Source organism: Sitophilus oryzae, unplaced genomic scaffold (genome assembly GCF_002938485.1).
Source record: "Sitophilus oryzae breed Bouriz unplaced genomic scaffold, Soryzae_2.0 scaffold_482_pilon_pilon, whole genome shotgun sequence".
NCBI lineage: Eukaryota > Metazoa > Arthropoda > Insecta > Coleoptera > Curculionidae > Sitophilus > Sitophilus oryzae.
Window position 1 is genome coordinate 1,145,851 of NW_022147065.1, and position 144,179 is coordinate 1,290,029.

A 144,179-nucleotide genomic window follows, 5' to 3' on the forward strand; every position below is an offset into this window, starting at 1 on the left:
CTACGGTGTATCTAAACCGTGCAGTGTTGCCACCTCCTACATTATCCGTATTCAACATATTATTTTTATTATTACTATTAGTAATAAAACAGAGTATATTCAAGTTAATTATTTTGCCTTCCAATTATTTTCTAGATATGGCAAAAATAACTCTTAATATTGCCATATTACGAAGTGGTTCGATAAAACATTTTTAAATATTTAAAAAAAACTTTGTAAAAAATATTTCGTTGTTTTGTCAAAATTGTTTTTATAGGCAAATGAAACCCGTGGCATATTGGATAAATTGTAATTTGCTTGTCTATCTTATAATAATTAGTATCCCATTTTAGTTTACTGTTATTAATGTACACCATTACAAGAGACAAATCTCCTTTATATATTTGTATTAATTAATACATACTGTTTGTTTTACCCTTTCAATGAGAACTAAACTGGGTAAAATTATTCCTTATGAGGTATTATGGCTAATATCGGAGCTATAGTAGAATGGAGTAAGCTTATACAACATGGTTATACTGAGCTCACATAAAAGAAAATACCAACGTGTTTATCGGAATTCACTCGGAACATCAAGACAAAATCAGATTAATCGTATACGAACGACACAAAGTTTATTATATTCGCACTTATTTCTGAGACCCTCAGATTCTGGGAAATTGAATAACTTTGCTGCATTATCGCATGACCACCAGCAAACCCCATAAGACGACGCATGGTGTCATTGATTATGACGTGCACCCAAAGTTGTTTTTAATTTCCTTTAACTAAAGGTTAATAACTAATATTTTATCCTAAATTAGTAATAGCAACTATCTACTTTGAGAAATATGAATTATTCTATCTATCCCATAAATCCTTCTCTCCTGCTGCCATGCCACGTTGAAGTTCAATATTGAAAAAATAGCCGAGAAAAAAATATATGAATTATTTATGGCTAATATCGGAGCTATAGGAGAATGGAGTAAGCTTATACATTTTCCACCAGGAAATCGAAACTATTTCCTCAATGTCAGGAAAAAGATGATGAACGCGTATCAACTCTACATGAGTTTCCGAGATACATGCTTTAAGCTTATCAGATCTGTGTCAATGCAAAATGAAAACACAGACATGAAGGTAAAACTACATAAATAATTATTAAATTGACTAGAGTTTGGGTAAAAATTATTATTCATATTATTAGATTTTATGATTACCTATATTTATTAACTATTAGGAGAGTTATATATCTATATTTTTTACATTTACATTATAATGTTTTTTTTTTTTTTTTTTTTTTTTTTTTATATATTTATTATAGTATACAGGGAGCTTCAAAACAAATGCGAAACTTAGGTTTGTTCAACAGCGGTAAGTTTGCTTATAATCAAAGCAAGTCAACCACAGATATCGCGGCATACGGTGAGGGTCGTTTTTATTTTTATCTGAAAACGAAAAGATAGACTATCGGTTTATGGAGCAGCGAGCTGCGCCATGAAAACACAGCTGGGTGAGTTTTCATTTTTTAAATGATCCGGCAACAATATAACGCTGAAAATAATTTAAAGAAATTTATCAAACACATGTCGCTTTAATTTGATTAGCTTAGTTTATGAAACTTTTATCTCTTGTGTTTTTGATAAAACTCACCGATTTGAAATTAAAAATAAAATGTAAAAGCATTACATGTCAGGACAAAAAACATTTTTAGATTAAAAATATAGTGATAATAACGATAATAATATCTAGATAATAATAGAAAATAAAAAAAAAAAATGTCAAATAAATAATATTAGGAACATCCTAAAAAGTAACAGCGGCCGACTAGATTTTTTCCTAAAAAATTACAGCAGCCCACTAGACTCTTTATCAGAAAATGTTTTTGTCCTGACATGTAATGCTTACATTTTATTTTTAATTTCAAATCGGTGAGCTTTATCAAAAAAAATAAGAGATAAAAAGTTTCCAAAACAAACTAAACTATCCAAATTAATTTTTTTGCATGTGTTTGATAAGATTTTTCTTTTTAAATTTCGTTAACAAGAATGATAGGGGTAGTTTATTTCAACCCTTCCACTCATTTTAAAAAGTGAAAATTACCAGAAAGTGTGATTTCATAACAGTAATGCTAAAATTTTATTAGCTCCATTGTTTTCAAGATAAAAAATAAAAACATTATTTTTCCGCCATCTTTGTACCGCAATATCTCCCTAATGGTTGACTTTTGACCCAACGTTTATGAAGCAAACTACCCTTTATTTTGAACAAGGAATCACCCCCTGAAGTTTTTCGCATTTGTTTTGAAACACCCTGTATATCTAATAAGTCATTTGAATTTTTTTTATTATTCAGAAAATTTTTAACTACGCTGTTTTAACTTTTTCCTTTATTAAGAGGGAAGTAATATATGCTCACACAGAGAAAAACTTAATGTTATTAACAATAATTATGCGAGACAGATCCATGTTAACCTTATCCAACGTTTATAGTGAGAACCACACTAATAGACATTTAAAAACCCCTATAACTTTTTATTTAACTTTTTGCGGCACCTCGTTTATTTTACCACACCGACTGTTCCCATACATATTAGCAATCAGTGACCCTGTATATTGAATTTTTGTTTTTTTTTTTTTTTTTTACAAAATTTTATTTTTGACATTGATCGATAACCGCCAATAAAAATATCGAAACTAAAAAAAATAACCCCAACTCAAATGACAATTACCAGAAATATTTGCCAGAAACGTTGCAAGAAATAATGTGCAGAAATTTACGAAATGTCAATAATGACATTGATCGATATCCTTCAATAAAATTATAACCTCAAACCAAATGACAATTGCTAGAAACAATGTATAGTCTGTCCAACGAGAAGATCCTTGACAGTGATAGATCTGTCTGTCATTTTAATTTCAAAGTAGTTTATTTTATTTTACAAAGAAATAAGTTGGTACAACTGGAACGCATAGCAGGAAATATTTAAAATTTGATTGACAAGATGAAAAGTGATTACTTCAAAATATTGTGAAAAAAACTGTATAAAACTGAAAAAATGTAATCGAGTTGTGAAAAAAACTGTATAAAACTGAAAAAATGTAATCGAGTTATTTTATTTAATAAAAACGGTATGTGTTAATACAAAACAAACAAGAACAAGACACTACATACCAAAAAAATATAAAAAAGAACTATTATTTACTTTCATGCTTTATGAAAATACCTGCATTTATGATTATATTTATCAATATAACTTTTGTACAAATACAAATTTGTAATATCTCCACAGGAATAAAATAAACAACATAGGTGTAAATAAAACAAAATTATTTTTATTAATATTAACACCTACCAAATTTATACCTTAAAGGCTGATTAATTAACTTTTTTAAAAAAAAAACACTTTTTTTTTTTTAAACCAATACCTTTTGACATTATTATTTTTCTGGTAGTACTAAAATCCATTATTTACCTATCGTGTGATGTCGATATTTTACAGCTACTCCAGTTTTTAGCACGTGTTTAGTTTGATCCTTCTCTCATATACGAGATGCACTTATCTACGACGAAATGGTATACAAACTTTATCGATGGCAACTTCATTGGTGTTTAAGACTTTCTGCCTGGGCAGCGAGTATTACCCATAAACTGTGCTCTGGGTCTACAGTTAATTTTCACTGATTTTTCCCTCCACTTAACTCGCTAAAAGACACAAAACTCACGTAATAATACGAATCAAAATGCATCATCTTCCAAAACGCAGGGTATTTAACAAAAACAAAAGTTGACACAAAATTATAACCTATAATTTGGCAAGACTTTGACAAGCGTCAAAAACGATTTAAAAAATCTAAAGGCGAGTTCACACGCATCGGCGTCCGTTTGTCGTTCATCGTTCCGTCAAACCAATAAAATTGAAATACGATCTGTCATTTTTTAAATAAACCCAGGTTACCAGGAAAAACGGGAAACGTCTGGAGTACTTATTTTCATGTGACCAAGAAATGATTGATTGAGCATTAAGCTTCTTTAGGGAACGTACGTTTTCAAGACAGTTTTTTCTAACTGTGTCCAAAATATACTCGTAAAAAATAAAATCTAAAATTTCTGTTTTCCGTCATATTTCTAACAATTTTTGTTTTCGGGTTTTGAACAAAATTTTCAGCGATCGGTCATATTTTAAGGATATAGGATAATCGATCAAGGAGTTGACCGTAGAGGAATTACATTTCATCATCATTTTTTATTCAAACAATTTACCCAGATTATTATGGTGTGGCCTTTTTCACATACTCTCTTGTAGTGGGTCCTTAGATTAGAATAAAAAGTTGGTCCATTTTGTCTATTGTTGGCTATGGCCCGCATAGTGCAGAAGTGTAGTCATCCATGTTAATTTCCTAATATCAATGGACCCTCTCCAGAGTTCGGTCTTCTGTTAGGTCTTTTAATCTCCGGTGGGATACCATCGCAGGTGTCCTGGCACATTGCCATTTTGAGGGCATGTTGACTTTCATGTTGGATGACATCTATTACTCTGAGGATGCTTTTATCGTAATCCACTCTGATTCTTGATATTACACGAGCGCATTTTGTTCCACTGACACGTTGTGCGACCGTTTGTAAATGGTGCCACGTCGCTATGCATGTTTTAGAATTGAGTGGGAAGGCGGGTTAATACTGCGTACCTTATCATGATGCTATGCTTGTGTTTCCCGCCTTTCTTCGAGTTCATCGACTCATTATAACGCAGTCCAGCTTTGACAAAAAAGCCAGTCAGCTAGGACGGTTTTAAGAGGCGGTAGTTTCCTCCAGCCTGCCAAATTATTCAGTCGTACCAAAGGACCATTGACACGAATGTTGTGGATCGTCTACGGCGCACTCAGTGTTGAGGCGTTCTTGTGTTTCCCAGTTTTCCCCACAGAACTGCAATTCGCCGCCGTTTCTTCTTAAACGTATTCGAAACGTACTGAGGTGTTCGTTGAAGAGAATTTGTCTTGTTAAAAACCCCATAATAATCCGATAAGATTGTTCTTACTTGAAATCCAGGAAGATCTTTGATTTTTGTCTGGTCGTAAGCTTCTTCAGAATACCTCTCTCGCAGTGTGTGCTTAGACTGTTGCAATGCAATTCATCATTAGGGTTTGTCGGATGTAGTGTCTTTCATGTTCTTGAGTTCCGCCTTTAGCTGGTTACCACTTGGGAAGCAGAACGGTTCTGGTTGAGTTAGTGGAGTGTTCGCTCCTTTTATTATTAGTGGAGTGATGTTCGCTCCTAGCTAGATCATCTTGCGTTTTTCGTTGCCTTCTATCCCTTCGTGAGCAGGGCAACCAGAGTAGGAGGACTTTGTTCTCTTTGCCTAATTATTCGAGTGCTTGATCTATGTATTCTGTTGACCAATTTCGAACTTGATTTGGATACTGAGTTGTTATCGCACTCTTTTTAACGCGCTGCGTTGACTATCCTACAGATAGATGCCTATTTCTTGTCTTCGATAGGTTCCTATCTAAAGATAAGTTGACTGCATTCTTCGACCTAGCGTTTTAATGTTCCTGCCTGGTAGGATGCTAGTGTAGGTGCGTCCTATTTGGTTCGGAGTATTAGTTCACAAACGACTTCCGATTCCCTGTTTCGCCCGCTTTTGTTTGGAGACGAAGCATCAGTATCACCACACGTTATGCGGTAGCGGTCTGTTTGACTGCTGAGCAGATCGTTTTCTTCTTTTTAATTGCTTCCATACGTTTACATTATGGTGTTTCTCAAAGTTGTACATTCTTGGTATATTATCCACTGGGAGTTGCAGGAGTGGCATTTCTTTTTTGAGGGTGTTCCAAGCCCCTGATCTGAGAAGTCTAAAAATATTCTAATTCGCATGCATAGATCATGATTGATAATACACATTGGTCGAATGTTTTCTTCGTTAGATAGAGTGGCATTCTAGATTTAAATATGATTGAGTTTCTTCCATAAGTATACTTCATGCTAACTTGAGGAATGATAATCGATGATAATTTTGGCAGGTCAAGCCCTAGACGTCATTTAGTAAAAATTGACAAAAACTTGTCAAAAATTAATACTAATTATAGAAAAATTAAAAAGAATTTGACATTTCCACACAAATCTATATATTTCCAAAATATCATGTTATCTCGAATTTTAAACTACACCATTTAAAAATATGTTTTACACACATAAAAATAAATTACAACTTTTTTAAGGCAGTACGCGTCATTAAAAAATAAAGAGGTGTACGGGTCAAGTAAATGCATGACGTCTAGGGCTTGACCTCGCCAGATTATCATCGATTGTCATTCTCCAGCCGTCTTTGACGCCGTCTTTTTCGATCATACGGTATTTCATGTCATTAAAAAAAATACTACAGAAAGGTTTATTTCTTTCAATACAAAGTTCTAAGTAAAAATAATACTAAAATCAATTTGGCTTTGTTTACTCTTACTAATTAAAAGGAAACAAAACAAATCTCTTTTCGTAAATGTTTGTTGGTTTTCCACATAACTGGCGAGCGAAAAAAATTAAAAATCTAAAAATACCGTCGTGAAGGGAATAAACAAAGATCCCGTCAACATCTGCACGTACCGCTAGGCACTCTGAAGTTCAAGCGGAGATTAAGGATGCCACCAGAAGTCAAGTAGGCTTCGCTCTTCTTTTTGCCCGATAAGAATAATAAATTTGCTCTTAAAAGCACATAAAACAAGAATTTCTTATACTTTTGTTTTATATTGGATAAAATCGAAACTTTAGATTTCGCTAGGTACCCAAAGTATTTACAATGATAATATACCTCATAAAGTTTGTTTTACAGTCACTGATAATAGCACCATTATATGAGATTCTCTAGTTATTTATGTATCACGGGATTTATATGGGTGTTAATTACCGACGGCAAAGTTTCTGTCCCGAAAGCCAATAAATTGCTCGAAGTTATTAAGACTTTATAATTCCCGTGGTATAGAGATATTTCTTACTGAATTTAGTACATTTTGTCCCATTTTAAAACGACACAAATGTTGCATTTATTAATCTTCCGATATATTTCTATTAACGCTGCTGATAGGAACTTTGTTTAATGACAGGTTACTATTGTATTTAACGCTCTGTTTATAAATTGACAGTTGTTAATTTTTTTGTCAAAATTCACGTTTCCATTAAAATGTTGGAAATATTTAAAAAGCTGAAGAAGCACGACAAGCTTGACCTCCACCTAAAAGTGAATCAATTTACCAAAAAGAAATATAAATAATACCTCCAGTAAAAAATATTGTAGCAAGACAAAAAAAATATTGTAGCAAGGGATGTCGATAAAACTGTTGTCTTGTAAATTTATTATATGTAACATTAATGATGTAAACAAATTATTAGATACTAGCGTGTACCCGCGACTTCGTTCGCGTCGAATTAATCATTTGTAATGGTGATGATAAAGCAAAGCAAGAATTTCCATTAACATACAAACTGGATCAAATTTTCTCACATTTATGTCAGCATGAGAAAAAACAATATGGCGATATTATTATATAACTTGGTAATGTTTGAGGGGTAGTTTCATCTCGTTGGAATTTGACTTTCGAAAAATCCGTTTGCCAAAAATAAGCTTTTTACGTCAAGCAGTTTAAGCAGAATAGTGGTTAAGAAATTACACAACTTTTTGGAACACCCTGTATGATTTTTTAAAAATTTCAAAATATGTAAAAAAACCAAATAAATTATGATTGTCCAAACGTTTTCCCGAAAGACTAACCATTTTTTAAATAACAAATATTGTAATATTTAAGGGGCATTTTCACCCTCTTGGAATTTGAGATTCGAGAAACCCCTCCTTATCGAACCTCTACACCCCACAGTCAATCCGTTTGCCAAAAATCAGCTTTAAACGTCAAGCAGTTTAAGCAGAATCGTGATTACTCAATGATCATATTTTATGAAACACCCTGTATAAATTTATAAAAAAAAATTAAAATATGTAAAACAACAAAATAAAATATACGTGTTTAAGAGTTTTCCGAAAAACTCCGGTTTTTAAATAAAAAATATTTTAATATTTGAGGGATAGTTTCACCCCCTTAGAATTCGAGTTTCGAAAAATCCCTTCTTTTCGAACCTCTACACCCTAAAGTCAATCTGTTTTCCAAAAATCAGCTTTTTACGTCAAGCGCTTTAAGTAGGATCGTGATTAATCAATGACCAGATTATTCGAAACACCCTGTATACATTTTTAAAAAATCTTAAAATATGTAAAAAAGCGTTTTTTTCGGAAACTTGACCGTTTTTTAAATAAAAAATATTGTAATATTTGAGGGGTGGTTTCACCCTCTTGGAACTGGAATTTCGAAAAACCCCTTCTTATCGAACCTGTACACCCTAGAATCAACCTGTATGCCAAAATTGAGCTTCTTACGTTGAGTGGTTTGAGCAGGATCGTGATTAATCAGTATGTCAGTCATTTAAGGATTTCATATATTAGTATAGATATGAGTGTCCATTTTTATATTATTACTCAAAATCTCTATTGTGTTTTAAGGGGTTACCTATAAAAGGGAGAGGGAATTATGGCATCTTAATTCCCATTAATAATGTCCCAAACGAATATGACACTACTGGTCCAAACAAGACGATATAAGCTTATATTAATTCAGTACGAAACAAGTGGATTTATTTGATTATGTACAATTTATAAACATTAGCGCTAGTTTTTCTTTCGATTTTTTTTGAATTCCTCTTAAAGGTTTCTCACTATACCTTCCGTATCAGCTATCTTCCGTTTCCCTACCGTTTACATCATAAAATATTATATCATGTAAATGACTAGGACAATGCATACTATCCGTTCCGTTCCGTTTCCCTTCCGTTCCATATCCTTTCTTTTCATACATTTTTTTTGCCGACGGACTGAAGCGTGTCGGAAACATCGTTGTCAAGTTCTTATAATTGTACCATCTCTGTTAACATTTTGCTAATATTTATTATTCTTTCACCTTTTAATTAAATCTATTATCCTTTTCAAAAGATACACATTTTTAAAATAAAACTTTCGTAATGATATAAATTGTACAATAAAAAGTATGGAACTGATACGGAACGGAAGCTTACGTATAGTGTGAATACGATCAAAAATACGGAACGGATATGGGATGGATATGGAATGGAAACGGAAGGTATAGAATTATCACTCACTACACTATTTCGTATCAGCTACCTTCCGTTTCCCTTCCGTTTACATAAAATATTATATCATGTAAATGAATAGTAAAATACACATTAATGTTAATTCTCCATTCCATATCCATTCCATATCCGTTCCGTATTTTTTGTTGTATTGACGCTATACGTAAGCTTCCGTTCAGTATCAGTTCCATATTTTTTATTATACAATTTATATCATTACGAAAGATCTATTTTAAAAATTTGTATCTTTTGAAAAAGGTTAATTAAGAGGTGAAAGAATAAATAAATATCAGCAAAATTTTAACACAGCTGGTACAAATGTAAAAATTTGACAACGCTGTTCCGATAGGCTTCAGTCCGTCCGCCAAAAAAATGTATGGTAGGAAAGGATATGGAACGGAAGGGAAACGGAACAGATAGTGTGCATCGTCCTATTCATTTACATCATATAATATTTTATGTAAACGAAAGGGAGACGGATGGGAGCTGATATGGAAAGTATAGTGAAAATCGACCTTTGCTGTTGACTAGAGTTCTTTTCTGTATGTCCAAACTAGATTTAAAATCGTTTTGTGGACTCTTTCTTTCAAATTTTATTAAAAATTGCATAAAATTTTGTTGCTTTGAGGTATCTGTTAAATTTGACATTTAAAGAAATAAAGATTACAATACTGGTTTATTGGCAACCTTTAAAAAAGCTGTACCAGGTGATTCTAACTCGACGCCCTGTTCTAATATTTATAAAAAGGTTTGGTTTGGTTTCTAAAAGTTCTTCAAAAAATTCCAAATTTTTTATTTTTTTTCGCAAAAAGCCTCATAATCGTGTTTCAGGGGTTGAAATATACTACCCCTAAAAATATTTGTACTTATTTAAGATTCACCCTATATAGATGCCTATATAGAGTAATGTTTCGGCGCGCGGCGATGGAAATATTGGAAATCCCACGCAAATTTTGAGTTATTCAAATATTGACTCCCCTGTTGAAAAATCTTCAAAAACGCCTCACGTAGTTTATGGACGCTCCCTTACATTCTCGCAATTACACATGGGCATACTATATTTACAATAATAACTTTGATGTAAACAATTGAGCTTTCCGTTTATGCATAAATCTAGGAAGTTTATAACAATAAAAAAATGAAAAAATACCATATCGAAGGGATAAACAATAGATCTCTCAACGGCATCTGCACGTAGCGCTTTTCTAGAGTAAAGCTGGCGGCTTTGGGCGAACACGTCGCCAAAGCCCTGTTTTGACGAGCGACTTTTTCAACGCGGAAAACGATAAACACGATAGAACCTCGAGCTTAAGGAGACCGAAGCGGAAACTTACGTAAAAGCTCCGTATGTAGGACCAAAAAAACTCCAGTTGCTTGATCCTCTAAACATGTTGCATAGCGCCTCAGAGTAGCAAATAGACGTAATCCATTATTTCTAATAATCCAAGTTAATAAGAAAAAAGAATATAAGCTAAAAGTGATGGATTCATTTTTGCCAGTTTCTGGAAATATATTTCACTAAAACAAACAAGAGCTTTTTTCTTTTTATAAGATTTTCCTAAATAAACAAAAACACTTGACATTTGGATAATTTTTGAAACTTGATTTTTACCCTTGGTATGTGCATGTAGATGACATTTGTTCAATTGAATCGCAAATGTAAAACTGATTTTAAGTTCTAGACGATCGTTTATACCGGATGCGTCTCAAAAGTGGCTCACCCCTATAACTTTTTTATTTTTTTAGATAAAAACACGATTTGGTATGTTAGTATATGACATAAATTAGGATTGATTGACGTATTCAATTGTTTTTGGTCACTTCCTGTTTCACCGGAAATAACAGCAACTTTTGATTTTTAAATAGTACCTAGGTTTTTTTGCTTAATTTGATAGAAAATGACACTCTGAATAGGATGACATATCATACGTCAACTTTTGACATTTTCTTATATGGCTTATTTGAAATTGTAACATGCGGTTCATCTGACTCGAAACACACCAACGACTATCTCATTTTATTCAGTGACATTTTCTATCGAATAAAGTAAAAAAAAATACCAAGGGTACCATTTAAAAATCAAAAGTTGTAGTCATTTTCTGTGAAATAGGAAGTGATCAAAAATAATTGAATACATCAATCAATCCTAATTTATGTCATATACTAATATACCAAATCTCATTTTTTTATCTGAAAAAAATAAAAAAGTTTAGGGGTGATCCACTTTTGAGACGCACCCAGTATAAACTGACAGGCAAATCGTAAAACGTTATGTGTAGACAAGGTTTTAGACACAACTGACACAAGTATGCAAAACGCTTTGACGCAAAGTTTATTTATTTGTAATAGTTTTACAAACGAAAACAGTTTAGCCAGAGCCCACCCATAGATTCTTAAGCGATGTGCTGGAAGTATACAGGGTCGCTGATACGTAAGGGAATGGTCGATTATTAGGTAAAATGTACAAGGTACCGCGAAAAGTTAAATACAAAAGTTATAGGGCTTTTAAATGTGTATTACCTAATAGTAAATATAAGTATACGGGGTCAGTTATAAAGTTGTGTCATATCAAAATTTATCTTTTTAAATGCAACTCCCTGTATTTTATTGCATATTTCAATTATTCCTTCAATTTTAAGCAATAGTCGTAATACACATAATGTACCTAAATTCAACCATTTCCGAATTATGAAGTTTTGATTTTAAAATGTTAAACGAAAATTTTGTAATTTCCAGACTTAATATAATCTCATTTTATACACCTGTAAATGCTAACCTGAGAACTAATGTCTAATATTATTAAGTACCTATCACAGTTTCCCCAGAATGGTATCATTAAATGAATCTGAACACATCGAAATTAATTAAATCGAATTGTTTAAGTGATCTTTTCAAAAGTCAATAACTCGGAAACGGTTGTTTTGAGATACATTGTGTGTATCTCAATTTTTGCGTAGCATTGAAGGAAGACTTGAAATATGCAATAATATACAGGGAGTTTTATTTAAAAAAAATGAAATTTTAATGTGCCACAACTTTATGACCGACCCTATTTACTAAAATTTATTACTCGCCAATAGACATCTAAAAACTCTATAACTTTTATATTTAACTTTTTGCCGTATCTTGTATATTTTACCTAATAATCGGCCGTTCCCATACATAGCACCGACCCTGTATATGTATTTACTAAGCGTCCAAAAGATGGCGCGCTATTCGAATCTGACATTGGTAATAAAGAAAACGCTTTAGCGGTCATTCCGTTCTCCGAAAGATATGCACATTGACAATAGTATATAACGAATGATAAAAAAACGGCGTCCAGTTGGCTTGAAAATGAACATCGGTGACATTCCCCATATAATTTTGCATATAAAGTGACAGCCATCTTCATTTCATAGCCATCGCTGATGCCGGTTTTTTTTCGATCATATTATACTTGCACGAATAATAAAACTATATTTTTATATTAAAAGTTTTATAAATAAAAACAAAACATTTCCATGAAATAATACTAAGTTGGAACTAAAAATATTAGATTTAAAAGCAAAATATTTGATTAAAAATATTTGCAATATAAGTGTTAGGTAGGGTTTCCAAACTGGGATACCGGGATCTCAAAATCCCGGGATCCCGGTGTCTGGTATCTCCGATATTAAATCCGGGATCCCGAAAATCACGAAAAATTTAAATGCCCAATCTAAAATGATTCGACTTTATACACTTTAGTCTTTCAAAGATCATATTTTATTTATACTAAGCAGAACATCAATATCTAAAAGTTATATTTCCGCATTTGGTATATTTAATTTTTTTTTGCAACAAGAATAAAATTGTATTTTTCTTACTTACTAAGTATAAATGTTGCTTTGTTTTATCTATTTTAGTAAAGCTCTTTTCTCATTTTCTTTTTGATATGTAGTTGTATTATTATTAAGTATTTCTTTAGATTAAATTTCTTATTCTGATAGGTAGTAATTTCGGGATCCCGGGATTATAGGTTCTAATCCCGACGTTTCAAAACGGGATCCCGACACCGAAAATTCGAAACCCTGAAGTGTCAGGTTAAATAATATTAAATAATTTTCCATCGAAAAATAAGAATTGATCTATAGCGACTGGTCAAAATATTAAAAATTGAGGAAATACCTAAAAATATAATATGGTAGAGTGATAAGGTTTGAAAGGTAGATAAAACATGTAGAATTAGAAAACTTTCACATACAATATTTTTCAAAACTTTATTAAACAATGGTATTTTTTGACAGTTAAATGTTAAATTTGACATTTAACTGTCGAAATTGTGTAAAATCATGTTTATATGACAAATAATAATGCAAATAAAAAATAGGACATCTTCGATACCATTCGAATAGGAATAACCATCGAAAGGTGATGGATCATGTCGGGTGCAAGATCCAACCAAAAAAAAAAAGAGTACTCCAGAAGGGACCCTCAGGAGTAACACTTTATGAGTGTGGAGTTGACAATCCCGAGGTGCATCAACTTACCTTTTAGTTGAGATTTCTTCTTTTCCTTTTTCATTCCTATCTATTTCCCTTGAGCATTTCTTTTTATTGATATTTAATTAATTTCGTGTTTTCCACCGACTTTACTTTGTTCTTTTTGAACAACAATAGAGACCCTCAACAGAAAACACTTTTTTATATTTTGTAAATCCAACATAATTTTAATTTGAATAAAACATGTAATGTATTTTAAGTTATAAATCGAATAATAATTGTAAAATACTTCCGAAATGCTGATATACTCTCAAAATCAACAGACCCGTTAATAATAAACATTTAATAAGCACGGTGGAGTAATAAATTATTTGATAGTTTTATACTACTAAGTAATATTAATATATATTTAAGTATGTTGTACCTTATATACATCTTACATATTCATTTCTTGTCAATGTAAAGTTATGACCTATATTGAAATTCGATTAGAAAAATAGGTCTTGGTTTTACTTCCTGTTTTATATGAAAATAAACAGTGGACCAGGTGAGATATTTATTGGGGCTAAGGCAAGATAATCTCCTTTAAATTACATTTTCAACAGTATAGTAAAATGGATCAGAAAATAAGCCGAGATATATTTACCAGAATATTTACTCTAGGAAATCATAGATGCATTTTGCAACTTTTACCTAATTCTATCAATAAGAGCTTCCAAATAATCCCATTGTTATGTAACCCAAACGAACCTTTAATTTTAAACTCGAATTGATGAACTAGATTCAGTTAAATATAGATAGTACCGTACGATTGAAAAAACGGCGTCCAGTTGGCTTGGAAATGAACATCGATGACATTTTCTATATAAATTTACAATAAAATGACAGCGATCTTCATTTCATAGCCATCGCTGATGCCATTTTTTTTTCGATCATACGGTATATTTTTATGGTTAGTAATTAAATTCATATAGACGATCAAGTAAATATGTCAACGTTTTTTTTTAGATTTTATACTTTTGACCCAATGTTCACAACTCCTTACAATGTCAATCTGGCTACCTTTAGTAACTGGATGAATATCTGGTTACAAAGATTTACTGAAGCTGGGCTATTTTTGATACATTTAGTAACATTAATATGACATTTAAATTTCATATAATCATTTTGCAATATTTGTTTAAAATAAATCTGTGTTATAATAAATAATGCGTTACAGTATCTGTTCCAGAAGTCTTATTAAAAACGTTCAACAATTTTATAAACAATTTATCTTATAATTCTTAGGAAACTAGGCACTTACCTTGACATCCAGTTATAGAAAAGCCCCAATGTAAGTTTTGACAGGCGTCACATCGAAACCCTTCTACGCCAGGTAGGCAGTCGCAAATACCAGTATGAACGTCGCATAATCCAGACTTGGAACCAATTGAGTTGCAAGCGCAAGGTTGACATAGAGCTGTAACATTTCCATATCCAACCTGCAAAGGTAATAGTCTAGTTAGAGAATGTAAACGTGTAATTATCTCAACAGGACTATGCCGATTTCAAGATAATATTAAACTAATGTGAGATTTTAAGAGTGATTGGGAATGCGTTGTAATATCATAAACTTGACTTAGTGAATTAATCGATTGAATTTATCTTAAGGGTACTGAAATTGAGTTAATCATGTCATCTGCACGATACAGGTGTATACTAGGTCCTCAGAAATTGTTCGGATTAAATAAGGGATTAGTCAGGAGATATCAACTGTTTTATATTTGCTATACAGGCTAAAAAGGAGATATGTCCTCGCCTCACTCGTTGCGACCTCTCGTTATCAAAACAAATCAAGTAATTCACTGCATTCTTTTTTGTTCTTGTAGACAAGCTAACATATTAACGAATCGAATAACGAAAGAACATGTTTTGCTACATCTCATTTCAAAACTAGTTAGTCAGCTTCATAGGCCAGGGCAGTTAGGTGAAATAATGGCCTTTAGGAGAAGTTTTTGCAATCAAGCTAATTTTTTCACAGATGATAGTACCCATCCATAGTACTCTGTAAAAAAAGCTACACCATCTAGGAAGCTTGCTTTTTTCGCCATGTTGAATTAAAGATGACCGACACGATATTTTTTTAAATACTGTAACTTTCTTATTTTCTAATCGATTTGCCTCAAACAAACTCCATATTAAGGAGGAAGAGAAGCTATTTTTATTTTTGGATAGGTTTCTTATTGACGGAAATTTCTTTTATTTTTTTAAAATTTTTAAATATTTTCAAAATACAAAGCTTGATCTCGGAACAAATTCGCGAAAATTTTCTATGCATTAATGAATTTACAGGATGCGACACTACTTCGTACCTATATAAAATGGGTAAAAAAAGAATATTTGACGTGTTAAAAAACAGTCCTGAAATGTTTGACTTGATAAAAAGTTTCAATGCACAGAATATGAATAAAGCTGCTTTAAGTGAAGTTGAGCAAAAACTTAAATTTTTTTCCTGTCCAAAACGGTGAAAAACTGAACGATGCTAGACTTTATTGCTATCAAAAAATCACCTCTACTCAAGGTTTGGGATTTAATTTTGATTTGGCAAATCTTCCTCCCACAAGACTCCAGTAATCAATACGTTTTTAGAGTATATTTACAGGTAGAAAGCTGGAGAGGAAACGAGTTAGATCCACTTGAGTCGGGGTGGTTTGCCAGTGGCAATGAGCTTTTCCCAGTGACTTACACCAAACCTCCAGGATCCGAACACCTAATGGCAACTTTTTTTTGCAAATGCAAAGCTCTGCAAAGAGAAAGCACAACAAACTGTGTTTGTGCTTCTTATATACGGAAATGCTGCATTTTGTGTAAAAAATGCAATCAAGCCTGTCTAAATGCACCCGGAGTCGACTGTGAAGAAGTGGAAATATATGATGGTGATGTGTTCACAAATGTGAAAAAGTTATTATTATGTATTTGTAGTTAAAAGCTATTAAAAGTTGAATTTATACTTTTCCGTTGGAATAAAAATAATTTCTGTGTATTATCTATTGTTAAGAATAACAATTTTTTCCGTTTTTTTTTTTTAAATTTATTTTTATTTTTTTTTAATTCATATGTTTAACCTAAAACCAAAGGCAACTGTTTTTATTTTATGTCAATCGAGCAAAAACTATAGTAAATATTTAAAAATAATGTATCCTATTTTATTTTCATAATTAGTTTTCCAAGCTCTTAAAACATTTTGTAAACAAAACCGTTTTTCTATAAGCTCCGATTTTTGACTTATTGCTTTTTTGCCTGTACCCTTCATCTTCCGGCCTCTATGGACCTACCGTATGATAGAAAAAAAAACGGCGTCAGTCATGACTATGAAATGACGACCGCTGTCATTTTATTTGTAAATTTATATGGGAAATGTCATCGATCGTCATTTTCCAGCCAACTGGACGCCGTTTTTTTTTTGATCAGTATTTAAAATACAGTATATAAAATACATACTTTTATAGTATGATAAAAATATTTAAAATAATTGTTTTTGAATTCTCTTGATTTCAATTTTATACTCAGTTATAGTTTGGAAACACTTTGACTTTGGAAGCACTTTTATATCAAACACAGTTTGCCAAACTTCTTCGTTCTTTAATTTCCGGATATTCTAGATAATAAATTCTGGGACGTTCAGGAGATTTAAATAACAGTTATGTGGTTATGGTTACGTCGAAAAATTTAAGGTTGGTGTGGTTACACCAAGATCCTTAATTTCACTTGAGTTGTTCAAAAATGCTAACATTGATATTGTATATAAATAAAGGAAATTATTTCGACTTCTAAACAATGTTTACGTTTCCTTAAGAAGATTAGATATATAATATAGATAACGAACGAATCTCGATCTCTACATTGTTGCTATCGGTTGAAAAGATAGGTGTCGGTATTCAGTAGGACCCATACATCCATACGTGAATAAAAACGCAGAATAATGGAAAAAGCAATGAAACGACTGATGCCAGGAATTAAATTTAAAATACAAAGATTTGCAGAATTACTGTAGAATAGTATCTAAAACTAACGGATTATAAGTATTTTACCTCACAACGATCGCAGGTTCTTCCCACAAACTTCTCTCTACATACACACTGTCCCGTTTCATTATGACACTGTTTAGAAATGGAGCCAAGTGGATCACACTCGCAAATTTTACAGTTTGGTATCGTTGGATCTCCATAATGGTCCTGCTTGCACCTTTCACATTTCCACCCTGTAGATAAAATATTCAAATTATTCTTTCTGTGGGTATAATTTCTACAACTTACCTTCGGTATTTCCTTTGCAAGACAGACATTGACCTGTCTTTCTGTCACAGGGTCCACCATTACAATCACAAGGTTTGCAACTGCTTCCAATTTCTAAAGGGCTACCAAAATAGCCATCGTCGCATCTATAAAAATTAAAGTTCATTATATTTTTTCTCTAAAAATTATTTTTTAAAATTAGTAATAAATTATTTTACATTTAATGACTTTTTAGTGCCACATAAACAGAAAGTGTTATCTGCGGATTTGGATCATGTCATATAAAGACTTATAAAGTTGGCCAACTTATCTGTTGGAAGCTAATGAATATAATAACAATAATTTAATAAGTTCAATATTGTGAAATTTTTGTTAAACTTTAATTCGTAAACTCAATTTCTTATAAACCTCAGTATTTGCCATATTATACAGGGTTATTCGAGGGGTTGTTTTTTACCCTAATTTTAAAACACACTGTGCAATAATTTTGTGTTTAAATTTTCCTAAAATGTAATTTTGCTCTCAGAACCATGACTTCTGGGCATTTTGTTTTTTGATTCATGTCAATACATGCTTTGGTTAATTTTTAAGACCGAAATAAACTTATAACGATGAATTTGCAATTTTTTTAATTATTATCGTTACTTTTTGATGTAATTTTTTAATATGACGAGATGGTTTTGGTGACTATTGTCGTAACATCATATTACAGCATTGGATACTCTATACTAAATAAATAAAAACGTTAAAGACTAACCATATAATCCTGGTTTTAATAAACATTAATAACGATAACAGAACTAACGATATTAAAGAAAACATCTGTAATACTCAAGTATATAAACAGAAAAAAAAATTGTAAAAAATACCCTACTACTACTTTGTATTGCCTCCCCTGGCTGCTATAACTTCCTGTATACGTCCGTTCATACTGTCATTGACGCTATATAGTACCTATATCATGTTGCATTATGCTTTCCAATTCTTCTTTTAGAACAAAGTGAAGTTCACTTAATGAAGCTGGTACTGCTTCGCGACCTCTAACCCTGCTGCCAAGCATTTTCCAAACGTCGAACACGATGGGCAGTTCATAGTAGCTAGTATATAGTTCACAATAATCACCAAAGCTGCCTTGTCATATTGGAAAATAGCTTCAAAAAGAAATTATAATTGAAAAAATTGCAAATTGTTGGTGGTAAGTTCTTTTCGCTCTTAAAAATTAACCAAGACATGTATTGACATGATCAAAAAAATAAAATGCTCAGGAGACATAGTTCAGACCACAAAATTATATTTTAGGAAAATTTACACAAGAAATTATTGCACAGGGTGTGTAAAAATTAGGGTAAAAAACAACCCCTCGATTAACCCTGTATAATATGCCAAATACTAAAATTTATAAAAAAAACTGAGTTTACGAATTAAAGTTGATATAATTATATACAGCTAGCTAACAATTTCACGAAAATAGGGCTAAAAATAACAAAAATATAACACTTTAAATTTGACTAAAATTTTCTCCATTTCGTTTTTTTTTTGCATCTCAGTGTATTTATGATATTGTTAAGAAAAATATTTACACTTCACAGTGATCTCCTGTGTACCCCTTGGGGCACTGAGTGCATACATATCCACCTTCGTTGTCCAAGTTAAAATAATCTAGCTGGCAACTGGGGCTAAAGTTGTTGCTATCGTCTTCCAAAGGACAAGCGCAACGTTGACAGTCTTGCACCGTTCCTCTTAGAGGATTCCCGTAATATCCAACAGCACAACGTTCGCATTTTTCACCAACGGTGTTGTGTTCACAGGAACATTCGCCTATAAATATTAATAAATGTTGTATAAAACCCTTGAAAAAACATATTAAGTGAGGAAAATACATATAAAAAACATATTAAGTGAGAAAAAACATATTAAGTGAGGAAAAAAAATATTCAATGCGAATCTATATTAAATTGATTCACATTGAGTGTAATAAACCAAAAATTAAACGTACGTGTCCAGTGAAAATTATAACCAATCGTAAAATAAAACAAATAGAACTAGTTCCAGAGAAACAATTAAATTTTCCACGATCCACCAAAATAGGAAAGCAATAAAAAATATGCGAAAATTTCGAATGTATGTTATTTACTATTTACTATTGCTGTAATTGTTGTAGTTACTATTGTTTTAATTGTTTATACCAATAAAAAATAGGTATAAACAATTAAAACTAAACAACTAACAATACAACGTACATAAGATGTAAAAAGAACAATTACAATGTTCTTTTGTATTCTTATATTTTAAACCTATTCTTGAAATGGTGGCCCCTTCTTGAATGGTGGCAATCCCAATGGTAAATTACCCTGTATTTGTATCGTTCGATCTCGGTTCATTACATTAAAGAAACACATAAGGGGATTTCTATTTTATTAATAATTATTTATTAACTTAATAGTACGCCTAATATTATCCAAAGAAGAAAATAAATCATAATGTTTCGAAGTTTCATCGAAATTTTCATCAGTAATATATGTATATTAGTAAATCAGTAATAAAATGTTTAATTTTTAATCGGATAAGAGAATTTTGAAAATAGGGATACCGTTATATCTTAGTATCTTAGTATCAATTGTTAAAATTTATAAAATTGCCTTACCAGTATCTGCATTACAGGTTTGTGAATGACCATTGCAATCGCATTTACCACAGTAGTCTTGTTCAACTCCTTGAGAAGTGTTAGTGGAAATTCTAACATGGCCATAGGAGCAACTTTCACATGATAATCCAGTGTATCCTAGTAATACAGGAAACAAAATAGACCGTATAATAAATAGTTTCTTGATCAAGCGGGGTATTACTGACATTTCATATGTCATTTTCTTCATTCATCCAATAAAACATTTTGCCCGATTTTGTCTGACCATATTCTATTTCTAATGGTCATAACGAATTATGTTGCTATTTTATCAAATTCGTATTAAATATCAATAAAATAAAATATTTTAAGATGGCGAAGCGTTGTTTCTAGATATATTCGGAATTGGATGTCAGTTTCATTATTCTTAATAAAAATGTTATACAGGGTGGTCTGAACTGTATTCCGGAAACTGCGGCAGCATATTCTGCAAATAAAAATAAGTAAGAAAGTTCGTATAAATAATAAATACATAAGCCCTAAAATGCTTAGTTTGGGAGATACAGGGTAGAGAAGTTTTATTTTTATTTCGATTTTTTCCAAATAATGTAACATCAATATTTAGATGAAAATTGGCGTCTGGGAGTTTTTTGACATGAGAAATTTGATTTTGATGTCAATATATGACCCCTATTTGTACGGGGCGCCACCTACATGTGTTTTAACTGTTTTGAAGAGTAATAACTTTTCGTCCGTACCTGTATAAAACTACTCGGTAAAAAAATATACCCGTGATTTTCTACGTAAAAGGTATCTCTTGGTAAAAATTACTACGAGCAACCGTTCTCAAGATATTTAGAATGGAAATAATCAATACATCTCATTATTGATAAAAAATAAAAATGTTGAGTAGTTATTTGACTGAATGATAAAAATGGGAACTTTTTATTTTTTTAAATTAATCATAAATTTTTCTTCGAAAAAATGATGATAAAACAGTTTCTGTTGAACTTTCGGCACAAAAACATTTCAAATTTATAACTTCAGTCCAATAACTATTTAGTTAACATGTTTAATTTATGTCAATGTCGATAGGTATTGATAATTTCGATTCTGAATATCTCGAGAACCATTACTCGTAGCGATTTTTACCAAGATACCTTTTTTACGTAAAGAATCTCGGAAATGTATGTAATTTTACTCATATTTTACTCAGTAGTTTTATACAGGTACGGACGAAAAGATATTACTCTTCAAACTAGTTAAAAAATATGAAGGTGGCGCCCTCTACAGGTAGGAGTCATATTGACATCAAAATCAAATGTCAAAAAACTCCCAGACACCAATTTTCGTCCAAATATTGACGTTACTTCGGAAATTATTTGGAAAAAATCGACATATAAATGACATTTCTACACCCTGTATCTCCGAAACTAAGCATATTAGCATACACTTATACGAACTTATTTTTATCTGCACAATCTGCTACCGCAGTTTCCGGAATACAGTTCAAACCACCCAGTATATCAATAATATTATTTCTGTACAATATTCTCTTTCTAAGTTTAAAAGTTTTTGAAGTAGGTATATTCGATGTTACATCAAAAATAGAGTTTGCAGTGCAAAGATAATTTTCTTTTATTTCTTCCTCGGTACATCGTTAATAATAGTTTGTTTGTCTTGCTTTTGAAGGTGTCTTCCTTTATATAAAATGTAATAATAATTTTATAAATGTGTTACATAATGCTAATAAGTAAGATTAAAAAATACGTTTCTTCTATTTCGTTGATTTACAGTAAGAAATAAAAGTAAAAGCACTCATTTAACTGTAAAGTAACTAAAAGTATTTGCCTTCCTTCAAATTCTAAAACATAGTAAATGTATTGAACTTAAGTAATAGTAGAACGCAGTAGTAGTCAGAAGTATTTCTTGAATATGCGCATATGCATATGAATATGCGCATATACTTATATGAAGCATACAAGTGACTTTTTTGCCACATATCAAAACAATATTTATTAACTTGAAAATCATGGATATTTAGAAGAAACTTCATCAGTGCTGACCAAGAGTAACAATAAATAACTTAATATCTTTTTATAAAAATTAAAATCTTGCTAAATTTATTACCTGATGGGCAAGAACACTTCTCAACGTAACTTTGCTCATAGTTAAACTCATCTGTACCATATACCATAACTGCTTTTTCCAGTAGGGCTTCAATTTGATCGGTGTGAAATGTCCCTACAACAAAAATTATTAAACATTGACAAATTTGGCATAAAAATAACGAACTACAGTAAGTTTCCATACTAAAAATTTTCTGAAATTATCTCTCGTTTACTCTATTTTTAAGTTAAGAATAGTAGTCTAATAATTAACATAGTGCCATTAATCAATACATCTTTGACAAGTGTATATTAATTTATGTTTTTGTGCTCAAACATTTTCTGAAAGAATACAAGTTATCAAAGGCCTAAACATGAAAATAGCAGCACTAAATTTACAAGTAGGCCAAAATATTTGTACAAAAAAGGCTTTGATGTTAACATCTGCTTATGTAATATTTATTAGTAGCTAAATATAGCGCAGCCTGTTTAAGTTCCTGGTTTTTATAAATCATTAGTTCATGTATACTTATAAATTAGTGAAAAGAAAAGAAATAGGCTAATTTGATAATTCACGTATACATTGTTATAATCCGTGCTTGTTATTTTTTTCCAGAATCTGTTTACTCAAATTTTAATTAAAAAATAATTAATTATTCTATAAGCTCTCGTCAGCTTTTTTAGTAAAACTATGCAGAGGACTGCCGGGAAATACATGAGGCTGCGCTCTTAACATTTTGCGGTGAATGTATACCATGATAGCAAAACCCATGATTACCTATGGAGCAGTTGCTTGGGACACAAAACTAGAGCAACGTACAGCAAAGCAAAACCTGTACAAAGTACAGAAACTGGCATGCATCTACATCACAGGTGCCATGAGAACATGCCCAACAGCAGCAGTGTAGGTCATTCTAGACCTAACACCACTGCACAATGCCGGACAAGCACTTTTTCGATTAAAAGCAAAGCCAAAATAATTAAAGTGTGGCAAAAGAAAGTTCTATGATAAAGTTATTCTTAAGGCTTTGTGTATAAAATATTATGTTAACCTTCGCAGACATCTCAAGATTTCTTTCATTATTAAAGAAATTTAACGTCTCGAGAGGCAATATGAAGAACGTCTTCCTGCAGAATGCCCTAGGTAAGTGGACAAAAATCTTTGGACGCTAATGAAGACAATGCAATTTTTGAATATTTAGCTTGACTATCCTTATACATAGGATTTAATAGTGCAAAAATATTTAATTCCTTGCATATTTTATTGCTAAAACATGAATGGTCATTTAACTAAGCTACAACCTCGAATACTTAATTGGTTTTTACCAATTCTTCTTTTAAATTTAAAAGATGCAGTAGTTTCAAGTTCTGTATATCACGGGCTATTATCATAGGCAAATAAAATGTATATAGTAATAATGAAATAAGACAGAGAGATCTGATGTCAGAATAGAACATAATTACAAAACTTGTCAAAAAATATTTTTAAATGAGAGTAACTTTAACTCTACATAGTACCGTATGATCGAATAAAAACGGCGTCAGCGATGACTATGAAATGACGATCGATGACATTTTCCATATTATTTTACATATAAAATGACAGCGATCTTCGTTTCATAGCCATCGCTGACGCCGTTTTTATTCGATCATACGGTACCTATATGTTTCGTTTCGTAAAACTATTTTAAAATATATAGTTGATTATTTTAAAACATATATTGTAAAATAGTTTTAAGAAACTCTTGAAAAAGGCCTAACAAGCCGAAACAATAATGTAGACTTAAACTTACTCTTATTAAAAAAAACGTTCATATATCTAAAGCCTGTTTTATTAAAATACTAATATTTCAACGATGTTTCACAATGAACCAACCACAGACTCTATTTATTTAACAAAACTTGTCAATTAACGGTAGAAAGACAGCGATGACATCTATAAATGCACAAGTAGAGATAAGAAAATTAAGACAAATTCTAGGAAAAAATCCAACACTTCGTAAGAGAAAAAAAAAGGTTTCATTCAACTCCTCAGCAGCCAGAATTTACTTCGCCAGTACAGTTGAGTAAAAGTTTAAAACGCGGAAAATTATCTTTTATAGTGCGGAGTGTCATTGGTAAATAGTTAAAAACATTTGGACATCAATGGACCAACAAAAGTAGTTAGTAGAATGCAAAGTATTTAGAAGAAGGTTTTGTAAACAAAATTGATGATCATCTCTCTCTATATCAATTTTAACAACCCACATCACTTTTGGTGTTTCTATTAACAGTATATTATGTAGCTTCTCTATTCAATAATTATTGTTGTATTTATATTTGAAAAATAATACAAACTTACCTCGCAACAAAATATACTTGATATCCACCATGACACTCAGGAATTCTTGTCTCGTTACGACTCTCGTTTTATATTGATCTTCACTCATCCTGCTCGTAATATCCCTCAATTCATTAGGGATAACATACCATCCTTTTTCTCTTAAAGGCACTTCAAACCCCATCTTCTGTGACCCATAAATGCCATCTCCGAACCCAATTCGTAGGCCATTGGTTCCAACAAGGATCATGGTAGGTCCTATAGTTGGTTCTCCGCTGGTATCGCCTCGCATTACAACCCACTGGACGCCAAAATTGAACGAAGAACCGTATGCTTCTAACTGATTTCCTAGGTACTCTTTTGGCGCTAACCAATAGAGATTTTCAACGTTGGGAAGACCAAAGTTGCCTACAGAAAAGACACTGGAGTTACTGGTCACTGGAGTGATAAAACTGGTGACTGTTAAATCTGTCAAAAACCAGTTATTGAGTGTAGTTACCTAAAAATGTACATGTTAACTGAAATTAAGATTTAAATTAGTTTTTACTTACCATTTTTGACTCTATCCTAGCTATTTCACACAGCGTAGTAACTCCCGAACAGAAACAAGGTAGGCAACCTTCGGGCTGTTCATAACTTAGACCAAAATATCCTGATTTACATCGATCGCAGTATTTGCCTTCCACGTTTGTTTTGCAAAGACAAGCTCCCGAACAATCTTCTGGATTGACCATACCCTTAGGATCACAAGGGCACGATTCGCAATTGGGGTATCCTCTAAATCCAGGGATACAAGTATCGCATCGTATTCCTGTATATCCAGGCTTGCAAATGCAGGATCCAGCTATGTCACCATACTAAGGAAACATATCAGAAGTTATACGGGGTGTTTCAAAAAAGATGTGCCATCTCTCGTGTGGAGATTCCTCACGTTAAAATAAGACTTATTTTTCACATTAAAATTTGAATTTTAAATTGAAATTTTGAGGGTAAAAGTTGCTATAAGTGCTACATATTTTAATGCTAAAAAAGGGTCAAGAAATTCATTAGGGACGTTCATTTGGGTTATCACTGGAATATTTTTCAAAAAAAAACATGTGCGCCACTAACTTTTTTTCTTTTGATATTAAAATTGTGTAGGTCGTTTAATGCCAATTAAAAGTTATCTCTTTACATTTTGTCGAATTCGGCCTCCTTGATGAGATAAACGCATTTTTTTAGTCACAATTAGTATAATTAATATAAAAACAAAATTAATAAATTATATATTTTACCTAATTTATTATTAAATATTATTACTATTAGTTATTATTACTATTAGTCCAACAAAGAGCAATTTAAAATAAAAAAAAATAATGGTATCTAAGATAATTATAAAAAAAAATTAAAAATTTTATCATCCTGTAACTCTAAAACTATGCATTTCCATATCCATGTTTATAGGAACTTTTCTACATATTTTTTGATGAGGAATCAATGAGTACTTATATAAAACTTTCGCAAGTTAATGATATTAAAATTTTTGAAAGGTTGCTATTAGACTTGGATCAAGGCAAATTAATAAAATTGCGTTTATCTCATCAAGGAGGCCAAAACTGACAAAATGTCAAGAGACAACTTTTAATCGGCATTAAACTGCTAATACTATTTCGCTAACAGAAAAAAGTCAGAGACGTACATGCTTTTTTTAGAAAAAATATTCTAGTGATAACCCATATGCACGTCACAGGTAAATATGTCGACACTTTTTTAACTTTAAAATATGTCCCACTTACAGTAACTTTTACCATCAAAATTTTATTCGAAACGCTAAAAGTACTTGGAAAAATTATAATAAAAATATTAAGTCTTTTACATCCTCTAACTACGAAACAGAGCAGAATCGGACCTATGTCGATATGAAAAATAAATCTTATTTTTATGTGAGGAATCTCCCCACGAGAGATGGCCCATGTTTTTTAAAACACCCTGTATAACATCAAAATTGTCATTGAACTATTTTGTCTAGGAGCGAGTCAACATTGGGTCTATTAGTTTTTATAATGTAAAATTCATTCATAATAAAATATCAACTTTCGTTTTATAATTAACTTTATACAGGGTGGTCAAAAAAATAGTGCATCAAACAAAAAGTTCCTATGAACATATTGTCCTAAAATGCTTTCCGAAAACGTTACAGCCTTCGAAAGGTTAAATAAAAATAATATATTTTGTTTATTTTTATTTAAGAACATTGGTAAACCGTTTTTCTTAAAATTCTGTACTCTTATATACATTTTAATGCCAAAACGAATGGCGATCGTGTAAAATTCCTTAACGGCCCTAAAATGGCACTTTCCATTTAGAGAGTAATGGTTGTACTCATAAGAGCCAACCATTGTTTAAAAAAAAAAAAATACAGGGTGCTTACATAACTGATTTCAAGTAAACGAAAATAGCCCTGACTATTCTAAACTTGAAAAACTCGAAAAGGATGCATTTCCGCAGAAAAAAAGTAAAGTTTTATGACATACAGGGTGGCGCCTCTCATACGCCGCGGAGGCTCCAAGGAGAACGACAGTTTGTATTGAAACTAAATTTTGTTTCAATACAAAAATATGTAGGTTAATTCAGAGCACTTACCTAAATTGGAATTTACCCGGTATAGCCTAATATGTAGTTAAATTAACTATTGTACTTTAAGTCAGATTAAAACTTGATCCAAAAAGTTATACAGGGTGAGACAAAATTAATATTGAACATTGGTCACCTTTAAAAGCATGTTACTCTTTTATCTTAAATGGAACACCCAGTATATTATTCCAATATTCAATGGATAATTCATGTATTTTCAAAATACTATTAAGGTTGCCTACACCTCAAACAAAGATTTTCTTAAATATTTTCATTTACATGATTTGATCTGAGTAGATCTTCATTATTTGATCAAATCTAGGTGGCTGTGATATGTCTGACGTTACTTCAACATAGCTGTCTAATTAGTCCAACTTAAACAACTAGTTATCATTTTGTGTCAGTTAAAACAAGAATGTTTCTCATATCAATTCTCTCTAAGTAGGATAAGTTTGCATTTTCGGCAAATTTCTGAGAAATGTTCTTGTTTTAATTAATAGTATACTTAAATGCTCCTGATTTTATCTAGTCTGATTTTTTATGGGGATATGTTAAAGACAGTGTTTCAAACCTCGACCAACTATTGTCGACAAGATGAGAGAAATTATTGTAGCTGCTTTTCGAGATAGAACTCCACATATGCCTTTTAAAATGAAAATATCTTTTTGAAAAGGCAATCATTTTATGCAGTTAACAGGAAAGGAAGCATTTTGAGCATTTAATTTCATCTAGCTAATTTTTGTCACATAATTATAGGTTTATATCTAGTTTTAATTCTGTAATAATTAAAATATGTTTTAAACGTGTATCTTTTCATAACCGTTGAGTATTTTACTCTACAATCTTTAATTTTTGTGAAATTAATAAAAGGTATATCACAGCCACCCCTAGATTTTTTCAAATAATCAAAATTATAAAAATTAAAATATCTAGGAAAATCTTTGTCTGAGGAGTAGGCAATCAATAATATTTTGAAGATATATAAATTCTCCATTGAACACCGGAATAATATACTGGGTGTTCCATTTAAAGCAAAGGAGTAACTTGCTTTTAAAAGTGACTAATGTTTCATATTAATTTTGTCCCACCCTGTATAACCTTTCGGGTCAAATTTCAATTTGGTTTAACATACAATGGTTACTGTAATTAAATATCAGGCTATAGAAGGTCTACTAAAATTTAGGTAGCTGTTATCGAAATTTAAAATTTACTCTTCATTTTCACAAAATGTGAAATATGTCAAAATCCTTAGATGCTTCTTTAATAAAACTCACCTTTATTTTTTTCCTAGAAACCGAAAATCAATTAATATATAAGGTGTTCCATTAGAAAAAACAAAACTTTGATGTGTAACTTTTTTTGGGGACGCACTGTATAATTCTATATATTTTTATAAAATGCTTTCAGTTAGCCTACATATGCTGCCAAAATTTTATTTCGATATAAACTACCGTTCTCCTTGGAGCTTCCGCGGCGAATGAGAGGCGCCACCCTGTATATTATTTTTATTTACCCCTTCGAGGGCTGTAACTTCTTCGGGAAGCATTTTAGGGCATATGTTCATAGGAACTTTTTGTTTTATTTTTATCTGTAGAATTCGATGTTAGATACACTATTTTTTGACACCCTTAAGTAAAAATTTGATATAGCATTTAATTAAAGATGTCAGTTGTCTTGATTTCCTTTTTTATTTTTTATTATTTGCTCTTATTACGAAAAAATGTGAATATTAAAAGAGTTGAAATATGACATATGACATTCTTACCTGTTCGCAAGGGTTTTCATCTGAAGTACCATATTCGCTGCAATCGCATTTTTTGCAAGATTCAGAATGAGATGGAAGTACACCAGTTGGCCGATAATATCCATTAAGACATTTTTCGCAATTGATTCCTGTGGTATAATCCTGGAATAAGACAAATTTCATTTTAAAAATAAATAATTTCTTGACAAAAAGATGAGTTTGTTTTTACTTCAAATTATTTTTCGAAGTATTTTTTAATTTATCAAAATTTTTTCGATAATATGAAATTATTTCATGATTGAATAAAAAATAAGACAAGTTTAATTTTAATAATACCTAAATAATTTCTTGACAAAAAGATGAGTTCGTTTTTAGTTCAAATTATTTTCCGAAGCATGTTTTAATTTATGAAAATATTTTCGATAATATGAAATTATTTCATGATTAAATAAAAAAAATTCAAAAATCAAAGAAATTGCAATAAAGCGGATGTATATAATAAATGTTAGTATTGAAAAATATTAATAAATATCAATTTAATTAAAATAAATGTTTTATATTTTTTGTTTAATTATTAATTATTAAAAAGTAATATTTTTAAATTTCAGAACAATAAAGATAACTAATGTGAGTAATAAAAAATATACAATTACACTTTCTAGATAGATTTTTTTAGCTTTTAATAATACCTAATTTTTCTAATTTATGTAAATAATACCATATATATTTCAAAATAAAATTGTGAAAGTGCATATTTCTAAATAAGTATCTATTTTTCTTATTTATTTTTTGGATTTCAATAGATTTAGTTTATCTTAAAATAGATAAAGCTGAAATTACTGTTCTAGAACTAATATCATATCGACTTAAAATATGTAGCTCCACCATTTTGTCAAGAATCCAAAAATAGTGCCGTTTACGTTAACAAAACAACGAAAATGAAATACATATATTATTATACAGGGTGAGTTTTAAACAAGTGTAAATAATTTTAGGGGTGGTATATTTACACCCCAGAAACACGGTTATACGTGATTTTTTTTGTATATTTGAAAAAAAAAGGATTTTTTAAAAGTTTTAGTTAAACATAATATCGTGATAGTATGACAACATATTTTCGCAATAATCCTTACATCGACTCACCCAAGCTACTATGAAACAACAACTAAGGTTTGAAAATGGCTGAAATCTTAGTTTTTCAAGAGATGCGCTTAAAATTTTACAGACATTGTTGCATGAATGAAATAGATGCCGATAATATACTCCTAGAAATTCACTTAAAAGCATAAAAAATACCTTCCTTTAAGAAACAATTGTTGAGCTCAAACTGAACTATTTTAGAGTTATCAGAAAATCCATCATTATTCGATAATAATCATGTTACCACAATAATGTCAGCGAAATTAAATGAATCAGCGTCAATTGTATGATAATTCAATGTCAACTGGTAATATTCATTACTGTCATATTGCCAGTAGTCTCCTATAGCCTAGAATCAATGGAATTCTCAAAAAAGCAAATCAGCTGGTGCAATAATAAGTAATGCAATAAACGATGCAAAGAAAGATATTTACTATTAGCTATTAGTCTTAGGAACAGAAAAAGAACTTTGAAGAAAAAAAGTAATATTGAGGATATAATAGACTGTAACACAAAATTTAAGTGACTATGGGTAACTCATGTCAACTGACAAGATCAGTGTAAATAATGTCTATACCTGTATGGCGATGGCGGGTTCATTTTCAACTAATGAACTTACAAAATGGTGTACGGGGAAAAACTTATCCTTTTCTGCTTCCAAATCGGCTGCAGTTCATTGTTCATTTCTGCCGTCTGATCGAATAAACTCCCAGCACGAACAACGATTTCTTGGCATTACCTTTGACACACTTCTCAATTTCAAAACCCATATCAGCAACTTAATCTCTAAATGCCAAACTAATCTTAGCATTATTAAAATTCTATCTGGTACCACCTGGGGGTCAGACCATGTTTCTCTTTTGCAGGTGTACAATGCTTGTGTCTTATCCAAAATCAATTGCGGGTCCCAAGTTTATGCAGACGCATACTGTTCAGCTTATTTAAATCATACAAACTGTTCAGCTTATTTAAATAAGACCGCGGTGTAGACACACCGCGGTCTTATTTAAATAAGCTGAACGCGGTACATAACATTGGAATCAGGAAATCACTGGGCGCTTTTCACACGAGTCCCACACCAAGCTTAATGTGTGAATCAGAACAACTCACACTAAATTATATTAGAGAACGGCACCTATTAGCATATGCGTTTGGTCTACATGTTAATCCGGAACACCCTAATCACAAAAAAATCTTCAAAATTATTTACCCCAAATCAAACATAGATACAAACACATTGATGATCTCAATCAGCATCACACCACCGTTATGTTGATATAAAAGAAAGACTATCAATTGATTTGCCTCCTTCTTTCAATATTGCGCCATTCTCCCGTATGTTTCCTCCATGGAGTCTGCACCTACTCTCGCTTGACCTATCACTCAAAGTCCACAACAAAAAGGAATGCTCACATCTCACTATAAGAGCATAATTCAAAGATCTCATCAACTCGAAGTTTAAGAGTCATCGATTGGTTTACCCCGATGCGATGGCTCGAAAACTGATAGGCACATTGGAGCGGCTTTTCATACGTTCGATAAAGAAATGTGTTTCTCACTAAGTTCCATCCCCAAAATATTAAAAAAAGCAGAGCTTTTTGCAATATTTAAGGCCATTCAACAAGGCAACATTCAAACAATTCTTTCTACTCCAACCATCCACTAGTTATGGCAATCAAAATACTTCTACAGAAGGTCAATGTCAACCACTACAGCGTGACTTTCGTTTGGCTTCCGAGCCACATAGGAATTCCTGGCAATGACAGAGCTGACTACTTAGCTGCAAAAATGCCCAACCCTCATAAAACCAACCTTGTTTTCTCCGTGCAAGATCTAAATAATTATGGCAAACATGAGAGGACCTAAATATGCCCTGCTGCAGAACATAATAGAAGGAAAGATAAAGGGCAGAAGGAGCCAAGGAAGAAGAAGAACATCATGGCTCAAGAATTTGAGAGAATGGTTTGGAATGACTTCAAACCAGTTATACAGAGCAGCCGTTAACAAAGTTAGAATTGCCATGATGATTTCCAACCTCCATTAGGAGATGGAACCCGAAGAAGAAGAAGATGTGCACTGAAGAGTATATTTGGAATAGATATTTACTTACTGTACAATTGTCGCAAACACCTCCGCCCTGAAACCTGCCCTCAGCATCCATACTCAGCCCGGCTTTGTCCACAGACTCATCGTAATGACAGCTACTCGCATGCCCATTACAGTTGCATGGCAGACACTGTCGTTGCTCGTGGGGTGATCCTGGTAACCAAATACGCTGATTAAATAGAGGACAGCACCGGTCGCAATTTGGACCACAAGTGTGATGTTGGCATTCGCATTCCAAGTTCTGAAACAAAACAGCTGAATAAAGAATCTACGACGTAGAATAACTAAGAGTGGTAAATGAAAATTTATTAAAGAAAAAGAAGGGAAAAAGTAAATTTTTGTAGAATTATATTATAGATTCAAATTCGGAAAAATAAGAGCAACAATTTAATAATTTTTGTAATTTTCAAGACGCCGCCTGACTCATTTGCTAATTTCGTAAATCAGCCAGACTTGTTTTTGATTATAGTTAAGATAGTATTAAATGATACGTTAAATTTCAAGCATGGGAAAATACGGGTTACTGATTTCAAAAATCTGTCAAATTTTTGCATCCGCAAATTTTCAACCAGACTGACTTTCCCCCAATTGGGATGTGCCAGACTATTATTTCCATTAACAAAATGATTCGCTTTACTAAATGTCAAATATTTATGACTGGGGAAATAAGTGGGCTTTTTCTCTTCTTTATTAGGTAAACCCATCCGTAAATGTTAGCCAGACTTACAAATTGTCATTTGATGTCACTATCCGAACAAATTATTATACAGGGTCGCTTTTATGTATTAATACGGTCGATTATTAGATAAAATATAAGATACCGCAAAAAGTTAAATACAAGAATTATAGCGTTTTTAAATGTCTATTGGCGAGTAATAAATTTATGTATACTGGGTCGGTCATAATTTCTATAAGTCGATATTTTCAGTTTCATTTAATGATATCATTCTGCCGAAACTGTGATACTGTTGTAATGCGTTTTTAAATTCCTATTAGCTACGAATAAATTTAAGTATACAAGGTCGGTTATAAAGTTGTGGCACATCAAACACTTTATTTTTTTTTAAATGAAACCCCCCTATATTATTGCACTCATACAAAATTTCTCATACAAAAGTTTTTTAAAGGATATTATTTATAATAATTATAGGAGCTACAGATGCCCGACACACTATTGCTGAACCCTGTATGCCAATAACAAAATGTTTGCCAAGTACACTCAATTCGAAATTGGTCAAAGAATGCACAGAGAAGCTGAATAAATTAGGCAAAAGAAAACAAAGTCCTCCTACTCTGGGTGCCTGCTCACCAAGGGATAGAAGGCAATGAAAAAGCAAACAATCTAGCTAGAAAAGGAGCGAACACTCCACTAACTGGATCAGAACCGTTCTGCTTCCCATGTGGTAACCAACTAAAAGCGGAACTAAAAAACTTGGAAGACTCCATCCGCAGCCTGGAATGGGAATATTGCAACGGTCTTAGACACTCGAAGAAGTTTCTGAGGGCTTACGACCAAGAAAAATCAAAGATCTTCCTGGATTTAAGTAAGAACAATCTTCGGATTGTCACGGGGTTTTTAACAGGACATTGTCTCCTCAATGAACACCTCAGTAGATTGAAACTAAGAAGAAACGGCGAATGCAGATTCTGTGGGGAAAATGGGGAAACAACAGAACATCTCATCACTGAGTGCGCCGAGACGACAACCATTCGTTCCATGAACTTTGGTACGACTGATATTGGAGATGGAGAACTACCCTCTGTACCCTCTGTACTGGCTTTTGGCAAAGCCCTGGGACTGTATGATGAGTTATAACTCAAGAAAGGGGGACACAATAAATCTGTAAGGTCGCAGTGATTAACCCTCCTCTCACTCATTCTAAATTTTAAAAAATTGCCAAGTACACGAGCTGTCTGAGTCCGGCTTTATTATTAGTTTGAATAATAATTGCAGAAAAATAGATAATTAACACAATACTAGTTGTTAAAAATTTAAATGTTAATCTTTTATTTTATGTTTTTTTTCTTTTATCTCTCTATTTTAGAATTATCGCTACAAACTGCTATTTATTAGAGAGCTGTAGGTACTAAAAGCCGATGACAAGTTTCTCACGTAATTCTCGTTTCATAAATCCTACTCGATTGATTCTAACGACTGCAAAAATGGTTAGAATAGATACGTATAAGGATTAACTTCTACTATGTACATCTGTGACTTTTTTAAGCCTTTACGGCTGGTGATTAATCACTAGAGCTGATCTTAGTGGTGAATAGTAGGTACGCTATAAATTAAACAAATGCTATTCTTTGAAGTATAAAAAGTCATCAAAAGAAATTCAATAAATCATTAAACTGTGCCTGCTGGTTTTGCATTTAAGCAGGTTCTGGGCAGACGCAGATGACATATAAATTATTTTTATGCGAAATTGTTTAATAATTTCTTTTGTTCTCAATGTTCTAAACCAGCTTGATGATAAAATTGTTTATACTAACAGTTTGCCTTAATACATTTTAGTTGCTGAGAACTTTTTATTTATTAACTTTTTTCGCTTTTCTTACCTGGTATGGTTTTTAGGTTAAGTTGTATTTAAAAAAATGCCGGAAATAAAAAAAACTCGGTTTTTATTTTTTTTCTTACCCTGTATGTACTTTTTTGACAAATTGCGTATACTAAAAAAGTTAACTAATCGATCTGCATCGATCCACGCCCAAAAAAACTAGAACACCTAGCATTAAAATTTTTGGTATTAACTAGTAGTCATTTAAAATGTCTATAAAAAAATAGTTATAAAATAATGTAATCTCCTAAGAGTGATAATCCAAATTATTTTTATACCAGAAAAGTCAATATAAAAACATTTATATAGAATAAACGCAGAAACATTAATTAGTTATTAGATCACAGAATTATATTTTAATTAATATTGACAAACCAAATAATTTCTGTTAATAAAGACAAATTTCGGTACCTTATACAGACAGAAGTTTATAAGATAAATATAAATATTCTAAAACATGGAGAACTGACAAATTAGGACTAATAATAAATTAATTCAGACATTTACGGCAATATTGACCAAACAGAAATAAGTACGCAATTAAGAGAATGTATAAATAAATATCAATAAGTTAAAACAAGACCGTGTTTATACGCACAGAAGGATTTATGTGAAATAATAAGCAAGTTGAAGAACTACAAAGAATATTATTACTGATTTGTTAGATTAGTTTTATTATAATTTCTTGGAAACATCTTTAAAGGAAAAGGTAAAGATAGACTTGAAATCAAAATTATAAAAATGGACGCAAATTTAGCAAAGTGATGTAAAATTGTTCGTGAGCTAAGTTCAACGAGAACCATGTGAAGCTCAAACATTGGTAAGGATATTAGAATTTATAATTTCATCTACGAAAGTTCTATCACTATAACCAAGAACATAGAATTAGCATATCGATCACTTTTGAACAATTTAAAAAAAACACGTGTAATAATAATAATAATTCATCATCATCATAATTCTCAGCTTATTCAACCATTTCCAATTATGGCGTAACCTCTGTCACATATTTGTATTTTTTTTTCAATTTGCCATCGGAGGCCAGTTTTTTACTTTTTTGTCACTAATTAACTTAATAAACTTCTAGAAAAAATACATTCTCTTTTTTCATACGTATTTTAATTCATATTTTTTCATTTTATGCGATTTTTCAAGGGTGCCCCCAAACGGACGGATAAAATGTTTTGGCCAAAAATCAGCACTTCACATAAATGGCTGCAAAATTATTCCTTTTGTCTGAATCGATATAGTTACTTCAGGTTAAAGTTAGCTAATATCTCCAGCTTTCCATTGGTGTAAATATCACTGCATAATATATTCCCCAATAAATTAACGCACCACAATAAAATAACCAAAAGTTTAAGTTAAGTTTTTGTCAAAACCACTTATCCGATTTGGACAATTTTTTTTTGAATGATAGGTTATTATTTCCACAATGTTGCTATACTAACTGTATTTTGATAGGAACCCTTTTTATACTAATACCGGGTGTAGCAATTATAACGTGTTTTTTTAATAAAATTTGTGACACCCTGTAGAGTTGATCAGTTACAGTATCAAGTTAAAATTGAAATCAAAATTTAGGCTTTTCTTTTTTTTACATTTTATTTTTTTATTTACTCCATTATCTTCCTTATTACACGAGAAACAACATTTTATAGGATGACATGATTTAATATTGGTTTTAATTAACATTTTTTCATTTTACTCACTAAAGTAAGTAGCAGACTATGGAAAAATACGGATTACCAGTAAATGTCAAATAGAGATGCTAGTTTATGTGCAAACTTGTAGACCATTAGTATCTTTGAGCTGAGTTTGAAGGGTCCGAGCTGTTACAAAACGTTGTCTTAATGTCGAGAGTTTTAAAAAACGTTCCTGAATCGGATTGGTTCTTCGATTCCTGCCTTGTCCCGGCCTGCGACAATTACTCCCAGTATTTCTATACCATTGTATAACTCGTGAAATGGTTGAGTGAGTTACATTAAATCGTTCACCAATTCTTCGGTAGCTCCAACCTTTCTCAGACAATATTAATGCTTGAGCACATTCTTCGCCAGTAAGATTTCTTGTTTCGCGTGCACGTTGTATATTTTTGATATAATAAAAGGACGAAAACGATTGACACTGACAACAAGCATCTCTATTTGACATTTACTGGTAATCCGTGGTTTTCCATAGCCTGCTACTTACTTTAGTGAGTAAAATGAAATAATGTTAATTAAAACCAATATTAAATCATGTCACCCTATAAAATGTTGTTTCCCGTGTAATAAGGAAGATAATGGAGTAAATAAAAAAACAAAATGTAAAAAAAAGATAAGGCTAAAATCTGATTTCAATTTTAACTTGATACTGTAACTGATCAACTCTACAGGGTGTCACAAATTTTATTAAAAAAACACGTTATAATTGCTACACCCGATATTAGTATAAAAAGGGTTCCTATCAAAATACAGTTAGTATAGCAACATTCTGGAAAGAATAACCTATCATTCAAAAAAAAAATCGTCCAAATCGGATAAGTGGTTTTGACAAAAACTTAACTTAAACTTTTGGTTATTTTTTTGTGGTGCGTTAATTTATTGGGGAAGTGTAGTTGACTTAAAAAAAATTATGGGTGAATATGTTTTACATAATTGCCTCGATAATTACCCATATGAGACCCAAATTATATTTTTTGTTTCTCATCAAAATTTAATTGGGGTATTCAAATACTCCACGTGAGCACTTAGAACAAGGAGGCGCAAATAACGGAAGGTTAATCAAATAAACGCAGACTTTAAATATAAATGATATCTTATAGTAGTACGATAGTAGTCTGTAAAATTGGCATTAAACATAAACAAATAACTAATTATATAAATGTAAGAATTAGTATTAAGAACTCTGTACTTACCCCACTTGCTACGTTATGTCTACAATTTTCAGCATAGCCATTACAAACGCACTGTCCTCCAATGACGATATCCCTTATGGAATAAAACAATTTCTTATCTTTTCGAGGATCGATAGTAATCCAGGTTGGCAAGGGCTCGGCGTTAGCTCTTAGTCCCATGAGTCGAAATCGTACATATCGGGCTCTGATAAATTCGTGTAATTCTGAGCTTGATTCGTTGGCGCCAGGTCGGCCTTGAACAAGAGATGTGTGAATCTGAAAAAAATATCGTTTGAAAGTAAAACTTGAAACATAAGTTTGTTATAGTAATACTTTTATTGTCCATTTTTATAATAAAAAAATTGTGTGTGTAATATTGCATATTTGATGGGAAACTTCTTATTAACAGCTATTAAATTGAAGGATTTGAAGGACATATTTGAAAAAGTGTAGTTTGAAATGTTGAAAAAGTAATAAATTAAAAATTAATAAATAATTTGATTCGCTTAATTAATAAAAACTCGACCCATAATTAAGAAAAATCCTGGTGATTTCGTCAATTTAGAGGCATCGATCGGTTCGAAAAGTCGAGGTCATCATCCTGTAGCCCGTTCCCAATTATGCCGAAACCGACCAACATATTTCTTCAATATCAAATCATTAGTTCCACCCTGATGAAGATGTAAACGAAACGTCGTATCCAACTTTGCAGGGTGGGACCGTGCACACCGTCGCTCACATAACCTACCCACCAAATTTGGTCACGATCAAAATACATCAATTTTTGACGTTTCTTACGTCAACACTGTCACAGTCACACGTGTCGTACACGGTCAAGTTGGCTTTGGTCCAATCTATCAACATAACAAATTTCAGTTAAATCGGACGATTTTTTCGGTATTGATGATGGGGTTTCATAGTGCACGAAATGTCGTCAAAATATCATGAAAAGAGTGCATTACGAGTTTCAGCCCCGTAGCTCATATAGAGCCTGAGGTACGACGCGACGCTGCAAAGACCCATTAAATTGGACGATTTTTTCGCCATTGATGATGGTGTTTCATAGTGTACGAAACGTCGTCAAAATATCATGATAAAGTGCATTCCGAGTTTCAGCCCCCTAGCTCAACCTGATGAACCCGAGTTAAGACCGAGTTAAAGACCCATCGAAAGTTCCTCATTGGCTTACCAAATGTGAGATTGTGAGTATTCGTCTATTTGATTGCCTCATTTGAAGATAGTTATTTAAAATAATCGCATTAAAAGAAAACACTATTTCACCACAATACAAAAAAACACTTTACTTTTAACACTTTTTTTAGTGTCAAAAGTAATGCTGTAGTGTATTGTGATGCTGCTTTATTTTGATTTTGTAACACCAGAGGTTCCAAATCCACCTTTATTATACAGGGTGTGTGATATATAATCTATTACACATGTAGTAAAATGAGTACCTAATTGGAGAAATTCAGATTCAACCCTAGATATTGGATTCCGGATTATTACTTGTGCGAATTGAAATTTTGATTCAACAATACAGCATAGAAGAAATGTACCAGCCCAACTTTTATCTCTTTTTAATACATTATATTTTCCATTAAGCTGTCAACATCACTGTCTTACACGTTAAAATCTAGACCACACTTCTGACCTGACCTGATGTGTATAGGAATTTATTCTGAATCCAATACTTTACAGAAAAATGGAGGTTGCAATTTAAAAACATTTACAACTTTATCAGACACTACTTTTTACAGATTACTTTTTTTGGGAAAGACATGGGCTATGGTCCAGCTATGTTCCACCGGTTCCCGTTATATCACCAAAATTAAGAGACGTCCGACGATGCGAGTGGATGGACGGGTGACCGTCTGGAAAATCTGTAGTGCTGTTGTTCCATGGAAAAAGTGTAAACTCTACTGACACACTAGTCACTCCCACTCTGGGTGTCCGAGTGACCAAGAGATAGAAGACAATAAAAAAGCGAACGATCTGGCTAGAAAAAGGAGAGAACACTCCACTAACTGGACCAAAACCGTTCTACTTTCCAAGTGGAAACCAACTTAAACCGGAATTCAAGAACCTGGATGATTCCATCCGTAACCTGGAATGGGAATCCTCCGACGGTCTAAGACATTCGAAAAAAAATCTCAAAACTTACGACTAAGAAAAATCAAAGATTTTCATTGAGTAAAGTAAGAACAATCTGTGGATTGTCACAGGGTTTCTAACAGGACACTGTCTCCTCAACGAACACTTAAGTAAATTGAAGCTGAGAAACAACGGCAAATGCAGATTCTGTATGGAAATTGGAGAAACACTAGTATACCTCATCATTGAGTGCGCCGAGAGGACAACCGTTCGTGGTATAAACTTTGGTACGGGTGATGTCGGAAATGGAACATACAATAGATATGTAAGGTCACGGTGATTAACCCCCCTCCTAAACATTCTACACACACTGCTCATTCACGCGGTTTCGAGGCCGGATGTGATCGGATATTTCGTGAGTAAAGCCGGAAACACACTGAGCTCACGGCACATGAGCTCTTGTGCTCTCACGTTACCGACCAAAAATGTAGACCGCTGTTTTACATAGTATGGTAATACATCAGAACCACACTGAAGTCACCTCATGCGTATTACGTTACCTCGGCAACCGCACGCGTGCTAGCCATTTGCTTATTTTCTGCAGATCCACACTTTTCATCTCACGTGAGGTCAGGTTTATGCGGTTTTTTATTAAAACTTTTGTTGTTTATATTTGAGAATGGATGAAATTTTAATAGCAAAATTCAGAGTACATGCTGTTTTAAACAATCATGGATTGCCTGAATATCGTGATCAACATATTCGCCAAGCAGCTTGATAAAACAATAAAAGCAGCTACAGTTTCTAGTTCCTCTTCCCAGTCCGAAGAACTGATCGAGCGCTTTCCATAACTGAAAATGCAGGAAACACAAACACACAAAATATACTGAAATTAAAGAAAAATTGCCAATTTGTGTAGTACAGCATAAAACGTGACAGTAATGTGCTTCTAAGCATAATATCACATATTAATCATGACAACGTGATAGCACGTGAGCTCATGTGCCGTGAGCTCAGTGTGTTTCCGGCTTAAGAGTCGATATAGACACTCGCCAAGTCAGTAGGCCATTGACAATGATGTGACCGAGTCCCGGGGTTCGGATTGCGCGTCAACAAAGTAGGTCCCGTCTCAGATTAGCCTTAGCAGAAAAAAAGAGACGTTAACTTAAAATAATTTTTTTGGGACACCGTGTATACAACAAAATATTTTAGAAAACTCCAATGGGTATTTCGCCACTTGCACTGTAAGAAAAACTACAAAATAAAATAGTTATTTTTTGTAAACACTGCTGGCGCTAATCCAACGGAGACCAATTTGTCAGTAGTGATTTACTAATATACAGATCTGCCTAACGAACAAAAAAATGCTTCGGGACTTCGGGAAGCATCTCTTCCCATAGTCGGAAGCAAAAGAGCACAAAGAAATAAAGACAAAAAAACTATTTAAAATATCTAAATACAACTAACGCGCGTTCTGTTATTTTAACTATTTTATTTTGCAGTTTTTCTTACAGTACAAGTGGTGAAACACACACTGGACTTTTTTGAAGAGATGAATCCGCCACAGAGGTATTATAAGAAATTATTTGAAATATTTTAGGATATGCGCCTTTATAAACTATGCCACATTTATATAAACCTTATTTTCATATCTTCAACATTAAACAATATTGTACTTCGTTGAACTAATGGGCCACCCTGTGTTTTGCTTTATATTGAAATAATAATTATAAATAGCGTAGATTTCAAGTAAAGCGGAGCTTTACATTTATAGATATAAATGAATTTCATATCCATTTATACATAAATGTATAAGTTGAGTGAAATCCATTCATCAACTTCGCAAACGTCTTTATCGTGCCGATGAAAAGATAACGGTCAACCTGTAACGATTCGCCTTTCGAAATCAATTGACGGTTCAATCATCGGTAAGTACTGGAACTACCTACTTCTTGCGCTGTTATAATGATCGATTTGGCTGATTTTCCTACGATCTGATTAAAGAGCGGCACGAATCGCTACAGAAATGCACAAAAAGAGTAATTTTCATACCGTAAAATACTTGGCGGTAGGATTCTATTTTTAATTTAAAATTTAATGGAATAGTTAAAGTTCCTCATACTCCTATCAACACTTTGGGAGAGATTTATTGACAGTGTGGGTTTATTTCAACTAATCATTAGATAATTCTGTTAAGGATTCTGTAGTCCTTATGTTTAAACACCGAGAGCACACTTAAAAAGATCTTTTTTCCATAGCAACTCTTAAAATTGCCTTATATCTATCAAAAATAGTAGATAAAATAGTACTCTAACCGCAAGGGTAGATTAAATGGTACTTCAACAGCGAGGATAGGTTGAAAACTTTATTTCTTCTCGCACGTTTTTTAATTGCTTCCATTTTTGAAAATTTTTGTATTCCTTTTCATAAGTTATTCGGGATTTAAATGGAAGTAGTTTGGATATGGCGTTTGTCGCCTCCGCCTGAATATCTGTTGGTAATTTACTTATTTCGTTTTGAGCCATTTCTGGCTCCAATTCAATCAGCAATCTCCAGCAGCAATCGACACGAAAGAGAATTAAAAAATATTGACTCAAAACTGACAACTAAAGAGGCAGCTTTAATTTGTTTATCAAATTACATAGAAAGACTCTCGACGCCAACCCAGCACAATATTTTTACTTCTCGTAATAAATTCCTTGAAATAATAATTTCTGAATATCTTTTAAAACGTAACTCGCTATGGAAAAAAATATTCTTTTATACCCGACGATAAAATTGCATTATCGTCCGAAATTAATCTCCCGAAATTAATTCACTCGCGATTTCATCGCTCGTGAATTAATCTTTTCGGTCGACGATAAAATACCATTTTATCGTCTTGTATAAAAAATAACTAACAACTCCTCTAAACTAGAGGGTGATTCACGGCGATGGCACGATAGACGTTAGGATTTTTTTGAAAATTTAGATTTTTACATAGTCACCTGCTCCATAGCACGTTCGAAAAGTGCATCGCATTCGAAAAGTGATAACATCTTACTTATTTTAAATGGAATACCCAGTATATTATTAAATTTTTGGAAACTAACATTCCTGTCAGATAATTTTTCTATTATACCAACCTATACCTATCTCTAATAGGTTTTGAGATAAAAAATAAAACAAATGTAAAATTGACAAAAACATGGGTGTGAATAACCATTGGTAATATCATGAATTTAACATTTTTTAAAGTTGATTTGAAGATGATTTGGGTTATAAGTTAATGACAGTTGATATATTCGATCTCTCTAAATCAACCGATTTGATATTAGAGCAAAAATATTATTTATTTCCGTTTGTTATAAAATTGCTCAAATCTTTGTTATTTTAAATTCAACCCTATGTATATTATTTAAAAAATCAAAAAAACGAATAAAACTGCTTTACAATGATATATCATGTTCATATAAAAATTTAATTAACCTAACCTAACCCAACCAGCTGTATCAAATGAAGTCCGTGTTCCACAAGTAATAGAACTTTTTTATTTTTTTACTGCTGTTTTATTTACTTTTATTTATAGCGGTCGGCAATAGCAATCAAAATATGCCGTAGGCGTGTTTTGATTGCGCTGGTTAGTCTCTGGATTATTTTTTTTTGTTTAGATTGCACGCAAAATACCCGACCGATTATCGTTTATGCGCGTGCAGAACTGCGGGTTGTAAAGTTGTACGGTATGGCTAGATGCACAAAGTTGTACGAAAGAGGTTTGATTGCGTTGGTTTCAACTTCTCTGGGGGTTTAATCTGTTTTTTACAAGTTTATTTTTATAAGTTATTTTATAAGTGATAAATTTGGCAACGTCGGTTTTGGCAGCGAATTAACGGGATGTTGCAAGTTAAAGTGCCCACCAAAGTAACGTAGCATCGGACGTGGCACGTAATCTGGCAAGTAACATGCATCTAACAAGTTACGTCGAATTGAACAAACAAAAATAAGTGTGTCAGCACACACTGAAGTAGCACTGTCAGAAACGTGTTATTTGTCGTTGTAGCATGCCATGCCACTGCTTTAAAAGCAGAACTAGTTCTACTTTTCGCCATGTGCTATTAACACGTTGAATTTGGGAAAAATGAAGGACAATCCGGACTTCAATATACGTTTTGTATCACTGATTGAGACAAAACCATGCATTTATGACCCGACTCTTGCCAATTATTCCAACAGGAATAAACAATACTTGGCATGTGAACAACTTTTCTAACTAGCACATCAAAGGTTTGGTTTGGTTGTCTTTTTTCATTCTATAAAATGCTTGAAATCTTTCAGGATAGATATTCAATTCCTTAAAAATACTAAATACACTGTTCCTTTGTCTCTTTTTGTAAAAGGGGTGTATCCAATAGCGACGCTTTGGATAATTTTGGTTCATATTAATTAGGTTTACAACTTCTAACAAATCTTCATCCTCTGAGAACGACATGTTTACGCCACTGTCACATCACTTATATGTGCTCTTCCTAAAAAATCATGCAACGCTATTGCCATATCGTTGCCATGTATGTGCAACGTCATATGCTACGTCACTTTGGTGGGCGCTCTCTCTTACGTTGACTTGAATGAACGATAATAAGTGAATCAGCGCATACTGAAGTAGCGCTGTGAGAAACATGTAATTTGCCCTTGTAGCATGCCACGCCACTGCTTCAGTAATAAAACCAACCGGTTTTGCTCTTCGCCACGTGGTATTAACACGTTACTCGAATTTGGTAAAAATGAAGAACGATCCGGATTTCAATATACGTTTTGTATGGCTAATTGAGGATTTTCTAACTAGCACATCAAAGGTTTCTTTTTTCATTCCATAAAATGCATGAAATCTTTCCGGAAGATATTCAATTCCTTAAAAACGCCTCTATCCCTTTTGTCCCTTTTTCCAAAAAGGGTGTATCCAATAGTGACTTTTGGACAATTTTGGTTCATATTGATTAGGTTTACAACTGCTAACAAATCTTCGTCCTCTGATGACGACATGTTTACGCCACTGCCACTACACTCCTATCGGCGCTTCTTGAAAAATCATGCAACACTATTGCCGTATTATTGCCGTGTAAGTGCAACGTCAGATGCTACGTTATGTTGGTGGGTGCTCTCCATTAAATGCGTAAACATAAAAATAGTCTTTAAGATTCCATTCTTGCTTTTTTTATTTAATCTTAGATCAGATTTACTATGCCTATCTTAATATTCAAGAAATAAAATATTCTTCGCCGATAGATTGATGAATTTGATTCGGCCAATAAATTATCTACGGAGACGGTGTGACGAGAAGATAACGGTGCAGCTATACAGATCTGCCTTGCAAGATCGATCGGTAGTCAATGGTAGGAACGGTAACTGCACCGACTGCCTTTGCGCTTATGAACGGGTTGATTTGCTTTATTTGCCCGAGACAGATTAAAGAGCGGCGCGAACCGCCTTGGAAGAGAACAAAAAAAATAATTTTCATAATGCCGCCAACTAGAACGATCATATTAAATAATTTCTGTCGACTGCGCGGATGGATCATTATGACACATATTAAATATATTACCCGTACTAAATGATCCATAGTTCTATCTTTTAATTTATAATAGCATATTTAAGTATTTCAGAATGGCGACAGAAACTGAACACGATTTTGAGACAACAAGACAAACCCGCGACAAAAATGAGGAATTCAGAGAAGACAAATTTGAGACAAAGTGTCTATACCGCGAGGACAAAACTACAACAAAGTTCAGTATATGCGAATTAGTTTTGTTAATCATGTGACCTTTCCACATGCTTTCCACCAGGAAGAAGTTAAAGATATATTACTAGCAGCCAGTAGTGTTGTCAGCAGACTCGCCATCCCATGTTGCAAAAAGAAGCCTGAAATGTTTTTGTTTTTATTTCTCTCGTATACTATAGGTATAGCCTATTATTATTTCTTATTTTCTTCTTAACATCATCAGCCGAGTTTATATTTAATCCTAAACATATCTCCTGTAATGCACCAGCTTTCTTTTAACAATTTTTGTAGTCCTTTTGTTTTTACGCTCCTATAATTATTATTTATAAATGCGCTCTATAAAACTTTATTAGTTTGCAGGTACTTTCTCTGTTCCAACTGGCATTTTTTTATAAAGATGGAGCACTCCACCATATATCGTTTGATAGAAAAAAATGGCGTCCAGTTAGCTGGAAAATGACGATAGATGACATTTACCATATAAATTTACATATAATAAGAGCGTTTATTTCCAACAGGCAATTAGAGCCCACTTACAGGAAATACAATCTTAAAAATAGATTGTTACTAAACATTAAATATCAAATTTACAAAAACCAAGAAAAAAAATTACAAAAAAGAGTAAACTAAACCTAAATCTAAACCTAAATGAATCAATCATGATAATAACAACAATAACAAATTATTACTTATAAATTACTATTATAAACCATGGTTAACCATTAATGCCCCCCACCCACCAGTTGCCACCAGTGAGACCAAACGACCCACAGAGCAGTCAAACACATCACAGTCAACGGAGACAGAGTTAAGGTAGCTACACATGGTGAAAATCGGATCCTGAAACCTAACGTTAGTTCTGGCTCGAGGAAGCGCAAAAGTGGTATTCGCTCTGGAGGTAGGTCGCGGCACCCGGAATGGTATCGTTTCCAAAAGAGTTGGGGAATCTATAAGACCATTCAGCAGCTTCCACAGGAAAGTTACTGAGTGAATGATCCTTCTCAAGGAAAGTGGTTGCACATCGAACCGAGACAACAACTCAATATGATCCACACCTCTAACAGGGTAAACCCCCTCCTCCTTGAGCACCAATTGCTTTAAGAAACGCCTCTGAATATATAAAATGACAGCGATCTTCATTTCATAGCCATCGCTGACAATCAAATTTTATGAATTATGAATTATTGCAAGGCAAACTTCTTTAATATTATTTTGAATGATATATTACCCGAGAAAAAATAGGAGAATAACCTACAAAAAAGAAATGAGACCCTATCAAAAACATAGAATTTAAAAAAATGCAAACACAACTTTCACAATAAAAAGTTGTGACATCTCATGTAAAACCAAGTCAGTTTAATTTATTCAGTCTCTTTTTAAGCACCTATTCAACAATTTTGTTATAAATTGTTAGTATCAATATTAGTCATCTTTATTTCTGTAATAATTATAATGACTTGACAATTGCACAGCACCATAATTATAAAAGAATAATCTACCATCTCGATTACTAAATAAATCTAAACAGTGCTCTAAAAAATAAAGTTATTTAATTAGAATAGAGTATAATATCGTGCAATTGCCAAGTCATTATAATTATTACAGAAATAAAGATGACTAATATTGATACTAACAATTTATAACAAAATTGTTGAATAGGTGCTTAAAGAGAACTAAATAAAATCAACTGACTTGGTTTTACATGAGATCTCACAACTTTTTATAGTAAAAGAATTGTGTTGTGAGACTTGGTATTTTTTTACATTCTATGTTTTAGATGGGATTGACATTTATCATAATATTTTACATATGAAATAACAGCGATCTTCATTTCCAAACCAGCTCTGATTGTGATTTACTTATTTGTCTTATACAGTTTGTACATATTTTTCTTAAAATTTTATTTAAAAATTATAGCTATATAGTACCTACATGTATGTTACCGGTATGACCTAAAAAAAGAACGTCGTCAAGCTGGCTTTGACCATACAATTTTGCATTAAAAATGACAGCAATCTATGAAGCCAACTATGTGTGAGGTTCAAGTTAACGTCTCCTTTCTGCTGCAATGGCTAAACTGGACGGGACTTACTTGTTTACGCGGAATCCGAACCGCGGTCCTCGGCCATATCATGGTCAATGGCCTACCGACTTAGGAAGTGTCTAAATTAACTCTTACTCACGAGATATCCGATCTCATCCGGCCTTGAACCGGCGTGAATGAGCAGTGTGTATCAATAGATTTTACACTTTTCCCTTTTTGGACAACAGCACGATGCAAAGTTTCGAACCGGTCACCCGTCCATCCACTAGCATCGCCTTACGTCGCTTAACTTCGGTGTTCTAATGGGAACCGGTGTTTCGACGTAGCTGGGCCGTTGCGAATACCAACTATAAGGTCGTTTTTTTTTCGATCGTATATATTTGTATGGCTTTCTTGATAATCGGTAGTAGAACGATTATTTCGGTTCCAATCGTAATCGTAATCATATAACAGTAATCGTTGGATCACTAAATAATTATTTTTTACTTTTTTGCTAAATTACATTTTTGAGTTTAATAAGTTAACGGATAATAACGAAAAAAACTCTATTATTTTTAATCAACCCTGCAGTAAAATTATTAATAATGTTTTATTTATCATTTAACTGCAGTAATTAGAGAATATAACTCGTAATTAAAATTCTCTCCGCCCTGAGATAATAATCGTTATTCATTAATTTAATGAATATAAAAATTCCGCTCCAAATTTCATTATCAGATTCTTCGATCATAGATAAACATATTTTAATTGAACGTTGCATCGCTTATTAATAAAAGTATTATATTACGTTTTTTATTTGCTGTTTTACAAATTCCAATTAACCCAATCAAAAACTTTGTTACTCATTCAACTTGATTTCCTTGTTAAAAAAATCAAACCATACCAAACGAAATACTTTGTATGCCACAACATTTCTAGTTTCTATGACTAAATAAAAATAAATTTGATTAAGGTAATATACAATTTTTTAAAATACAGTAATGCTAAATTTCTCTAAACATAGTTAAGTCATAGGTTAAGTTAACAAAACCATAATATAAACAGAAGTTTCTTTCTTTACTAAATATTGTGTTGCAATAATAGAAAATAATACTAGCTGATACAAGGTGTCAAAAACATGAAAAGTAAATAATTATACTGGCTTTAAACCGCAATAACTGGTTTAATTTAAACGAAATGTTGAGCCTGTATTATATATTGCCCAAGCAACAAATACAACATTTTTATTGGAAAAACATATATTTACAATTCAGACTTTATTTATGATTATCTTTCATATAGTCACGGAAATTTGACATTTTGAAATAAAAACAAATTTTCCAAAAGTACAGATACTAATACTTTAGCCTTTACAACTAATTAGTGGTTAAAAAAATATTTAAATATTAACGAAACCTTTCAACAAAAAAAAATTAGACGAAACCAAACGAGACCAACTGCCAGATGCAAAAATTTAATAATTATTTATACCTATAAAATTATATTGCATACTTTTTTAGCAATCTCGCAAATTTTCCTAGAAAATGCTATATTTTTATAATACTCACTTTGTTTCATTATTTTTCATTTTATCTTTAGAAAACTAAAATTTTTGAATTTTGAAAATGAAAAATATTCGCAGTTTTTCTCTATCACGTCAAGTTTTTTTTCAAGCTTATCTTTAGAAAACTAAAATTTTTGAATTTTGAAAATGAAGTAACAAATTTTCAAAAAGTATAGACACTAATATCGTTAAAATTTTTAGCTTATTTGTTTAAAAATATATATTTAAATAATTGTAAAATAGAACCACTTAAATATGGTCCCATTATTTCTGCCCAAACATTAATCGATTCCCATTTTGGTTAATAACACTGGGGAACAGCAATTTTGTTGACTTGGATCTGTGACTTGTTTTTGACTAATTTTTGATCTTTAAGTTCAAAAATATTCGCAGTTTTTCTCTATCACGTCAAGTTTTTTTCAAGCTACAGCCATATTAAACTATGCTACAGCATCCTCCTGTTTACCTGTAAAGGGGAATATAAAGAGAAAAAAAGTGAGATCTGACCAAATAGATTAGAATATTTTATTGTGTTTATGTAAACATATCCTTTTATAGCTTTTCCTGGATTGATCTATTCTGGCGTGTCTCGTTTGATGCTCCAACAGTACTCAGCCATCATACTTGACATATCCCATCTACCTTGATACCGTACCTCCAGAACCTTCAGATCGTGGTGCAATCGCTCGCTCTGGTCAACAGTAACAGCACCAAGATTTTCTGGGAAGTTAGCAAGATGACTGTAAAAATGCAGTCTGAGGCTCATGTCGCAACAAGGATTTTTAAAGCTTTCCAAGAGTTAGATTAGTTGAATAATTTCGATGATTCTGGGCCCTTGTATTTCCAAAAAAGTTTTTAACAATATTTTTGAAAGCCAACCAAGAATTTCTCTCAAGTTCGGACATTGTTTCAACGAAGCTTTCATCTTTAATGAGTTGCCGAATCTGTAGACCATCAAACACACCAGCCTTTATCTTTTCATATGACAAGTTAGGGAATGCCGAAATTGTATACTTAAAGCACTCTCCTTCAATTGACAAAGCTTTTACAAATTGCTTCATGAGACCTAGTTTTATATGTAAAGGTGGAAATATAATGTTTTCTCTGTCGAAAAGTGGCTGATTTAAAATGTTTAGATCACCAGGTTTTAGATAATTCTTGGCGGCCAGTTCGCATTGGCGTAACTACAGGGGTGCCCGGGGGTGCCGGGCCCCCCATGTACTGCTGGTACACCTCCAGAGAAATCCTGAATTATGCTTCTTGGCTACGTATTAATTTTTATTTGCTTGTGATGCAGTAAAAATGACGTTTTTTAGTTTTGTTTAGTTAATATTATTTTGTTGTGTTCAAAAAATGTGTTAATTTTTATTTTTTTTTAAATTTGTAGGTATTTAAGTAATCTACGAGAACACGGTTTGATAACCAAGTCTATGAAATTTATTGATAGAGAAATTCGTGCAAACGTTTTATTCAAAAAATGTGTTAAATATAAATACATAAAATTATTTTTCATTTTTAAAAAAACAAAAGCTCTAGGCCCCCCCTGGGCTCAACTCCAGGCCCACCCCAGGATAAATTGCTAGTTACGCTAATGCCAGTTCGATTGAACCCATAATGCTTCTCACGAGCTCTGCTGTCCCAGGGATACTTAGAATATCCGCGTTGCTCGCAAGGTAGGAAACAAACAATTTTAAGGTCAATACAGATGATCCATTTTAGTGCCACTTGACTCTCTTTATTATTATTGATAGTTAAGGGTAAGATTGAAGGAAAGAGAGGTCTCGGCAAGAAGAAACTATCTTGGTTGAGAAACATCAGAAACTGGACTCACCTAACTTTTGAAGACTCATAAGGAAAGCCGAGAATCGTGAAGATTTTGCCAATTTGATCGCCAACCTCCACGAAAGAGGCGGCACGTAAAGAAGAAGAAGACTCTCTTTATGTGGTTATATACTTCACGCAAAGAAACTGAAAGACCTATTGGAACTGAACCGTACAAATTTCCATTGTGTAGGAGAACACACTTCAAGTTACGCTTTGAGCTGTATATAAACAATCGCTGTAACAATAGCTCTATAAATCTATAAACAAGGGTGTATTTCGCGCTTAATCCAGCGAAGCGTAGACGCACGTGCATAAACTGTAGAGAAAAAACTTGACGTGATAGGAGAAAACTAGATAAAGTTTTGGAATCAGCATGTCAATTTACCGCTACGACAGTTTAAATATTGAACAGAAATTATTTTTCAAATTGTTGCCCAGTGTAATTTCTGTTCTCAAATCAGAAGTTTACAGACAATACGATCTTATTCATGTCCTAAAATAATATTCCTTGAATAAATTGCTTACCTCTCCTCCTTCAAGCGGGGTCAATCTCGAAAAGAAAGAAGTACAAATAATTTCGTTGTCCATCGTATAACGGGGTTTTCCTTTAGTCGCTCGAATACCAAACCTCTCTTCGCATTCGTCGTCAGTTCTGGCAAAGTACTGCCAGGGTTCGTAACGTTCTCCATCGATGGATCTCTCCAGGATCCAGGTACCTGGCCTGGGTGCGTTGGCTGCTTTGATTATCACATAGACTACCTCGTAAATCTGTAACAAAAACATTATTTTACTTTTAAAGGTATAAAAATAAGAGATTTAGACTCGTTACTCTTCACCATTGTTTATGGATGAGATTAAACTGAATGTTAATATTATACGCCGGAAAATATATGCGGGTATGTAAAATTGTATGTTATTTTCTTTATCTTGCATATTTTAGAATTTCAGATTACGTAATAGGAATAATGATGGCTGTATATCTTTGTGCCGAGTTTGATGCTTTGTTAGCTAGTATAGACTATATATTTATTATTAATATCGATAGTATTAATAATTATTAATTTAATATTGATTGAATGAATTTAATAAAATAATATTTTATAATTTTAAATCAACCTTCTCCAACCAGTTATGGTGGGTTTATGCTTCCGATCTTAGCCCTAACACAACATTAGTCCTAATCCCATGAATATGAATCAACGTTAAGGCCGGTTAAGGAACGCTGCGTTCATGCTTCCGTTGTATCGATTGCCTAGTCCTAACAGGTTGGAGTATTTTATATTCTTAAGGCTAATGCTAATTCAAAACTGAATCGCGCATGCTCAAAACTAGTTTTAGGAATTCTCAAATAATATCGACATGTTGAATTTGACGGTGTATAAATGCTAATAAATTTATGTATTTTTTGGTGTCGTCCGATCGCGACCAAATTTGGTGGGTAGGCTATATTGAAAAAAAACGATATCAAAGACGACTGGGGAATGACAAACCATGATATTTTTGGCGAGGTCAAGCCCTAGACGCCACTACTTGGCTTATAGAGCCAATATAGGGCTTATAGAGTCAATATATACTCTTCTTTATTTTTTTTAGTGGTGCTTACTGCCAGTTGGCCTTAAGAATGTTGTCATATATTTATATACCTAAAACAAATACTTTTTTTGTTTTACTTGTTTAAAATTGGAGAAAAATATTTTTTTGGAAATAGATTTGTCTATCTGGATACGGTTCTATCCCTTTTTAAGTTTTCTGTAATTCGTATTAAATTTTCACATGTTTTATGTCAATTTTTAATAAATAATATCTAGAGATTGACCTCGCCAAAATTATCATTTATTGTCATTCTCCGGCTCTTTTTTCGATCATACCTACGGTAGCCATGTGAAATTTTTATTGCCAAATTCTTTTCAAATAGAAACAAAAATTGGGGTGTTTTCCTAAATATCTTCAGAACTAATTTGATTATTTTAAGATTTCCAATCCTTATAACACTTCTGTTTTACGATATTCCTGTTAGGTTAGGTTAGGTTGCTGGGGTTTCGGATCATGTTTGATCCCTCACTCGGAGGCCTTGGGCCCATTGTGATACCCCTGTTATTGTTGTACCAAACCTTCCTCTCATTCTTTCTTTGCGTTATAAAGCACTTCCAGTACTTTCCAAAGTTCCCGATGTCGCTGATGTTGGCTTCTGCTGCTTCCTCTAGTCCCTCCAAAAAACCTTGCCCAAAGTTTTAAAGCGTCGGTATTCCAGTGCCGGACAGTGGCACAGCAGGTGCTCTCTGGCTTATTTCTCTCTGCATTCTCTGCCAGTAGTCGTTGTCGGAAACTTTCCATTTCACCAGGTTTACCCGTGGGACAGTTTCCAGTGACGACACCTACAATTATGCCTACTAGGTCCTTTTTATGCTCTAGTAGTTGTTGGCTTGGAAATTACGATCAATGCAATTCCCCATTATATTATAAAATGACAGCGAGCTTCATTTCGCAATATCCCTGTTTTTTTTTGTGCGAGTGGGATAGCCGAGCACGATAACTGCACTAAGTACAAAAACAATGGAATTCCATTAAACAGTTTCAACTTGGAACCAAAATTGTTATACGAAAAAAACTTAATTGGTTTAAAAAAATTGTTATGTGGGAGACCGTGTAACTTGAACTAAGGTTTCGAATTTATTGGATAAAAAGCAGTTAAATGGCTAAAATAGCTAATTCTCTAATGAATTTGTTACCACCGAGTACATGAGAGATATTTATTATTATAATTTTAGATTCTAAAGAGTGAAAGAACATTAAAAAGTTAATTAGGTATATAAATTCATCTGTCTGCACTGGTGCTAAAGAAATTTAGCCTCCTGGAAAGCGGAATAATATAAATGATTCTAATTTTTACTCAAGGGAAGAATAAAAGTTAATCTTCATTTCTATATTTATACATTTTATATTTTTCGATACCTTTTTTAATTAATGTGCCGTTTATATAATTTTTTACCTCCATATAATTATAGTAGACGAAATAAATCTAATAATACAAAATCATGTAAACACAAATTTATTGATATTAAAAAAGTAATATTAGTTAAGAGAAATAATTATTAATTTAAAAATATATAAATAATTAGTCTTTGACCTTAGGAATGACCTTATTACTTTTCTCTACTTTTTATTTTACTTATTACTATTACAAAATTTATATTAAGGTAAAATTCAAAAAGATTAAAAATGGCATTCGATTCTCAAAAGTATTGGAGTTCGAAAAATGTATCTGATTATTAAAAGTATTCAAATACAAAAAGATTCAAAATGTATTCGATTCCCAAAAGTATATTCGAATTCAAAAAGATTAAAAATGGCATTCGATTCTCAAAAGTATTGGAGTTCGAAAAATGTATTTGATTATCAAACACATCCGAATAGAAGAAGATTCAAAATGTATTCGATTCCTAAAAATATTCGCATACTTACAAGGTTCACTCCCTTCACCACCACAGATGCTCGAAGCACTGTTACAGGACCCGGCATTTTTCATATTTCTTATAGGAACAAAAAACAAAATACATCATGATTTCTGCTCTGAAATGATTTTTAAGCTTGAATAAGTACCAGTTAGTGATTTAAAAGATGAAGATACACATCACCGACAGATTTTCTGTATTTAATTGAATCAATAACAGAGGTTTTAACTAACTGCCGTTCAATTATATCGATTAAAAGGTGGAAAATAACAAGATAGCGATCACCTTTTGAAGTGCCGGTGTACGTAAAAGATGTCTGACCACGTTTATTTACGAGAGAGCGGTATTCAAACGAAGAGAAACATAAAAAGAGAGATAAAAGTGGTAAAAAGAAATACATCAAAAGGACTCGTACAAAGTTAAGAGAAAAAAATATAATTAATGTCATCAAATTATACAGGGTTGTTCATCACATACGACACGGAGTATTGTAGCTAAACGATTAGATTTTTGCAAATTGTAAGTTTTGGGTTCGTTGAAGGACTATTAGAGCCACAATTTAAAAATATTTTTATAAGATACAGAGTATCCCAAATAAATAAAAAATATCAAAGTTGTTTTTTTTTAAATGGAACATCCTGTATATTATTACATTTTTAGTTTCTACGATTAAAATGAAGGTAAATTTGATTAAGGTTTATCACACTTAAACCTTATTGTTTTTGAAATATTTTCAATTTTGTGAAATTGCAGTAAAAATTTTAAGGCTTTATTTCTATAGGCGTAATTAAATTTTTAAAAGCAAATATTGTATGGAAGTATTTCTATTTACTAAGTTTTGTCTTGCAATAATGAAAATTATACTACCTTATACAGAGTGTCTAAAAATTTATTTCAAATAATTACTAGCTTTAAACGGCAATAACTTGTTTAATTTAAATGGAACACCCTGTATATTTTATGAGAATCAGATGCACAATTTAATTATATATCAAACTGTATTATACCATTTTTACCTATCTCTTCAAGCTTTTGTAGAAAATGCATTTTCTTATAATTTAGACCTCAATTATCAATATACCCATGGAATATAGACTGACTGAAAGAGGCTCTGAAAATTGGAACCACGAAAAACAATGCTTTTGACGATAAGTTTATAATCTGTATGATCTGTGCTAATATTGTCGATATAGTTCGTTTATGTCATTAAAAACTAAACAAAATTGTTTAAATATTTGTTAAAGGGGACCAATTAATATGATTTCAGTATTCAAACTACATTAATTGACTGTTGATTAATAATTAATAATAATTGCTCCAAATACTAAAAAACTGAATTTCGTATGTGTTTTAGACGATATTATATTCTATTCTAATTAAAAACTTAATTTTCAAGGGCACTATTTAGATTTACTTAGTAATCGAGATGGTAGAATGTAGAATATTATTTTATAATTATTATGGTGCTGTGCAATTGCCATGTCATTATAATTATTGCAGAAATAAAGATGACTAATATTGATACTAAAAATGTATAAAAAAATTGTTGAATAGGTGCTTAAAGAGACTAAATAAAATAATCTGACTTAGTTTTACATGAGATCTCAAAACTATTTATAGCGGAAGAATAGTGTTGCGAGACTTTTTTTTAATTCTATTTTTTGATGGGATGATGAGTTGACATAATTTTTTTTTCAGGTGGGGGATTTTTTTGTCGGTGAGTGTTGTTAAAAAATAATATCAAAAACCATACTCTTCATAAAAAACATCTACGGGCTGTCCTACATTTAATCTATGAAAAATGCGTGGGACCAGAAGCCGAGGCACAACGAGAAAATAAAAAAAAAACAAAGAATGAGAGACAGAAAAAATGGCCGATTCATCCTCATTGGGTTTCTAATGAAGCATTAAGTGAGCTCTTTTGTAGAGAGCTAACGGATGCGGTGGTAATTGGTTGTCAGAGATCTCAAAGATATTCGAGTCAGGCATGTAATCATGTAATCGGTGTTATGGGCGCTTATGAGATTTCGCTTTGATTGCTCGGGCCACTTATATCGAGAGAGAATATCGAAACGGTTATACGAGTGGGTTTCACCGTGTGATATTTTTAGATTCGCGACATTATATCCAGATCAACGAAGTTGAGAGATAGGGGTTATACAAGGGAACTCAGCGTTTCGAAAAAGTTCTATATTAGGATTGTGTTTTGAGATTTTTACTCAAACTATTTCTTATAAAAATAGATTGTACCTATATTTGATACCAATTAAATTTTTAGCTACGTACTCGAGGGCGCGATACTTAAATTCATTATTGCCAACTATGAAGATATTTGGCGCCGGGCTGACTAAGTTGGAATTTAAATTTCGCGCTGGGGATTCAGGTGGTCGCTCTGCTCTAAACTGTAAAAAATGTCAAAATTATACTACCTTATACAGAGTGTCCAAAAATTTATATTAAATAATTACTAGCTTTAAACAGCAATAACTTGTTTAATTTAAATAGAACACCCTGTGTATTTTACGAGAATCAGATGCACAATTTAATTGTCTATCAAACTGTATTATACTATTTTTTACCTGTCTCTTCAAGTTTTCATAAAAAATGCATTCTCTTATTGATTTCTTTCTCATTTATCACTATACCCATGGAATATTGACTTATATTATATTGAAGATTTGATGATGAGATGAAGATGATTAGATTTTTTTAAAGCAACCTATGTACAAAATGTACAGGTGTTAAAAATAATAATATTGCAAGCCCATTTGTTTTGGAATAAGAAAACTGTTTAAATCTTTGTAAAAGAGTGTACTAATTAAATATACAACGATTATTTTCGCCCAAAAATTAGTTAATTATATACTTAATTGTTTTAATTAATAATAAGTTATGAAATTGAAACGTCTCTATTGTTATAAATAAGCATTCGTCAAAAAATGAAATACAATTTATACTATGTATTACTTTTTACCACACTGTCTATTACACATACAAAATTATTTTTTTAGTATTTGAAGCAATTATTAATCATTGTAAACAGTCAATTAATGTAGTTTGAATACTGGGATCATATTAGCCCTCTTTAAGAAACAAGATATACACAGTTTTTTTACTTTTTTAATGAAATAAGCGAACTATATCGACAATACTAGTATCTGTACTCTTTGAAAATTTGTTACAACTTTAAAAATAATTCAAAATGTCAATATCCCATGGGTATAGTGATAAATGAGATCTAAATTATAAGAAAATTCATTTTCTACGAAAACTTGAAGAGATAGATAAGCAATGGTATAATACAATTTGATAGACAATTAAATTGTGCATCTGATTTTCCTAAAATATACAGGGTGTTCCATTTAAATTAAACAAGTTATTGCCGTTTAAAGCTAGTAATTTTTTAATATAAATTTTTGGACACTCTGCATAAGGTAGCATAATTTTTATTATTGCAACACAATATCTGATCAATAAGTAATCTTCAGTAAATATTTAGCATTAAAAACTTTTATACCCTTGCAGAAATGAAGCCTTAAATTGCTTTCTTCGGTAAGGTTTAAGTATGATAAGCCTTAATCAAATTTTCCTTAATTTCAATCATATAATCTAAAAATAGAATAATATACAGGGTATTCCATTTAAAAAAATACAACTATAATATTTTTTACTTATTTGGGACACTCTGTATCTTGTAAAAATATTTTTAAATTGCAGCTAATACTCCTTCAACGAATTGAAAACTTAAAATTTGTAAAAAAATCTAATCGTTTAGCTGCAATACTCCGTTTCTGTCAATTCTCCCTTTCTGTTTCTACTGTATATGCTGATTCAAACATATTTTCGAACTAAAGTTGTATATTTTTAAAAGGAGCTATAGTAAAGTTGGTGATCTTGGTCTTGCATTTTTGCAAGACCGAGACCAAGACCGCAAGACTTTCCTATAGTTCATATCAATAAACTTTTAGTAACGTGATTAAGCTTGAACGGCACAGCGTTGCCCACTTTTACAGTTACTTTCTTTTAATCAAAATATTAAAGAAAACAAAAATAAATTAATTATAAATATACAGGGTGTCCCAATTTTCCGTTAGGTTAGGTTATTTATTGGACATAATTTACCTCTATACAAAAGTGCTTCGTTTCTCCGCTAGAGGGCATCAAACTTTAAAAAAATAAACACATTTTTTCAGATATTTTAAAAACCGTTATTCCGATTGGAATGAGATTTTAGTCGTCTATGTTTTTCTAAGTGTTCTAACATTTGACTTTCACAAAAATCAATAAATAGTACGGGAAGGGTCAAAACTATCCCCACCCCTACATAAATTTGTCTCTTGTAAAAAACGCCACCGTTTTTTGTCACGTCGATCTATGAAGGCGCACAAAATCTATTAATATGCTATAATAACCTAGTTGGTAAAAATATGGATTTTAATAAAGCACGCTTTTAGATGTTTCAAAAAACTTTTAATAAGAGTAACTTTAACTCTACATATATGTTTCGGCTTGTTAGGCCTTTTTCAAGAGTTTTTTAAGAACTAATCGTCTAACTACACTGTAACTATATATATATATTTGCTATGGGGGTGGGTTCAGAGAGTTTACAATAGGACTGCTTCTTAGTTTAAGTCTTTTGTTGATTTAACATTATTTTCAGCTTTAATTTTATTTTAGTATTTAGCAGTTCATCTTTTGTTTTCAGGTTCTGAGTTTTCATTACTTCCATAGGATTTTACTATACAATTGTTGTGACTGAATGCTTAGATTATTACTTTTACATGCTTTTACCCCAGATCTAGCTAGCCTGTTTGCCTAATGCACATATCATCATATCATTGCATCCACTTATAATTGATTCGATTTTTTGACATTAGTTTTGTCTTTTATTATTTAATAATTTTTTTTTTAATTTTATTAAAAAAGACAAAACTAATGTCAAAAATAAGTCGGGTGTATATAGGGTGGATTGCAATGATTGTGATGCCGTGTACATAGGCCAAACAGGTAGAAATGTAGATATAAGGATTAAAGAACATGTAAAGAATTTTAATAATCTCCAGCATAGTTCTGGTCTTGCAACTCATTGTATAGTAAATAATCACAAAATTAATGAAAACTCAATTAAGTTACTACACAGAGAAACAAAAGGTAGACGCTTAAATTACATTGAACAGTTAGAAATACTAAAATCTGTTAAAAACGAAAATAATGTTAACGACCAACAAGGATTTCTAAACACATTTTTTATTACCCCTATTGTAAACTCTCTGAACCCACCCCAAGAGCAAATATATATATAGTTACAGTGTAGTTAGACGATTAGTTCTTAAAAAACTCTTGAAAAAGGCCTAACAAGCCGAAACATATATGTAGAGTTAAAGTTACTCTTATTAAAAGTTTTTTGAAACATCTAAAAGCGTGCTTTATTAAAATACTAATATTTCAACGATGTTTCACAAGGAACCAACCACAGCTTCAGTACAATTTATTAAAAATATGGAATTTTATGTTAGTATCACAAATTATATTTGACAATAAGCTTCATAAAAGCTTAAAAAAATAATAATTTTTAAAATAAGTAACGTTCGGGTTTATTCTTGATTGATGCCCTCTAACGGACAAACGAAGCAGTTTATAGGTTTGCTTTATTTTTGAAGTGAAATCTTAAATAATTTTTCCATTACTTTTTTTTTCTTTCTTGTTTCTTACCACGGGTTTAAACGTTAAGTTTATTTGGTTATGCAAAATTGGTTATACAAATATTTGTAAAATATGCCACTTACAAATATTATAACTTAATATTTTTCAAAATTTTCAGTCGAATATTCGGTTTTCTTTGTATATTTCAAGCCAAAAAAAACGAATATTAAAGGTGTCGGCTAAATGGTATTCTTCAGTATTAAAAACATAAAGATAATGTTTGTAAATTATTATTGTTCGTTCCGATTAGAATCTTTTCAGTTTTAGTAGCGGATGCCGAAATGTAAATGCACATTAAATAAAAAAGACGTGTTTCCTCTTTTCTTCTACATTCTAACATATTTACGACAATCCCGGCATTACAAGCTCGTGACATTTCGGTGCCTTGCCTTCCAGCACCAAATTCCGCTTTGACTGACGCTAAACCGAATAAAAATTTCCCGGAGCTCATGCATAGCATCTAGGACACACACATATACATAAAGCCAGAATGTGCTCTTGTTGCTAGATCTAATATTTATCGTGCCACACCGTCTCAAACTTTGGATATAACCGAATGCTTAAAATACCTGCTTGGCGGCATAGCTCCACGGTGACGTGGCAGGATTGCTTTTGATCAATGGAATTTAAGAGTTCGGGAAAGAGGCGAGTTTGAAGCTGCAGGAAACTTATGACCGATAAGTTTATAGAGGAAGAGGAGTAGGTAAATATTAAACTGACGGGATTGTTGATGCTGTTTTTTGATTGGATTGTTTATTGTTGATGATAATGCCGAATAGCTAAATCTAAAATACTTGTGTGTATATGAGTAATTAAGTACCTATCAATTAAAAATTGTTGAAAATATTAATTGAGTACAAGGGGGCCTTCATAGAGAAAATTCGAAGCAACTGTTAAAATTGCCTTATATCTATCAAAAATAGTAGATAAAATAGTACTTTAAACGCAAGGGTAGATTAAATGATACTTTAACAGCGAGGATAGGTTAAAAACTTATATTTTCTCGCTCTTCTCGCTCGGTTAAAACGCATTTCTTCTCGCACGTTTTTTAATTGTATCCATTTTTGAAAATTTTTGTATTCCTTTTCATAAGTTATTCGGGATTTAAATAGAAGTAGTTTGGATATGGCATTTGTCGCCTCAGCGTGATATATCTGTTGGTAATTTACTTATTTCGTTTGGAGCCATTTCTGGCTCCAATTCGATCAGCAATCGACATGAAAGAGAATTAAAAAATATTGACTCAAAACTGACAACTAAAAAGAAATCTTTATTTATTTGTCAAGTTACGTAGAAACCAACGCCAACCCAGCACAATATTTTTTCTACTCGTAATAAATTCCTTGATATAATAATTTCCGAATATTTTTTAAAACGTAACTCGCTATAAAAAAAAATATTGTTTTATATACAACGATAAAATTGCATTATCGTCTCCCGAAATTAATTCACTCGCGATTTCATCGCTCGTGAATTAATTTTTTCGGTCGACGATAAAATACCATTTTATCGTCTTGTATAAAAAATAACTAAAAATTTATCCAAGTTTAACAAGGGCATGCGCACTGAGAGAGCTGCACTGAGCGCCTTCTTACAAATACATATTTCTATCTCTGTTCTATACTTTGGTTTTGTTAGGTTAGGTTAGTTAGGTTTGTTACAATAACGTGGTATACTGAGTAGTAGTGGGAACTATCGAATGAATACTATCGAAACATTCGATAGTTGCAATTCATTCGAATAATTCGATAGCTAGTAAGAAAACATTCGTCGAAAACTATTCGAATAAAAATTATCGAATAGATGCGTTATCTGCCTTGAAATATTGTATTCTAGTAATTCGGCAGCAAAAACCATTCATTTATAAAATTCATTCATTTATCAAATTCATTTATTCGTCAGGATCGATTTTAATGAAATATAAACTGGATTTTAGTTGTCGTCCGGCGACGTAGGTTTCTTTCCTAGAAACCCGACAGCGCAGCGGTCGGTGGCAATGCTATGAAAGAAGCCGGCATCTTTGATTTTTTGGGGAGTCAAATAAAGATAAGGACACATTATTTTTTTATTGAGGTGCTAGTATTTACACAGAAAATACATTATGAAGGGCGCTGTTGCCATATATTCGTATTAGTTGGTATTAGCAAAGAATATTATTTTTTAGCATTAGTTAGTTAGGGATAGTATGTCTAATGTTTTGCATTTTTTTTATTAATATTCTGTTATTACACTGCAATAATACTTTTTATTTTGGATGTAGGAAAATGATTTTTAATGTTTTTAAGCAAAGACTGGTTTAATAAATAATAATAACAGTAATAATTTGTTATACCTATTAACAACAAAATTTAAAATGATTTAATATAAATATTTTTTTTAAGTAGTAGCAAAATATAAACAACAAATTAGATGTCAAAATTATTTATATTAGATCCTATTTAAAAATAATATAGTCTCTAAATTTTTTGGCAACGTTGGTTTATTAAATAATAATAATTACAGAACTAATTTGTTATCTTAACAACAAATTTTAAAATCATGAAATATAAACATTTATTAATTTTCTAAGCATGCAGTGTAATGGAACGAAAATATAAATAAAAAATTAGAAATCAAAATTATTTATATTAGGTGCTTTATATTACTATTTAAAAATTATATTTACTTTTACAAAAAACTACATGTTAGAGAATTAGCATAAACAAAATACAAACATCGTTAATTTTTTTTTAAATTGACACGTGTAAAACTTTCATTTTAATTTTCTCACCCCATAGTTTGAGTTCGATAACCATTTACTTAACCACATTACTTAAAGATGATTATTAAGTTCAACTAATTCATATTATTAAAACATCTAAAATACAAATATGTATTTTTAAAATTAATTCTAAGTTCATCTCATCTCTCTTAAAAATTGCTACTTCACAAAATTTCCCATTAAAAAATAGACCACATACCATATAAAATTAAATAATTGAAAGATCGGACTACGGAAAACCATACAAATTTTCGGAAAAATTTTGACCACCTGCACATGCACACAATCGTCAATAAATAAAATTAAAAAATTACTATAACTACTTATAATAAATAATAATAAAAATATTAAACTACTATTTTAGTATTTTAACTATTTTAATAAACGCAAAAATAGCACAGTAATTATACGGCGAAGTTATAAAAATTTGGAAGAACTAATAATGCACTGACGCATACAAAAATCAAACGAATACTAAATTTCATTTTTCATTTATCAAAAGCATTCGATAGTCGTGGCGCAACGATAACCATTTGGTCGCACGGCGAGGTTGTCTCATATGCTTTAGTATACAAATGAATGAATGATTTTATTCGAATAAAACCATTCGATAGTTGAAATCATTCATTCATTAACCATTCGATAGTCTAATTCATTCGATAGTTCCCATCGCTACTGACTACACTATTGTGCAGTGGTTTAATTTTTAGATGATTGTCTCTAATAATAGTTATTCTTTTGGATAATTTTTTTGCTGTTGCTCTTCTCCAGATGGATGGTATACAGGGTGGCGCACTTCATTCGCCTCGGTTGATTATACGAAAACGGAAAGATGTAGAAACAAAATATTTTATAGCTATATGTGGGAAAGCAATGTGCACAATTTAAAGTTATTTTGAAATATACAGAGCATGTCAGAACTAAGATCCACACCAAAGTTATATTTTTTCATATAAAATATCCGGTATTTTATTTCATATTTGGATCCTTGGACACAAAATAAGACATTTATTATAAGATTTAATTATGTTTACAAGCTTAGGTTTTTGAGATATTTAAAGATTTTTAAATATGTATGCTATAATAAAAAAAATTCTCAACACCCCCTGCACATTACTTTTCAGAATTAATTCTTGTGCTGAATTTTAAACCAGAGAAATAAACTGTATTGAAAAATTTGATTGCTTCGATTAATGTATACAGGGGTATCAAAAATTGCTATTGATCTACTTTAAATATTTATTTTACATAAAAACTTCGTTATTTTAAATACAACACCCTGTATTTATTAAAATAAATCGAGGCAGATTCAAATGCTCTTTCAAGCTCTATTACGGTTTCCTTTACCTAACTAGCTCAGATTTTGAATAAAGAGCAATTTTTCAAGAAAATGGCAACCTGTCGGCTGATGTCGTCATGGCAATTTTCTATTGACAGTTAGTAGCTACTTTAAAAATCGAAATTAGTTTATGGACTTTATTGAAATTTATAGCAGTTTACTTTTATTTAATTTACCCACAGTAGTTTAATAAACAATATTTATTAAATATGTATTTATTATTCTATGAAGAAAAAGGAAGAAGTAGTTCCTTGATTTATTTTACGATGACTTCGAATATAAGCCCTTGAGGCAATAAGCAATTTTCCTCACAAAATAAATTCACTAGTAACATATCCATTCTTTCGGCCAGCAGATACTGCTTTAATTTTCTTGATAAAATAATGAACATTGACTTATTAAACTATTGTGGGTAAATTTAAGTAAACTGTTATAAATCTAAATAATAATGCCCATAATCTTATGTCGATTATGAAAATAGTTAATGTCACTAGAAAATTGCCATGGCGACACCAGCCATTTTTATTGACATTTTATTGAAAAAAAATCGCTTTTTATTCAAAATCTGAGCTAAATAGGTATAGGAAACCCTAATATAGTTTGAAAAAGCATTTAAATATGCTTCGATTTATTTTAAGAAATACAGGGTGTTGGATTTGAAATAACAAAGTTTTTATGTAAAATATATATTTAAAATAGATCAGCAATTTTTGGTAACCCTGTATAAATTTAAGGAAGCAATAAAATTTTTCAGTAAAGTTTATTTCTCCTGCAACCAAATCTTTAAACTCAGCACAAGAATTAATTCTGAAAAGTAATATACAGGGTGTTGATAATCTATTCTTTTGGAGCATACATTTTTAAATATCTTTAAATATTTCAAAAATTAAAGATTTTAAACATATTTAACCTTTATAATAAATAACTTTTTTTGTTGCTAAGTTGCTTTTTGTAATGTTTAGTAGATGGTAATATAAATATAATAGATAGTACATATCTATTTCCTGCCATTCCTTTAGAAGGGCAACTTTGTCCTAATTTAACCATCCTCGTATCCGATAGTATTCGCGATTTGCTCACTGGGGTAGGGAAATATAGTTAAAAGCATGTGTATAATAACATATTTCTAATAATTCTTACTTAATATTGTCCACTTTGACAAATATTCAAAGTAACTCTAGCTATCCGAACTCACTGAGCTGCTAACTAACTGGAGAATCTCGAGTATTTCCAGGTAATATAGAAAATTCCGGAGAAAACTTTTTATCCTCTAGTTATAACAAATCGACGTGTCGTTTAATTAATAATAAAACGGAGAGGTGACCGGTAAGGACATGCTGGAATTTTATGAATTCGATATTTATGGCGCTCTGTTATTAAACAGATGTTCCTTGTGGTTCAGTCGATCCAATTAACGAGACAGAGAAACGAAGATAACACTATACTTACTATACTACAAGCAATAATTAAAAACACTCAGGGATGAGCCAAATACTGTTTTTAAATTTACACATTAAGGACGAAAGTAAGCTAGTGATAATATAATCGTTTATAAACCCCTTTTCGTGATGCTAATACTACTTTTTTCTAAACAAATTAATTTACTCTTGATTTTATTTTGTATAATTTCTGTTTTGTGTTTGCCATTTGTATAATGCAAAGTGTACAAATCTGCAAAGATATTGTGTCATTATTTGAATTATGATAAGGTTATGAAATCTTATAACCACCAAAATCTTCACCAAATCCGACACATCTTGCTATCTAATCAAGTACACTGGAAACCAACTTGAGCCAAGTGTATTTATACTATTTGTAGTATTATTAAAACCATATTTAATTTAATTTATCCACGGATTAAGTAATGACATATCTTTTTGTGTTATTTTGAATAAAAATTATATGATTTTTTAACAATGTTCAAAGATTGTAAATAACAACCATTACACCAAAATGAATTCTTCATATTCATGCTACTTATTAAGGAAGGATATACTTTTTATGCGAGCTTGCCCTAGAAAGCTTAATAAATTCGTGTAGTACGTGTAATAATCTCGATCGAAATTACGTTTAAAGAATGCATTTTCCGCTAATAAAAATGCAAAATAAATAATATGGACCGGCATAATTTTCGGACCACCATGATTTTAACTTAACTACACAGGGTTGGGTTCACAGCAAATTGAAGATTTATGATGCATTCAACATTATACCTTTAATATAGTATTTCTCTTTTATACTGTAGACAATTTTATGATGATTTCTAAAATGAAGAGTAGTATTGAAATTTAATCAATTTAAAATTAAAAATACATTTTGTTAGTATTTTATTTCGTCCCACATTTACCTGGCTATAACATTTTCATATTTAGAGATATAAAACAATCATTAAAAAACAAAATGTAGGGGTTTTAGTCAAATTTTATCTATAATAGTCAAGACCGAGTATGCAAAAGTATTTTTCACGTGATATATTTTTCATGTGATATAAAGTATTACTTATTTGTTCAAAATTATTGTTTTTATCAAAAAAAGTGTTTTCTCGACTATTGAATTAAATTAAAAAAAAAACAAATGCTGATTCAATATTTACCATAATACCTATATAGAAAAATTAAAAATTTCGTCACATAAATATTCTAATAATGTCTTTCTTAAAAGTTTTATTTGCATTAAATTACTAAAAATACTATTTATTTGTAGTTTTTTATGTAGAAAATACCTCTAGTATAAATTTATTAAAAAATGCAAGACTTGCAAGTGTCTTACAGCAATATCAAGACCAAGACTGGATCCTCTAAGACCAAGAGTCTTGGTCTTTCATTTGCCCACCACTATTCTAATGTCTTACTAGACCAGGAGGCAGTGAAGATTTTCGGTACTTATTTTCCCAGTCAGCAAACACCGATAGAGTTATTCGGTATGCTATTCTAAGGAAATTTCATATAGAGTCGCTGATATGTATGGAAACGATTATTAGGTCAACTATACTAGGTACCGCATACTAGGTGCGAAACGGTTGGTTTGAGGTGCATTGTGTGTATCTTGATCTTTTTTGCTTAGAATTGAAGGAAGAATTGAAATATGCAATAATATACAAGGGGTTCTATTTAAAAAAAATAAACTTTCGTGTGCCACGACTTTATGACCGACCGTGTATACTTAAATTTTACTACTCGCTACTAGATATTTAAAAATCCTATAACTTTTGTATTTAAGTTTTTGCGGTACCTAGTATAGTTTACTTAATAATCGACTGTTCCCCAATATCAGACCCTGTATATACAGAGAAGACCAGGCTACTAGTAACATAGCAAGTTGCCGGACGAATTTACGTTTACCCGTTGTGCGTTCGTACTAGAGAGTCACTGCCGGCTAGTCGGCTGGTCAGGCAGTACGCAGTTGCAGTTGTGCTTGGACGGGTCGGTCGTGACAGACTAGGAATATGACGCGAGGATAGTGCCGTGTATTTATTATTTTCATTTTAAGTGTTTACCTTCACTTAAGGTAACATTTAAAATAAAAATACTTAAATATTTATTATTTGAGTGTGTTTACAAGCCAAAACTAAAAATAAATAAATTCTCTAAACCCAAAAAAAAAACTACTTATAATATTACTCTAAATAAAAAAAAGTTATAACAAGTGTTCAAAAAGACCACCTTCTTGTGCTAGACAGAAGCCTAGGCGGTCGTAAAATTCCCGTCTGACATTGGCTAACATATTAGGGCTAATAGTTTGAAAAGCCTCTCGTATTTTTACTTGAAGCTCATCCAGATTATTAGCCCTATTATGACCATACACTTTGGATTTTACATAACCCCACAAAAAAAATCATTGGGAGAAAGATCTGGTGATCTAGCGGGTCACAAAATAGTTCCATATCCACTAATTAAACGGTTGGGACAAGTATTGTTCAAATATCCTTGAACAATACGGGCATTGTGCAGGGCAACCACCTCAGCAATTTGATTACTTCAAAACGTGGGATTTTGATCCGCGGTAGCACAAACGAACACTTGCTTTTACTCCTGTACTTCATTAATCAACACATCAGGCTTTGTGTTTTTGTGGGGACACGCACCCATGTGTTTCAAAATTATTAATAACTCTTGATATAGTAGATAAAGATGGAATTGGCCTGTTTACAAAAGTTTGTGGAAAAATTGTTTGTATATCCCGATAAGACCTATTTTGGAAATACCATTTTCCAATTTGAATTTTCTCACGAACTTCATAAACATCCATTATTTTACTTAAAAAATAAATTTTACACGAGAACTGTCGCGAAAATCTACGTATTCGTTTTGGCTAAATACAAATTCTGAAACATTCTTATCACATATCGACCTATTTTTATTTTATCGCATTTTTTCGCCTGCTTTTTATCCGGCGGACGGTTATACGCTAATTCGTCCGGTTCTGCCTATGTTACTACTACGGTGGTCCGGTCTGTATACATAAGGAGGGGTTTTTGCTTGGGTTGAGGTGGAAAATGCGTTAGAAAGTACAAATATGCTGCACTTTTTTTCCAGCGATAAAAATAGTTCTATTATTGCAAGATGCTATGGTTGTCATTTTTTGAAACATTAATTCAGAAGTAATTTCTGTCAGTTCCACAAAATATCCCGTCAATTCTTATTCTTCTTCTTCTAATGCAGATCCATTAATGAATGTTTGCGATAACATTTTCCATTGCTTCTTTGTTCCGGGCGGTGTGTATTAACGACTGAACATCGAGTAGCCCTGTCCACTGTCTAATATTCCTCAGCCTTCGATCTTGCCTTCGATCAACAAATGCAAGAATTGATATTTGGGGTTTCGCATTATGTGCCCCAGGTATGCGGTTTTTTTCTTTTTGATCAATTCAAATAATTCACGCTCTTTGTCAACACGTCTGAGAACTTCCTCATTTGTCAATCTAGCCGTCCAACGTATCTTCAGGATTCTGCGATATAGCCACATCTCAAAAGCCTCCAATTTGTTGATGGTAGCTGCTTTCAATGTCCAACCTTCCATACCATAAAGGAGCACCGACCACACATAACACTTTACGAATCTTAATCTAAGGCTAAGGTCAAAATCAGAACAGACAAGTACTTTTCGAAACCTCAAGAATGCCTGCCGAGCTTGTTGAATTCTTATTACAAAATGACAAAATATATGTACTTTATTTCTTTGTATAATCCTTTGAATACAACTGGATGTTTCGGGATTACCTAATACTTTTACCTGACACTCAATGCGATACCGGCTACACCAACGCATTTCGTGCCAGGTAAAAGTATTATTCGGTAATCCCGAAACATCTTATGGTATTACATTCGATAGCATCAAATGATACGTTAAATTTCAATCATGGGAAAATTAGGGTTACGGATTTCAAAAATCTGTCAAATTTTTGCATCAACAAATTTTCAGCCAGACTAACTTTCCTCCACTTGACAATTATTTTTAAGAGACTAACTTTCCTCCATTAGACAATTACTTCGATTAATAAAATGATTCACTTTAATTAATGTCAAATATTTATGACTGGGAAAATAAATGGACTTTTTTATTTTTTTACTTCGTGACCCCTTCCGAAAATTTTAGCCAGACTCACAAATTGTCATTTAATCTCACCACCATCTGAACATACTATTACATATTTACCCACTGGGAAAATAAGTACAAATAAATCACTGCCTCCTGAACTATACGAATTTTCTTTTATAAGAAAAAGTATGCTTAACAATTTATATGGTACAAAAGTGACTTGATTAATAAAAATAGACAGACTAACTCACCTCTAAAAAGAGTTTAAAAGAGCTGATATCTGTAAAACCATTGCGAAGGAGTTTGCAGCAAATATAGTGCAATGAATTCAAGATTAGTCATATCTACCCATGATGATGCAAGTGACGAGTTACGAGCGACGAACGCAAGCGATCCTAGAATGAAATAAAATGAAATCCGATTTTAATGTGACATTCTCGATAAAAAGCTGAGCAACTTTTCTACACACATTGCAGGTAGCAAATTTATACGACGTTATCCGTCCCGTATTTGAGTGACAAAATTTTACGACCTACATCGACAATGCTTTGAAATAAACTAAATCAAACGATCAAGCGAATCGCTTGTCGCTTGCTATTTGCCATTCATCACCAAAAGAATATATGCTCTGTGCACGCAGCTTACTGCTTGGCGTTACGAGTACAAAACAAGCGACGGGCGAAAAACCGTATTTTTAAACACGAGCGATCGCTCGGTTATTGAAATCGCTTGAAACTCGAGTACTCGATTATGGAAATTAATTGGTTTTTCCCATCACTAATCGAGACCGTTGTAGGATTCTCATTCCAGGTTGCAGATGAAGTATTCCAGGTATATAGTAGTAGGATCAAAATAATTGATATTTCTATTAAGTATTAAAAGTATTTTTGCCGGCTTACCTTACATTTGCTTATTTTTTAATTTTTTTTAAAGGTTTACTGTTTTGAGTCAAATCTCAAATGAATTCAGTAGGCCTGAAATAAAATAAACTTACCTAAAATACAACCAGCTGATCTGCGCAGTTTGAGCTGAATCGGTAAAATGTAGGTCAAACGTTGACTATTTATTTACTTATCTAATAAATGGCGCTGATTCAAAAAATTAGTAATGAAGTTGAAGAGATTAATTATATATTCAGTATCATCGGACTGTTCTTGGTGGAATGCTTTGGTGGAATGTCGATCTCGGAGTATTAATATCATGCGTTAATAGCCCAAAAGTTTTTAATGTACGTATGTAGAATTGTTTGATGTATAAAAATTAAAATAATATTCTGGTAAAAGTTAATATACAATGTGATGTTCAATTTAATAGATATGTGGGTATGCACGTTTTTGCGTAAGAATGCTGTATAAAATAATGTTAAGAGTAAGCAATATCAAAATATTTATACGTTATAACTGTTGAAGACAATATTTCTTAACAAGGCGAAAAAGAACTGCTATAATTGTTCATTATTTAGAGTTTCATTATTTCAGTTTAATAAATTGTAAAAAAGGTATTTAAAATAGTAGACGTTGCACTATATTTAGTAGTAATCTTCTTCTTCTTCTTCTTCTTCTTCTTCTTCTTCTTCTTCCTCAACCCGGATTCATCCAGTCCCTGTTTTGTGCTGTGTTTTTTTGTGCCACCGTTCACCTGCCACTTCCCTAATGTCGTCCAACCGACGTTTCTGTGGACGTTCCACACTTCTTTTAGTTTGTCTAGGCTTCCACACAGTTATTCTATGCGCCCAGCTGTCTCTATCCAGTCTAGCAACATGGCCAGCCCATTGCCATTTCATTTTAGCCGCTTGAATTATATCAGTAACTCTTGTTTGCCTCTTGATGGTTTCATTACGAATTTTGTCTCGCAGAGAGACACCTAGCATACATCGTTCCATAGCTTCTTTGAGTTGTTAAGAATTTATTTGCAAATAATTTTGTTAGACTGACCTTTTTCAGTCCGTATGTTTGCACAGGTAAAATACATATGGTATATGTGTTATATACTTTCAGATTGATAGGGATGGTATTGTTTTTCAGAATATGTCCCAGTTTACCGAAGGCTATCCAGGCTAATCCTATACGCCTTGTAATTTCTGCGTGTTGGCTTTCTTTTCCAAGTCTAATAATTTCGATCTTATTATTTTGTATATACATGGTCCGGCAATAGTGCGTCAGGCATCTGTAGCTCCTACAAAAGTGCAAACCTAAAGTATGTACCAGGATGTATTTCCGGAAAATATTTTAACTTCTGTAGTTTCTATAGTTTTCCGGATACACGCAGTATTATTTCATATGGCGCTTCCAATGTAAAAATACCAGAGAAAAATCATGGTGCGTGGCTTTGATGAAAATTTACTGTCGAAAATGCCGTATGAAATACAAAGTAGTGAATATTTGCGAAACCGTTAAAAATTTTGAAATACTCTAAATACAAAAAATGTACATTTTTTAATTCTCCATATATTGAAAAAATAATATACAGGGTGTTCCATTTAAAAAAAACGAAGAAAAATTATTTTATATTTTAGAAAGTTTGGCGTAGAATTTTAAACATCTTTGAACATTTTCATATTTATAGAAAAGTAAGTATAGACCATCCTAAAGTAAATATCTAATATAGTTTTGATTTCAGAACAGTTCTTGTATTATTAATAATTTCTTTAAGAAAGGCTGAAAAATATGTAAATTTTATTTATTTATTATCTCTGGAATTATCGAAATATATTTATTCATGTCTTAAGATTATGTAAAGTGATCTGAAAGGAAGCCAAAAATGCAATAATATACAGGGTGTTCCATTAAAAAAAATCATCCCGATCCACTCACACTTTTTTGAGCCACCCTATAGAAGTTAAAATATTTTCCTGAAATACATCCTAGTACATAATTTAGGTTTGCACTTAAACAAAATTCCCAAGTTTTTTATTTTAGGAGCTACAGATGCCCGACGCACTATTGCCGGACCCTGTATATGTTGGTATCTTTAGAACTCAGTACTTTTGTCTTATTAAAGTTTATGTTCAGTCCTATCTTGGCAGCTGATAGATGTAATTCATTTAACATTTCATATAGTTCTGTGATGTTGTTACCTATTAGAACTATATCATCTGCAAATCTGAAGTGATGTAGTCAGATACCATCTACTCTAATGCCTTTGGTGTCCCATTCCAGCTTTTTGAATACCTCTTCTAGTGCTAGAGTAAACAGTTTAGGTGACATGGTGTCTTCCTGTTTCACACCTCTCTCCAATACTATTTTGTTGGTCGTAATTGTTGTATCTAATCTAATATGCATTGTTGCTTCTTGGTAAATATTTTCAATGATTTGAGTATGTCTTGAGTCTATTCTTGCATTTCGTAGAACTGCTAATATTGATCATATTTCAACGGTGTCGAAAGATTTTTGAAAGTCAATGAATGCCTAATGTATAGGTACATTGTACTCTGTATATTTTTCTATAAGGGTACGGACTGTATATAGATATGATCTATCGTACTCCAATTTTCCTATATATCCTTTTCTAAATCCTGCTTGTTCGACGGGTTGGTAAAAATCTAATTTTTAAGTTAACGATTAGTTATTATGAAAACTTTTGTAAATAGTTTATTTAAATGTCATAGAAGGGATATTGGTCTATAATTTTCTATGTTTGTGTTGTCACCTTTTTTGAAGAGTAGTATTACCTCAAAGTTACACCATTTAGTTGGAATTTTCCAACTTTACCGTGATGTCGCCACATTTAGAAAAAGTAGATATATGTCGCAGCTACAGAACGAGTCTCTGAGAACGAAGCTTTAAGCCGCGTTCTCAGAGCTTTGTTCTGTCGCCGCGACAGTATTTTCGACCAATAGGAAACCATGAAGCGAAATCCCCTAACCCCCACTTTTATGTCGCCGGTGACGGTCGCTGTAGTTAAAAATTTCCAACTTTACCGTGATGTCGCCACATTTAGGAAAAGTAGATATGCGTCGCAGCTACAGAACGAGTCTCTGAGAACGGGTCTCTGAGAACGAAGCTTTAAGCCGCGTTCTCAGAGTTTCGTTCTGTCGCCGCGACAGTATTTTCGACCAATAGGAAACCATGACGGCATTTCCCCTAACCCCCACTTTTATGTCGCCGGTGACGGTCGCTGTAGTTAAAAATTTCCAACTTTACCGTGATGTCGCCACATTTAGGTAAAGTAGATATGCGTCGCAGCTACAGAACGAGTCTCTGAGAACGGGTCTCTGAGAACGAAGCTTTAAGCCGCGTTCTCAGAGCTTCGTTCTGTCGCCGCGACAGTATTTTCGACCAATAGGAAACCATGACGGCATTTCCCCTAACCCCCACTTTTATGTCGCCGGTGACGGTCGCTGTAGTTAAAAATTTCCAACTTTACCGTGATGTCGCCACATTTAGGTAAAGTAGATATGCGTCGCAGCTACAGAACGAGTCTCTGAGAACGAAGCTTTAAGCCGCGTTCTCAGAGCTTCGTTCTGTCGCCGCGACAGTATTTTCGGTCAATAAGAAACCATGACGCCATTTCCCCTGACCCCCACTTTTATGTCGCCGGTGACGGTCGCTGTAGTTAGAGAGAGGAGGTGGCAACATTGCATTCTCTGCAAGCATTAGAAACAAATTCCCGGAAACTAAACAAGTGTCACTTAAAAGTTTTTCAATATTTTCCGGAAAATGCCAAGAAAAATACAAAATTTTCAACATATTTCTTTCGCAAAAAAGCGTCATGGGCGTGTTTCTCGGATCGAACTATACTGCCAGTTAAAATGCTTGTCCTTATTTCTGGAACACTCTGTATTTATAGGATACAGAACTGGAAAAAAATATTATGAATTATAAGCTGGGGGGGATGGTACTTTCATTTGAGGCCTAATGAAATAAAAAGGAATCATAAAAAATTTTCTCTAAAAACAGGACAATATTCCGGCCAATTTTGTCTTAAACAATAGCACCAAAATCAATTAATATTCAAGCTGGTATTATATATTATTATTATATTAAACATTACTTCCAGATTCTTCAGAATTATGACTAATGTCAAAGCTCTGGTTTTTAGATTCTTGAATTGTTACTTTGCTGACTTTAAGATTCTGTTTTGAAATTATTTTTTGTCTCGAAGTCGGCCAGTGTCCACTAGAAGATCCTCTTTCTAAATCACTAGTTGAATATCCTTGATGGAAGCTCAAACCTTTTACATCCCGTATAAGAATCTCAGACTCGGCCGGCCTAAAAATTAAGAATTTTAGCGACAAAATCTTGTGAAAAATAAACTAATGGAATATTATACAGGGTGGCGCCTCTCATACGCCGCGGAAGTTCCAAGGAGAACGGTAGTTTATATTGAAATGAAATTTTGGCAGCATATGTAGGTTAACTGAAAGCATTTTATAAAAAATATATATAGAATTATACAGGGTGTCTCCAAAAAAAGTTATACATTAAAGTTGTGTTTTTTTCTAATGGAACACCCTATATATTGATTATCGGATTCCAGAAAAAAAATAAAGGTGAGCTTTATTAATGAAGCATATACTTAAAATCTAGGGATTTTGACATATTTCACATTTTGTGAAAATGAAGAGTAAATTTTAAATTTCGATAACAGCTACCTAAATTTTAGTTGATCTTGTATAGCCTGATATTCAATTACAGTAACCACTGTATATTAAACCAAATTGAAATTTGACCCGAAAAGTTGTACAGGGTGAGACAAAATTAATATGGAACATTAGTCACATTTAAAAGCAAGTTACTCCTTTATTTTAAATGGAACACCCAGTATATATTTCCGGTGTTCAATGGGGAATTTACATATCTTCAAAATATTATTACGGTTGCCTACCTATCTGCTACTATCAGACAAAGATTTTCCCAGATATTTTAATTTTTATGATTTTGCGTCAGTAAATCTTTATTATTTGAAAAAATTTAGGTGGCTATGTGATATACCTTTTGTTAATTTAACAAAAATTAAAGATTGTAGAGTAAAATACTCAAGGGTAATAAAAAGATACACGTTTAAAACATATTTTAATTATTACAGAATTAAAACTAGATATAAAGCTATAATTATGCGACAAAAATTAGCTAGATGAAATCAAATGCTCAAAATGCTTCCTTTCCTGTTAACTGCATAAAATGATTGTCTTTTCAAAAGGATCTTTTCATTTAAAAGGCTATATTCTATCTGGAGTTCTACCTCGAAAAGCAACTACACTAATTTCTCATGTTGTCGACATTAGTTGGTCAAGTTTTGTAAACACTGTCTTTAACATATCCCATAAAAGTAGAATTTCTATTATTTTTAAGTAAACATCATACATATCTCTTGTTTCCTCACTTGTGAACATATCTACTATAAATTCTTGTGTCCAGATTTGACACTTAATAGAGTAAACAAAAATTAACTTGCTGTTATATAAAGTGTCAATTGGATTTCCAAAGCAGACTTGATCTTTTGAGCGAATTTTTAAAAATCAATTTTTTTAGTGAATTTACATAATAATGAATAAAAATTAGAAACCACCGTATAGATTATTTTTTGCTCTATCTAATAGTATAAAAATTCAAAATGGCGGCTAACCAAACCAACTAATAGAATCATATCAATTCTCTCTCTGATGTAGGATAAGTTTGCATTTTCGGCAAATTTCTGAGAAATTTTATTGTTCTAATTGACAGAAAATTACAACTAGTTGCTAAAGTTGGACTAATTAGACAGTTATGTTGAAGTAACGTCAGACTGGTCAGACATATCACCAGCCACCTAGATTTTATCAAATAATAAAGATATACTCAGATCAACCCATGTAAATGAAAATATCTAGGAAAATCTTTGTTTGAGGGGTAGGCAACCTTAATAGTATTTTGAAGAGACATGAATTTTCCATTGAGTATCGGAATAATATACTGGGTGTTCCATTTAAAACAAGAGAGTAACATGCTTTTAAAGGTGACCAATGTTCAATGTTAATTTTGTCTCACCCTGTATAACTTTTTGGATCAATTTTTAATTTAATTTAAAGTACAATAGTTAATTTAACTACATATTAGGCTATACCGGGTAAATTCCAATTTAGGTAGCTTTTATTGTAATTTAAAAATTGTTCTTTATTTCTAGAAAATGTTAAATATGCCAAAAACCTTACATTTTAGTCATATACTTCTTTTAGAAAACTCACCTTTATTTTTCTCCCAGAATCCAAAAATCAATGAATATGTGGGTGTTCCATTATAAAAAACACAACTTTGAAATGTAACTTTTTTTGGGGACACCCTGTAGAACTCTCTATTTTTTTAAAGATTGCTCTGAATGCTACAAATGCTCAAAAAATTTCATTTCAATACAAACTGTCGTTTTCAAAAAATATCTGTCGATATCAAAAAATACAAACGGTCTTTTGTTTTTTATTGGACTGATATCCAAGAAAGACCGTAAAAGAATAGAGTCGATACGACAAACGATCCATGTAGTAGATGTCATCCATAGAATCAAATTTCTCAAGTGGCAATGGGCAGGACACCTGGCAAGAAGGATGGACAACAGATGGACCACAAAAATTGAAACATGGTACCCACAAGGAATTAAGAGACCTAGAGAAAGGTCAAGCCTAAAATGGGACCATGATATTAGGAAATTAGCAGGGATAACTTGGGCCTGCATAGCCAGCAATAGTCAACAATGGGTACTACAAAGAGAGTATGTGATGGAGGCTACACCATAATTGGACGACAAAAATTAAAACATGGTACCGACGAGGAATTAAGAGACCTAGAGGAAGGTTAAGCCTAAAATGGGACCATGATATTAGGAAATTAGCAGGGATAACTTGGGCCTGCATAGCCAGCAATAGTCAACAATGGGTTAGGTTAACCTAACCCATTTAACCTTGTTAAAAAACATGACGGAGGAAAGAAAAAAGTGTACAGGAACAACACAATGGAACTAAAATATTTTACTGTAGTCGAACTAGAACAAGCAAGTACAAAACTTTCGGCAAATAAATCACCGGGTGCTGACGGCATACCAAACGAAGTTCTTAAAATAGCCATTGATGTATGGCCGGAGTTACTACTACACACAGTAAATGAATGCCTTCTTTCTGGATGTTTCCAAACAAATGGAAGCAGCAAAATTTGGTCCTTCTACACAAGCCCAACAAACCAATAGAGGATATGTCATCTTATAGACCAATCTGCCTAATAGACACCAGTGCCAAACTCCTGGAAAGATTACTACTACAAAGAATGGAGGTCCATGTAGACAGCATAGGAGGATTATCACATCGGCAGTATGGATATCGTAAAGGCATATCGACCATCGACGCAATCAATCGAGTAGTCACCATTGCAAGGAGTGTAAAGGAAGGGAATTCGAAAAATAAAGGATATTGTGCATTAGTAACTTTAGATGTCAAAAATGCTTTCAATACTGCAAGATGGGGAGAAATTATACAAGCCTTGGATAGAAAAGATTTCCCAGAATATCTGAAAAATATGGTGACTAGCTATCTTGCAGAGAGAAAAATATTCTATCTAACGTCTGAAGGAACAAAAACGTATGACATGACAATGGGAGTTCCCCAAGGATCGATCCTAGGACCCCTCCTATGGAACATATTTTATGACGAGCTTATGGAACTGGAAATGGCTGAAAACACAGATATAGTGGGATTTGCAGATGATATTGCTGTTGTGGCAACGGCAAGTAAAACAGAACAAATGGAGATTGAAGTAAACGATAGTTTAGATAGAATACACCGTTGGCTGAAGATGAAAAATTTGCAACTGGCTGTCCATAAAACAGAGGCTGTACTGATAATGGATAATCGATCTTTTACGTATCCAAAGATTGTGTTGGATGGGACGGAAATCAAATGGTCCAAAAGCCTCAGGTATCTGGGAGTGCAAATTGATAAAAAGCTGAATTTCAAAGAACACGTACATGCAGTAGTAGCAAAGGCTCAGACAACAGTGGCTAAATTAGGAAGAGTAATGCCAAATATCGGAGGTCCAAGGCAGGAGAAAAGGATAGTTTTAAATAAAGTGGTCCACGCCAGTATTTTGTACGCCGCTCCAATATGGGCAAAGGCACTGGAGGTTAAAAAAGAAAAACAGAAACTTCTATCAGTTCAGCGACGGAGCACCTTGAGAGTTGTTTCTGCCTACAGAACTGTAGCGGAGCAAGCGGTATTCGTAATCGCAGGTATACCACCAATAGACCTGGTAGTAAAGGAAAGGGCTTATATATATGATCAGAAAACTAGAGGAAGAACAGATAAGGCTGATATCAAAAATGAAGCAAAGGAGATATTATAACAACAGTGGCAAAGAAGATGGGATGAGGCGTACGGTGGAAAATGGACACATATGTTAATCCCGAATATAAGAAGATGGACTGAACGAAAACACGGATAGGTAGACTATTATCTTTCCCAGATACTTACGGGTCACGGAGCTTTCGAACATTATTTATATCGTTTCAAGAAAAGAGCTAGTGCGGCCTGTAAATATTGGCGCAGTGCCATCGACGATGTCAGTCACACCATTTTTGAATGCTTGGCCTGGGAACCAGGTATATTAAAGATCAAAGGGATCTTTAAGGTACCCTTTAAAAAATAAAACCTAATACCATCTATTGTGGAGGACGAAGATATATGGAAGGCTTTCGTGCCGTTTATATCAAAAATTCTACGACAGAAGGAGCTGGATCAACGGAGGGTTGAAGAATAACCAAAGTCAACAATGGGTACTACAATGAGAATATGTGATGGAGGCTACACCATAATTGGAAATGGTTGAATTAAGCTGAAAATGATGATGATGATAATATCTGTAATAATTTGGCAAACAAACTTACTCGTCTAATCTAGCCATCCTGGTTTTAGCTTCTTCCACCGCTTTAACAGCTATTTGACAGACCGGGTCATCTTCACATGCCATATTAAACATGAGATTACGAATATCACATCTAAATATAATTCTATCGAACATTTTGATTTCCACTCGATTATATTGATTGATTTCTATCACTTCAACTTCATAACCCAAATCAGTTAACTCGGCTAATTAAAAAATCAATCTTTGCAAGGTATAAAATTGAAATTACGTTTGTAGTCTTACCGAAAAGGCCATTAATTTTTTGAATACGATGTTTTATTACGCCATGTGCGAAATACGGTCCATAGTAAATAGTCACGGACATTTCTGCATAATTGTATTAAAACGCTTGAAGCATGCTTGAAGTAAAAAGTCTATATGACAATGACATACAGAAAAGTCCACAGACTTCGAGACATAGGAAAATCAAATCAAGTCCATTTAGCGTGTGTCCAAATTTTGACAAGTTTTCAAAAATGAGAGTTTTGTTTAGACTGACGTTTAATTTCATTTTATTTAAACTTGATAAGTTCGAAATTGTTTATCTCAGATTCTTGGATTGCATTTAAAAATGAACGTGTATCACGTTAATGAAAAAATTCAGATAATTAAGTGGATTTATCAGAACAAGTCGATTGAAGAAATAAAAACGGGATTCAAACAAGCTTTCGACAATAGACCGGTGCCTTCAAAAGCCACCATTCACAGGATAAAAGAAAATTTTGAAAAATATGGCTGCGTTACTCCCCACATGCAGAAGAAACCAAAAATTGAAGATAATTCTCGTGTCTTAATATGCGCTACAGTTGAGGAAAATCCAAATAGAAGATGTGTACAAGTTGCTGAAAGAGTAAATTCAAGTACAACAACAGTTAAAAGGGTCCTCAAAAAACATTGTTATCGTTCAAGAAAAGCTAGAAAGGTTTTACATAGGTTTTATAATGTGCGAACCCAATATCCACAAAAACTAAATGTTTGGGCGTGTATTGTAGGGGAACACGTGATTGGGCCATTTTTTATTGAGGGCAATTTAAATACTGCGAAATATTTGGATTTATTGCAACAGCAAATTGTACCGGTGCGCGGCGATCCGACGATTATTTGGCGAGAGATTTGGTGACAACAAGATGGATGTCCAGCACACAATGGTCGTATTGTGCAAGAATATTTAAACAATACTTTTGGCGATAGACTAATTAGTGGGTATGGAACCATCTTGTGGCCGCCAAGGTCACCTGACCTCTCGGTGAATGATTTCTTTTTATGGGTGTACATAAAATCTAAAATTTACGGCCATGAAGAAATTCGAAACTTAGAACAGTTACGGCAGAAAATACTTAATGCCTTTGACACTGTCACCTATGATATGTTATCCAATATGAGAAAAGGGGATTTTATGATCGTTTGGGTTATTGTTTAATGCAAGAGGGAGACATTTTTGAACAATTTTTGTTACACAAATATTTTGATTGAGAAATTTGTTACTTTTATATTTTTTTGGATTAAAAAAACAAAAGTTGTTAATATAATACCATTTTAAAAGTGTTTTAGTAGTTTTAATACACACTATGATATACAATTTATTATTATTATAATGTACATTATTAATACTATTATTCATTCGAAATGGCATTAAGGCCCATAAATTTTTCTTAAAGATAAGTAGAGCTTAGAATGAGTTGTATTTATATTTACTTTAATATTAACCTTAAATAAGGGAATTTGACTGATACAATTTTTGAATTTAAATTGTTTTTAATGATACTAACAATTTTAGTTCAATTTTTAATAAAATTTATTTAATATTAATAAAAATCCAAGAGATTTAAAACCTCTTTTAGCGATTTATAACATTGTCAAATGAATTACAGGTGCCTTTATTTTCTATGAAAACCACACAGCTTTTTTCATAGTGACTGCAGTTGCTATATAAAACATAAATAAATGAATAGGGACATTCTGTATTCTGTTAGTTTCATAGTAATTACGTTTTTGAAGAAAAAGTCACAGTTATAACTCGACTTAAGCTAAGAAGACCTTAAATATCACGGTGCAATTGGCCACACATTAATGTCAAAACTAATTTTTTAAGTTGTGAAAATTGCGACTCACGCTAAATGGACTTGATTTTTCCTATGTCTCGAAGTCTGTGGAACTTTCTGTATATTGATTGTAAAAAGGTCGTTATTTTTAATATTCTGACGGTTTTTGTTTTTATTTTGTAGATTTTCTTACAGTAGCGATATTTTTAAAATCCATAATGAATACATTTTTTAAAGTCCATAATGTTACTTATACTGTAGTTCTCATTATTTCCATAAGGAGAACTATGTGTGCAATAATAAAAATTACTAAATTCGATGAAACCAATAGAAAAATAAATGATAGGATAAAGCATGAACCATAAATTAAACGAATTTCTGCGAAAACACTTGAGCCTGAGAAAAAGAAATAATTAGTACTTCCAAGCAATAGCCTCAGCTTAAGGACAACCATAGTTATTGAGACAAAGACGAAAGTTGGGCAGTAAATTATAGGCTTTTACTTGTGATTGGGGGGTGGTACCCAAATCGCAAACCATCGTATAACAATAGAGGTATTGTGCGTATAGTAATTAACTTAAAAGTAGTAACGCTAATTTATTCCCACTTTGGGTACTTGAAATTTTAGGTGTACATGAGAAAACAGAATATTGTAAAAGATTTTCAGAGTGGTTCGTAAATGCGATACCTACAGGCTTACCTATTAGAGGTACAAAAAAAACTTTAAATGTATGAATTTATTAAGCACTTCCATAAAACAAAGAGATTAAACAAAACATTCATTCGTTCGATTATGATACAAAATACAGGGTGATCCATTTAAAATAGTGGAGAAAAATACAGCATTTAGTTTTGAATTACCCTGTACATATCAAGATTACAAATATTGGTAGGCCACTTTTATACAGTACGTCCGGCTAATTTTTTTTTAAATTTTTCAAATTTAGAATTTTGAGAGAGCTTTAAATAAGCAGTAGATTTTATTTAAATAGGGTTATATTTCATATTTGACAGTTCTGTTTGACGTTTCAAGTGACACATTTGAATTTGATTTGAAAATTTGAAAATCTTTCAAATTAAATTGTAGTTTAAGATTCTCCAAAATAATATATATTTTTTGGAAATAGATTGGTGCGTTTGAGCGTTTGAAAACGTTCTATCGTTTTTCAATCTATACTTTGTTTTTTTTTTCACAGGTAATATTTCGACCTTTTTATTCAAAGATTTCGATTGACTATGAGAGAAGAAAAGCAGATGACGTCCATACCAAATCCATACCAATCCATGGTACAAAGAAAACAAGGTATGATCGATAGCGATTCCAATTTCGTTAAGTTTGCGCATACCACCGGTGACGTCGTAGGTCATACAAAAATATATCCATATTGTTCAATTGCCACTAATAAAAAAAGACCTAAAATAGGGAAGAATTAGAACATAACCCCCATATAAGTTATGTCAAATCATCGAGCTTGACATTTGAAAAATTATTTTCACATTTATTGTGTCATCTGTTTGACAATCTGAAATTGGCGCGCGGAGCTTGCCGACCAATGATGCCGTTTATCACCTGTGGCGTAGTGACCAACATGCGCAATATCATACCTTGTATTCTTTGTATCATGATACCAATCTATTTATTTTAATAAAAATTGTTTCTAATATTTTTTAAGTTAACTATGGATGGGTTTAAATATAAATCCGTCATGCGTCGTCTCTTGTTATTTTAAACCAGTTTTATTGGTTTATTTCAAAAATGACAGATCATATTTTAATTTTATTGGTTTGACGGAGCGATGAACGACAAACGGACGCCGATGCGTATGAACCTTAGGTATGAACTCGCCTTTAGATTTTTGAGGCTTGTCAAAGTCTTGCCAAATTATAGGTTATAGTTTTGTGTCAACTTATGTCAAATACCCTGCGTTTTGGAAGATGATACATTTTGATTCGTGTTTTTATGTCTGTTTTGTCAAGTGGAGGAAAAATAGAAGGAAAATTAACTGTAGACCCAGAGCCACAGTTAATAGTTAATACTCGATGCCCAGGCTGAAAGTCTTACACACCAATAAAGTTACCATCAATAAAGTTTGTATACCATCTCGTCATCTCGTCAAAGATAAGTGCATCTCGTATATGGTACAAGGATCGTACTAAACATATACTAAAAACTGGAGTAGCTGTAAAATAACGACATCACACGATAGCTAAATAATGGATTTTAGCACTGCAGAATAATCCCAAAAGGTACTGCTTTAAAAAAATTAAGATTAAAATTATTTCATCAACCTTAAAGCTTCATTCAGATCATCGAAATCAGTGGAATAAATCAGTAGTTTCAATTAGCCGTAGAAGTTTGTTCACCTAATTTTAATTTAAGCATTCAGAACGTCATAATTAGTGGTAGTAATTTTCAATTAGTGGAAAAAGTTAACAAACCTCTGACTTTTCCACTAATTATACTTCAAATTTGCGAGGAATGTCATTTTGGCCTTTGATTATTACCCGTCAAGAAAAAATTTGGTTAGAAATAAAAAGTTTATTGTTTTATAACTTTGAATAAGAAGACTAAAGCTTGATTTTCATGCATCCGTTGTCCAACGATACGTTGATACGATATTAATTTAACCAATAAAATTAATATCGTATCACCGTATCGTCGGACAACGGATGCATGAAAATCAAGCTTAAGGAAGGAGCATATCAAAAATCTTAGGTCCACCGCGAGGGGACTCAAATATGGCCGACTTAAATTCCGGTTTATCAATGCCGTTCTAGTTTTATTTAAAAAATGTAAAACTATGATGTAGGGTAGACGTGGGGTAGACTCAATAATTTTTTTTTATTTTACGTTGTGAATAAATGTTGGTAGTTATTAAAATTGTTATAAAAATATATTATTATAATAAAAATAGATAAGTTTTAATAATTATTTATTAACACAAACATCCGATACGCTACTGAAGCAGGTAAGTCAAATTGACGTATCTAGACGACAAAGAATTTTGATATCTAATCTTTGACAAGTAGTAAATAAAAGCAAAAATGCAAGAAAAAATATATAATTAGTTAATTTAAGTTAATTTCATAAATGATCGGTTTACTACACGTATGTATATTATATAGTCACTTACTAGCGAAAAGTTGTTCCATTATTTCACACATTTTTGCCGAGATCTACCGCACGCTACACAACCAACTATTTTAGAGTCTTTTTCGATAAATCGCGATAGTGTCACTGTTAATTTAAGTTCTGCCACAATTTCCATCTAGATTTACTACCTTTATACAACTATCACTAGTAGAATAAATAATAAATAACATAAAATAAGCTCCCTAAAAACTGACAAATCCACAAAATTTCAAATCAAATTCAAATGTGTCAAATGAATAGTCAAACAGAACTGTCAAGGATCCCCACCCTAGAGTCCTTTTTCCGCCCACCATGCATGAATACATGGATAGCAATATGCTCCTTCCTTAGTCTTCTTATTCAAAGTTTTATCATAGAGTTTTATAAGCTAAATATTATGCTTTCTCTATGGATACAACAATCTACCGCAAGCTGTTGCTAGGATATTTTATTAATTTTAATTGTGTTTTTTACACATTGTGAATGATCGAAAACTAAAAAGTATAAAGTGTAATTGTAACCACTAATTTATTCCACTAATTGGGAGGTTCTGAATGAAGCTTTAAGGTATAAAATTCGGTAAGTGTTATTATTAATAAAGTAGTTTGTTTGACAAGATTGTGGAACTGCATAATATCTCTATTATCTAAAACATCGAACAAACATTCGCCCCACCTTATATTATATTTTTTATGCAAATGAATTATTAAATACGAAAACACTTAACGAAGACTTTATTATGTAAAAATATTTAAAAATGCAACGGAATATTAAAACGGAAAATGTTCTTGCCATCTAGCTGACAGTATCATAAAAAGGATAAGCAAAACGTGAATATGGACAAATACGAAATGAGACAAGCGACATCACGATCCGCGGATTCACGCTGAGATAAAAACGAAGAGGCCGAAGACTGTGCCTTTTGGAGAAAAAAAGCTTAATTATATGACAAAATGAAAAAAGGTGACGTTCAAGTAAAAAATAAACAAAAAAAGCATGACTTTGTATTAGAAATACCTATTATAATAGTATATTTTATGGCAAATAAAAAAGTAAAAGTACATGTTGAGTTAACTCAATTAACGCCTCCTTTTTGCTGCTAAAGCTAATCTGGACGCGGTCTACTTTATTTACGCGGAATCCGAACTGCGAATAGTCGGGCACACACGAGAGGCATATCTCACAGATTTGCCCTCCTATTTACCTCCAAGTTAGTGCTCTATAACGGTAGAGGCCGCTTAAATCTTAGATCCTTTGAGGGTTTTGTACCTACGGAATAAATCGTTTTAAATATCTGCCTGTTAGGGTGCGCTGTGCATATTTTTCATTAATTACGTGTTATTAAATACGATGAGACTAGGTGCACGTTAACGTGTACCCTATAATATTTAGGTACACGGAAAAACCGGAAAGTTTTCCGCACTAAGTAGTGCCTAGCTATCGCCTGGCAAGGCCTAGCAAGAGGTCCGAGGATCGAATCCCATAAATATAGAATCTTTTTTATTTTTTTGCAGCTGTTTTAATTTTTTTATTATTTTTTACAGCTCTCGGTAATAGTCTACAGCGTATTTTGATTGCGTTGGTTAATCTCTGACGTAATTTTTTGGTTTAGGTTGCACGTGAATTACCCGTTTCGTAGCCGTTAGCTAGTGCACCGAAGTTTTATTTTTAGTACACGTTAACGTGCACCTAGACACAGTGTATTAAATATTGTGAGGGCAAAAAAAATGTTGATTGAATTAATTGAAATGTATCGACAAAGATCTTGTTTATGGAAAATAAGAGATAAAAGTTACTTAAACAAAAACGTAAAGATGCAAGCTTATCAAGAGCTTGTAAACTTGTTAACAAGAATTTGAAGAAGTACTCATTCGCAGATAATTTTTTAAATTTCTCATTTTTTTAAGTTCACAAAGTAAGAACTTGTGCCCATGTTTTTGCTATTAATTTTTTTTCCATAATTTCCAGCATACACAAACCCAATAATACCACTTCTTTTCCTTCTCCATCCCGGATAGTTTACCCTCGATTTTACACGTTTAAAAAATATTTACCCAGCGCCGCGGTTGAATCCCTTCAAAATTTGAGAGAATTTGCAACTAACTAACCGATTTGCCCCTTCACAGATCTATTCCATTTAGAAAATGAGAGATTTGACATTTACGTTAGTGGGCAATGAAAGATCTATCCCCTCGCAGACCAAATCGGCGGGATTGGAATGACAGATCCAGCAGCGGGACAGATTGTTTAGAAATACCTCTCGTATGCGGATAGGAACTATATCGAAAACAGGAAATAGCCATCTCATCCGGTAGTCAAGCAGCATTAAAGCGATCAACTCAGTAACCGTCCATTCGAAGTTGATCAAAGAATGCCTAGAGAATTTGAACAAATTAGGCAGAGAAAATAAAATACTCTTACTTTGGATGCCCGCCCACCAAGGGATAGAATATTATATTTATTTTTTTTATATATACTATATTTGAAGGTAAGAGACATTTACCTAATGCACTTGTTTAGATAATGCATGCGTGACTATAGAATAAGAATATAGACCAGGTATTGATTTTTTTATGCAAATAATTACAAAAATTTTAGAATTTCAAGTCGTCGTATTAAAAAATTCAAAATGTGACCAAAGCTTATAATTTTAATAATTTATTTGCTTTACTTTGATTAATCGTGATGTAACATTTTTTTGTAATTTGTAGAGTGATGAACCACCCCAAAAAATACCAATTAGTGAAGAAGCAGAAATAACCTAAATTTATCAGAACATAATATACCTCGTATCTAATATGCCTGTATATGATGTATAGACTTCTCTTATATCAAAATAAATTTTAGCTGAATCAATAGTATTCGCTATTGGTTTAAGAAAAGTGTCTCTTTAATCAAGAAATGTCCCTTTTCAATCAAGAATTTTTGCATGAATCAAGGAGACTATTGTTCTTGTAGCAAGAACTTCTTTGCGTATTCATTTTGGGTCAAGAGTGAAATACTTTGGACAGATAGATTCTTGTGTTCTCTAAAGTAATTTTTTAAACCTTATGAAAAGATAGTTAATGATTTGGGCAAACAAACGTCGTTCTTGGTCCTATTGAAAAGCGACAATCTTTTGGGTCAAAGTCATATTCATTTCGACTGAGAGATCCTTTTTTTCAGTGCGCCTAAACACTGACCACGGCCACCTAAAAATTTTCATGTCTTTATTTTAAAGCTCAATATATTCTGTTCTAGTGTGTCTATTTTGTTGATGTTTTAGACAATTTGTAGGTAAATTATTTCACTTTTTAGCATCCACCAACCCAACACAGGCCACAAAGACCACATCAAGTGTATCTTCTCTTGACAGTTTTTTTTTTATTTATCCCAATAGACATATTTTGTTGCAGATATTTTCTTTTGAATAAGACAGTAATAGTCTAGGAGGCAGTGAAGATTTTCGGTACCTATTTTCTCAGTCAGCAAACACCGATAAACACCCTCTACACTATTCGGAAAACAGTTCAAAGCAGGTCAAGGTCACTTTCGTCTCCTGACTTTGTTGCATCTCGGTTTATACCCGGTTGTCTTGGCCTGTTTCCGTTTGTCTTGGCCTACTTTTATTTCTTAAAAACGCCTCGAAGCTACTCATATTAAAAATTTTACAGAGACTTTTCACTTAATCTGCAGGAATATAATTAAAATATTTTTTATTATTTAAAGTCAAATAATTACTTTCGTGTACGCATATTATGGATCTGCATAATATCTGAATTTTCTAAAATGTCGAACGAACATTAACCTCATATTAATATTACATCCTTTATGCAAATGAATATTAAAATACGAAAACAACTAAACGGAATTTTATTATGTAAAAATATTTAAAAATTCAACTGAATATGAAAACGAAAATGTTCTTGCCATCCAGCTGACAGTAACATAAGAAAAGAACAAGGAAAACGTGAATATGGACAAATACAAAATGAGACAAGCGACATCACGATCCGTGGATTCACGTTGAGTTAAGGCCGGTTCTCATATACGCTTCATCGTGCTTTACTACGCTTGACTTCATCGAGCGTCAAAATGTCGCGTTAAAAAGTCTTTGTGGTTTCTTACGTAGCAGTTCTCATTTACGCTGCGCCTCGCTTGACATCAACCGATTTGACGCCTCCAATTGTCGGAGAGCTTTCTTTCGCGCATTTGAAGTGCAGCGTTGCTCGATCAAGCGTGTTTAACGCTCTTGAGGTCCTATACAAGGTCGGAATCTGCTATTTTGTTTTGTGGATTTCTCTGCTGCTAATCCCAATAACAAATTAAATTTCCCTGGAGACATTCTAAAATATTTATAAAATTTGTTTGCGTCTTCTATCGGTCGTTTAAAAAGCGTGTGAAATTCCACTTCTGACAGTCTAGCTTGGAAAATATCATGTACCCAATATTTACAGCGTTTTCTTTTTTTTCCGTTGTTCGTAATCACACACTGGTGCTAGAACAAATGCTCCATCTGATGAAGAACTGTCAGAACTGCTCATACTAAACATTTCAATTCAGGTCGTCTTCGTAGCCACACTGCTGGTTTCACGTGAACTGACGCTCCGTTTTGAAGCTTATATGTAAATTCATCTCGGTAAATTGACGCTTTGTCGCGAAGCCAAGTCAAGTACAGTGAAGCGCGGCGAAGCGTATATGAAAACCGGCCTTTAAAAGAGGAGGCCGAATACTGTGCCGTTCGGCGAAAGAAGCTTAATTATTCAACAAAACGAAAAAAGTGGCGAGCGACGTCGACATTATGATTGGAAAAGAAAAATCCGGATTTTGTATCAGAAAGATTATTATGGTCTAGATCTAATTTTGTAGATGACAAAAACCGCTAAGCAACTAAATCAGGCCAATGAATATTTTTGTCGGATATGATCAGACAACTAGGCTATAATATCGCTTTTACTAATACTAATATAATGTTAATTTTTATAACTCTAATTAAAAAACATGGTACAGTAACTAAAGTAAATGATGAAAGGTTAATTTATTTTTTTTTGATAAATAAAAATCACAAACAAAAACACTTCATTCTATTACAATAAATCATTAGAATGATATACTCAATAGTAGGTAATGATTTTTCCCTATAATTGTTAAATTTGGGTCCAATACCTATACAGGATGTATAAAAAAACACGTGCCATTTCTCGTGGGGAGATTCCTCACGTAAAAATAAGATTTATTTTTTATATCGACATAGGTCCGATTCAGCTTTGTTTCGTAGTCTTAATATTTTTTCGATTTATTGAAATTTCTTTCCAAGTACGTTTAGCGTTTCGTATGAATTTTTTAGGCGATAGTTACTATAAGGGCGATATATAATGCTAAAAAAGTGTCGACATATTCCTTAGGGACGTGCATATGGGTTATCACTGGAATAGTTTTTTAAAAAACATGTGCGACACTGACTTTTTTCAGCAAAATTTTGGAGGCCGTTTAAAAATTGTCTCTTGATATTTTATCGATTTCGGTCTCTTTAATCAGATAAACATAATTTTATTAATTTGCCTTAATTCAAGTCTTATAGGAACCTTTAAAAAAATTGAGAAAAAAAATTAATTTCATTAACTGGCCAAAGTAATAAATAAGTACTCATTGATTCCTCATCAAAAATTATGAAAAAAAGTTCCTATAAACATAGTGCGAAAATGCATAATTTTAAAGTTACAAGACGTTGAAGCTCTTAAAAAATAGATCTTTTGTAATTATCTTACCATTATTTTTTTGGAATTTAGTTCAGGTAGCACTGAACTGAAAAAAATATAAATTTTAATAAAATCTAATAATATATTATATTATCAAATATAATATATTAATGTGGACTTCAGCATGGTAGAGATGATTCTTTCCGGGTTGTAAAGTTGCAGTTTCTTAAGGTTTTGAACAAGGTTTACGTCTACTAGGCCGTTAGAGGTAAGTATTATTGATAATATAAAAGTCTTGCTCAAATTGTATATAGCTTTTAGTATATGCTTCATATTTTGTGATCTTCTCTTTTCTTGCATTTTTAATATTTTCGTCTAGTGGTATTGTGATGTCCAGCAGGCAGCAGGTCAGTATCCCAGTATACTTTTACGTTTTCGTTTCCTACTATTTTTTTAGGTAAGTATCGGTGGTACGGTGTAATTTCATTTAACAAATTTTAATTTTTGCAGATTTCCAGAATACCAGCCACCCGGTTGTGCCTGTCCAGATAATGCCGCGATGCAAGATAGGTACATCCAGAGCAGATGTGTTAAATTGTTTCCGAAAAGGTATTGCATAGTCGGCATCTGTCATTAGGTAAGTCCTTTTTGGTTATTATTTTTACGAAGTTTTTCATTAGTATTTGTTGGTCTTGTATAGCTATAATGAATCATTCGGTTTCAGCTCTGAGCTCTCCATCTTTCAGAAAACGTAATGACAGATTTCGGTCAACGTCGGGGTTATATAAGTTGGATGGATATCTTCCGTGCAAGGCTCTCCCTTTCCACTCTTCGGTTAGTTCCTCAACACCCTTAGTACCTGCAGGTAATCTTTGATCTGCCAAGTTTAAGGGTGTCAATTCCTGTCGACGGTCTTAATAGCTGAAAGAAGGGGCCATTTGATTGGTCAAAGTAATCCTGCAGACTTCTGATGTGCTTTTCATGCATAGTAATGAGACTAATAATTCCTCTTCCATCTTTGTCCCTTGGCATGTAGATTCTAATGCTTGAAGCATGGGGTGCATTCGGTGCCTTGTCATTGGTGTTCTGAATTTCTTATCGAGTGATTGCAGGTCGGTTGGTGACTGTTTTAGAACTCCAAATGTATTTAGAATTCCAGGTGCTGCTCACACATTGATCGCAACTATTTTATTCTTTGTATGAAGCTCTGTTCCCAAAACTTTACAAACCCTCTTCATAACAACCAAACCATCCTCCGCAGTCTACTTTATTACTCCATCATCAATTTTTGGAGCTTGATGGATACCAAGATATTTCTGGTTTCACCAAGATGTAACGGCGAGAATGTTATTTCGTTAGTTAGAATGATCTTCTTGATAAGATTCTTGGATTTCCCTTATTTTTAGTGCAAGAATGCGCATTTTTCCATACCGAATTTGATGAACAGCTTAGCTAAAGGCTGGTACAAGTTCCATTTGCCCTTTAAGTTGTTCTGAATTGCTCGTGTAACATTTTAAATAATCCATGTAAAGCATGTGGGAAATCTTTACTTGGGGATTGTTCTTCACAGCATAGCCGTATTTAATAGACTTAAGCATGAAACTTACTGGGTTTATGGTAGTGATGAAACGGATAGTTGTTTAGCCGGATACCGAATACCGGATATCCAGTGAGCTGAGAGGCCGGATGGCCGAATATCTGATATTCGGCCATCGCGATTGTTTCAGTGAAATCGCAAATGAAAATAGTAGTCAATGTCGCGATCAAGAGAAAAAAAAAACAATTGCAAGCGTTATGGACTACTACTTGAAAACAGTTCGAATTAATCACAGCCGGGACCCTTACAGTTGGTTGGTCGGATAACGCAAACCACTAACCCAATTTGACAAAATTTTCGAAAATATACCTTTCAGCTCCTTGAAGCAGTGTTTTTAGTAAGAAGTTGTTTTTCGAAGTTGTTTTATGAATTTTTTCGATAGTTTGGTTTACGAAAACAAGTGAAATCGCCTATTACCGACAAACGCTGAAAATTTAATTTTTATTCACCATAATTTGCCACTTATTAAATTTTGACTATTAATTTTCTAAAACTCCCTTTGCTAAAAGAAAAAGAACAAGATAGTAAATTTTAAGAATTATAAACACTATATGAAGTTTTCATTTTTGTATTTTTCATTAATGTGACTAATGAATATTTTTAGTGTTTTTTTTTTAATTTTTGTTATTTTCAGCTTTAAATAAACGCAGTTTAAACTGTAAGTACATTATTTCCTGTTATTTATGTTACCTTTTGAATATCCGGTATCCGGCCGGATATTGAGTTACTATATTCGGTATCCGGCCAGATAATAAATTTAGGCCGGATAAGCCGGATACCGGATACTTTCCAGATATCCGTTTCATCTCTAGTTTATGGCCATGCAAAACATTAATGGGCTTAAGCTATCACCTTGGAATATCCATCTTTGGACTTTTAATGGTTTGATTTGATAGCTGTCCTCTGAGGAAGTAACGAGAAGAGATGTTTGCCATTGCTGCATTAAATATTGAAGAGTTCTGACTATTGAAGTATCTATCTTGCAGATCTCCAGAATTTTAAGTAGATATATGAGTGTGGTACAGAGTCAAACGCTTTCTTTGTAATCGATCCAAGCGATAGATATGTTTCTTTTTTTTTGTTAATTTTACTGTTATTTTCATTTTAATAATTGTGATTAATTAAATTTCCTTTATCCCATCTAAGAGATCTACACAATATCAAGAAACAACTTTTATAGTCGGCATTAAACCCTGCCTCCCCTACAACAAGAAAATCCCCATGTATGATGAGTTATAGATATACACATTTACGGAATACACATTTACGGAATTTTAAATTATGTCTTCGTTTTCGAGAAAATTTAGTCCAAACACAAGAAATATTTTGTTGATGTTTGACCATCAAAATCTTAAAAATAAAGAAGTTGTCTAAAATGTACTACAATACCGATATAGTATAATCCTTTATCTTTAATTTCCTTCTTCATTTGTGTAAAAATACCTAGCCAGTTTTACATAAAACGTTAAATGACGAACGCTTATTTTCATACTTTTTCGGACTAGTGAAATGGACTCTTAAGAACAAAAAAAAAATATTGCCAGTGAAAAGTGGAACAAAATAAAACAAAACAACTATACACTTTGTTGATAATAACAGAATTTACAAAATACGGTGAATCGCTCGTTCTCATTTCTTTTTATTCCTCATAATACATTCCACAATGAAATTTGTCTAAACAAAACTGGTCATTTTTTATGAAACGTTTACGTCAACGTCTGCTCTTTTATATTCCCTTGTATAATTAAGCTTTTTTTCACCGAACAGGCACAGTCCTCGGCCTCTTCGTTTTAATCTCAACGTGAATCCGCAGATCGTGATGTCGCCTGTCCCATTTCGTATTTGTCCATGTCCACGTTTTGCTTTTCCTTTTGGTGTACTTATTACTGACAGTTACATAGAGCGAGTGTTTTTGTTGTTGTATCTCTAACCTATTTTTATACAATAAAATAAGCTTTTTCTTTTAGGTAATTTTAAAATTTATTTTTTTGCTTAGGAGACTTGTTATATTTGGTTTATTTTCATCTTCATTTAGGGATCGGCAAGACAAGAAATCTTGTCTTGACCATTTCTTGAGAGTTGATTTCTTGTCTTGATTCAAGAAATCTTGAAATTTCTTGATATCTTGACAAAAGGGGAACCCCCGTTTAAAATTCCTTTATTAAAGGGGAACCCCCTGTTTAAAAGTCGTGGTGTGATTGGTTAATGTGATGTTTATGCTTTATGCGTAAAGTCTAGGGTCAGGCATCTAATTTTCAAAAAATTCAAAAACTTTGGGCTCATTATACTACAGTGGCCAAAATCACATTTACATAATTTTGTTAATTATTATTATTATTATTATCTAACATTAAAATGCGTGATTGTGATGGTTCGTTGAGCAGAAAATCTGAGCCATTCGTAATTGAATCGTTCAGAATACCTACCACCTTAGACACCTGGACGTAGAAGTTTAGTTAGTTAATTAGTGACTTTGACAGTATAGTGACGGTGATAATACTACTACAGATAAAAACAGTAAAAACAACAATGATAAAAAATAAAAACTACTCTATTACTGCAGTGGCATTAGATTTTAGTTCAGATTTTAGATTCAGTATATTAAAATGTATTATTTTTTTATTTTAAAAGTTTTACGTTAATTCATAAAGTCTGTATGCCACTGAAGTAGACCCGCTTTGCAAAGTTTTTATTATTCTAATATCGTAGGCCATAGAATAACATATCCAAAAAATTATAAAAAAAAACATTTAAAAATTCAAAAATTATTAGGCATTAAAAAAGGTTTCAATTTAATTTGGCCCACAGTATGCCAACTTTGGACATCCGACTTTGGACGTACTTATGTCAACTTTGAACATCCGACAAAGTTCTGCTTCGTACAAATATTTTTTTGCTTAATAATTTTTTTATCCATCAATTAATGGATATTCATATAATATACAAATACCTAAGTAAATGAATATTTCTTTTTTATTTTACAAGATCAAGACAAGATCAAGAAGTTGTCAAGAAACTGACGACCCCTATCTTCATCATCATTCTCAGCTTTTTTTTAATACAATGTAATAAAAATAAATGTAGATGTTAGTAATTTAGTAATGTATGGCAATCGCTTCTTTGATTTTAAAGAACATAACATAAATAAACATAACACACGTAAAAATTAAAAACAAATTAAAAATAATCATACAGAAAGTTCGAAGCTTTTAGGTTTTACCTTATTTTGATATAATGTCATTTTAACAGAACGTCAACGGTTTTTGTAGACGTATCTGTTTAAAAAAAACTAAAGTGTTCTCGAATAGTTACATTTAAATATTTTAAATAGTTTTTTTCTTTATATTTTGTATTTTTTTCCTCCCGACGACGGACGGAAAGAGATAAACTTTCCGAAACGTTAAGCATTTTTTTGTTCGTTAGGCAAATTTGTTTATCAGTAAACCTTGTTCGTTAGGCAAGTTTGTTTATCAGTAAACCTAACTGTTGACAATTAGTTTCCGTTAGATTAACGCAGCAGTGTTTACAATAAATAACTATTTTATTTTGTAGATTTTCTTGCAGTGCACTATGGTTTCTAGAAGCTAATTTTTTGGCCAAAATACATATTTTAGACCCACTGTATATGGACGTTTTTTGTAAGTGGAATGCAAGCAGATATACAAATGAAGAAGACCACATGCATATATTTTTGTTTAGTTTTCATTTTTATTCCTTATCAGCATTTATATTTAGACGTTCTAGTGAAGTATTTGTGCCTATTCAGTTGTTGTTTATTTTCGGAAGAGTTTTGGTGAATATTAAGTGATATATTTCAGTGGGATATAAAAACGGATTACTGTTATTTTTACACTTTATGGTATCTATTTTTAAGAAATCACTAAAAATTGCACATAAGAATCAGCGTCCATTATTTTTTAATTAATTAAAAATAATGAGTTTAAGACAGAACATAAATAAAAAGTTAACAGTTTAGTTTGACTTATAAAAAATTCTCCATGTTTCTCCATGCTAGATGTTATTATAAAATTTGAAACAATCCTTTGTGAACAATATCAAAGAAAAAATTGGCTGCTACTAGCTGCAACTTTTTTTTTAAATATTTTTTTTTCTCCTATGTATCGATTGAAAAAATTGATATTTTGGAAAAATGGCTACAAGGGGCCAATAAAGTTGAGAAAAACGGGTATGTTTCAAATTTTGTAAGACAGAAATTTCAGAATAATGAACAAGAACTATCAGGTACAATGAAAAAAAGATAAATCGCCTTTGTATAAATTTTGAAAGAAGATGACAGGCGGCTTCGCGGCTTAAAGATTTATTTTTGAAACAAAATGAAGACTGGTTAAAGGAGGATTTTATCCTTGAGTTAAATGAATCCATCCACATCATCTGTCGGCCGCCCACGAATGCCTTTTTCGAAGCAATCTTCCAGAACCCAGAGAAGAACGGCCTCAAAAGTTTCCGAGGAACATAGGCAGGATTGGGCTTTACTTGTGCAGGCTGCTTTGTAAATTTAGTTATCCTGCCGATGTACTTAACCTACTTCGTGTACCTGACTTTATCGAAAAGAAGTTAAATGCAGAACAATTTGAAGAGAAGCATGGAAAAGAAGAGGAATACGAGGAGGAAGAGCAAGAAGAAAAAATGGAAAAAGAAGAAGAGCAAGAAGATATTTCTAAAGAAGATTGTTTTGAACAGCAGTAATTCGATGATTGATCAACTTCCTTTTTTGGAACTATATACAGAAGACGCTTCATAGGTAAAAGTTAATCACACGTTGAACGAGAAGATTAAAAATAACTTCATTTTATTAGTATATTATTATTTTATTAAAACACAAATTTACAGTCCATATTTTCCATTAAATTAAGTTGTTTAATTTTGGTCAAAAAAGTAGCTTCTAGAAACCATAGTGCAGTGGTAAAATACCAATATAGGATTTGTTTGGAGATTTTAGCTTATTCAACCATTTCCAATTATGGTGTAGCCTCCCTCACATATTTAGATACTCTCTTTGTAGTTGGGTCCATTGTTGTCTATTGTTGGCTATGCGGGCCCAAGTTATCCCTAATAATTTCCTAATATCATGGTCCCATCTCAAGTTTGGTCTTCCTCTTCACAAGTTTTTAATTCTTCGTGGGTATCATGCTGTAATTTTTATGGTCCATCTGTTGTCCCGGTTGTCCGTTCTTCTTGTCAAGTGTCCTGCCCATTGCCACTTGAGGGATTTGATTCTGCGTGTGACATCTATTACGCAGTCTTTTGTCGTACTCACTCTATTCTTTTTTGGTCTTTCTTGGTTATTCCCAGCATATTTCGTTCCATTGAGCGTTGTGCGACCTGTAGTTTCTTTATAATATCCATTTTAAGTATCCAGTATCCATGCTTTCGCATGCATGGGTCATACCTGGAAGTATGACCCATGCCATTGGTCGAATCTTTTCTTCTGTAGATAGAGTGTCATTCTAGATTTGAATATGATTGAGTTTATTGCATAAGTACTCTATGCTAACTTAATTCTTTGATTGCTTTCTGGTAGTAGAGATCCCGAGCTGTGTATTAGTTGTCCCAAATATATGTATTCTTGTACTATTTCCGGTTTTGTGTTATTTATTAGAATGTCTCTTCTGTCTACTAGTTCGTTGTCCATTACTTTAGTTTTTGCAAAATAAAAACACTAAATCACCACAATACACCAAAACACTTTTACTTTTACACTGGACGCGCGTTTCGCTAACCATGTTAGCATCATCAGCAGATGATTATAAACTCTATAACTAACTATAAAAATGAGAAATGAAACTCATTTTTATAGTTAGTTATAGAGTTTATAATCATCTGCTGATGATGCTAACATGGTTAGCGAAACGCGCGTCCAGTGTAAAAGTAAAAGTGTTTTGGTGTATTGTGGTGATTTAGTGTTTTTATTTTGCTGTTTAACACCAAAGGTTCCAACCCTCAACTGTAAGTAACTTTAGTTTTTGCTAAATTCATTTTGAGACCTACTTTATTGCTGACTGTATTTAGTTCATTAATTTGTGTTTGTAGTTCTTCAGGAGTATTGGCTATTAAGACTATGTCGTCGGCGAATCTTAGATGGTTAAGATATTTTCCATCTATTTTTTTTTGGTTCATATAAATATATTTAAAATGACAAAAAATCAAAAATACTAAATGGTAGTCTAGGTAGATGACAACCTAGATTGTCTAAAAAATAATTTTTTGTGTTACGTAAATATGCAAAGTCTGATTTTCTAACGGTCGAAATCAAACGGAATATCTACGGAATATTGGGACACCCTGTATACACACATAAAGATTATATCAATGTGGTATAACATGCATCATCCGGATTTTAAACAATTACTGCCTTGCGTTCTCAGGCGCTGTCAGACAATGACTTTGTATTTTTGTTACAACTGCTAACGTTACTGTACGTTTAAATGATGGCGCCACCTGTGGCATATTAGCTCAGAATGTTGACTGCAGAGATACAAATCCTAAAGCTGGTATAAACCCAATTCACATCAGCGAAGATAAATTGAGAGTTTTTAAGCATATTTTATGTAAATAATTTAAGTAAATAGTGACTTGATTTTTCATTGCCTTCTATCCTTTGGCGGACTGGTACCCAGAGTAGGAGGGCTCTATTTTCTTAATTGTTGTTGTTAATTGTTTTGTCTAATTTGTTCATCTTCTCTAGGCATTCTTTGACCAAAGTAAAACTGAAGTATTTTAAATGTTAAGTCTCGTTTTGCTACCAGGGCTCATTTAGAAGGGACCTACTTTGTATGCACAAAGTACAAAAGTGAAAACTCCGGTCCTCAACCAAGTCACGAGATATTTGATTCGAAGTTGGATACGCTACTAGATTATAAACCTGTTGGTATTTTAGAAAATAAAATATATTTATCTCTTAGTTTTCTATAGCAGTGGCTTTAGTCCATTGTATAATAGTCCTGATAATAGTACTCGTACTTTTTCATAAAATGCTACGATCTCCGGTCTCCTCATTTTTATCTCAACGCGAATCCGCGTTTCGTTATGTCCTCTATCCCGTTCTGCGTTTGTCCATGTCCGCGTCTCCATGTTCTTTTCTGGTACAACTGTCAGTTACAAGCCGGGAACGTTTTATTTTTTTACATTTTGCTACTTCTTTAAAATATTAACATATGAAACACTGGATTGTTTTTTTTTGAAGAATATATTTTAATATTTGCCTGTATAGAAGCCTAGAGTACAGGTTTCATAGCAAAATGAAATGTAAACTCTTGATTGACGTGAGAAGACCTACACAATCTGATCAACAGTGTCATAAATAAAGGCTGCATCATATACATTATTGAATTATTTGTAATGAATAGAAATAATCCTATAATATTTGTGTTTTCCCCGGGTGTTTTTCAAAAGTACTATAACTTTTTATTTCATCAGATAAAAGACGATATTTAGTATATCGGGTGCTTCTCAAAAGTGACTCACTCCTATAACTTTTTTATCTTTTTAAATAAAAAAACGAGATTTGGTATGTTAGTATACGACATAAATTAGGATGTTTTGGTCGCTTCCAGTTTCACCGGAAATGACTAAAACTTTTGATTTTTAAATGGCAGCCTGGGTATTTTTTGACTTTATTCCATAGAAAATGTCATTCTGCATAGAATGACATATCACATGTGCCATGGCTATGTTAAAAACATTAATTTTTAATCAAGGAGCCTTGGAAAAATAGTTTTGATCGTCTAATATTTTTCGTGTCTTGTTCTAACCGGTCAGAAGATACCCAAATCGTATTTTTAATCATACCTCAATTTTTTCAAATGGAACGAGGGTAGCATATTTGGAAAAGGCATTTTTTACAAATAATTTGGTACCACACACTTGGTATTTCGAGTCAAATTTTCGTTATGATCCGCATGTTACAATTTCAAATAAACCAAATAAGAAAATGGCAAAAGTTGACAAATGATATGTCATTCTACTCAGAGTGTCATTTTCTATCGAACTAAGTAAAAAACTACCGAGGGTGTCATAATAATAAAAATAAATGGTTGTTGTCATTTCGGGTGAAACAGGATGGAACCAAAAACAATTGAATACGTCAATCAATCCTAATTTATGTCATATACTAACATACCAAATCTCGTTTTTTTATCTGAAAAAATAAAAAAGTTATAGGGGGTGAGCCACTTTTGAGACGCACCCGGTATATGTATATGACATAAATTCGGATTGATTGATGTATTCAATTAGTTTTGGTCACTTCCTGTTTTACCGGAAGTATCTAAAAATTTTGATTTTTAAATTGTACACTCTAGATTGAAATTAAAAATACAATTTTTCAGTTGAAATGTCAACAGTTGACATATGAGATATCATTCTATCCAGAAAATGTCATTTTCTATCGAATAAGTGAAAAAATATTAGAGGGTACCATTTAAAATTCAAAAGTTGTAGACGTTTCCAGTGAAACAGGGAGTGATCGAAAATAATTGAATACGTTAATCAATTCTGATTTATGTCATATACTAACATACCAACGCTAGTTTTTTGTTTGAAAAAATAAAAGAATTATAGGAGGTAAGCCACTTTTGAAAACACCCGGTATATGCTGTAGCTTTTCGTCAAAAATTGAATGAAGTAAATTTGATTTTGTCGTTAATTTTTACTTTAAATTAAACACACAATTATTATTGGACCAATTCTAACCGATAATAATTAATAGATATCTAAGAAAAATATTTTCACAATACCAAATCCCGCCAAATCCATTCCTATTTATTTGATAGATAACTGAGAGCAGCAGAGTAAATTTTATTTCATATCTAATACAATTCAATACAAAAGCTAACTAGAGTCAAATATCACCTAAATCGTTTAATAACTTTATACCTGTACTCCTGTACGTTTGCAACTAAACAATTCTTGAATAAAGTTATACTCCGTATAGAAGTGCATTTTAAAAGTTTCAAGTCTTCAAGTTATAAGAAGCTTTTACCATACCATACAGTACAAATCTGGTTAGCAATATTATAAAGGCTCTTTCGGACGGGTAATTTAGCTCTAAAGCGATGTTCTCAAAGGGTCCATGCATCGGTTCGACATTCTGTCCGGAGCCGCCAGCCGAACAAGGTACGTATTGTCCGAGTAAGCTTTCAAATTGTTTTAAATCTGTCCGCAATTTATCCTCCAACAATGCATATGGGTCAATGATCGGCCTGTTATGGGAGAGCAGGAAAAATAAGCTAACATGGAATTTTAATGGTACGAATGTGGAATTTCCGAAAAAGGTGGAATTTTTTGGATAAGCATCAGTTTTGAAATGGATAAAAATGTACAGCTGGTTCCCATAAAACTGAATACGATTTAAAACATATTTTTATTATTTCGGGCAGTATATTCTATGATACCAGTCCCCCATTTCTTTACTCATGTTATGCTGACGTTCTGAAAAATTTATTTGGCACTTTGTCGAACGCAAAGTTGTTTTATACAATGTCATAATAACCTTAACATGTCAAAATACTTGACACATAAATATACACTGCCCAAATATTCGAAAAAAATATGTAGAGTCGTATTCATTTTTTTTTTGGAACCAGCTGTACCGGGTGCGTCTCAAAAGTGGCTCACCCCTACGGTATAATTTCTTAATCTCTGATATTAGGTACCATAGTTACGGCTTTACTCTATGGTGACGGCACTAAAAGGGATGCAAATACAGAAAAACTCCGGTGGCTCTCAAAATGTTTCCAAAAAAAATCATTTTTTTTTTAATTTTCGAACTTAAATATCTCGGTTATTTTGGAGTTACCTGAAAAATGGTAAAGAGAAAATAATATGTTTCTTTTATCGAAATCTACTAACCCTGAAAATATTTGCATTTATTTAAGACTCACCCTGTATATCTTTAAATATCTCAGAATCCAAAACTTGTAAACATATTTAACCCTTATAATAAATGCCTTATTTTGTGTGTGTTTCAGAAGTAAATATATAACTTTGGTGTGGATCTTAGCTCTGACATACCCTGTACATTTCAAAATAATTTTAAATTATGCACATTGCCTTCCCACATTCATATACTCATAAAATATTTTGTTTCTACATCTTTTTGTTTTCGTATACTAATCAACTGAGGCGAATGAGGTGCGCCACCCTGTATAATATTCCAAATACTTATTATTGCTATAAGTATGAACAAAAAAATGACAAGCCCTATCTGTATATACAACAACAAAACAAAATGTATATATCAGTCAATACCCGAGCCGATGATCGTTTACAACACAGAAAACAAACAAAAGCCTCTACTTTGCCGTACTCGATTTTTAAATTTATTCTCTCCGACATCACATCTTGACGTGGATGCTTCTGAAGTGGATGCTTTATTACCATAACAACCAAATATGCATTGGAAGGAATGGCAAGAAACTGTAATGACAGTATTATTTAAATAAACGGGGTTCGGGGCTGGGCCGCATCTCGTGAAGCCGACAATTTAAGTTGAATACGGTATTTCGAGATGGTACCATGGTACCATTCGTCGACTCGGCACTGACTGTTCTTAGCCGCTGGCCGAACAAGGCGCCCATTGTCCGGATTGCATCACAAATTGTTTTAAATCAGTACGCAAATAAGGAGGATGGTATGTCTATTGGATGTATCCCGTACGCCGCGTAATAATTGAGACCTAACTGTTTGGGCATATAGAGTCGATGACGTCACATTAAGTAGATTATAGTGGGTTTCCGGAACCGGAGCTGTTTTTCGGAACCGGGAATTTTGGTTCCGCGCTTCTTAAGAACCGGGATTTCCCGGTTTTTTCGGTACTTTCGGTACCGACTAATTTTTTTCAATGGTGGTGCAGTTTATCAATCAGAAAGCAAGGGATGGTTTTTCAAAGTAAAATGGATAAAAAAATGAGATTTTTCATAAAAATAATATCAAATTATTAAGTAATCAGTCATGAAAAAAATAACATGAACACAAGTAAAGAATAGTATATTAAACAACGAGTTTCGAAAACGACGTTTTGCACACGAATTCGACAGTTTGTTGGCTCGAGCCGCAGGCAAGAGCCACAAGTCGAACGAGTGTACAAAGAAATTTTTGAACGAGTTTTTTACGCTATTTTTTCTACGACTACAAATTAGCAGCAGACTCATTTTTTGTCAGTTTTGTGGAATAATTTGCGATGTAATAATGATGACGGCTGCGTTGCGTTTGGCGTTTCAGCTAAATATTGGAGGTTAAAAATGTTAAAATTGACACATGTTGTGTGCACTAAGAGTAAGCGTGCGCAAAAGATTGCACACTACAAAATTTGCGCACGGTGTGTGAAAAACGTCACTTTCAGATTGACTTTAGCGTGCGTTTTTTAACGTTTTACATAGCAGTCGTAGAAAAAATAGTATAGGTAGGTAACTTAAATCTCACATCAAACAACATAAACCAACTTAACTGAATTTGAGACAAAGGCCCTAAAATATTGAATTAAAAATGCAAATGGATACATAACACAATAAATATTATAGGAACTTCAAAAGAGAAAAGAAGCAAGAACAATAAGAAATAACATCATTTCTAATTTAGAAGAGTCTGATTTCGACCGCTCGAAAGTATCAAAGGTACGTAACAAAAAAATAATTTTTTAATTATTGTTACCGAGGCCCGGTTCTGTGATGGCCAAAAAGATCTGAACCCTAATTGGTAGTATTAATTAGAGTTTTCAGAACCGTACTAAAATATTGTCGTTCAACGATTGTGGAGTTTTTTTCAATTAGCAAGCAAGGGGTGGTTCTCTAAAGTAAAACCGATAAAAAATTGAGTTTTAAATAAAAATAATATCAAATTATTAAGTCATGAGAAAGTAAACATGAACACAAGTAATGAATACAAGCGAAAAAAAAACACATAGGTAGCTTAAAAATTATACTAAACAACTTCAACGAACCTCGAAACAAACTTAACTAAATTAGAAAAAAAAAACTTAACATTTCAATTAAAGATGCAAATGCCTATTAAAACATAACACAAAAATTTATAACTAATGCATTCATCAATATTGTACTAAATAATGAAGTAACATATTAGAAACTTCAAAATATCTTCAGAAGTAAGAACAGTAAGAGATACAGTAAGAGATCATTAAGAGATAGCATCACTACTTGTTTAAAAAAGTTTGATTTTGACCGCTAGAAAGTATTAAGTCTTTCGCACGTAACAAAAAATATGTTTTTAATTGTTATTACAGAGTCCTGAATGAACCGGGAATTAATAATTTTGAGTCCCGGTTCTTTGATGTTCCAAAAGAACCGGGAATTTCCGAGACTTTCCTGTACCCAGGATTTCCCGGTCATGACGTGCTAATATTTAAGGAGGTGATTCTTGGACCTATTCTAAGAAAAAAACTTCATATGAATATGTGTCCTAAACATCTTAACTTTTCAGATACAGGGTGGTAAATTTTTTTTTTAATCTTTAATGTTATATTTGATACACGTCTTCCATGCATCAAAATGCATATTTTTATATACAAAAAAAATTATTTCTTAATTTCTTTCCAGCTGATGCAGAAATGATTTCTGCATCAGCTGCATCAGATGAAGGGTAGCTCTTCGAACTCCCAGCTTTAATTCAATTGCAGTTCTGTTCCCAGCGGGGCAGGTTTATGTGACGCATTTTATAGTGTCTTTATCTTCCTTACAGAGCTGCCATTTAACGTCCTTCGTTACTATCATTCTCTACTATATGTGATATCAGCCTGCAGTTCTTAAAAATAGAGCTGTGAGAGTGTCCACAACTAATAGAGAAAGATCCGCTCTATGCGGACAGTTCATACACACGAATTGTGAAGTTCGCAATATAAATAGGTCTTTTATTTACGTAGTTCATATGACAACGAAATTTGCCATAATGGCAACTACCATTTTACTACTATAGCAAATGGCAACTTTCGTTTTTAATTTAGAAAGATATGCTAAAAAGTCAAATAATTTAGCTACAAATTGCTTAAAAATCATCAAAATCGCTCCACAACAACACAATATCTAAAACTTTAAATACATAAAAAAATTTCGTGCCGGTGAGTGTAGATACTTATATTTAGAAGTATAATATTTCTAGAGTAGAGTAAATAAAAATATAACGGTTAAATTTCAAAGAAAGAGTTAACAGTAAACTTCCACAAAAAGTGTTTAATTGTAATACTAAATTACCGGTAAAATAATTTACCCTTTCTTCGTTCACCGCATTGCTCGAATAGCAGTCATTAAAGCGTCGGTAAGAAACTCGTGCACACTGCATTCCGCCATTGCGAGCTGCAAACCTTTAAGACGCAACATCTGAGCTTTCTAGGCACTGGCGATATTAAATATCTAGACAGAACATTCCATTTATAAAGTCGCATTTCAGGCAGCTCCACTTAATAGCGATACAAAAACAATTTCCTCCATAATCTCACCGACTGAAGAAAACTAAAGTGAAATTCTTTAGAGATAACATTGTAGAGTGCGTTGTTTAAACAAATTAAATAGTTACCAGATGCGGGATATGCAGCGTTTATGGGATATAGGATGGTATACCTTTGGAATTTAAGATCTTTGGAATCTGTAAAGTTTACAAACATTTATTGCACTATAATATGAATAATTATAATTCACTCAACAAAAGATATCAGAATTTGATAAAAAAAAACAATGAAATTTATTTACATCGAAAAGTAAAAATTGGCCAAGTGCGAGACGGCCTTCATTATCTTCATTATCTCATTATCTATATAACATTAGACACTATATTATTATAAACTTTTTTTCCGATTTAGCTGAAATTTTGAATGCGCGTATAAGTAATTAAAAAAAATATGAAGAAACACATTACTAAAAATTGTATTAATCAATAATAAATATGTAAAAATACGTAAAAATTAAAAAAAAAACGATTAAAAAAAGTCGCCTTGACTAGGATTCGAACCTGCCTTACTACGGCTCAAACGTCATAGCAGCGTAAAGTCCAAACCTATGGTCCAAACGCTTTAAACCACGCGGCATAATACACTGTTATATGGATTGATTGTTTCGTTATTAGTAATTATTTTTGTTTTTGAATATTTATTAATTTGTTTTTTTTGCGTGTTTTATGTTATGTCTTTCACCACTAGCAACGCTTAAGACGTCTTGAATTTAGCATGCGGACTCTTTAGCATGCGGAGATTTATTCAAGAAATGTTTTTTAAAATGATTCTTCATTTTAAAAAAAAACACGTAACGATGGCTAATTCCAAGTTACTTCCCAAATAGTCGTCCAAGAACTCTGTATAGTGTGACCAACGGATCTGTAGCTACGGGGTATCGGCAGGGGAACGCAGTTGTAAACAAAACACGCCCAATTTCATTCATAAAATAGGCGCGTACGGTGTTATATGAAAATAATGTGTATCATAAATATAATACTCAGATTAATGTTTTTTTTCAAAAAACTTTATGCTGTTTAAATCGTTACTGTTGAGTTAGCAGATAAACACTAAAAGCTTTTATTAAAGCTCCCTTAAATATTTTGAATCATTTTATTATTGTGTTGTTAATATAATAGAAGAAATAATTACAGCTGGGGGTTGGAACTTTTGGTGTTACACAGCAAAATAAAACGCTAAATCAGTACAATACACCAAAACACTTTTAATTTTACGCTGGACGCACGTTTCGCTAACCATGTCTGCCATCAGCAGATGATCAAGACTGAGTCTTGAGGTATATTTATTTATATATCTGTACTAACTATATTTTTTTCTATAATACATAATTTTAGATATAACTATTTCCAGCAAAAAAAAATCTTGAAAATAGTTAACTTTGGAAGCGCAAACAAAACATAATTTTACTCACCAGTAGATCCAATATTGCCTATTACACCAGATATGGTATCGCTCCGCCAGCAGTTTTTAAAGGTTAGGTCATTGTCTACCCATATGTTTCATCCAAATAGATAATACATGGCTATATTTTCAAATTTCGCGTATATATTTATATCTCTCTCTGTAATATAATGGGCCGCTCCATTAATATGTATCTGTTATTTTGACATTTACGCCAAAAAAATTCATTTGATTTTAATAACCCCCTAAGCGTATCCCTGCAAAAGGAAAATTCGATTCTTCCTGCAATTTTTGCAAAAGCTTTCTAATTGTGGGGACGAGTTTGAATTCGAGATAAAATCTATTTATCAAATTCCTGACCACTTCGAAAAAGTCGTCGAGCTTTTCGACAGCAGTCTCACGTGGTCGTTTCTTTCCAGAGCTGGATATGATTTTATCGGGGTTAGTTTTCAACCTTTTTTTTATCTTCTGTGTGAATTTTTTTATAGCCGATACGCTAACTCCGGTATAAAGAAATATCCGCTCAAGTTTACGCTTAAGCGGCAACTTAAGCGAACTCTCTGTAGCTTCTTCATCGCAAACCCTATTATGAACACAAGGAAATAAACCAAATGAGATTTCATCCACGTTATTATTAACTTACCTATATAAATTAGCTATTATTTCTCCTGTCTGACTATGTAGCGTCTTATACCCTTAACAAATTTATTCATTTTAAAACACAAATATACGATCAAACTTGATATTAATAATTAAAAACTACGAACGAAAAACATTATAACAAGATAACAAAACAATCAAACACAACTTAACTGTCATACGAAAATATAGGAATAAAGTTTAGGATAACCGGTATAAAATAATGAATAAAGTAATAATGATCAAAAAATGACACCGCCACTGGATATTTCAATAGTATTCAATATTCCTACTCTTTTCAGAAGAGACCGTGAAGTTGGGGATAAAGCAAGCGAATAGGAAAGGCGTAAAAGCCATGGCAACCGCGTGGTAACAAATCCTGTGACGTACTCGCCAATCATGTTCGATGAATAGGCGGCCATGCGCGGCGATGCCGGTTTGCCAATGATATCGTTGAAAAATCTTCAACTTTCATAATAAGCAGATTATACAGAATGAAAGAAATAAGTTATTAAATAAAACATATAGAACAATATGAACTACGTTAAAATTCCTTAGTAATATACGTCAGAATATATGCTAAACACATTATATATAATAAAAATATATTAAATTTATAGTTCATGTCTGGCAAATTTGCTATTTTATAGATAAACGTGGCAATATCGATTTTTTTTTCTCGCATTCCTTCCGTAGCTTCAGATCCGCTGGTCAAACAGTAGATGTCATCATTTTATAGAAGTGTATTTATGTAATAATGGATTAATGGTTAATATATCGAACAATGAGACATGTCAACTAGAGTTATGTGGGTTTTCAATTAAGCAACCTAGGGTATCTTCAAGCTAAAACCTATACCGGGTGCGTCTCAAAAGTGGCTCACCCCTATAACTTTTTTATTTTTCTGATAAAAACGAGATTTCGTATGTTAGTATATGACATAAATTAGGATTTACTGATGTATTAAATTGTTTTTGGTCGCTTCCTGTTTCACCGGAAATGCCTACAACTTTTGATTTTTAAAAGGTACCTTCGGATTTTTTTTAATTTTATTCGATAAAAAATGACATTCTGAATAGAATGACATATCATATGTCAACTATTGACGTTCTCGCTTAATAAAAAATCGTATTTTAAATTTCAATCTGGAGGGTCATGGCTATGTTAAAAATACTAATTCTTAATCAAGGATTCTTGAAAAAAATAGATTTGATCGTCTAATGTTTTTATCTCAATTTTTTCAAATGGAACTAGGGTGGATCATTAGCATATTTGGAAAAATCATTTTTTTGCGAATACTTTGATACCACACACTTGGTATTGCCAGTCAAATTGTCCTTATGAATTGCATGTTTATGCAGTTTCAAATAAACCATATCCGAAAATGTCAAAAGTTGACATATGATATGTCATTCTATTCAGAGTGCCATTTTCTATTGAATAAAGTAGAAAAATACCGAGGATATAATATTCGTTAAATATTTAAAAATCAAAAGTTGTAGTCATTTCCGGTGCAACTGGAAGTAGCCGAAAAGAATTGAATACGTCAATCAATCCTAATTTATGTCACATACTAACATAACAAATCTTGTTCTTTATCTGAAAACAATTAAAACAATATGGGAAAATTTGCGGTGAAAAGACAGTTCTAAAAAGTTTTCGAAAAATATACAGGAAAATTTAAAAGAAAATGCACGATTTTCAACATCTTTTTCTAGCAAAAAAAACTCATAGCCGTGTTCCTGGGGTCGAAAGATACCACCCCTGAAAATATTTATATTTATTTTAATTAATATTTTCAAAGGAACCCTTATCAGGAAGGTTCCTAATTGGATATCTTTAGGCATAAACTCTTCAGACCAAGAAGCAATTTTCCTCACAAAATAAAATCACTAGTAACATATCCATTCGTTCCGCCAGCAAGTACTGCTTTATTTTTCTTGACAATGACCGATTTTGATGATCTTTTAAGCGATTTCTAAATTTCTCTTTCTAAACTTCTCTTTCTAAATTAAGAATTAAATTTCCCATCTGTCAATTATACGAGAGAAAACAAAATGTTGTTATTTTGGTAAAAGTTTGGAAACACCCTGTGGAATATGTTAAAAATGCAAGGAATTTACAAATCATCTTATCAAAAAATAAACTATCGAGAAAAGAAGCACCTAGATAATACAATGATTTTCGAATTCCTTGCTTTTTAACATATTCCACAGGATGTTCCAAACTTTCACCAATCAATAGCAACAGAGAACCTGTAAGTAATTGAAAACAACGGGATAACTCTATCAAACGGTATTGAAAAATATTTTGACGTATCTTTTCCCACTTGAAAAGTCGAATTTGCAGAAATCGCAAACTTATACCTACGTTTTCTAATTATTTCATCAACTATAGATATTAGTTTAGTTTTAACCATCCGCTGATGGTGCTAACATGGTTAGCGAAACGGGCGTCCTGTGCAAAAGTAAAGCGTTTTGGTATATTGTGGTGAATTAATGTTTTATTTTGTTGTTGTAATACCAAAGGTTCCAACCCTCAACTGTAAAATAGTAGAAGCAAAGAACAGAAAAACAGTCAGTTTAGTGGGTCTACTAACAAAGCATTGTAAGCTGAATAGCCATCTAAAGCAAATGAGATTGACGAAAGAAGTGTACAGGTTGCGAGCTCTAAGTCATTATAATTACTAAATAAGTTGAAACCAAAACTATCTCGTGTAACTTTGTGTCCACTGGAGAGTCAGTTGCTGTTGGCATTAAATTCATTATTTTTATTTAATTTTTTAATGTTAATTTCTATTTAATGAATATTGAAAGTTCGAATGTATTCCTTCTTTTAGAGGCTAAAGGCTAATAAAAATTACAAATTTGAAGTTTCGGAAATTTATAGAAGTACCTTAGAATTTTGATGATCGGTGAGTATGCGAAATTAAAGAATTTTGGCTAGCGATAAGATATAATTATAGATATATTGACAATCTAGTCACTTATAGTATGTCCCCTTGATCACTAAGAATCAGGAGTCTTGTTATAACCACAACACGGTTACGATGGGGTCAAAAGTACCGGGAGTTGCTTCGATAAAAAGATGGTACAGCTGTACCATACTTGACGGGGTCACTGCATTGTTCTAGAAATATGTGTAAGTTATTTTTTGGATAATTAGGTGTGCTGGATTTATTAAAAGTAAACTTTTTTCAACAACTTAATAATAATTATTTCCACTTGACGCTGGCAATTTGTTGGTGGGCATTGTATAGTTCAGATTTCTATGATTTTTTTTCTAAAAATTAATTGCTAGTAAGATGAATCGCCTATTTAAAAATAGACATATTTCTTTAAATTCAAAACATTCATTTTTAAGACACTCTGTATAATAAATAAAATTATTGATTTTTAAAATATTATTCGCAAACTAGGGAGAGGGAAATCAGGCGATGAACAGAGATAATAGTTGTTAAATAATAGCTTTTAGACTACCATTCGGGACGCATTGATGATATTTTGGTTCGTGAGTTTTGCGACAAAGAATGTTTATTTAAGGTAAAGTAAATGTTTTCTCATTATTTAACTAATGTTAACTATAGCATATATTTCATTTTTCTGTGGTAATATTCTGTATTAAAGTTTTTCCTTTATTTATTTCATCTGAGAATATATAAATATAACCTTTGTCTGCATTTAATGGAATCTGAAATAATTTAAGTTTACAAGTAATCTAAATACAATCGGTTTACTGTCCATCCGTGCCGTCATGTTTGTGGTTCAGTGTGATAATAAGGGCCTTGTTGATTGTACTAACATTTTTCGACCGTGCATGGGCGAATATCTTAGCTCGCAAAAGGGCAACCAGAACCAGAAACAATAAATATAATGACTTATAATCTAAAGATATTTGCACTAGACCTTCAATTTTAGCGTCGATCTCTGCAAACAAGGACTTCGTACCTACGCGTGGGGACCCGTTAAACCTCTTCAGTTTTGAACGATATAAATGTGGCATGTTTTGAATGTATTAAACTATAAACCTAGGTATGAGGACAGATTCTATATTTTATTATTATTTCTCTTTTATTTAAGTTCAGAACAGCATAGTTGGATTCTCCGGAATAGTGATCGGGGTTTTTTCTGCCGTGCTCTTTTACGTGAGAATTCCAGGCAGAGTACGGCACTCCATTCATTTCATTTAATAAAATAAGTAGGGCTATTTACAAATTTAGCGTTTTTTTACATAACCTATTCTTCTCAAATTTCCCAAAATATTGCTTCTGTCGAGGCGCATCCGAGGTAATCACAATAAAAAAATATTTAACGCAACGTAGATTAATTTCTTACATTTAAATTCTTTGTTATACAGTTGGCCGAATTATTACCTCTTCAACTTTGTTGACGAACTTGGGTTGTTACACTACACTAGTTTAAAAATAGAATATATTAGAAACTAAAATGTTTGGTTTTGTAAATATCCCCATTCCCAAGTACGTAGTGCTAAACTTTGCGTAGCAAAATTGTTAAATAGTCAGTCCATTGCAATAACTTTTTCCATCCAAACATTACAATGTCGTTTAAATTATAATTTCTCCGATAAAGCAACGACGTATTTCGTCACTACGTTCTGTTAATACACGCTGTTATCCAGCTCATTAAAGATCAAATGCTTATTGCCTGGCTCTCTGCCATCAAGCAAAAGCAGCAATCGATGCGTTGCAGTGTTTTAGATGCTAACAATCACATTCCTATTCAGAACTATATCCACGGTCTCGGTCTCGACTACAAAGCTGAATTTCTCTAATTACTAGGATGGGGTATTTCACCCTGGATGCTGTGGGAATTTCAGTTAAGATCTTTAAGAAATTGAGGAATAGTTATGGATTTCTAAATGATAGTTAATTGAAAATATATCTTAGAATAAAGCTTCTTTCTAACGCTTTTAGCACTGCAATTTAAAATTATGACAACAATTATTTGTTTAATACTGATTTTTTTTTCAAATTTTTAATTAACGGTTTTAGTGATTAATTGCATAGGCGTGAAATGTATGATGCAAAATGAGGTTGAAATATGCGAATTATTGCTAACTTTTTTAAATATTTATATGTTTATTAAAATAAACTACAAAAAATCAAGACAAACAATACAGTGTGGTCCGAACTGTATTCCGGAAACTTCGGCAGCATATTCTGCAGATAAAAATAAGTAGAAAAGGTCGTATAAATGTATGTCTTAAAATGCTTAGTTTCTGAGATACAGGGTGTAGAAATTTCATTTTTATTTCGATTTTTTCCAACTAATTTCTGAAGTAACGTCAATATTTGCATGAAAATTGGTGTCTGGGAGTTTTTTGACATGAATAATTTGATTTTGATGTCAATATAACTCCTACTAATAGGTGGCGCCACCTACATGTGTTTTGACTGTTTTGAAGAGCAATAACTTTTCCTCCGCACCTGTATAAAACTACTGAATAAAAAAATATACATTTCCGTGACTTTTTACGTAAAACATGTCCCTTGGTAAAAATCGTTACGAGCAACCGTTCTCAAAATATTTAGAATGGAAAAATAGTCAATAGATAACATTATTGACAAAAAATAACACGTTGAGTAGATAGTTATTTGACCTGAAATAATAAATTTCAGATTTTTTTTAATTAATCATAAATTATTCTGCGAAAAAATCATGATAAAACAGTTTCTGTTGAACATTTGGCACAAAAACATTTTAAATTTATGATTTCAGTCTAATAACTATCTAGTCTCAACATGTTCAGTTCTTGTCAATAATGACATGTATTGATAATTTTGATTTTAAATATCTCAAGAACCATTACGCGTAGCGACTTTTACCAAGAGACCTTTTTTACGTAAAAAAAGTCGCAAATGTATATTTTTAATCAGTTGTATTATACAGGTACTGACGAAAAGTTATTTTCCTTCAAACCAGTTAAAAAGTCTAGCGACAATCCAAATTTATCATATCAAAAATCTCCCAGACACACACCCCTTTTCTCAAAGTACTTTCAAAAAAAGTAAAGGAATCAAGGTCAAAATTTGTGGTGGCTTCAGAAAAATAAGTAAACATGGAGTATAAATAAATATCATTAGTCAAATATTAATCTTGTGGAATATATATCATCATAAAATGATATATAATTAAAGAAATATCATCGTAAGAACAGATATTTTAGGAACGTCTAGGTTTATTTATTTCACTGAGATTTATGAAAAAAAGTTCTTTGCCTCGGGTATAGATATCGACACGTCGTGGAAGTAGAGACAACAAGTAATGTCAAAAAAATCCTTCCTCGCCCTTCTCCGTAATTTCAAGAGTAGTTTCGAGGCGTTTTTAATAAGTGAATGTAAGTGAAGACAAACGGAAATAAGCAGAGACAACCGGAGATAAGCCGAGACGAGACAAAGTTAGGAGAGGAAACACGATCTTGACCTTCGGACTGTTTTCCTCATAGTGTAGAGGGCGCATAAGAATGTAGAATGGTATGGGAGGGGAGTTAATCACCGCTAACTTAGAGATCTATTGTGTCCCTCTTTCTTGAGCTATCATACAGCCTCAGGACAAAAGCCAGTATGTGAGACGGCTTTACAGGGGTGAGTTTTCTATCTCCATAATCGTATCAAACTTCAATGGTTGTCGTCTCGGCGCACTCAGCGATAAGGTATTCTGGCGTTTTCCCGTTTCCCCCCCAGAATCTGTATTCCGTTGTTCGTTGTTAAACTTGTAAATTTAATTATTTTTTATAGTAGTCAAATTATTTCGCAAGTACCAATCTATAAGGATTTGCGCTAATTTTAATTAAAGAAAAAACAAGTCTCAATGAATATTACGTTGTAATATATGTAAACCAAAATAGGTGACTGTATATTTGTCAAATTAACCCATAACCCAAACTATGTGCTACTATGTATGCGATATATAATTTATATAATGCCATTGAACACAATATGCAAGTGGGTTGTTAAATTCCTATGTTTATGCGTTATAAATAATAATTTTAATAATTAGCTAAAGCGGTGATATTAGTTTTAATGCCAGTCTGCCAGAGAAATGGTATAATAGCGTGACTCAAGCATTTAATAGCGGACACGCCTTTTATTACCAATTTTTGTAGCTCAGTGGTAGGCGTTAGAAGCTTAAGAACTTTAATTTTTAGGATAGTAGTAGTTTCAGGACAGTTATTATATTTTTAACATTTTTTTTGAGAAAAGCTAAAAAGTATATATTTATTTATTAACATCTCTGAAACTATCGAAATATATTTACTCATATCTTAGGATTATGGAAAGTCATATGAGAAGAAGCCAAAAACGTAATAATATACAAGGTGTCCCATTTAAAAAAAATATCTCGATCCACTCACACTTTTTTGGGCCACCCTGTAGAACTTAAGATATTTTCCTGAAATACAACTTAGTACATACTTTAGGCTTGTCCAACCAGACTTAAACAAAATTCCCAAGTTTTTCCTGTAATTCCCTACTTTTCCGTTCATTTCCGTTAACTTCCGTTCCTTAAAAATCCTGTATAATTCTAAAATTTAACAAAAGCACTACTGTAAATTTTAAGTAATTAACAACTATGTTTTATGCATTTTTTTTTCTACTGATAGGTATATAAAGAACATAAAAATATCATTTGAGTATTTGAGATACCTTTTGGCGATTTGGCACCTTTCAGCCAATAGAATCTAAAAAATAACAAATTGAAAAATAAGTCACATAGAACTCCAGAAAACAAGACAACTAAAAAAATACTTAGGCAACAACTTTTCAAATATGTTTTATTGAAATTGAGCTATCTATACAAAACCATCAATCATATTTTAATATATTTTTTGGAGATGTTTTTCCTGAATCATGCCTACATAATTTCAGTAATTTTATCCTTGCAGGAATGAAGGGGGACCGTTTATCGATGGTATATGAAAATTTGATGTAACAAAACTCAATTTTGAGATAACTTGTGTTAGTAATATTCGTAATACGCATATTACGAAAAAAAAATATAGAATAAGGAATAATACACTAAAATAAGTAGGTAATCATGTTCTGATCTTGAAAAAACTATAATAAAAATGATTCTCAAAAATAATAAAATTAATTCAAAATCAACCATACTATAAGACACACTAATTAATTAGTATATACTTGGAAATAGGTTTTTACATTTTAGGACCCGGTGCCAATTTTGAGGTTTTAAGACGTGTTTTTTGAGGTTGAAAAAATTCCTCGGTCCCACCCTGTCGATTTTGTCAAAAACCGAAATATCTCAGATTTCAACTAAAATATGCTAGTTCATTTTACGTGGAATTGACTACCGCAAACCGTTTTTCGATATCTGTAACATATCTTGAGTCAGGGGTGGAATCAGGAATTTATTTTAGGGGGGGCCAAAATAAAAAGCAATGTAGAATATGCTTTTTAGGGCGCCATTTTTAACCCAAAAGCCTAATATTTTACACAAATTACAGAAGTTAGGGGGGCCCGGGCCCCATGGCCCCCCTCTGTATCCGCCACTGTCTTGAGGTATTTAAGAATATCTACAAAAGAAATATTTTTTTTGTTTTCCGAAATATTTAACAACGAATATATCTGGAACAAAAAGTGTAAATCTCAAAAACAAAACGGGTTCGAAAAATGCATTTTCAGAACTACAACATATTACTAAATAACCAAAAACGATTTTTCAAAATTTTTTGAAAAAAATCCTCGGCTCGTCAATTTTTCGAAACCGTTTTTCGATATCTGTAACAGATCTTGAGTTATTTGAGAATATCTGAATCTAGAAACAAAAATCTGTTTTCCGAAATATTTTAAAACGTATGTTTTATAAAAAGAGTTTTTTATCGCAGATTTTATTAGACGATTTATATGACACAATGACTCACCTGTTTTAGATCTACTGTGATAGTGACGTATTCGTATTTAGGCCCGTAGTGGAGCGCTGGACTTTGCCACCACCGATTGCTGCCGTCAATAGCAAAGTTGATGGAGTGTCTTTTTCCTTGATCAGTAGCGTAGTCGTCGCATATACCACATCTAAAACAGATAAGCTTGTTTCATAAAGTTATTTAAAAGAGTACCTATTTCATTGTAAAAAATGTCTATACCGCTGTGGCGGATTCATCTTTTCAAAAAAGTCCTATGAAAAGAGTTTTTTATCTTCTATTTTATTTTCTAAATTTTCATACAGTGCAAGTGGAGAAATACGCATATGATTTTTTTTAAATACATATTTAATTTTAATTATTTGTATTATAAGTAGGTTAAAGATGTGTATCGATAGTATCATGTGGGTTGCTTTTATTATCCATAAGCCAAATGTCACGATGTCTACATAACAATTTATTATTTGCATATATTATACCAATTATATTTAAACCAATAATTATTTAAATGTTTTGATTGAATCAATGTATTTACATTAATAGCTATTAACCGACTTTTTTCTATAAATTTAAAAAAAAACAACCTTTCCAGAGTTAAATGAATAGTTATTTCTTTACAAAACTTAGCTATTTTTAATTACTTATCACATTGTTCAAGTGGAACTTTCTGAGAATCTGAATTATTGGAATTTGGATATTAACATAAATTAGTAGTAGATAACTAACCTTCCTCGTCCATTTTCTGACAGTTTACAAAACTCTTCACGTCCATTTAGCCCACAAGTGGCATTTGAAGAGATCACCGCTTTCGTGGCCAAATTGAATATCGACGGCCACAAAGCGTAGCCCTTCGTTTGTGATGAGGAAAATGCATTTTTCTTGTGGTGGTTTCCAGGTACTAGTTCTTTTCTAAAATGTTTTAGACCTGAAACAAATAAAAAATATTGTTTAAAAAATATTTATTTCAAGTTATATCAAATATGTCACTAAATATCGAAAAACCTGAAATTATTGATTTTTAAAATATTTTTCACAAACTAGAGAGAGGGAAATCAGACGACGCGCGACGATCAGGGATAATAGTTATTAATATAATAATAATAATAGCTTTAGACTATCATTCGAGACGCATTGATATTATTTTGGTTATTGAGTTTTGTGACAGAATGTTATTAAAGGTAAAGTAAATGTTTTCTCATTATTTAACTAATGTTAACTAAATCATATTATTTTGTTTTCTTGTTGTAATTCTGTTCTAAAGCTTTTCTTTATTCATTTGATCTGACAAAGATAATATATAACATGTGTATGCATTTAATGGAATCTATTTATGCTGTAAATAATTTCAGTTTAAATAGTAATCTAAATAAAATCGTTTACTGTTCCTTCGTGCCGATGTTTGTGGTTTGTGAGAATAAGGGCCTTGTTGAGTGTACTAACAATTTTCGACCTTGCATGGGCGAATATCTTAGCTCGCAAAAGGGCAAACAAAAACAATAAATAGAATAACTCATAGAATAACTTATAATTTATTAAATTATAGATATTGGCACCAAACCTTCAACTTTAGCGTCGATACCGCAACAAGGGACTGCGTACCTACGGGTGGGGACCCGTTAAACTAACAAAAAAACTCTTCAGTTTTGAATGATATAAATGTGGCATGTTTTGAATGTATTAAACTATTAAACTATGAACCTAGGTATGAGGACAGTTTCTATATTATTATTATTTCTCGTTTATTAATGTTCAGGACAGCATAGTTAGATGCTCTGGAATAGTGATCATGATTTTCTCTGCCGTGCTCTTTTACATGTGAATTCCAGGCAGAGTACGGCACTCCATTCATTTCATTTAATAAAATAAGTAGGGCTATTTACAAATTTAGCGTTTTTTTACATAACCTATTCTCCTCAAATTTCCCAAAATATTGCTTCTGTCGAGGCGCATCCGAGGTAATCACAATAAAAAAATATTTAACGCAACGTAGATTAATTTCTTACATTTAAATTCTTTGTTATACAGTTGGCCAAAATATTACCTCTTCAACTTTGTTGACGAACTTGGGTTGCTACACTACAAACCATAGTTTTTTTTTGTAAAAATGAATATTAATAATTCTGTTATAATTATTATTTGTCATATGACAGTTCTATTGGCTATCGCTGAAGATGCAAATAATGCCTTCTTCATCAGCTGTATGTATGGACTCGCCATTTCGATTGTCTCTCTCAAATTGTTATTATTGCTGCGGACCCGTGTGGATTCGACCTAACCCAACTATATGTCCCGCCCCCAAATGACCTTAACAACGCATTAAAGAATAGACACCGTAATGATTCATTCGAACGTTCGAGAGGAATCGAGTTCCACTGGAATGGAGTAGTATATAAGAGAACATTCGAAACCTTCTCTATGCACCTAACGATCTATGGATTATTCGAGAAATCTTTAGCTGTGGGTATAAAAGCCGGCGGCTGGGGCCTGAAGAGGACAGAAATAAATAGACGAGTACAGTTGACGCGCTAAATTCAAAATAAATTCTTTCTAGATAAATAGTTATAAATCGTTTGTAAATAGTTCTTTAAATCTTTTATCGTTATTGTTTTTGTTAAATAAATTGTGTTTAAATAAATTGTGACTTTCTATCCACACGGAACCGACGAAAAACGTAAGTAAGTAATGAATTTTAGCAGAACCATCATGTCTTTCCTTGTTTTCCTTGTATGTTTTGCAGTTCTATTTTTAGGTTAAATTATTCTTAATAATAATTAACTTGGCTTTACAATTACATGATTCTGTTGCAGTTAGACTGTGAGCAGCAGTGAGTGACTATTTTTTTGCTTTTAGCCTAATAGGATGGCACTAAGAAAATCACTGTTATAATTCAGCGTTTGCTAGTGCCTTTTAGTTGAATTATTCAACTATTTCCATTAGAGTGAGGAGTTAATCAAGATGAAATATACCTTAAATAACTACCGTTTAATGGTAGTAGCCTTTAATGCTTGGAAAAATTTAATAAATATAAAAAAGTTATGAATAACAAGCGTTTTTAAGGTTGATTCTCACTATTCAGCTCCCTTCCGTTTCCCTTCCGTTTACATAAAATATTATATCACGTAAATGAAAAGGACAATGCACACTATCCGTTCCGTTTCCCTTCCGTTTCATATCCTTTCCTTCCATACATTTTTTTTTGGCGGACGGACTGAAGCGTATCGAAAACAGCGTTGTCAATTTCTTACATTTGTGCCAACTCTGTTAACATATTGTGGATATTTATTTATTCTTTCACCTCTTAATTATATCTATTACCTTTTTCAAAAGATAAAAATCTTTAAAATCAAACTTTCGTAATGATATAAATTGTACAATAAAAAGTATGGAACGGAAGCTTACGTATAGCGTCAATACAATTAAAAATACGGAACGGATATGGAATGGATATGGAATGGAAACGGAAGGTATAGTGAGAATCAACCTTTACATTTAAATTTAAGATTTTTCAGAGTTATTCGATTTGCGCAATGAACTTGTAGATTAAAAAGTATTTAATAAAAATATCCGTTCGGACACAATACGCGTACTAAAATAAATGGATAATATATTTTTTGTAAAAACACATCTTTTCTTAAAGAAAGGATCGTAAAATTTAAGCACGTATTATATCCACACCACGTAAATAAATGGGAAAACTTTTATACTGCTATACCTCAGATTTAAAATCGTGACGTCACGCGCGACTGGCAATAAGTCATCGAATAACCTAGAACTTCAGAAGTAAAAATAACTATTGCACCGGGAACGGTTTAGGCAAAGAGTTTTAAAAATATTTACTTTTCAGTATCTTCTATTTTCAGTTCGAGGAATGAGATGACTTATTTTTACATGAAATATTGTGGTCTCTATACAATGGTTTCCGGACAAGTGAGCTCTGAAATGCGGACAAAATCTAGACTTCGTCGAAAATATATCGTTATCATTTTTTTAGATAAAGAGAAAAATAGATCTATATATCACATGATTTCCCGCTCACTGAGGGACTGAGGACACTAAAAGCGGAACTGAGGAACCTGGAAGACTCCATCCGTAACCTGGAATGCGAGTCTTCCAACAAGAAGGTCTAAGACATTCGAAAAAGTTCCTCAGACTTTACGACCGAGAAAAATCAAAGATTTTCCTTGATTTAAGAAAAAACAATCTTCGGATTGTCACGGGGTTTCTAACAGGACACTGTCTCCTCAACGAACACCTCAGTAGGCTGAAGCTGAGAAACAACGGCGAATGCAGATTCTGTTGGAAAAATGGACAAACACCAGAACACCTTATCACTGAGTGCGCCGAGACGACGACCGTTCGTGCCATAAACTTTGTCATGTGCCATATACGGCTGATGTCGAGGATGGAGAGCTGTAGAGCCGTCTCAGATACTGACTTTTGTTAAAGCCCTGAGACTGTATGATGAGTTAGAACTCGTTATAACTCAATACACAATAGATCTGTAAAGTTGTGTTTAACCCCTCTCTAACATTCTACATTCTACAGCCAGATCGGCAAGCTATTTCAAAAATAATTCACACTGTGTATCTTGTTACTTAGTTTTACTTCACAGAATGTATCCTGTTACTTAGTTTTAAAATATACCGCGGGTAGTAAAAACAAAAAAAAATCCTATGAAGAAAAGGATCTAGAGCCGAGGATAGACGTGACGAACGTTTGCATTCGTTCGCATTCGCGAGAAAATGTTTCCCAGGTGTGGACGTGCATTCGCAGCGAATGTATGCGTCAATCAAATAATTTCCACGGAAGATGGAATAGAAATGGTGGAGCATTATAATGGCCAGCGAGGTTCTAGGACCTGTCGTCAACGGGCTGGGGGGGCATTACTTAACGTCATTTGTAAAAGTAAAATCATAATACACCTCAGCGTGTAAAACAAAGAGCACAAAACGCATACGGAAGTATAAGAAGAAGAATCTGTTGAAAGGGCTATACATAAAATTGAACGAAACATAAATATGTGCAATAGGGAAGGTTAGGTTAGGTTAGGGTGGTAACCCTTTCGAACATGTAGAGCATTGAAAATTAGTTTGTAGAATTTGATTTATTTATAATAACTACGATTAATATTATGCATACCCACTATTAGATCGTACACTGAGAATTTCAAATTTACAATAGAAAAAGTTAAAAATAATATTTTAAATTGCTGACCTGGATGTTATTTATTTGAATCTTTCAATTGGCTCGGTTTTCCTTATTCAATGTTAATTAGGGCTCATCAATATTGTTCCGATGAATGTAACCAGGTTAAATAATTTAAAAAACAGAGTCAGACTTGCAATTATTTTAAATAATAATTAAATAGTTTTTTTGTTGTTAAAGTAGCCAAAACAAAACAAAAAAAATGTTGTTGTTAAAGTACCCAAAACAAAACAAAAAAAATTGGCGCCGGGAGTTGGCGAGAGAAAAAATTGGCGCCGCGCATACTAAAATATGTTAATAAAAAGTTGGTAGGCAGTTCTTTTAGTTTCAAAGTAAACGAATTTTTCCAATTTTGGTCCGCGGTTATTTCCCCTATCCGCCACCTGGGGTCGCGTCCGATGGGAGTTTGGAGTTCTCCACACGAATTTTCTCAAAAACGGACTACGGAAACACGGAATATCTCAAAAACTGCGACTTTGACTGATTTTGATGTTATTACAAATTTTGTTGCAAATATTATTCCTAATCTTAAATTGAAAACCGTGTTTCGCTAGCTACTGTAATTTTGGAGTTACGATTTTTTAAAATTTTTAACCCCCTTACCAACCCCCCAGCCCCACCAAAAACTAATGGCCAGATACTCGGGTGCGAAAAAACTCAGTAATCCTTCAAACTTTTGAAACTTTTTTGATAGCATGTTGGGGAACATCCCAAGGCACAACTTTACTCAGGGGCGGATACAGGAATTTATTTTAGTGGGGGCCCAAATAAAAAGTAATGTAGAATATGCTATTTAGCTTAATATTTAACCCAATTTACCGATTTTAGGGAGGGCCCGGGCCCCATGGCCCCCCCTCTGTATACGCCACTGACTTTATCCCAATTTAACCATCTTCGGATCTATTACGGTTTTGCCAGATACCAATGCTCGTACCCTGTATACTATATGACCTCCCAAGAAACTTAGTTACTGGGTTAATTTGAACATGTCTTAAAAGGTATAAGGGTGACTGGTGATGATAGCAAAAATAGCAAAGTACCTTCGTCATAATTGGGCCGTAATGTAGAACAATAATTCTACAAGAGTCTTTTGCATAATAAAAACATTAATTTTAATCCGTATAAATACTAGGTCTAAACATCTTTATATTAAATCTATAATGATAAATGTGATTACACAGTTAAAGAGAAATACAAACAAGTAAAACAGCACAAAAGAAAAATAAATACATCTCTAAACTCTTTCAGAATCTGTTTCACTAAACGAGTGCATTCCGCGATTGATTAAATTAATCAGCGGTCTTAAATCTCTTCGGGCGGCTTGTCGTAAACACGGGACCATTCAGAGGAACAGCCCGATCGACCAGCTGTTTAAAAAATAATTTACGGAGTGTCTCCGCACCGTTCTCTAACGGCATCTAAAAATAACGCCGCCGCGTTTATTTTCAGAGGCCTGTCGAGTTAGCCGAATAGATTGTTCTTGGATCGTATAACATCTAGATTCACCATTTCACAGGTATCCGGTATCTAACATAAATCACGAGATGACCTGAGGGCAAAATGTATAAGAGATTCAGATTTATCTTCCTATGCATCTACTAGCACTGCGTATGTTGTTTATTGTTGTTCCGTTCTGGTCATTCTAAATTCGTAATCTGGTTTTTAATCTGTAATGACTCCTCTACAAGTTGGCCAATGCAAGTGCCAATATAGCTGGTCGGTGCTTATGGTTAACGTGTACCCATATAGCCACGGTACGTACTATGTACGTACCTGGTACGTAATGTTGGGACGAATGTCGGGTCCCTGGTACGTACAAGTACGTAGATGTACGTACCATGTACATACTAGGGACGTACATTTTCCAACGCTATGTACGTCCCCGGTACGTCCTTGGGATGTGGTAAAGTACGTCGCATGTACGAACATTCCAGGTACGTACATTTTTTGTTTTGTTCCGGACCAAAACTGGATGTAAAATGATCGAAAGTACGTACAATGTGCGTACAATGGACGTACATTTTTCAACGACGTATACGACCTAGGAATTTAATTAGAAACAATTCAATAGAAGTCAGCTTAAAATATTTATTAATATAAAAACTCAGGTACAGGGTCATCCCTTATGTCTTGATACACCCGTGAGTCTGGCTTCGGTCCGGCAACTACACCCTTAGCGCACTCTGTCTTTTATTGGATGTTGATAGATATTTTATTTTTTTATTCGCGAACTGCTTCTAACTAAAAAATACAAAAAGAAAACTAAGTATTCAAATATCTAATTCTTGCCTCTGTTTTGAACAAATTGAATGAGCCGATTCTCAATCATTCGAGGTTGTGACTGTGCTAGGTGAAATAGTCACATTATATTATTACACTTTAACTTACCTTGAAACAACGAGCAAAGAAGGTAACGACAAAAAAAAACAAGGCGGAAGCCAAACAACCTACGGCCACTATGACACATGACACCCACTCCCACTCTCACAACACAATCGAAGACTGGATCGGAGCAGGTGCGCACTCATTGTATAGTTGTTTTTACTTTTTACGTTGATTAATAAAAGATGGAACTACACTGAGTGCGCACATGCGCTCTAGCTCTGCCAATCGAAAACGCCATTAGAAACCACCCGACTTCCGATTCCGACAAGACTCGAATGTGAACGAATAACTTAGCGGGAAATTTAAACATAGGACTGCATAATTTTCCTGTTAGGCTTGATTGCATAATATGTTGCATTTTTAACCCATCAGATTTCTTCAAAGGCTGTCATGCATTATGGTCATTGGATAATTTAGGAAATAATTTGTTATAGCAGTCGGGTTAGATTTATTAATAAAAGAAGTAGAGGTAGGTTAGAGTGACTTGAATTAACGTTAGCCTAGAAAAGATCCACTGATCCAGTCCATTCATTATTATTGGGTATATCTGACCAAAATAATCCAGTCATGATATTAAAATTAAATAACATTTTCTAGTGCGTTTTCAAAAATTTTCAAGATACGTACGTATTACGTACTCGCATGTACGTCCGTAGTACGTACTCGTATGTACGTCCGTAGTACGTACTCGCATGTAGTCCGTAGTGAAGTCCTAAAATGTGCGTAAATAGTAAGTACATGGGGCACGTACTATGTACGTACATAGTACGTCCCTAATTTGTCCCGGGACGTACCGACGTAAAATGGACATAAAATGTACGTCCCTGGGACGAAGTGTGCTGTATGGTTAAGTAACTATTGGTCATGTTGGCGGTATTGGTTGAGGTGGCCTAAATAAGTAATAAGATCCACGGATCTCTTTCCGGTGTCGGTACTGATGGATGTAGATCCTCATAAATATCGACCCCTACCCTCGGAACTGCATTGCTGATAGCCAACTGGATACGTTGAAAAACATAACGATGCAGCGAAGGGAATTGTAACTGCTGCTGAGTTTTATTTACTGTTTTTTAAGTTTACTTTCGAGGAACCGTAATTGCATTCGAAATTATTTTGTATTATTTGAAGTTCGTAATGCTTTGCCTCATAGTCATAAATTTAAATATTAAGGTACCTGTAACAAATAAATAGAATAGATTAGATCAGGTGATAAGGATTTGGGAAAACGCAATCATCAGATTTTCCTAACGGACTACTAAAATTTTGAAAGTGGATTGCTTCATGCAGAATAAAATTTAGTTAAAATCAAATTAAATATTAGAATGATATAGATCCGGCACAACTGACACCTGGATGTAGGTCTATGAAATTTGTGTGTAACTCCTAGACCCCACTCTTTTAAAACACCGGATCTACCCATCTCTAGGCCTAGTCTGTTGTCGGTTTTTTCAAGATACATCAAAGGAAGTTGTTTTTGGCGTTGGTAGATGCGTTCACACGTTGACTGCACTGGTCGGTGATATTTTGCTGTGTGTATAGCTACTAATGTCTAGAGAGTTGCAAAGTCACAGATAATCCCGAACAATCAAAACACAAGGATACAGTTTTTGTCTTGTTACTCACTACCGATCAAAACAGCAACTGACTGTGAGACATTTTATTTATTTTTTAGTTCAATGCATAGCCAGTATCTAACTTCTTAAAACTATAGGAATTTTGGACTTCCATTGTCGTTATTTATTATTTTATTTCATCGATATGTTGACGATGTAATCTGGAGTGGAACCACTAGACAGTTGCAGTCCTTCCTCAATCATCTCAATTCACGAAGTAACTCAATTAGATTTACGATTGACAAAGAGAAAACCTTCTACCTACCGTTTATGGATGTTCTTGTCAGTAAAAGTGATGGATCCATTAGCATCTATAAGCACTGGTGTATATAAGAAACCCGCACATACGGAACAATATTTATATTCTCAGTGGAACCATTCTGAAGCAACCAAAAGAGATATAGTTAAAACATTATGTCATCGAGTAATCACTATATGCAATATGCAGTGACCAAGAATCTCTGAATTCTGAAGTAAGTAATATTAAAAACGATTTCCTTCAGAATGGTTACTCTGCAAAGTGCCTCAACAAGATTATATCCAACTGCAAGTCTGACTCATTGGTACGCCAGCCTGAGGAGGATTCTCTCCCTCCCTCTCTTGACGGTTCCATATGTGAAAGGAACACCGGAGAAAATTAGGCGAATATCCAAGCAGTATAAAATTAAAAACCGTTTTTAAGTCTGGGATTGCCCTAAAAAGTGTCTTAACAAAAACAAAACAGGAATTATCAAAACAAGAGAAAGAGTGAATCTACCAGGTACCTTGCGAGGGTGGTGAGTCGAATATTGGAGAGTCAAAATGTCCTCTACATGTACGACTTGACGAACATAAAAAATATACGCAAAGAGGTGAAAAAGTAAAGTCGGGCATTGCAGATCATGTGTGGTCCAAGCGTCACACCATAAAATGGTTGGAAGCCCGGGTTGTCCACAAGGAACCCCATTGGAAAAAGCGCAAATTTAAAAAAGCTTATTGATATCAAGCACTAATAAAATCTTTAGCACTTCAAGTATGAAAACTTCAACGATATGGCAACCATTCATAAAACGCACCAATGCGGGTACTCTCAGTGGACAACCTCATGCTTGACTGCACCCAACAAATTAACGGGTGAATGCTCAACTTTAGAATTAATATTAGATCATGTTTGTGATCATTGCAGAAGTGATACTTCTGACCGAAACGTTGTGTAAGCAAAATCAATAAAGACAATGGTCCAATGGAACTGTTTTAGTTTCAATACTGAAGCATTATCGACCACCTTCTCTTTCCCATTTTCTTTTGACAACTCTGTGATGGTGCTTACATATAGGAACTAAATATATAAATCGTAGCAGCCGCTATACCATCCGGGTACCCATTGTTGATGTTGGCCTGCGTCAAGACAAACTGGACGTCCTTCTAACGTGTCGACAGATTATAAATTTTCTGGCCAATACATGCGCTAGCACATTAAACATCCTCAGTAAACTTTTTATCTAGGAGTTATAATAATCTTAATTTGAAAAGATTTTTGGATTTGTCACCAAGCAACGCAAACTCAAAAAAGTCTTTTAAAGAAATGAAACCGCCTCAAAAGTATAAACATTATTTAATTTTAATCTAATTCAAATTCTCAAGTGTGTCATTTTGCAGAAAACAAAGTTTAAAATATTCATGAAATAGTAGAAAATAAATACAAAGTGATAAAGCATAACAAAAATACTCCAACTGATAAAAAGTTAAAGAGAGAAGACACAAAATTAAAAAAACGGATTTCAAGATGACTGCCCTGACATCTCTGTCTTATTTAATGTTAAGAACCGTGTCTAGTTATTGTTCGTATGATCTAAGGGCTGGTCGACAGAGTGGCAATTAAAAGACGCTTACTTAAATGTCCGGCCGTGACGTTTTCACGACTACGCAAACGGATACGTTTACGAGTTGGTTTTGTTGTTGTGTCGCGTACGTCAAAGAAAATTGAATAGGTTTTTGTTTTCGGTTTAATAGAAATTTTCGTATATTCTGTTGCATCTGCGGTGAATAACCTCAGTATCGGATTAGGTATGTCATACCTAAAGGGCGCTATCTACATGTTTTAGCTAATTTTTTGAAGAATAATGGCTTTCTGTTCCTATCTGTAGAAAACTACTCGGTGAAACTACTGTATTTGAGTGAAAAATATACATTCTCGCTATATTTTACTTAAAAACGTCTCTTGGTATCGCTACGAGCGAATATCTTTAGCACGGTTTCCGCGAGTAACCGTTTTGAAGATATTTAGAATCCAAATAATCAATAAATGTCATCATTGGCAAAAATCGAGGTAAAAATTAAACATGTTGAACAGATAGAAATTAGACTGAAATAACAAATATGAAATGTTTTTGAGAAAACAGAAACAGAGAAAACAGAAACAGAAACTATTTTATCATAACTTTTACTAAAAAAAATAATGATTAATTTAAAAAAATAAAAAGTTCCTAGACTTTACCATTTCTTAGGCCAGCATTGTCAAACATTTTATTTTATCACAGAATTTGACAGTGCAATAATATGTGTGATTATATAAAACATTGTATATTAACACTGCCAAATTTTTCATCAAATATCATTAATAAATTATAATAATATCATTAATTAATTATATAAATATTAATTAATTGAATTTTTTTCATAAAAGATCTTTTGACAACGAAATTTGATAGTGGAATACTGGCCTTATTCATCACAACTTATTCATATTTTGTCATTAATGACATGTGTTAACTCATAGAAATTTTTACCAAGAGACCTATTTTACATAAAAAATTACTGAAATTTGTATTTTTTTTTTCAGCACTATACGATGAAAGATACAGATACAGATGAAAAGTTATCATTATACTCCTCAAAACAGTTAAAAATATGTAGGTGGCGCCCCCTACAAGTACGAGCCATACTAACATCATGCCATGTCAAATATGACCTAGCTACCAATTTTTATCCAAATATTCACGTTAGCTCAGAAATTATTTGAAAAAAAAACAAAATAAAAATGAAAATCCCACATCCTGTATATCCGAAATGAAGAATTTAAAGACATAAATTTATACGAACGTTTTTACTTATTTTTATCTGCAGAATATGCTGCCGAAGTTTCCCGAATACAATTCGGACCACCCTATAAAATATGTTTCCCTATCTACTGACAAATCTAAGTCTATCAAGAGTGAAAAAATATCTAGAACTTATACTGTTTTATACTGTAAGACTATGACTGTTTAAGGCCTATTTCTTTCAACTTTTTTCAATGTCACCTCATTTCTCTAGTTTCTCCTCACATTATTTTTCTAAAATATATATTTTTTCTAAGCTAAATTAACAGCTTTATAAATTGCTTCCAAGAATTTTAATAGCTGGTCTTCGCGTTTCCGTTATCTAATACGTTATTATGTTGTCACAAAATGTCATTAACAGTTTGATTCTCCACTTTCTGTTATCCGTCCTTATGTTAATAATACCATTTCTTGAAAAGTTAAATTAATAGATGTATAAATTAGTTGGCTGCATTTACATTAACTTAATAATGGTTTTAAATACTTTTTTAGATTCCACCTTTTGTATTAATTATTATTTATTGCATAATGACGCTTATCAGACTTATTTGTAGAAGTTAATCAGTGCGACCTTATAGATCCATTGTGCCCTCCTTTGACAAAAGCCAGTATCTGAGACGGCTTTATATAGGTTAATTCTCTAATTAGTGCTAAAGTTTATGACACGAACGGTTGTTGTGTCAGCGCATTCAATGATGAGGTGTTCTGGTGTTTCCCTATTTTTCCCACAGAATCTGCATTCGCCTTTGTTTCTTAGCTTTAATCTACCGAGGTTGTCATTGAGGAAAGCTCTACAGGATGGTGCATCGGCGTGGGATCAATCCCATGCAAATTTTGAACTGTTCAAATATCCCCTATTGACTTTACACAGAAGTCATAAATAGTTTTTTTAAAGGTCTGATAATGCTGAAAACACATGCCAAATTTGAATAATTTTGGGCCAGCGGTTTGAAAACTGAACAGAAAACAATGCAAAACTAGGTAAATGCCAACATACTAAAGTTGTCCATTTAATTTTGTCAATGTCAAATAATTTTTCCTAAACCTTAAGGCTGTTGTCTAATTTGAACAAGTATTAAATTACAAAATTGCATATCAGGCACACTAACCGTAGATACTATAACACAGTAGCGTAGACAGCACAACAAATTGAATCCAATCATAGGTTTGACCTGGTTCTGCATTGTTACCTGTTCAGTTTTAATTAAAAAATAAATACAGGCTTTCTTGGGTTAGGTAGGGTTAGGTCGCTAGGGTTTGGGACCATGTTTAATACCTCACTCGGAGGCCTTGGGCCCATTGCGATACCCTTGTATTATTGTACCAAACTTTCCTCACATTCTTTCTTTGCATTAAAGCACAACCAGCTCTCTGCAATGCTCCCGATGTCGCTGATGTTGGCTTCTGCTGCTTCCTATAGTCCCTTCAAAAAACCTTGCTCTAAAGGTTTAAAGCGTCGGTATTCCAGTGCCGGACAGTGGCAAAGCAGGTGTTCTATGGTTCCTTCTTTCTCTCCATATTCTCTGCAGTAGTCGTCGCTGGAAACCTTCCATCTCACGACCCTCTTCCATCTGGTTTACCCCGGTGGGGCAGTTTCCAATGATGACATCTACAATTATGCGCACTACGTTCTTTTTGTGCTCTAGCAGTTGTTTTGTTTTTTTGCTATCTAACACTGGACACAGTCTCTACAGCTGTAGCGCAGTCTTCACGATACTGCCACGTCTTTTGCGGCTTGGCCTTGATGGTGGTTCCTATAGCTTCCTTCAGTGTGTTGATCGTCACAAGTGGTGGGTCGGCCTTTCCCCTGGCCCCGTCTTTGGCTCGTCTGTCTGCTTCTTGGTTGTCCACCACATTGCTGGGACCTGACACCCAGCACAGTGTAGCCCCGCTTTGACGCAGCGTTCATATTCAAAATTTGCATAGGGTTTTCTATTTTTCCAAGGCCGATGCACCACCCGGTATCTACATATATAAAATGCTAATGTTTATCTGTGTCGTCTCTACTGAAGTAACGACTTGCTCTAGAAAGTTGCTTTTTTTACTAAAAGATAGCTAATTGGCTTTTCTAAAAACTGTCGTCGCCGGATTTTTCATTTAATTAAAAAAATAAATAAATATTCTTTTTTTCCTGATGTCGTGGCGGATGCGCCAGGGGCTTCAACTAGTATGAGAATAAATGACAACAACTGTCAAATAGATGGTTTCAATCATTCCAGATTCATCGGTCAATTAGTCATCCGTACCAAAAAATTGACAAAAAAAACTTTCACTTCGCTTCACTTACATAAAACAAAATTGTTTTTGGTTAACTATTGATTACTAATAATATTGATTTATGTGATTGTGACCATATTTTTCAAGAGCAGGTTTGAGATAGAGTATATTGTGTAGGAATGTGGGGATTATAATTCTGATACAATATTTGACTGTATCAATAACTTTATTCCAAAATTAATTAATGGATTTTCTCTCATTATCGATTATCAAACCATCATGTTTAAGGTAACTTGACACCGTTTTTTATCGATCATACAAATTTTTTTTAAAAAATAGAGATATATTACATTTTTGGGTAATCAGTAATCAATTGTCTACAAAAAGTGATAAAATGAAGGTTCCAAAGAACAGTTTCTACCTATCTGTATAAACAGAAAAAGACTTAATATTAATAATACTTTAGTTAAAATTACTCAAACCAAACAAAAATCAAAAATAAAATATGTTCGCTCGTAACTCTTTTTTCTTCTATTTCTTTTCTTGACTTCTTAATTTTTTTACTTTTTTCGAGACTTTTCTCAAACAAAAGAATGGGAGTTGGTATTTTAGTATATGACATAAATCAGGATTGATTGATTTTCAGTCACTTCTTGTTTCATTGGAAATGATACAAATTTTTGACTGTTAAATTGTACCCTTAGTATTTTTTTACTTTAATCTGGTCAATAGAAAACTACATTCTGAATAGAGTGACATCTTATGTGTCAACTTGACTGACATTTTCTTTTAAAAAAATATTATTTTGGATTTTAATCTAGAGTGCCACGACTGTGTTCATTTCAATGAAAATTTTACTCAAAATAGCAAGTATGTGGTATCAAACTAATAGTAAAAAATGTCTTTTCCAAGTATGCCAATCAACCACCATCAATTCATTTTAAAACATTGAATTGTAATTAAAACTATGATTTGGCCACCATTTGGCTATCTTTTAACCGTCCAGGAAGCCACGAAAAACATTACGAGCCTCAAATCTATTTTTCCAAGGCTCCTTTTTAAAAAATAGAGGTTTTAAAGCAGCCATGGCACTCTAGATTTAAATTTAAAATACTATTTTTTAAGAAAAGATGCAAAACATTGACATAATATGATATGTCATTCTATTCAGAATGTAATTTTCTATCAAATAAAATAAAAAAAAGAGAGTACCATTTAAAAATCAAAAGTGGTAGTCGCTTCCAGTAAAACAGGAAATGACCGAAACTAATAATTGAATATGTCACTCAATCCTGATTTGTGTCATACACATACATACCAAATCTCGTGTTTTTTTATCTGAAAAAAAAAAGTTATAGAGGTTAGTCACTTATGTAAACCTATACAAACCACCCTATATAAAATACTTCAGTACAATATCTTAAGATACATTTTACGCCCTAACTGCTCTTCTATAATGACTAAAATCAATTATTTCAAGATTTCAAGAAAGATAAACTCCAAAACAATATCTACTGGAACATTCTCAAAAATTACTTCTTACAGATACAACACTCGAGTATTTCTTATCTTGGGCTATACCCCTAGATAGTTCAGATCAAGATCGACTTAATAAGCAAGAAGCAAGAAGATTGTTGAATAAGGAATTCGAGTTGGTAAATTTGAAAAGTAGAGAAGTAGCCCTCGTCGGAGATAAAGCAACTTCCGTCCTCAGATTAGTTTATCGTTGGGTTATTATCGTTAAAGAGCCATTAGTGGTTCGAGAAGATTTACGAATTTGGAAATCTGTACGATAAGGTTAGAAATGCCGGCGTCTTTTAAGCAGACACAAACAACTACCGCCAACACATTTCTTCTATAATCTCTCGAGCGAATCTACAAGATTTTTTATAAAATAGGAAACAACTGTAGTACATATTACTTAGTATTTAGGTATGTAAAGAACACTACCCGGTACGAAAAACAGATAACTTAAATTTTTTATGTATTTTAAAGTGCGTGAATATTTATTTTGATTTGATTTTCACCCGTCAAGAGAAATTATGGTTAGACCGCTATTACACTATCAAATTTCTTGAATGAAAAATTTGACATTGTTAATACACAGCAACAAACACTAATAATATGAATATGAATAGTGTCATTAAAAATCAAGTTCTTTATTCAAAAAAATTCAATTGGTTCTAATATGAATGAAGTAGTTCATAGATGTTACGACACTATGTTTCTCCTTTTATAGATAAAATGGTTATTATATTTCCCTATATTAATAATTTTTACCCTTTACTGACAGCACGTAATAATATATTATTTTATGTAAATTTTATTAAAATATTTATAACGCGTCTTCAAATAACCTGTTGCTTAGGAAGTTTAATTGAATTTGCTACGGAAAAGCTTGAACCAGACTCTAAGCCTGTTGTAACTTTAAAGATTTTACCCGATTATACGGGATTATTTCCAAATGTTTGTTCAAAAGTTTAATTAAAACAAAGTTTGCTCGAAGAAAGAAAAAAGTACGAGAGCAAGGTTCTAGTAAAAATTTAAAAAGGCGAATGACTACTTGCATGGGGTAATTTCATTCATAGAATATCTTTTTTTAAAAAGTTAATGTAATTGGGAAAGATTTTCTACACACTGAAATTTTAAAAGCATAATCATGTTTTTTAATTCGAAGTACCATATGATCGAAAAAAAATGGCGCCAGAGAGGCTTGGAAATGAAGATCTCTGATACGTAAAATTAAGTGAGAAGTGTCTTCGATTAATGTTTCAATAGAAAAATAGGATAAATTGCTGAGTATATACAGAGTGAGGAATGAGTCAAAACTAGATGACATATTTTTACAAATGTATAACAAATTCTTGTATTACTACTATTATTACCAACAGCTGCTACATATTATACAGGGTGATTCACGGATACCGTTGGAATTGGAATTGGATTTTTGCATAAAGGCACCTGCTTCATCTGTCTAAGTTATTTTCAGCAGTTTGCCGCTTGATCTAAAAATGGTAGCATCTTTATTATTTTAAATGGAATTCACGGTATATTATTATATTTTTCGAAACTACTTCCATATCTCTTTCCGTTTCTATTATACTAACCTATACTAATCTTTAATAGTTTTCCAGATAAAAAATAAAACATATGTGTAAAACTGATAAAAACAGGATCTTGAATTAGCATTGGTTAAATCATAAATTCGGCATATTGAAAGCTGAATTTTGGTTTATAGGTTAAGGAAAATCGATGTTTTCGATCTGTCTAAATCAACCGATTGGATATCAAATAGGGAGATAAAAAAAGATTTCCGTTTGTTATAAAGTCGCTTAAATCATTTTTAATCATTGTTATTTTAAATTCAAGCTTATGTATATTAGTTTAAAAATCGATATAAAGCCATTTAAAAGATAATAATTCTATTATAAATAGTTTTGTCGTTTAAAGAAAATCGTCACCTTGGTAAATATTCAAACTTTATGTATCAATTAGACTTTACATGCTAAATTTCAAAAATTGTCATGGGAACTAAATTTTTCAAATGAGATTATAATAATAGAATTATTAATTTTTAAATAACTTAGTTTAGGTTAGGAACATGATATGTTGTTAAAAACTTTGAATAAAAAGATTAAGGAAGAAGTATAATGCTATCCATATTTATTAGTGATGGGATAACTCGAGCGAAAATTCGCTCGAGTACTCGATTATTGGAATAACCGACATCGCTCGATTATGAACGAGCAATGCAAGTGACGAGTTACGAGCGACGAACGCAAGCGATCCTAGAATGAAATAAATTGAAATCCGAATTTTCTACATACGTCTTTACTGAGCTTATTTTATGTTATTTATTATGTATTCTTCTACTGATAGTTGTTTAAAGGTAGTGAATCTAGAAGGAAGTTGTAGCACAACTTAATAATATTAATAAATAACGCTTTATTGTACAAAAAGCCAAATCTTGAAGCTTCATCGACAAAGCATTTACAAAACAAACAAAAGCACAAAAAATATACAAATAATAAAAAAATATCATACAATACAAATCATACAATTCAAAAAAATTTAACTACGTCATTAAAATTACAAATAGAACATACATGGACATTGCAGAACAAAAAAAAGGCGTATCAATAAAATTTTACAATAGGAAAATTGTAAATGGATATAATCATTTAAGAGTTTAGTAATAATTTAATGAAATATTAAATACTAGACTTTTAACCAGTGTGTCAGATGATCAAAATTTTAAAATTCAAAATTGTTCATGATTAAACGTCAGCAAAAAAGTTGTTTACCGCACATAGGGCTCTTTCCAGTAAGTATGATTTCAGAGCGTTGTGAAATGCGGGAAAGAATGAAAGCGACTTGATATTCAAAGGCAGATTACATCTTTTTGGCATTGTACAGTATTGAGTTTTTTACTAGTTCTGCAGAGCTCGTGGTTGGCAGTGAGTTCTACTGTATTCTGGCAGTGAGTTCTACTGTTCAGTGTGTTCAGTCCCAATAAATATCGAACTGCTCTCTTTTGAAGTTTGAAAATACGATCAAATTTTGTTGCGCAGCAAGTATCCCAGAATAGAAAGGCATAACGAAGATGTGACTCAAAAAGGGCATAATAGGATATTCTGGAAGTTGATAAGTTAAGTTCCTTAGAAACTAATCTTAGCCCAAAGCAGCGCTTAGTTTCTTTGATAAAGCTTCGATGTGCAAGTCCCATTTTAACGAGTTGTCTACAAGTCCTAAGAATTTCACAGAATCCACGACGTCAATAGTGGTGTTATTAAAGTACAAAAGGTTGTATATTCAACCGATTGTATAACAATTCGGATCACCCTGTATAATAGTACAGAGAATGATATGATTAAATATCATTTAGTTTCAATATGGTCATGCTACGAATATTGAAAGGTTAGAATAGACAAAGCGACCTCTCTCAAGTAATTTGCTTAACTTTAATTAATTTCCGTTTTTGTACCCCTTTTAAGAAAACGTTCGTAAGCCGTAATCAATAAAATCAGAAAAAGACGTGCCTTCGTTCTGTATAAGTACAAACCAGTTTAAGTTTAAACGTTGAACTGTCTCGATATGTACAAAGGTGATCTATAACGATCAGCGGGCTACCAGGTACATACACGTATGTGGCTATTAAATTTACTAAGAAAACATTACACGACATTAAATACGTATGGCTCACGTTCACAGGTGCAAAGTGTATGTTATACTCTGGCTAACATGGGGTGTATAATATTACCTAACAGAAGTAGGTACTTTGTAGGAGAGATGCAAAAATAACAGTTGGATTTTTTTGATGCATACTTTACGATATAGACTGTATTTGCTGAATAATTTGGCTAAATTTATGAAAAATATCAAAGGAATTCAGCATAAACCTTCATTCAGGACCTCGCAATTAGTGGAATAAATTAGTGGGTTCAATTACACTTTATACTTTTTAGTTTACGACCATCCACGAGAAAATATTTTAAGAAAATCTTTTGCTATTCTCTCTGGAACAGCTTGTGAGTCGTCTGACTGCCAATAGACGTCGAGTTCACTACTGTGCATTGAAAGAAGATCCTATATTTTTTTTTATTTAGTCCGTTAAATTCTAGTATTGAATATAAATCGAACAAATCTCCATTGCGCTGCGCGAAAACGTTCAGCCTATAAAGCGAGAAGGTAACCTTTTTTTATTTTATTTTCCATTATATTCTGATAGTAAAGTATAAAACAATTGTTTTTTTTTAATCTCCAAAATTGTTTAATACTTTACTATTAGAATATAAACAAAAATAAAATAAAAAAAAGCTTACTCCGAGCCGGTATCGAACTCTGGACTTCTCGCTTTATAGGCTGAACGTTTTCGTGCAGCGCTATGGAGACTTATTTGATTTATATTCAGTACTCGTATTTAAAGCATGTATGCGCAGTAGTAAACGCAACGTCTATTGGCAGCTAGACGGCCTGCCCGCTGTTCCAGAGAGCACAGTAAAAGATATTATATCAAAGAGCCAGTGAATAATTAAACCGTGAATAATTAACCGTGCAAGACGCCATGATAAGCTAACTCATTAGATATATTTTCCGTTTACCTATTAATTTCTTTCCAACATGAACTTTGGTTTAGTTATGGTATGTGTATAATAAGACACGTTGAAAGATAAAAATGTATCTATTAATTTTTTCGTAAATGTTAAAATCTTTTGAATTGCGAACTTTTCGACAGCAAGTCCCCAATAATTAAACACCGTTAAAGAGTGAAAAAATAAATGTAAAAAAAAACAATAAATACTCCTACTACATATTTTAACAATTTTTACTGTTCAAAACTGCCAGAAACCTTCATACTGTCTTCTTTTTGTATAAAAATTCTTCAGCCCTTCAATCGACGAAATTTGACTGTAAAATCCTTCATATTGAAAGAAATCCGTCAATTCTGGCAACACTGCTTTGTTCAAACTTTTGGATATACAGGGTGGTCTGAACTGTATTCCGGAAACTTTGGCAGCATATTCTGCAGATAAAAATAATTAAAAAAGTTCGTATAAATATATGCCCCAAAATGCTTAGTTTTGGAGATACAGGGTGTAGTTATTTCGATTTTTTCCAAATAATTTCTGAAGTAACGTCAATATTTGGATGAAAATTGGTGTCTGGGAGTTTTTTGACATGAGAAATTTGACTCCTACGTGTAGAGGGCGCCACCCACATATTATTAACTGGTTTGAAGAGTAATAACTTTTCGTTCGTACCTGCATAAAACTAGTGAGTAAAAAAATATACATTTACGACGTTTTTTACGTAAAAAAGGTCTCTTGGTAAAAATCGCTGCGAGTAAAGGTTCTCAAGATATTTGGAATCGAATTTACCAATACCTGTCATCATTGACATGAATTAAACATGTTGACTAAATAGTTATTAGACTGAAATCATAAATTTGAAATTGATTTTGTCTCAAAAGTTCAACAGAAACTGTTTTATCATCATTTTTTTTTTCAAAGAAAAACTTATGATTAATTTAAAAAAATAAAAAGTGACCAAATTTATCATTTCACTCAAATAACTATCTACTTAACATGTTATTTTTTGTCAATAATGACATGTATTGACTACTTCCATTCTAAATATCTTGAGAACGGTTACTCGTAGCGATTTTTACTAAGAGATTTTTTTTACGTAAAAAATCAGGGAAATGTATATTATTTTACTCAGTACATAGTTTAATACAAGTACGGGCAAAAAGTTATTACTCTGGTAATAATGTATGTGGCGCCCTTTAAAAAAAGGAGAGGTATAAATATTAAAATCAAATTTATCAGGTCAAAAAACTCCCAGAGACCAATTTTCATTCAAATATTGACGTTACGTCAGAAATTATTTGGAAAAAATCGAAATAAAAATGAAACTTCTACACCCTGTATCTCCGAAACTAAGCATGTTAGGACATACATTTATACGAACTTTTTTACTTATTTTTATAAGCAGAACATGCTGCCGAAGTTTTCTGAATATAGTTCGGACCACCCTGTATTATATCCTTGCTTTGTTAGATTATTTTTAAATTTAGGATCTGTGTTACGCTTATTATACGATTTCGTTTGCGATATTAGGATTATAGAATTACGAGAATCTGATTTTTCAGATAATCTTTGTGTTCTTTAATTCGAACATTTAAAATTTGAATATTCCACCAATACAAAATTTCTTACATTAGACCTAGATTTCGTTCAGAATATGTCATTCAAAATCGGATAGCCCTGTAGAATTTAGAAAAGTGTAACACTAAATAACAACCTTCCTGCGGTAAATTTTAAATGGCTCGAAAGAAATTGTTTTCCGATGCATAGCGAACGGGTCTATTTATTATAAAGCTACTTAAAGCCGACTTATATTTATAATACAGGCACTACGTATAGCCCCATAAGTAATCCCGAAGACATAAGTTCTCTATTCTGAGCAAATACCTTCTCCGCATAGGCACATGCTTAATCTTGATTTAAGGCAAACAGAAAATAAATAAATCTTTCTCTGCTGACTAGCAACTAATTATTATAGCGTTAGAGCTTCGGCAAGTTCAATTCTGTAGTTTTTAATTTAAATTGATTCATAATTAAAACATTTACATATTTTAAAAAGGATTATAGATAATTAGAGGTTGCTCCATTGTATTGTAGTGATACCGGGTGTTAAGGAATATCATCATCATCATTGTCATTCTCAGCTTATTCAACCATTTCCAATTATGGTGTAGCCTTCCTCACATACCCTCTTTGTAGCTGGGCCCATTTTTGTCTATTGTTGGCTATGCGGGCCCAAGTTATCCCTGCTAATTTCCTAATGTCATTCATGGTCATGGTCTCATGTCAGATTCGGTCTTCCTCTAGGTCTCTTAATTCCTCGTGGGTACAATGCTATCATTTTTGTGGTCCATCTGTTGTCCATGCTTGACTCTGTGGATGCCATCTATTACCTGGGTCTTCCGTCGCGTCGTATCCACTCCACTATTCTCTTCCTTTGCGAGTTGGGAACTCTGGGGTTGTTTTATATATTAGGTATTACTCTGGCTTGGTTTCTTTGTATATATTTGAGAGAGTTTCTATATAAGACCTGTCTATACCTTGTTTTGCTGGGGCTCCTATTGATGATGATAACATATTTTAAAAAAGATGATAGATCATTAGAGGTGCTTCATTGTATTGCAATTGTAGCGGGTGTAAAGGAATACAAGGGCAAAAAAGTTACGGAGGTGATTGCTCAAAACTCTAACAGCCACTCAATATACAATATAGTACAGGGTATCCTATTTTAATTGAAATCCTACTGTATCTCCGTTATTAGTGAAAATAGAAGGATGAAGTTTGCACAAACCTGTACTACTTTTTTGTCAAGCAAAAGATGCTGTAAACAACATTTTCATTTCCCTCTTTGTTTCTGAGCTACAGGGTATTTCTGAAAATTTTGCAATTTGGGACATCTCCTGTATCTCTGTTATTGCGAAAGATATCGAAAAGGTGGAAACTGTTTATTATAGTAACTTTTTACGTAGAACACAGTGGCATAGTCTGTTATTCTACGAAAAGAATATTTTTGAAGAAATGAACAAAAGTTCTGTTTTCTTAAATGGAATGCACAGTATATTCATAAATAATATGATCTGGCTTGCTATGAGCTTCCCAAAAATATACAGTGTGGGTCTTAAATTAGTGAAAATATTTTCAGGGCTGGTAGGCCTCGATAAAAGAAACATTTTCTCTTTGCCGTTTTTGAAATAAGTCCAAAATAAACGAGTTATTCAAGTCTGAAAATTAAAAAAAAATGATTTATTTTTAAAAAAATTTGAGAGCCACAAGATTTTTTCTGTATTTGCATCCTTTTTAGTGCCGTAACCAAAAAGTCGTAACCATGGTAATATCAGAAGTTAAGAAAGAAAGAAATTATACCGTGGGAAAAATTGGTGTGAAGATGTGAACAGGCAGTTCTAAAAAGTTTTCTAAAATATACAGGAAAATTTCAAAAAAATGCACGTTTTCAACATAATTTTTGGGAATAAAACCTAATAGACGAGAAACACGGAATCGAAATGTACAACCACTAAAAATATTTATACCTATTTAAGATTCACCCTCTATAAATAAGATAAATAAATGTGTCTTGTTTTCTTTTGGGAGCCACTAATCTATTTCTTAGATATAAGGGAAACAAAACACCCTACCGCTATTTGTAAACCATGGAAGCTATCTTACAAGAACATTTAGAGGATATTCCTAACTAATTTACGTGAAATCTAATTTCAGCAACATATGGCTATAGCTCATCACTTTGAAAATATGAATTTTATAAACAATTATTGAAAGTAACAAAACAAGAATATATATAGATTTGGGACAACTAATACACAGCTCGGGATCTCTACTACCGGAAACCAACAGAACAATTAAGTCACCATGGAGTTGTTATGGAAGAAACTCAATCATTTTTAAATCTAGAATGCCACTTTATCTAAAGAAGAAAACATTCGACCAATGTTTACTAACCTGGATGATTTAAACGGACATCATAACGAAACTGCAGGTCGCATAACGATCAATGGAACGAAATATGTTGACCAAGAGAGACCATAAAAGATTAGAGTGGTTACGACGAAAGACCAAGTTAATAGATGTCATCCACAGAGTGAAATCCTTCAAATGACAATAGGCAGCACACCTGGCAAGAAGAACGGACAACAGATGGACCACAAAAATCACAGCATGGTAGCCACGAGGAATTAAGGAACCTAGAAGAAGGCCGAACCTGAGATGGGATCATGATATTAGGGATAATTTCAGCCCGCATAAGCAACAATAGATAACAATGTGCCCAACTACAAAGAGAGTATCTAAATATGTGAGGAAGGCTACACCATAATTGCAAATGGTCGAATAAGCTGAAAATGACGATGATGGTGATGAAATGAATATGTATCAATACAACCCAATAGTTGGACACATTAAAACATTGGACATTTTTATTGAAACACGCGAATGTAAAAACAAGTGTCGACAGTATTTGGATATTATATATGTACCTTAAACGGTGTTTATTCAAATATTGTATGCAATTACTCTGCTTTTTGGTAGAGTGATTTTAGAAAAGATAAACGTAATATAGTATAATAAAATATGAAATATTTCAATAATAATTGAAAAATCTGAATACGGGTCGCCACGCAACGTTCGCTGCCTTAAGTGCTCATATTTTAGTTTTATTACCAATATTACGTTCAACGATATCGAAAGTTGAAACGATGAATTCTAAAATGTTTTGTGGTGGTTGAGGGACAGGCGAAAAATCGGAAAAACGTTCTTTAAAATTGAAATTAATTCTTAAAATATTTCAGTTCAATAATCCTATACCGATTTGGTCATTTTAGTACATTTTAGTACATTTGATTTTCCATTAAGCTGTCTACGTCACATGTTCAAATCCAGACCACACTACTAAAATGACCAAATCTGGATAATCACTTAGTGCAAAACTCCGTTTACCTATAAAAGTAATACAGCTAAATTTCTGCCCAAGATTTTTTGTTATTTTCTATATAACCTCTGTACGTGATGGTACTTTAACACCGAGTTTAACACTATCTCATTTTACCTGAATCGAAGATATCTACCGGGTGCGTCTCAAAACTGGGTCACCCCTATAACTTTTTTATTTTTTAGATAAATAAACGAGATTTGGTTGGGCGAGATATAATATGACATGATTGAGTATTCAATTAATTGTTTTTGGTTACTTTCTCTTTCACCGGAAATGACCACAACTTTTGGTATATTTCTACTCTATTCGATAGGAAATGACACTCATAGAATTGTACCTCATAATATTATACAACCTTTGACATTTTCGCTTAAATAAAATCGTATTTTAAATTTCAATCTAGAGTGCCATTGCTGTGTTAAAAACACTAATTTTTTTATCAAGGAGCCTTGGAAAAATAGATTGGATCGTCGATTTTGTTTAAACGACCCTGCAGTCATTACAAAAAATAAACAAATAAACCTGAAAAATTAACCACTCGTTCGTGGCGAAATACATCGACATATAAAAAAAAATAAGATCGGATAAATCTATAGGGGTGTTTTAACAGTCAATACATTTATCACTAATGTAAGACCACGAAAACTATCTAGTCCCTACAACATATATTTAAATTACATCTTAAGTTAATTTATTATCTGTTAAGTTTTAATCCTAATTTAATAATTTGTAGCGCAGTGAAAACAAATCTGGTTAGTTTTGCAAACTAATTATCGTTTTAACAGTACCCACGAAATTAATAGATAATGGTCTTCGTACCCAAACATTGCTTTCAAATTGAGCAGTAAATAACACTTAATATACCCGAACTAATATTTTTTTAATATCTTCGGTGGTAGTCGATTTTAAAGAGCATTAATATCTAAAATTACAGGGTTATTTTCATAGTAAATGTTGTATTAGACATTTATGGTGTATTAAGAATTAGATACTTAGATATATAGTAAAATTCTGAACCTATTTGTTACTTGTTGTTTTTACAAGATCAAAACCTTTTTTATTATTGACATTTTGAGAAAAATGCATTTTTTTCTTTTTCTAATGCAAAACATTTTCTTTTTCTAAAATGGTTAATCTCGTTTATACTTTTCCAACTTCCCATACCGTTCTAGAGAAAATAAAAAAAAACGTGTAAATGTGGAATGTGGTTGAATTGGTTGTTGAATGTCTTAAAAATCAACAGCGGTTTCTATGGTAACATAATTTTGATTTTATTCTTTGACTGTCCAAACCTGTAGAGATATACGGGTGAGTCTTAAATAAGTGCAAATATTATCTTTGCTGTTTTTCAAATAAGTCCAAAATAACCGAGTTATTTTACTTGAAAATTTAAAAAAAATTATTTTTGCTTACATTTTCAGATTTTTTTTGTTAATTTAATCTACTACCTATTATTATCAAGGATATGTTCCTTCTTGGTATGATATAAAAAGATATGGTTGCGGAAAAAATAGTTGTGATAAAATTAGACGGTTCAGATTGAGTCCTAGGGCATAATTATTAATCAGTAAATAAAGAATATTATTTGTAAGTCTTCTGAGAATACCACCGAAGAGCATTTTTTAAAAAAAATTCAAACGGATTACCATTAGTAAATCTCCTGTGAGTCGTGAGCAATACTTCAGTTAAGAGAGAGAGAGAGAGAGAGAGAGAGAGAGAGAGAGTACACACTTATTAACCTATCTAGCCTTATTTATGCTATCGCTTGATGATTATTTGATGATTATCTTCAATTTGTCATTTGTCTATTTTAATTCATTATTATTATTTCTTAAATGAATATATAAAAAATCGTATGTCTAACCCAGACCACTC

General features: G+C 32.5%; 2 protein-coding genes across 2 annotated transcripts; both read right to left on the minus strand.

The window, feature by feature from the left end:
* Window positions 1–4,371: 4,371 nt before the first annotated feature.
* Window positions 4,372–117,692, minus strand: LOC115886326 (laminin subunit alpha-1-like). The gene is made up of 15 exons (XM_030905420.1): window positions 117,500–117,692; window positions 116,774–116,924; window positions 51,775–52,017; window positions 38,011–38,265; window positions 32,558–32,794; window positions 29,329–29,469; window positions 25,502–25,807; window positions 24,972–25,449; window positions 22,653–22,766; window positions 20,544–20,681; window positions 19,480–19,717; window positions 17,921–18,045; window positions 17,696–17,865; window positions 14,929–15,106; window positions 4,372–4,619 (listed from the first exon to the last, which is right to left on the minus strand). Exons 3-15 carry the CDS (start codon window positions 51,835–51,837, stop codon window positions 4,372–4,374), a joined length of 2,691 nt encoding a protein of 896 aa, XP_030761280.1. The 5' UTR covers window positions 51,838–52,017; window positions 116,774–116,924; window positions 117,500–117,692.
* LOC115886327 lies at window positions 74,876–80,308 on the minus strand. Its single transcript, XM_030905421.1, has 3 exons — window positions 80,149–80,308; window positions 79,886–80,090; window positions 74,876–75,252 (listed from the first exon to the last, which is right to left on the minus strand). Exons 1-3 carry the CDS (start codon window positions 80,228–80,230, stop codon window positions 75,024–75,026), a joined length of 516 nt encoding a protein of 171 aa, XP_030761281.1. The 5' UTR covers window positions 80,231–80,308; the 3' UTR covers window positions 74,876–75,023.
* Window positions 117,693–144,179: the final 26,487 nt, after the last annotated feature.

Excerpts from the sequence above, each read along its gene's own strand:
- LOC115886326 (XM_030905420.1), bottom strand. The coding sequence starts at position 51,837 with ATGGACAACGAAATTATTTGTACTTCTTTCTTTTCGAGATTGACCCCG. Across the intron at positions 38,266-51,774 it reads CCCCGCTTGAAGGAGGAGAG|ATTCACACATCTCTTGTTCA; the intron begins GTAAGCAATTTA and ends TATTTTTTTCAG. Across the intron at positions 22,767-24,971 it reads CAAGTATATTTTGTTGCGAG|GGACATTTCACACCGATCAA; the intron begins GTAAGTTTGTAT and ends TTTTTGTTGTAG.
- LOC115886327 (XM_030905421.1), bottom strand. The coding sequence starts at position 80,230 with ATGTCCGTGACTATTTACTATGGACCGTATTTCGCACATGGCGTAATA. Across the intron at positions 80,091-80,148 it reads AAAAATTAATGGCCTTTTCG|CCGAGTTAACTGATTTGGGT; the intron begins GTAAGACTACAA and ends TTTTTTAATTAG. Across the intron at positions 75,253-79,885 it reads AGGATGGCTAGATTAGACGA|GCCGGCCGAGTCTGAGATTC; the intron begins GTAAGTTTGTTT and ends CTTAATTTTTAG.